The sequence below is a fragment of the Schistocerca americana genome, chromosome 7 (genome assembly GCF_021461395.2).
Source record: "Schistocerca americana isolate TAMUIC-IGC-003095 chromosome 7, iqSchAmer2.1, whole genome shotgun sequence".
Lineage (NCBI taxonomy): Eukaryota > Metazoa > Arthropoda > Insecta > Orthoptera > Acrididae > Schistocerca > Schistocerca americana.
Window position 1 is genome coordinate 779895 of NC_060125.1, and position 144179 is coordinate 924073.

At 40.2% G+C, this 144179-nt stretch overlaps 1 pseudogene; it reads right to left on the bottom strand.

The window, feature by feature from the left end:
- Window positions 1-12059: 12059 nt before the first annotated feature.
- Window positions 12060-117026, bottom strand: LOC124622189 (annotated as a pseudogene).
- Window positions 117027-144179: the final 27153 nt, after the last annotated feature.

The following is a 144179-nucleotide window of genomic DNA, read 5'->3' on the forward strand; positions in this document are numbered from 1 at the left end:
AAGTTTATACATTTCTAAACATTCAGAGCAAGTTGCCAATCACTGCACCATGTTGCAATCTCATCAAGATCTGACTGAATATTTATGCAGCTTCTCTGAAATAGCACTTCATTACAGATAGCTGCATCATCTGCAAAAATCCTGATTTACAGCAAGGTCATTAATGGACAAGAACTGCAAGGTCCCCAACACACTTCCCTGGGGCACACCTGAAGTTACTTCTACATCTGATGATGACTCTCCATCCAAGGTAACATGCTGTGTCCTTCTTATCAAAAAGTCCTCAATCCAGTCACGTATTTCACTTGATACCCCATATGATCGTACTTTTCACAGTAAGTGTAGGTGTGGAACAGAATCAAATACTGTTAGGAAATCAAGAAACACAATCTACCTGTTGCCTTGATCCAACGCTTTCAGCAAGTTATGTGAGAAAAGTGAGAGTTGGATTACATATCATCTATATTTTTGAAAACCATGCTGGTTGATTCGAGAAGGTAGTTCCGTTCGAGATACCTCATTATGTTTGAGCTCAAAATATTTTCTAAGAATCTACAACAAATTGATGTCATGGCTACTGGATGGTAGTTTTGTCACTCCTACAACCCTTCTTGTAGACGGGTGTGATCTGTAACTTTTTCCAAAAACTAGGTAAGGTTTTCTGGATAGATTACAGTGAGAAGAGAGGATAACTCAGCCACAAATTCAATATAGAATCTGACTGTGATTCCATCGGGGTCTGGAGCTTTGTTTAATGATTTCAACTGTTTCTCAACACAACTGACACTAATACCTATTTCGTTCATTTTTTCAGTGTACGAGTATTGAATTGGGGCAGTTCTCCTGGGTTTTTATTTGCAAAGGAACATTTGAAAATCGAGTTCAGAATTTCAGCTTTTACTTTGCTACCCTCAATTTCAGTTCCTGTCTCACTTGCTAGGGACTGGACACTAACTTTTTTGCCACTAACAGCCCTTACATACGACCAGAATTTATTTGGATTTTGTGAAATGTTATTTGACAATATTCTGCTACAGTAGTCATTGAAGGCTTCATGCATTGCTCTCTTGACAGCCAAACATGTTTCATCCAGCGTCTCTCAATCTATAATCCTACACTTTGTTTTACACCTATTATGCAGTAATCTCTGTTCCTTTAAAAGTTTTCTTTACAGTGACTGTATACCACGGAGGTTCCATCCCATTATGAACTGTTCTACTAGGAACCTATCTACTCAGTGCGTGGTCAACTGTTCTTTTCAAGTAGAGGAAGAGCACCTCTACATGCTCCTGACCTGAGCTGAAAGTTTCAAGTTCCTCACTGAGATAAGATATTACTGATTTCTACTTAGTTAACTGAACGCATAATAAGAGGGAAACATTCCATGCAGGAAAATATATCTAAAAACAAAAATGATGTGACTTACCATACGAAAGCACTGGCAGGTCGATAGACACACAAACAAACACAATCATACACACAAAATTCTAGCTTTCGCAACCAACGGTTGCTTCATCAGGAAAGAGGGAAAGACGAAAGGATGTGGGTTTTAAGGGAGAGGGTAAGGAGTCATTCCAATCCCGGGAGCGGAAAGACTTACCTTAGGGGGAAAAAAGAACAGGTATACACTTGCACACACACCCATATCCAACCACACATACACAGACACAAGCAGACATTTGTAAAGGCAAAGAGATTCGGCAGAGATGTCAGTCGAGGCAGAAGTACAGAGGCAAAGATGTTGTTGAAAGACAGGTGAGCTATGAGCAGTGGCAACTTGAAATTAGCAGAGGTTGAGGCCTGGCGGATAACGAGAAGAGAGGATATACTGAAGGGCAAGTTCCCATCTCCGGAGTTCTGCCAACGCAGAAAATCTTTTTGGTTTCAATGCCTTTCGCGTTTTTGGGTTCTCCATAGTTGACTCTGTCAATATTGTCTCTGACGCTATTCCTTATGCTCAACTGGATTCCTTGTCGACTACATTTTCGTCCCTTTTTTCTCCCCGTTTAGGCTGTGCGAACGACTTTGAAGCTCATATCATGCTCAAACCCACGGCTCGGCCTAAGTTTTTTCGGGCTCTGCCCATTCCTGTGGCCCTTCGAGATCGGGTAAAACGGGAGTTGGATCGTCTCACTGCGTCAGGGGTCTTACTTCCTGTCACTTCCAGTGATTGGTCCTCCCCTGTTGTTGTAGTTGCTAAGGCCAATGGTGATATTTGTCTCTGTGGCGATTTCAAAGCCACTGTAAATGCTCAATGCCTCATTGACACTTACCCTATGCCCCGTCCTGAAGAACTGTTCACTAAACTCGCTGGAGGACAGTATTTTTCTAAAATTGACCTGTCAGAAGCTTATCATCAACTTCCTCTCGATGCTGCTTCCTGGCAGTTTCTGGTCCTTAACACGCCTTTCGGCCTCTATCAATACCAACGCTTGCCATTCGGGGTTGCTAGTGCCCCTGCTCTCTTTCAGCGATTCTTGGAACAATTATTGCTCCCTGTCCCTGGGTGTATCAATTACATGGACGACATTGTTGTCACTGCCTCCACCACTGACGAACATCTTCAAAATCTCCGCACACTTTTTAATGTCTTACAGACTGCCAGTTTTAAATGTAATCTAAAGAAATCACAATTTTTTCAGGCATCTATAACGTACTTTGGGTTCCAACTCTCTCGCGATGGTATTCAACTGTTTCAACACACTGTCGCTGTGATCGATGCCCTTCCTCGCCCTACATCTGTTAAGGAACTGCAGGCCTTCTTGGGGAAAATAGCATACTATCACAAGTTTTTACCATCTGCGGCGTCGGTGGCTCAGCCGTTGCATCCCCTGTTGCATAAAAACGTGCCTTTTCACTGGTCCGCGTCATGTGACGTGGCTTTCCAGAAATTAAAGACTATGCCTGGCTACTTATTGACCTGGCCAACATCTTGTTCTTGCCACAGATGCCTCTCAATACGGGGTCGGTGCAGTCCTTGCACACCATTTTTCTGACGGTTCAGAACAACCCATCGCTTATGCCTCCAAAACGCTCACGGATGCCCAACAAAGGTATTCCCAAATTGAGAAAGAAGCTTTGGCCATTATTTATGCTCTTCATAAGTTTGGTGTTTTTCTCTATGGCTCAAAATTTCATCTTGTTACAGATCACAAACCACTTGTTTCCTTGTTCCATCCATCAACGTCACTTCCCGACAAGGCTGCACACCGCCTCCAGCGTTGGGCTCTTTACTTGTCCCGTTTCAATTATGAGATTCATTTCTGGCCAATGGCTCAACATGCGAATGCTGATGCTTTGTCTCGCCTTCCCATGGGTCCTGATCAGGCATTCAATAGGGACGAACTTTTGTGTTTCCACCTGGATGTTGCCGAGCAGCGGGTTGTGGACGGGTTCCCCATCACTGGGGACAGGCTGGCAGCTGCTACGGGTTCTGACCCTACCCTCTCCCGGGTTTTACGCCGTATTCAGGAGGGTTGGCCAGATCGCCCGTCCGCTAAGACTTCTGATCCGTTGCGGAACTACTACACTTTGCGCTACCGCCTTACGGCTAGGGATGGTATTATCCTCCTCTCCACTGACAATGCTTCACCGCGTGTAGTGGTACCTGCATCTATGCGTGTTGCGGTCTTGCGCCTCCTTCACCAGGGGCACTGGGGTGTGTCTCGCACAAAATCTCTGGCGCACCGTCATGTGTACTGGCCTGGCGCTGACTCTGAAATTGCACACATGGTGGCTGCCTGCGGCCCTTGTGCGTCACAGGCCGCTGCCCCGAAGTCATCTTTGTCACCGTGGCCTTCACCTGAGAAGCCCTGGGAGTGCATTCATGCTGACTTTGCGGGACCTTTTTTAGGTACTTATTGGCTCCTTGTAATTGACGCCTACCCTAACTTTCCTTTCATTGTCCGTTGCACGTCACCTACCACCGCGGCAATCACCAGTGCTCTCACCCGCATTTTTTCTTTGGAAGGCCTCCCCTCTACTCTTGTTACTGATAATGGTCCGCAATTTGCCTCTTCCGACTTTGCAGATTTTTGTGCTCGTCACGGCGTTACTCATGTCACGGCCCCGCCGTTCCATCCACAATCCAACGGTGAGGCTGAACGGCTGGTCCGCACATTTAAGGCTCAGATGCGGAAACTTCTGACTTCTTCTGCTGATGATGATGCGCTTCTCCAGTTCCTGGCGTCTTACCGTTTCACCCCCATGGGCGATCACAGCCTGGCTGAGCTCTTACATGGTGACAGCCCCGCACGCTACTTCATCTTCTGCGGCCTCCCTCCTCATGGCCGCGGGTGCCTTCCCTTGGCCGGTTCACCGCCGCCGACCTTGTCTGGGTACGCGGATATGGCAGGCGGCCAAAAAGGAGCCCGGGCCGCATCTTACGACACCGTGGTAGACGCCTGTATGAAATCCAGATGGACACGGGTGTTGCAGTGCGTCATTCGGACCAGCTTCGGCCTCGGGTGCCAGCAACGCCTGTTCCGAATGCTGCCACACCACTTTTGGCTCTACCTGATGCCCGGGATCTTGGCATCTCTCAATACTCACAACGCAGCCCTCTCACCGTCATCGCGATGCCAGCACCAGAACGGACGCCACCAGGAGACGTGCCCATGCAGGAACCGGAGGATCATCCTCTGTCAGAGTACATCTACTCGCCTCCTCCTTCAATGGATGCCGACACATCACCCACGTCTCCTGTCATCTCGACCCGTTATCATCGGGGACACTTCCGTCCGTACGGGAAGCCTCCTCCTCGAGACTTTACATTAGCCATCTCCAGGACACCTCCATCAAGACCAGTGCAACAATTTCAAAGGGGGGAAAAATGTTGTGACTCGCCGATTATTCAAAGTGCTGCCGCGCAGTTACACGTGTCCTCTACGTGCGGCGCTGTCTGCCAGCCATGCAGCAGCTGCGACACCTAAGCGGCCAGCCGAGCAGCGGCCGCTAGACTGAGACTCAGTGTTGAATCGAATGCCGACTTGTACACAGGTCAACTTACTCAGTGACTTATATGTGTTGTTGTGTTGTTCCTAAATATATGTGTTAAACTTGAAGTTCTAACACTTCTCTTTGGCAGTAATCTTTTATACAATTCTATTCTACTAGAATGATCCTGCAGTTAATGAGGTCCCAAATGTTTCATTGTATCCTCAATTGACTGCTCTCTTTCTTGATTTTAGTTTCAATATTACATTTCTCCCCCCCCCCCCCCCCCCCCCTCTACCCCTCTCCACCCTCACTCCATCATTTTCTATGCCGATCACTTCTGCTTTGCAGTCAATATTAGAGGCGAAACTGGTGACAGAAGACATGCAGAAAATGCAAGTCTTTATGTCTGTCAGTTTCAATATTTTACAATAAAATACGAGCCTAAAGTATGCTTTGTGAGAAAAAGCTATCAGAAACATAATAGTATGTAAAATAACTACCTCTATGTTATTTATATGAAATCAAATAACAACACCAAAACATTTGATGATGAGCACTGTAAACAGAAATTGTAAATGGAAACCACTGAAATTGTAAGGTACCAAAAATGTTGTCTTACACTTGGGACTAAGAGAACTATGTCTACTCTAAGTGACGTTAAAAGGGCAATATCACAGCCCTTGACAATTTGGTACCTCAAAGATTTCCAGTTCTTTGCCCACATTCTCTGCCAACTGAGAACATGAAGGGTGGATTTCACTTCATGGTCTTCTTTCCTGCATTTAGCTTCCAAACATCAACTCTCACATATAATTTCAAATCAACAGTACAGGATGTCAACAGCATAGAAACAAAACCAAATACACACAATTATAATGTTGTTTCCAGACTTAGGCCTGTAAGTTCAATATTATATTCTCTTACTTTTTTGTTCTTTTCGAGGGTTTTGAATGGATTTAAGAACACTAGAAACACACGATTCTATGCCTTTAGCAAACTCAAGTGGTCCACTTTTAACTAAATTTGAGTTTTCTTTTACACTGAATAAGATGCTGCACATTGTTTCCAATTTATTTCTTGGGTTGGTAATAAAATATTTAACCAATGGTGGTCCAAAATTTCTATACAGTTATTTTCTAGTTCCTGTTTTTAGGACTTTTCCAATTTAGGAACACAATAAGGATCTGTTGAACCACATGCTGAAAACTATAAATTTCTACATCAATTCTTTAAGTCTGAAGACAACATAACCATACCATTAAACAGAGACTCACATTACACAGGACTGAAAGAATATGCACATAAAAACACACATCACTAAAAATAAAAATAAAATTATATTTATACACAGGTACTACTCAGGACAGTAAAATGTTATCATAAATGAATCAACCAAAAAGAAGACATCAGGGGTAACATGAGAAACTAAAAAGGTTTTCAGCTAGTGAAGGAGGCAAGTTGAAAGTATATTTTACAACAACAAGCATTTTTGGTTACATTCAAAACATTAGTGGTACATTCAAAACATAAATAAATAATGAAGCTAGTTGTTTATCTCACCATTTTTTCAAGTTGTGTGAAAATTGCACAAAAGTAGGGAACACCATTTGTGCCGTAACAAAGAGCAGAGCAGCATTAAATGAAATACAAAATAATCCATTAACTGTTCAATAAAAAATATTAGATATTTATGGCAACTGAGTTTAAATTCACACTAACCACAAAAGCAAATCAGAGTAGTTAGAAACAGGATAAGTTTAAGGAAGAAAAGTTGAAGTAGAAGATGGAGGAAAGGAAACATGAACAAGCTTTAATATCTGGTAGAGTGAGATGTACCCTCTGTCATACTCTTCATAGTGGTTTGCAGAGTGTGGATGAACATGTAGATAGCATCATCAAGAACGCAATCAACGTGTATCTGAAACTTGAGCTTCTCCTAGTGTGTAGTGTCACAAACGTTTTGACATTATTATACATACTTCTGCCACTGGGGCAATCATAGGTAATGACTAATTTGGCAGTAATATGCAGTGCTAGATTTGTTAAAAGAAAAAAAATAGACTTCTTAACATGTATTTATGGTAAGTAGCACTCTATCATTTCCTATATTTCTAAGTTCCTACCGAGAGTTTCCATAGTTTGATTTAGACTTCTGAAAAAGTTATAACACTTTTCTGAGCTTTTTAACAGTGTGAATACAACATTTGTATCTTACCGCTTCAACTAGAGCAAAAGTTCTATTGTATCACATCTCAAAATCTTTGGGTCTAATTTTTTTCGTCATCAGCGGTATACTGTCACAAATCAAGCCTTGGTTATGTGTATTGTTAGATTTTGTTTATTATTATTTATGTGGGGTGTATCAGCAATGCAGCTGACTGGGATTCACCTGCTGCAAGTCATAGACTGACCGCTGCTGTGTTCACTGCCTGGGTCAAAGGTGCTGCAAGGATGTGCTCATTGATGCTATGGAGACACTGTTCTGTGTTTTATTTTAATGACAATTATTGTCAGTTTCTTCTTGTTTTGTTTATAAGAAAGGAATGAGGACATCATTAGATCTTTTGAAGAGTACACTACATAAATCACAAAATGTTATTTCTGTATTAGCAAAAAATTGGACTACATTGTATGATAGAGATGAAAAAGAAACCGTGATTAAATTCTTTCTGTGTTAGATTCCTGAACCTGCTGATCTTTGAGAGAGAGAGAGAGAGAGAGAGAGTGAGAGAGACAGAGAGACAGAGAGAGAGAGAGAGAGGGGGGGGGGGGATGGGATTTAATTGTATCTCCCCATGCAGCTGTAGCATTTTGGCATGTCGTACATTGGTCAGATCATCAGTAGCTTGGAGGACTCGTATGTAGGGCATAAGCAACACACACACACACACACACACACACACACACTTAATAATAGTCAAGAAAATTTGCAACCGCAAAATATTGCCTCGGTACAGGTCATAGAATCTAATATACAACACAGATTTTTCAATATGCATATCCAGTTACTGGAATAGTGTTATTAAGAAAGCTGTTGAGAGACAGAAGTTTTTGCTTAAATTCTTATAATTTACACCAGATGATGTACAAAATAAACTCCAAATTACTGTAACAACATAGTGCACAAAGCACTCATTCATTTTCTAATTACAACAATCATACCCCAAACTATAAAAATTAAAATATTGAAGACCAGAATCAAAGTTTAGCTGCTACAAAATTATGTCACAGGTAACAATTATTTAATTCACTTCTTAAACATAACAATTTAATTTAAAAAAGACAACAAATAACATTTTTAAGTACAATATTCAAGTTTAGGTGCTGCAAAGATGCATAACAATCATCTATGTTTCAACATTCTTATAAAAAATACAACATAAAAAGGAAGACCTGATTGTAGATCATGGGTGGGCTATGTAAAATAAATGACAAAAATCAGCAGCTGTAAAAGGCAGATTTTTTTCCAACTACAACCAATTCCTCCATTTTACAACAGCATAAATGAATGCAGCTCTTTTTCCCCAAATTTGCTGCTTCAGATTATTAGTGTCATAATGAAGTCTTTTAAGAATTAGAGGCACAAACAGATTAATAAATACAAACAAAAGCAGGAATATTCAATTTGCTCGAGGCTACCAAATGAAAGAAGAAAGGGGGCTAGGGAGGAGAAAACAAGATCACGTAAGAAAGAAATAAACTGCTGATTGTTTGCATCATTCCTAGACTCAAAACCCTAAGCAAAAGAAACAGTGATGATAGCATTGATTTAAAATCATGTCAGAAAAGACGACAGCTAATTCTAGGTGATCCTCCATAAAGCCATGGTCTCACGTTGTCAAACCCCTGCAGGATTGTTTGAGGGACAATGATTTGACATTGATTGTTAAGTCAAAAAAGCAATGCATCTTTGACTGAAGAAACAATCAAAAATATATTCTTTTAATGGAATATTTACATTGCAGTGTACTGATCTGAGAAACATACTGAAAAGAAACATGACTATGTTGAGAAATTTTCATTTTGTATTTTCTTATATTTGTAACCGCAGTACATGAAAAAAGTGACTCTCGACATTTGAGTTAACTGAAAGATGAAAGATTAGGGTTTCATGCCCTGCCGATCATTGTCCCCAAACGGGGACGGCCCGCAAACAGAATTCTACCAACCAGCTCGGACTGAAAACATAACACACAAGAATCGTGCCCGTGAGTGTAGATGACACTCGGAATATCACGCAACACGGATACCCGAGGATGGTGTCTGTCAGAGCAGATTGCAGATGAAGCACGAAGGCAGAGGGAACAAATTACAGACCTGCTCCATCTGACGGTCAGTCTCAAGTAGCACTTTGTAAAAGCAACAACTAATGTCACCGAAATATGCGAGGAAGACAATGATGTCCGACTGCGCAAAGGACAACTCAGGAATTTCAGCAAACTTCTGGAAAAACCTGAAGAATTAAATTGACAGAAACCTGTTCTGGATTGGTAACTTACAAAATAAAACATTTTCAATCTCTGGACTAGTCACACACAAGAAAGATAATAGGCCTTTAAAAAAGAGGATACCATACAGTGTAAAGCTGAAACATGTAAATTAGTCTGGCCAATATGCTCTACACCTGAGCAAAAGTGTCAATGAAGTGGTGCACCTTTTAGGAACTGTTAAAAAAGTGTCATTTTACATCAATGAACACAGCAATGACAACCTGATCCTAGGAGAAAAGAGCTGATACACACTATTTATTTAAGAATGAACACTTCACCTCAACTTTCACAGCATGGGACCATCAAAAATTGAAACAATAGAGCAACACAGAGGACACTACCACACAGCTGGGGAAGGGGAAAAAAAAGAGAGAGAGTTTAATGACCTACTTACTCACTTTTTACTGGCAACAAGATAAGAGTGCAGGTGGTGTCATATCAAAATTGTAGAGAACATGCACGAGAAAAAGTTTTAACAATAGCAAATTAACGTACTTGCTAGTGCTTATTTTTTTTTTTTAAATATCTCTCTCAAACTGATCAGGTATTGGAAAAAGAAAGATAAATATTTTGAATTAAGACTTAAAACAGGATGGAAACGGGAACCATATTGGCCTGAATATAAGATACACCATTTCTACAAAAAATCTCCCATAAAAACTGGGACTTTTATGAATCATAGAAACCTCAACTGTAGTGCTTTTTCTTAAGTTTGAAAAGAAACAAAAATATCACTACAGTTTGTAAATCAATTGTTGTGTATGAGGTAGCAATGCAAACATTCTCTTTGTTGCTATCCCATTTAGGTAGTGACTACAGAGGGATCCAGAAAAATGTAGACATTCTCTGATAGTTATTACCTTTGGAACAAAGTGTTATATGGCTGCAATTTTGAGTAGTAGCATAAACCACTGTTTTCCCAACAGATCTTGTCGTGTGGGTTTCCAGCAGATGACAATGCAGCACTGGATGAAGTACAACTATTGTTTGAGCAATGCAAGGCTGTACTGAAACAACAATTTATTGTATTTGGTATAAATTTTAAGCCGACAATGCTGTTTAAAATGTGCACAAGGAAACGTCCTCTGAACAACAACATCAACCTCCAGGTTCCAGCACTGCTGTATTGCAACATTTTTCTAGATCATCTCAAAAATCTATGAAGCATTGTGTATGGGGAAGTGGGATAAGCTGATCAAGTGCAATGATAAATTCTGAAGACTGCAAAGTGGAAAGTGTACATTCCAAGATTGTTTCACACTATGAATGAGGACAACTCGAATCGAAGGATGGAGCACTTCGAGTGGTCTGAAGGCATGCTTCACGAAGATGAATGGTTTGCAGGGAAGGTTATCTGGCCTAATGAGGCACAATTCAACCTGAATGGTAATGTAAACTGTCATAGCTGCGTGTATTGGGCTGCTGAAAATCCTCATGTTCACATGGACAAACATGTTACTTCACTTGGTGATAATGTGTGGTGTGGTCCGTCATAGTATTGTTTCTCTGACCCATTCTTCTTTGAAGGTACATAACTGGTGAGGTGTATCATATACTGCAAACATTGATTTTATTAGCCATCCAAGTGGTGTTTGGAAACAAAAGATTTTTACCTACAAGACTGTACTCCGCCTCACCACCACAGAGATATCAGATTCTACTTAGATGAAAATATACCTGGACGACAGATAGGGCGAAGAGGAACTGTCAAGTGCCCACCAAGTTCATGGGACCTTACAATTCTCGACTTCTACCAATGGGGGACCTCGACAAACAAAGTTTACCAACAGAACCCAGCTACACTGAATGAGATATGAGAAACCATCAAGACATCCTGTGCAGCTACCACACTGGCAACATTGACAGCTGTATTTCAGTCAACAATTCAGCAACATTGATGTTGCTTGGCTGCTAACAGGTGTCACTTTGAACACACAAAATGATCTTCCTCCCATGCAAGAATTTTGACACTATGCCATTTTGTTCCATCAATATTGACTATCAAAGAGAGTCTACATTTTTCTGGACCCCTCTGTATTCCCATTCTCACAGTTTCACTATTTTAGACAGTGGAACAGGCACAGTTTTTCTCTAACTAAAGAATATAATTTATTCTTCACCAATGAAGCACAACATTGAGAGAAAATTTTGGAATTCGGTACAGTTATGTTGCAAATTTCAAACTCACAGTTATTCATCTAACAGATGTGCTTTTTAAAGGTACGGTTCAAGAAATGCTGCACATGCAATGCCCGGGATTGTAGCGACGCCACTGTACTTTGGGAGGAGAGTGACAAAAATACTGACAGTGACAAAACAATGAATGTTAGTGAAGTTAAGAGTGTCTTACATGAAAACTGCAACTGAAAGCTTTGTTTTTGTGTGTAATTTATCTATAGTGTACTACAAAAAAACTGGTTAAGGGTAAATCACATTTTGAAAAGCTTTTGTAAATGGGCAACTTGACAAATTATTTTTAATTAAGTTTCTCTCTTTTTCGAAATTAAAGGTGCAACTTATATTCAGGCCAATTCGATGTGTATATAATTTATGATAACTATGAACAGACTTTGAAATTTGCCTACATCACACCAGGTATACTCAACTTATTTCACTGCCCCACACAGATGCTCATGTCCGGTGGAAGTCTCCTCTAGTTCCCCCACTTTTGGCCAGAAGCATTATTTCAGATATCACAATGTCATGACTCACAGTGGAACAGGCACATATCGTACACTGTTAAGGCAGACACTGATACAGCAGCGAGAGCTTCCATCTCCATGCCCGTCTGCCCTCTACACTTTGCCGTGCCAGTTATAATCACACAGTTGAGAGCAGAGTCCAGTTCAATGTCCACAGCCACAGAGGCTAAAGATATGTTATGACACAGAGGGATAAGGCTGGACGTCTGCTTGGACCCCACAATTCCCGCCAGGCGAGCAACGCTAAGTACCTTCAGGCCATTTTCTCGTATGAGTTTCATCAGTTCGGGTCCCACAAAAACCTTTGCTCGTGCTGTAGCAGTCCGTTCTGTCACCATCTTCGAACCCACGTTGACCATTTTCGCCCTGCCAGACCGGTCAACATGAGTCCGACTTTCGGACTGTGCTCCCAAACTGCAGAAACGGTAAGAGAAGACAGAGGGCTGTGCTCTGTGTGTTTGTTTTGTTAGGAGTCCTGCATTGCACATAATGCTTGGGGCACAGGGAAGCAAAAGAAACTGTTTTCTAGATTCAGTCACTACACTCAAATTACGTGACAACAACTGAGACATCTGTGTATCCGACACAAACAGGGGCGAAATATTGGTATCTGAGAAGAAGTACTTTTGAAAATCTTGTTTCTGAAGGTTTAACAACTTCCGACTTTGTGCCTTCACAACATCACTACAGCCATCAAGTTCAGGGCCACCTGGAACAAAAATACAAGCTGTAACAAACAACTCTTCATAATCTGAAAATAGGTTAACTACAAAAGAATTTTTAAGCATTCGTGTTGAAACACCCCCGATTAATTCCTTTACTGGATTTTGGGTAATTTACCGAAGCCACCAAACAGTTAATTATTGTGATATATGACCGTGTGCTTAATGGATGAAAGGCTATTGGTTGTTCTGCTGTGGTTTCAGGAGTATTTCAACCGAATGCGGCTGTTCTGGGACGGAATAGCTAATGATTGAAAGTTTGTCTATTGTTAAGAATCACAAAGGTTGTGATGTACAACTGATGTATATTTCCTACTAACACACAAATTCTGAGGCAGTTGCTACCTTTGCCTTACACGTCTAATTGTGGTTATCTCTTTTTATTGATTGCTGATTTTCAGTACTTTGTCACACGCAATGCTGATGGTTAACATTCACAACAATCCTCACTGCAATCCATGGTTGTTGCTGGCCGACACGGTTGACGTGAAACACGTAATTCGGCACTTGTCACTTTCTGTTTCTTATCACTTGCGAATCGGCATTAGTGAGAGTCAACCCCACGACGATCAGGGGGACGTGCTCACTCGTCATACTCCAGTGAATTTTACCATTTACAACTCACTCGACCACCATTCTTCCCCGTCTTTCCTGCTCTACTGCTCACTTGACACTCTACCATACTACTGCGCACTCAGCACTAGTCTCACTGCCTACTGCAGCGCTCGACAATCTACTCCTGTCCGCTATCGACCTGGGCGTCAGATACTAGCATCTTTGTTTGTGGAATCAGGGATCCCTTACAGTGTTCAAGACAAGTTCTTTGAACCTTAATGATCTGTGATGATTCTTTTCTTTCCTAAGCTAAGGTCGAAAATCTGTTTTGTCTGCAGAAGTGTGCAATATGAATATTACACAAAGTTGATAGGAACATCTCACATAAATCTCCTCAGTGGCTGTAGTTTTCACAATCTTGCAGGAGTGGATATAAGGGGAGGTCGTGGCAATGGTGAAAACTACCACCCACTTCCCAAACAACATATTATACTGGGGTGCACTTAAGAAGGCAGCAGTGTGGTGCATTCTGTGCAGAAAGAGATGGGGAATGCTTTATGGTGCTGTCTGTGTGTTCTCTCTCTCTCTCTCTTTCTCTTTGTCCCACGACTCACATTTCAGCCACTTCCAACCCTCGTATCTGGCACAGGCCACTGTGTCTGCTTCTGACTCTGCCTAGTAGAATTTATGCGGTCGGAAAGCTATCGCTGTTGCTTTCTAATGTAATACTTGTCATGTTTCCTTTATGCCAGCCATTGTGAACATTAATGGCTAAGTAACCTCATCATACCTAAATGCCTTGTATCGTACACGCACCCCAAAATGCACACTACAGACAGATGTGGCAGAATGACACGATGTCTTTATATTTTTTACTTCACCAATTTCCAAATGCACACATAACTTTTGGAGAAGGAGGTAGCATGGAAACAGAAGTGTGTCAAAAATGCCAAGTTCTTCCAGCAATGACAAGCTACATGTAATAAAGGACACTTTTCAGATGCTCGTGCTAGGGTCTGCCCACAAGGACATGCTTTTGGTCTGATTGACAACATTCCAGCCGGGTAAAGCTGCACACCACTGGGTTGAACATACCAGCTGTCAACAGATCCGATACAACAACAACAGAAAGAATGACTTCCCGAACACAGTTGGAAATCACTGATAGAAACAGTATTCCCCTCATTCACATGTGTTTGCAGACCTCTGCTCAGTCATAATGTTTATTGAAATAATGATGGTGAGCACACACTCTGACAGAGTTCAACTTCGTTGTTACATGGTTGTTCAGCTTTTTCCTTCTTTCCTCCTCCCTTTTCTCTTCCCAAAATCTTTTCATTCTTTGACTGTGTTCCTGTTTCCTTTGATATGTACATATTTTCTCTGTTTTCTTCCTTCCCTTTACTTCAAGTTTTATGTTCATAATTTTGATTCTGAATTTGTCTCTTTCATTCATCATTTCCATTCTGATTCCTGCTCGTTTTGGCATTCTTCTATCTCTTTAAACCAACTGGTTTTTTTGATTAAGGCATTTACTACATCCTAAATCCCTTTGTGAATCTGTCGCTGTTCATTGTGTGTATGTGTCCACAGAATGTTAGTCGGTGTTTTCTGATTGTGACTGAATCTGCCTCTGTGTTCTTATAATTCTCTGGTTGATCTCTTCATCCATATGCCATCTCTGTGCACTGCTCCAAAAAATTTTCTGAGGATTTTGCATTGTATTCTTTCTGCTTTGTGGTGCCTGGTCCACAGATTGTGGTCATTTCTGATGCGAAGAGTGCTTCTGATACTATAACTGTATTATAGCGCATGTGTTTGCCTTGTACTGAAATGTTTCTTTTATTACAGTGTGTCCATGTCAGTTTGTACACTTTATGAAGTTCTTTTGTTTGTTCTATGTTTTCTTCATTCTTTGATCCACCTATTTGTATTGTTACTATTATATTGAATAATTTAATATATTTTTGTGTGCTTATTATTGTTATTAAAATTGTAGATGTCTGTCGTATGCTAACAGCGACGTTGCTAGCGAGTTGCATTTTTGAGGGAAGCTGGGTGAGGGGGGGCCGAAACAATAACAAACTGTCACTCCCCCCCCCAAATAACCCAACCCTGGATGCCAATACATTTGCTCTGTATAGGTGTTTGTGTCCAGAAGAATGAGTCAATTTAGCAAAAAAAAGCAAAGGAAAGCTTCATGTTCTGGCCCACATAAAAACCAGATGACCAACCACAGTGTAATCCTCTGCAATGGCATCACTGAAAGCAGTATGGTGGGAGGGGGAGGGGGGGGAGTCAGCACACCCTGTTCTGGTCACTGCCAGCTTTCTTGACCTCAGAGTCACTACGTCTCACTCCAACAGTTCCTCAATGGGCATCACAAGGCTTGGTGCACCTCGTTCCAGTCCTCCCACCAAGGAAAACCTCGGGCAGTACTACGGGTGAGTCGCAGCTGAGCAGCTGCCTTCCCCCTGTACCTGCAGTAGCTGCGAGAGGATATTTGTGTTACACATACGCTAAAACTGGTGTAGATGCCACAGGACACTCTTTGGAGTGTCACCTACAAGCACACGCTGCTACACACTTGACAGTGCTAGGTGGCCATGAGTTCTGGCTCAAAGTTCCTGCAACTGTGGTTGGAACTTCCCCAGTGTGACTCTCCCATTCTTTAATAGGGTATTTCAGTGTCCGGGGAACGTTCACATTGGACAACACTGTCCAGTACAGGCTGCTGTCTTCCACCCGTGCTCTCTTGCACTGAGCATTGCATCTTGCACAAGTGAGTCATAAGGACTCCCCTCTTCTGTATGTACACTAAAAAAGCAAAATTGTCTTTTCAGACGAAAAAGTAAAATTGTCTCATATCCACATTCTATCCTTAAAAGTATCCTTATGTCTGGGAGACGCAGATCCACCGAGCAGATCCCACCCGACGACCCGTAGCAAGACTGCAGCACAAGAGGCAGGAGTGCCATCTGTTCCCTTTGACGTTTCTGTCTTGCTTTGTCACCTATCAGTAAGTGATGAACCAGCTAAATCTGGACTTTGCTGCCACAAATCAAGAAGCAATGGCTCGGTGACAGCATGAGCTCATTGTCCAACTGACGGGTGGAAGCAACGCAACAGCAACAGCAACACCAACAAAAGTCACACCACCAGTGAATATACTAGAGAGGCCCTCAATACCACCGCAGTAGTCCTCGAGCTGGAAGTGACAGCTCCGTGGAACAAAGATGGACCTTCGAAGCTGGTGGGTCCAAAATGCAATCAGCAGCAACATACACGAACAACTGAGCCTACTGACTCACACGGCAAATGCAGCATGCTTTTACCAATACCAGTTCTGAGCATCGGTAATATGAGGGACCATACAAACAATTCTGCAGCACCTCAACTACACAACACTACCCCAGCCGCTACGCAGAACACTACACCGACTGGCTTCCCACTGGTCATAATACACAATTACACTTGCCTCGGCAAGCTAAAAAAGACATTTGTAGAATGTCACTCCCCACAATATACCAAACACAAAACTCACAAGGGACCATGTATCACTGTATGTATGCAACAAAACAGATTGCACAAATCTCCTGAAAATCGTCAAAGCTGGGGGAATTGAGTATCATAAATATAACACCCAAGGGGGGAAAACTCGAATGTACATCATGAAAGGAGTTGACACCACAACCCTCAATGACATTCTTCATGGTATAATCACAGCTCTCAGCTGGGACTGTGAGAGCATGAGATGAATTCTTGGATTCGTGACACACAGATTGCAGCCAAACTATTTAGTGGAGTTCGATGACACAGCTTACTCCTGCAACTTTCTGACGCAGATGCTCCTGCTTCACATGGTCATAGTAGAAATATACACACTTCCGTGTGTCCCCCAACAGTGCCACCACTGCCAGCAGTTTGGCCATGCGGCACCCGATGTGATCTGGCACACGGTGCCGCAAATGCACTGGTAACCGTGTAGCACGACACTTTAAACTTGGTACAACTATCAAATGTACCAAATGTGGAGGGGTCCATGTGCAAACTACAGATGGTGTGCAGCATACAAAGAAGCTCTAAGGTGCAAAAGTGCCAAAGACAGACAAGTGGTAACCAGAACAGCTGCAAGACACTCCCCACCCCCCAACCAGTAAGGTGTGGAATCTCTTTTACTGGCATTGTCAGTGGAAGTGGATGAACTGAGGATGCACAGAGCTCCACAAACTCACGGCACACTCCCACAACAACAGAACCACAACCCACACCTGCAATGCTAGAAACTGCCCCTGTACTGATGACAACACTGCCGGTCCCAGACAACACCAAGTCAACTCTGTCTAGGCCAGATTGTGACACTTGTGATATCACAGAAGACACACCCAAACTAGGGCAACCACAAACACACGAAATAAAACAGAGGTACCCAAAAAACAAAAGAGCGGACACTATCACACCACAACAAATACACCAACAACAGACCAGACAAACATAGGAACACATTAAAAGGAACAATGTAACTGTAACTCACACTGTTGCCCCCCTCACCACAGCAATAACACAGGTGACCCCAGATGAAATACGAACCATGAATAACACACAAGCCAGCCCATCCAGTACACCAACATAAGGACCACCAGCCACCAACACCACCGCCAGCACCTTGGCTGACATAACAAACATTCTCACCACAATCAGAGGCATAGTGGAGACACTATACCCCACTCACATGGCTTAAGATCCTCTTGAGGCTCTTCATCGTAACACATGCACAAACTCATGACGGCTACACACAGCCAGTGCATGGCTGCTATACAAACTGCTATCACCACACTGCCCACACACTTCCATAGGTAATACACCACAAAACACAAACAACAGTACCTTGACCTAGATGCTGTTCTGGAATGCAGATGGGATTGGCAACAAAAGGGCAGAGCTAGCTGCATTTATGGAGGAGAAGGGAATCTGGAATGCTCTCATGAACGAAGCTGAGCTCCAGTCACACAAACAACTACTCTTCTCAAGATATTACATCTACTGTACTGACCACCTGAAGGCACAACTGTGGATGGAACAGCAATCTTCATATATTGAGACAAAGAATACACAAATATTAAGATCCCTGAACCTGAAAGACTAGAAGCCACAGCTGTTAGGGTCAAGTCAATTGAGTGAACACTACATTGATATCGATATACAATTGATCTGGTAATATCATAACAAGCGATATCAGCACAATACTCAACATAGCATAGTGACTAATAGCCACTGGTGATCTTAATGCTAAACACTCTGCTTGGAACTAACAAAGATCAAACACCAATAGCAAAAAAACTATGCGAACATGCACTGCGCCCAAACTACATTACACTAGTGCCAGCTGAGGTGACACTTAAAACAGGGAACAGAGACTAAATGTGATAGACATTAGATGTGATAGGCATTATAGTCACAATCAACATTGAAATTATACATGATTTGGCCTCATCAAACACCTGTAATACTTTACTCGCAAGAAACACAGCAGTATGATGAATCTCACAGGATACTGAGCTACAAGCGTGTGAATTGGGTATTGTTCAAGGAAATGCTTGAAAAGTCATATCCCACAAATTCCCAAAATTACACAAAGCAGGAAACTTGTTGAAGCTGTCAAAGCCCTTACCACCGCAGTTCAGGATGCAATAGCAGGTACCATTACAGTACTTATACCACAAGAATGCTCAATGGCCCTGCTCCCAGAAATACAGGGGCCAATGTCAATGAGAGATCATCTCGGGAGATACTGGATGTACAAACAGCATATTAGCAGGCTCCAGGGGATCATACAGGCTAAATTAAAACTTTTAAAACCACAAACTGGGACAATAGACTCGCAGGGCTGCACACCACATGACCTGGAGTGTGGCAAATAGCTGTCCACTCCACCAAGAAGAAATACTACACACCAAGTTTACAAATACCTTACAGACCAGCATACTCCATGGAGGGGAAGCATGAGCTGATGACCAGAACACTAGCAACATCATTCACACTGAATCTGACTCCTTCCAATCCAGCACTGCTACTTGAAATGGACCAGGAGGTTACATGGCCTGTAACCCAGCCCAAGTGCAATGTAACAATACATACTGCTACACATGAAATTACACAGGTTATTAAGCACAAAACAACTAGAAAAGCTCCTGGTCCCAATCACTTTCAAAACCATGTCACCCAGGAGTTTACGAATAAAGCTATAGAGCATCTCGCACATATGATGAATACCATTCTACAACATCAACACTTCCCTGTCCTGATGTTCAGGAAGCCAGGGAAATACCACTCCCTACCACAAAATTATGGAGCCATCAGCCTGCTGAGCTCCCTGAATAAGATTGTTGAGAAGATGATTCTCAAACATCTTACTATGCACTGCAACACCAATGACTCGCTGAGACTGGAGCAATTTGGATTCAGCAATCACCACTCCACAACACAACAACTCCTCCGTGTAGTAGAACATATTACACACACCCCCAACACCATAAAGCTACAGGAGCACTATTCCTGGTCTTCAGTCATTTACGGAACAATCGTCTCATTCGCAAACTCTGCACTGCTAGTCTCTCCGACGAGCTCGTACACCTTACACACTCATATCTCACTCACAGAAGCTTCAACACCGACATTCAGGGCAAACAGTCAACACAACACAGTATACAAGTGAGAGTACTCCAAGGCAGCATCCAAGGGCCCCTCTTGTTTAATCTCTACGTCAATGACTTTCCAACTGAACAAAACACAATGGCAACCATCTACGCAGATGACACTATCATCCTAGTGCAAGACTGGAAACCATCAGGCATAATTCGCAACTGCAAACAAAACTGCCTAGCTGGAACGACAGTGTGTTAAAGCAAATGCTGACAAGTGTGAAGCAGTTCTGTTCACTGACAAACCATAACAACTGCACAATCATTAAGTGTTCTGGCATACCCACAAGCACTGGAATGAAAATTAAGATCGCAAGAGCAAAGAAGGCAGTGAACACACCGTCAGCGAATAGCCCACTGGCAAGGACCACACCACAATGGGACCAGGCCCCTAGACAAAGAGAATATAAGTGCCACTCCTGCCAGCCTCGGCCACTCAGTATTTGGACAGGATTAGGACAGTATACGGACAGGCCTAGCGCAGAATGCTACAATAACAGTTATTAGTGATCCACAAGCTGTGTGTGAAACTTGCACGAACATTGTATATAGCAAAGGACTCGGATTTATACTGCATGTCGCCTATTGCTTGCGACACCATTGTAAATTCCAGGTCAAGCATTGTCAAGCTTCTTATTTGTAATAAAAACTATTAATGTTGTTTGCTTGAATTGTTGTATAGCATTTTGAGAATGCAGCATCCTTTAGGCACCCTATATGAGATGAGTGGGTAGGACCCCACATTAAGACTGCAGACAAATAACACTACACACACGCCCAATACGTTTCAGTGTGAAAGTCAAATACTTCAGTGACAGGCCAACTGAGCAAATGCAAGGCTCAAACAGTGTTCCTCTAAGCTCAACAGGTAAAGCACACTGAATAGGAGGATATCGAGGTCCGTGTACATGATACTGATTAGACCCATGATGATACATGCAGCTGCAGTCTGGGGTTACGTGGCTCTGACCGCCTGTGCCGCCTACAGGTGATACACAACGAAGTGCACCACAGTCCACACAGACTGTCGACCTTCACAGAGAATACTGCCTTGAGACTCACACACAGATATTCAAAAAACTCACCACACTACTGTACAGGAACTTGAGACACTCTGACAATCACTTCATTCTTAACCTGGGAAACTACGACCACAACCACGGGTGAAAACACAACTGCTGAAAAACACTTCTATCTAGGGACAATTAATCACCTGTGGACAGCACAAACTCACAGACAAAATAAACACTGGTGAATCCCTGCATTACAGCAAAACTAAATGGCATTGCCAGCTGCAAATATCTAGCTGACCAACTGGCAATACGGGAAAGCAGTATTGCACACTAAACATAAACATATCCAACCAAACCTCTTTATGGCCAATTGACCACTCGTATAATGACCTAGGCATGTTACAAGTACAGATGCTGCAGGTGGCCCAGGAGAAACTCAGGTGCACAGCCCAGGAGTACCCCTCCTCAATAGGACTGACACCCGTAAAGAGCTTAGGGTTAAGAAAACTGTTTTATATTCAGGTGCAACACCCTTTTAACATCTCCCAGCCAAAATTAGGAGCAATCTGGAAATCCCCAAATATTCAAATGTAAAGTAAAAAATGTTTTATTAGCCAGTCCACCAATAATTTACCTGGATATGTGAATTTACCTACCTGTCCCACCTCAGATACACAACGCACAAACACTTTCTAACAGAAAACCATATTTAGCCATGCAACATATTCTCTAGGAGCAGACAGGAATGGTAGATGGTTTACTCCACAGAGGGAAGCTGGCAGCAGCTTTGGAATGCCTTTTGAAGTGGTGATTCCATCATAATAATAGCCTATGTGCAGGTACGGTTGGTTCTCCACGGAACAGAAACTACTGTACTGTTCCCAACGTGGCATTGACAGCATAAAGGACATTGCACAGGAAGGAAGTATATGAATTTATCAGAATAAGTTTAGATGACAGTGTCCTGTGTAGAATTAAATGCCCATTTAGCATGAAGTATTAAATCAAAATAGTGGCAGAGCAGTTTAAGTAGCAGAGCATTGGCTTTTTTCAAGTAGTTGCTTCTCTGCATATTTATAAAAATAAAATGATGTAGAACTGATCCCCTTGAATAATGATTAATGTGAGCAGATTAGTAGTAGATGAAAATGGTTGTTAGTAGTTCAGTGGCACTTCTCACTTACTCGTTTTACACCCCTGAAGTCTCTCATCGGTGATGGAGCTGTTGGAATATTACATGTGAATGAATGGCTGAACTCGATAATTTTCAAAGTATTCAATATTCTTGTACAGTGCATTCAAAACAAAGTTATATAAAAATGAAGAGGGATGTGTACTTCATAAACTGGCTTGACAACAAGCACACAACGAAGCAGTGTGATGTAGCTTACTCAAGCACCTCAGTTTCGCAGGAGACCCTGAGGCAACAAGTACACGCATCATGTTTGCTCACTGTTTTTTATTGCCTGTGCTCGAGCACAGTATGAAATGTATTAATTTCCTTCTCCAATCTGTGGCTGCTTCCCATCTCTAATTAATTTGTCGTTAACAGGATGTTAATTGTAATATTCCCTTTAATGAACTCATTTTCAGCAAATTGCTAAGCTGGTAATCTTCCTTTTTGTATTGAATAATAATAGTAACTCTGACATTTACATGAAGAGGCATACCAGCAGCAGCAGTTAGCTGTCTTTTAAACTTCATTTGATGCATCCAGAACATTGGAGATATACTGCAACGTCAGTAGGACATATTTACTGAGAAAAATCATACATGACACACTTGCCTCCACTGAACGCATCCACACCCATTAATGTACAGGCAAAAATCCACAAAACCTAACATTCTAGAACTGGAACAAAATGAATAATATTTTTCAAATACAGTGCTTAAAAAAGTTTCACACTGCCCCCACAGCTTGCATACTTTGTCTTTAACCCATTTGTAGGCACATTTTTTGTAGCAGCCCTGTAAAGTTAATTGTTTTGGTATCATTTTAGAAGTTTCAACTAAATTTAATTTTTGATTATTTTATTTTTGTGATTTAGGAGCAAAAAACTATAGTAGTAAGTATACTTCCCACTGTCTTTAGTAAGCTGTTATGAGTTACTACTACATGTGAAAAAAAGGAATTTTCTGTTTTTATTTGACTATCTATTTTACAATCCTAGAAACTTCATTTAACACTGCTTAAAGAAACGAGCTGAGACAAGTCACAATAGCATATATTGCAGAATGAAACAATGTGTTCTGTTGTAACAAGTGACAACAGCACTGATGTCATGACAAACAGACACCAGTTGTTTAGCATATTATCACAAAAGGTCAACCACATCCAGAGGAGGTACAACATTTTCCCAAGAGCATAGTAAAACAACTAAATTAGTGGTGGTAAGTATCTTTTCTGCAGTCCAAAAAAGAAATTAATTTTGTGGTAAGTATATTCCCCTTGTATCACGGAAAAATTACTTTGGTAGTAAGCATACTTCCCAGTGGCCTTCAAAACAACATTATTTGGTGGCACGTATATTTGCAACTGCTTCTGAAAGGAACAAGTGACATTTAATGACAATTAAAAGCTACATTTCATAACAGACAGAAAGTTCAGCTGGTGCAGCAAACTAACATCAGGTGCCAGGTGCATACAGAGCTCGTATGATGTGTTCTCAGGAATACAGTAAAGAAATACAGTTGATGGGAAGTACACTTCCCACATCCTGTGAAATGGTTAAATCAGGAACTTCTCTCAAAATATATCGAGCGAGGTGGCACAGTGGTGAGCTCACTGGACTCACATTCAGGGCAACTAACAGTTAAAGTCCATGCATTACTCTCCTGTGGCAACCTGTTCATCTCAGAGTAGCCCTTTCAACCTGAGACAATGTAGGTCGAATGAATGACGATACAGCTACAGTAGTTTGGTGCGTGTGGTAAACTTAGCAGTTAAGCTTTACCACGTAGTCATTGCTATGCGTTAGGCTCTCCATCCATATTTATACTAGAGAGCCTTTTTCACGTGCGTCGTCTGGTTTGAATTGATTGCTTATTTTTCTTTGATCTGATAAGTGCCGTTCTCTTTGTTATAGGTGTTTCCGTCACTCTAAGCTCAAAACGCATTATCATACTGTGCCGTGCATTGTTTGTCGCATTCTGATTATGCGTGTTTATGGCCTGTCGCCGCTCGCGGGATGGCTTGCTTTTGCGCACGCTACTGCCGCTTACAATTAAAAAAAAAAAAAAGAGAGAGGAATCATCTCATCAGTGAAACAGTGGCAAGAGACTGCTATTTGTTGTTACTTACACTGCTGGTTTCTTTGATAATGATCAACAAGAACCATATAATAGACTGCATATGATAGATGTTCCAAACGAAAGTTTAGCAAAAAATTTTCTCCGTTTGAAAATTTTTGGAGACGCCTCTTTAGTGCATTACATTCTGCACAGAAATTAGAGCCATCTTAGGTTTAAAAATCTAGTCAGTTGCCGTGCTTCATTTCTGACTATATCACTATTCAGCATAGGAATAATACGAATATAAACATGACATGATATATATATTCTTCCGCGTTTGCTGTTGTCTCACTCTAGTTTCATAGTTTATTAGGAAGACAGGATTTAAATGAGATAGCAGGAAACATGTAGGAATACATGGCAAAATGTTTACATTCGAATTATTCTTATGGTGAAGAGAATACTGGATGTGATTCACAATTCATAAAAGTTGCTATTAACAACCATCTCTTGTCACAGGTGGGACAAAAATTCAGAACGTAGACTTGGCCATATTGACAAACATCCCAAACAGTCTTCCAGTCGGATTTTCATAGTACATTGAAAGGCTGCAACATTCGGAGATGAAGAATACGGAATTTGTATTTACTTCGTTGGATAAAGTATGGAAATACAGTGGTTGAACCTTGGGGCAGAGAAAAAAGCTCATCTTCCACCCCCACCCCTGTTTTTTTTCAGTTTGTTTACTGACGCATAGGTTTTGGCGCCAGTATTTATCTTTGTGCCTGCAAAGCATGCCTGTGTAGTGCTACATATATTCGACGGCAGAAGTTAGTTGTGGCGGCACCTACCAACATCTTTCAGAACTTCCGCTTACTTTGCACTTGATTCTAAGCCGCAGGCAGTGTTTTGGATTACAAAAACCGGAAAAAAGTGCAGCTTAGATTCAAGTAAACACAATATGTCTTTTGTGAATCTCGGAAAGCATACTTGCCAACCACTTAGTGGTTTTACAAAGCTTTTGGGAATATATATTACCATCTGTAGATGTACCTGGTATCTTGTAATAGTACACTGTACCAGATGCATAAAAATTGCTACAACAAACAGTTTTTGTTTATTGTCAGATCACTACTATCGTCACTTGTGTAGTTGGAAAAAAAAATTGCCTCATTTTCACAGAGGAAAATACCAGCTCACAAAAGGGCTCTAGGAGAAATACACTACCACTACAGTTTTTGTACTAAACCACAAAAATAAAATTACAAAAATAAATAAATAAACAAACTGATCACATGTCCAATATAACATCAAAAAATTTGACGTTGCAAAGGGATTAAAGCGTTAATGCTTAAAGACTGCCCAGGCATTGTTACTTTACAGTAAGAATGCTTGTCAGCATGGAAAGTTACCACACAATTGGCAAACGCTACAGCGACATCAAATGAACATTCCACAGCCTTTGCAGTAACAAAATGTTAAAAATCAGCACTACAGAGATTGCTCAGAGCCAACAACAACTGATGACTGCTAACTTCAAATTATAGCTGACAGGTAATACCTCGGGAACTTACTGTAACTGCACTGTGACTTTTTTTGCAGATAATGGGGAGAGCTGTGTTGACTCACACGGTACACAACCATCTCAACACATTCAGTGGGGTCTCTAGGTGTCCATTATGTACTACAGTACAAACCCCCGAGGAATGTAGTGCACAAAGAATCGTGGTGTACATGGAAACCGGTGGATGGCAAGCGACAATCTTGTTAAGGAGCACTAGTGAGAAAATTTAGAGAAATGGCTGTTGACGCTGACTGCAGAACAATCTACTGCGACTAATAGGCATATAGACAAGTCATTTTGCCCTCACTCTGTTTGTGGTGCAATAGGAAAGGAAATTACTAGTGGTATTGTATTCCTTTCACAATAAGTGAAGCATTTCTTTGATACCTGATGATCCTTGTAGAAGGGTGCGGAAATGGCCAGGTACCAATGCATGTCTCAAGTGTGAAGACCCACAGATTCAGCACATAGTTGAGTCAGTCTGGTTTTGGTCTGGTGTCACCTATGGATATCAAATGCCTCTAACAACTAGTAAGTATAATTTGAGAGCTGTGCAGTATCAGAACTGAATCCTCCAACCTACTGTCTAGCCAACATAATGTCAAAATTTCAGCAATGGGTCTCTCGACTAATAGTGCACTATGGCATAGGTCCTGTTCTTAGCATGCATTTATTGTAATTTCCTGCTTAATGCAAAGTCCTAAGCAATTGGAAAAAAGCACGGTAATTCCTGTATATAAGAAGAGTAAAAAAATGGACCCACAACATTACAATCCAATATCCTTAACAATGGTTTGCTGCAGAATTCTTGAATGTATTTTCACTTTGATTTCCATGAGACAGAAAAGCTTCTGTTCACAAATCAGCACAGATTTAGAAATCATCGTTCATGTGAAACTCGACTTGCTCCTTTCTCACAAGATATCCTGCAAATCAGCGATGAAGGGAACAGGCAGATTCCACATTGCTGTTTCCAGAAAGTGTTTGCCACAGTGCGCCACTGCAGACTGTTGATGAAGGTCTGAAATTACAGATTAGGTTTCAAGATATGTGAATGGCTCGAGATGACTTCTTGTGTAGTAGAAGCCAGAATGTCGTCCTTGATGGTGAGTGTTCATCAGAGGCAGGGGTATTGGGGTTATTCTCAGGAGTGCCCCGGGGAAGTATGATAGGATCACTCTCATTCTCTATACAGGATGTTACAAAAAGGTACGGCCAAACTTTCAGGAAACATTCCTCACACACAAATAAAGAAAATACGTTATGTGGACATGTGTCCGGAAATGCTTAATTTCCATGTTAGAGCTCATTTTAGTTTCGTCAGTATGTACTGTACTTCCTCGATTCACCGCCAGTTGGCCCAATTGAAGGAAGGTAATGTTGACTTCGGTGCTTGTGTTGACATGCGACTCATTGCTCTACAGTAACAGCATCAAGCACATCACTACATAGCATCAACAGGTTAGTGTTTGTCAGGAACGTGGTTTTGCAGTCAGTGCAATGTTTACAAATGCAGAGTTGGCAGATGCCCATTTGATGTATGGATTAGCACTGGGCAATAGCCATGGCGCGGTACGTTTGTATCGAGACAAATTTCCAGAACGAAGGTGTCCCGACAGGAAGACGTTCGAAGAAATTGATCGGCATCTTATGGAGCACGGAACATTCCAGCCAGACCTAGAATGACGAGGACACCTGCAATGGACGAGGCAATTCTTCGTGCAGTTGACGATAACCCTAATGTCAGTGTCAGAGAAGTTACTGCTGTACAAGATAACATTGACCACGTCACTGTATGGAGAGTGCTACGGGAGAACCAGTTGTTTCCATACCATGTACAGCGTGTGCAGGCACTATCAGCAGCTGATTGGCCTCCACGGGTACACTTGTGCAAATGGTTCTCCAACATTGTGTCAATCCTCATTTCAGTGCAAATGTTCTCTTTATGGATGAGGTTTCATTCCAACGTGATCAAATTGTAAATTTTCCCTGTCAACTTGAGTGGGCTGACGATAATCTGCACGCAATTGTGCAATCACGTCATCGACACATATTTTCTGTGAACGTTTGGGCAGGCATTGTTGGTGATGTCTTGATTGGGCCCCATGTTCTTCCACCTACACTCTATGGAGCATGTTATCATGATTTCATACCTGTGCTGCTAGAACATGTGCCTTTACAAGTACAACACAACATGTGGTTCATGCACGATGGAGCTCCTGCACATTTCAGTCGAAGTGTTCGTACGCTTCTCAACAACAGATTCAGTGACCGATGGATTGGTAGAGGCCGACCAATAGCATGGCCTCCACACACTCCCAACCTCAACCCTCTTGACTTTCATTTATGGGGGCATTTGAATACTGTTGTCTACGCAACCCCGGTACCAAATGTAGAGACTCTTCATGCTCATATTGTGGACGGCTGTGATACAATACGCCATTCTCCAGGGCTGCATCAGGGCATCAGGGATTCCATGCGACGGAGGGTGGATGCATGTATCCTCACTAATGGAAGACATTTTGAACATTTCCTGTAACAAAGTGTTTGAAGTCATGCTGGTACATTCTGTTCCTGTGTGTTTCCATTCCATGATTAATGTGATTTGAAGAAAAGTAATAAAATAAGCTCTAACATGGAAAGTAAGCGTTTTCGGACACATGTCCACATAACATATTTTCTTTCTTCGTGTGTGAGGAATGTTTCCTGAAAGTTTGGCAGTACCTTTTTGTAACATCCTGTATAGACTGGTGGTCCAAAACATTATGACCTGCTTAATAGCTTGTTTGTCCATCTTTGGGACAAAATACATCACTGATTCTGCGTATCAGGGATCAGACAGCTTGTTGTTAGGTTTGAGGAGGTATGAAACATTAGATGTCTACACACAGGTCTTGTAATTCACGTAAATAACATATCACTGATTTGCATACGTGGTAATGATGCTTGATAGCGATCCAGATGGGTTCTTTAGGTTTACATCAGGCAAATTTGTCCACCAAGACATCAACATGACGTCACTATAATGCTTTTCAAACCTCTGTAGCATGATTCTGGCTCTGAGACACAGACATTTACACTGCTGAAAGATTACATCGCTGTCGGGGAAGACATCAAGCATGAATCAGAGGCTGAGACGGTTCTGCGACCGTGTGGGCTGCAGATTCCTCGACTTGCGCCATAGGGTGGTGGGGTTTCGGGTTCCGCTGGATAGGTCAGGAGTCCACTACATGCAACAAGCGGCTACACGGGTAGCAGGGGTTGTGTGGCGTGGGCTGGGCGGTTTTTTAGGTTAGATGGCCTTGGGCAAGTACAGAAAGGGCAACAGCCTCAACGGGTGCGGGGCAAAGTCAGGACATGCGGGGACCAAGCAGCAATCGGTATTGTAATTGTCAACTGTCGAAGATGCGTTGGTAAAGTACCGGAACTTCAAGCGCTGATAGAAAGCACCGAAGCTGAAATCGTTATAGGTACAGAAAGCTGGCTTAAGCCAGAGATAAATTCTGCCGAAATTTTTACAAAGGTACACACGGTATTTAGAAAGGATAGATTGCATGCAACCGGTGGTGGAGTGTTCATCGCTGTTAGTAGTAGTTCATCCTGTAGTGAAGTAGAAGTGGATAGTTCCTGTGAATTATTATGGGTGGAGGTTACACTAAACAACCGAACTAGGTTAATAATTGGCTCCTTTTACCGACCTCCCGACTCAGCAGCATTAGTGGCAGAACAACTGAGAGAAAATTTGGAATACATTTCACATAAATTTTCTCAGCATGTTATAGTCTTAGGTGGAGATTTCAATTTACCAGATATAGACTGGGACACTCAGATGTTTAGGACGGGTGGTAGGGACAGAGCATCGAGTGACATTATACTGAGTGCACTATCCGAAAATTACCTCGAGCAATTAAACAGAGAACCGACTCGTGGAGATAACATCTTGGACCTACTGATAACAAACAGACCCGAACTTTTCGAATCTGTATGTACAGAACAGGGAATCAGTGATCATAAGGCCGTTGCAGCATCCCTGAATATGGAAGTTAATAGGAATATAAAAAAAGGGAGGAAGGTTTATCTGTTTAGCAAGAGTAATAGAAGGCAGATTTCAGACTACCTAACAGATCAAAACGAAAATTTCTGTTCCGACACTGACAATGTTGAGTGTTTATGGAAAAAGTTCAAGGCAATCGTAAAATGCGTTTTAGACAGGTACGTGCCGAGTAAAACTGTGAGGGACGGGAAAAACCCACCGTGGTACAACAACAAAGTTAGGAAACTACTGCGAAAGCAAAGAGAGCTCCACTCCAAGTTTAAACGCAGCCAAAACCTCTCAGACAAACTGAAGCTAAACGATGTCAAAGTTAGCGTAAGGAGGGCTATGCGTGAAGCGTTCATTGAATTCGAAAGTAAAATTCTATGTACCGACTTGACAGAAAATCCTAGGAAGTTCTGGTCTTACGTTAAATCAGTAAGTGGCTCGAAACAGCATATCCAGACACTACGGGATGATGATGGCATTGAAACAGAGGATGACACGCGTAAAGCTGAAATACTAAACACCTTTTTCCAAAGCTGTTTCACAGAGGAAGACCGCACTGCAGTTCCTTCTCTAAATCCTCGCACAAACGAAAAAATGGCTGACATCGAAATAAGTGTCCAAGGAATAGAAAAGCAACTGGAATCACTCAATAGAGGAAAGTCCACTGGACCTGACGGGATACCAATTCGATTCTACACAGAGTACGCGAAAGAACTTGCCCCCCTTCTAACAGCCGTGTACCGCAAGTCTCTAGAGGAACGGAGGGTTCCAAATGATTGGAAAAGAGCACAGATAGTCCCAGTCTTCAAGAAGGGTCGTCGAGCAGATGCGCAAAACTATAGACCTATATCTCTTACGTCGATCTCTTGTAGAATTTTAGAACATGTTTTTTGCTCGCGTATCATGTCATTTCTGGAAACCCAGAATCTACTATGTAGGAATCAACATGGATTCCGGAAACAGCGATCGTGTGAGACCCAACTCGCCTTATTTGTTCATGAGACCCAGAAAATATTAGATACAGGCTCCCAGGTAGATGCTATTTTTCTTGACTTCCGGAAGGCGTTCGATACAGTTCCGCACTGTCGCCTGATAAACAAAGTAAGAGCCTACGGAATATCAGACCAGCTGTGTGGCTGGATTGAAGAGTTTTTAGCAAACAGAACACAGCATGTTGTTATCAATGGAGAGACGTCTACAGACGTTAAAGTAACCTCTGGCGTGCCACAGGGGAGTGTTATGGGACCATTGCTTTTCACAATATATATAAATGACTTAGTAGATAGTGTCGGAAGTTCCATGCGGCTTTTCGCGGATGATGCTGTAGTATACAGAGAAGTTGCTGCATTAGAAAATTGTAGCGAAATACAGGAAGATCTGCAGCGGATAGGCACTTGGTGCAGGGAGTGGCAACTGACCCTTAACATAGACAAATGTAATGTATTGCGAATACATAGAAAGAAGGATCCTTTATTGTATGATTATATGATAGCGGAACAAACACTGGTAGCAGTTACTTCTGTAAAATATCTGGGAGTATGCGTACGGAACGATTTGAAGTGGAATGATCATATAAAACTAATTGTTGGTAAGGCGGGTACCAGGTTGAGATTCATTGGGAGAGTGCTTAGAAAATGTAGTCCATCAACAAAGGAGGTGGCTTACAAAACACTCGTTCGAACTATACTTGAGTATTGCTCATCAGTGTGGGATCCGTACCAGGTCGGGTTGACGGAGGAGATAGAGAAGATCCAAAGAAGAGCGGCGCGTTTCATCACTGGGTTATTTGGTAACCGTGATAGCGTTACGGAGATGTTTAATAAACTCAAGTGGCAGACTCTGCAAGAGAGGCGCTCTGCATCGCGGTGTAGCTTGCTCGCAAGGTTTCGAGAAGGTGCGTTTCTGGATGAGGTATCGAATATATTGCTTCCCCCTACTTATACTTCCCGAGGAGATCACGAATGCAAAATTAGAGAGATTAGAGCGCGCGCGGAGGCTTTCAGACAGTCGTTCTTCCCGCGAACCATACGCGACTGGAACAGGAAAGGGAGGTAATGACAGTGGCACGTAAAGTGCCCTCCGCCACACACCGTTGGGTGGCTTGCGGAGTATCAATGTAGATGTAGATGTAGATGAAGGGACATAGGTGATTCACAGCTGTCAGCATGTCTTCGATTACTACATGCAAGTGCAGGAGAATGTCTCCCAAGCATAATGCTGCTCCCACCAGCCAGCATCCGTGGTGTGCTGCACATTTGGAGCTGCCATTCACCCCGATGATGGTTTTTGTGGAGACACCTACCAACCTAGTGTAGCAAAAATGGGATTCACCCAAAGAGCCAACATTTCCATTGATTGATGGTTTAATCCGAATGGTCCTGTGCCCACTGCAATCACAACTGATGATGTTGTTGGGTAGACATGTGAACATGTAGGAGTGGTCTGCTGCGGAGCTCCGTGTTCCAGAATTTACAATGAACAGTGTGCTATGGAACACTTGTGCGTGCACCAGCATTGTGCTACAAATCACCATCTATCCACATTGCAGCCAGACATGCCTCCAAACCCCAAGTACTGTGAAGAGTCATGTATGTCTAACCATTTAGCACCTAGTGATAGATAGCTCATGAACATTTGACCAGCACTGCCGCTTTTGAGATGTGTGTCACAGGCTCAGCATAATAATAATCTGCCATTTATCAAAATCACTTATCTCAACTGATTTCCCCATTTGCAGCCCATATCTTCCCTAAAGTGAGCCCCCATCTGCGTCTGCTCTATTTACATATTTTTGTTACTGCATCACATGCCCCCTATGCCACCAGGCAGCATCCAACTCGCAGTGGGCAGTGGTCATAATGTTTTGGCTAATAAGTGTACATTAAGGATCTGACAGCCAATGTGGCCAGCACTATGAGGCTGTTTGCTGATGACGCTATTGTGTATGAGCAAATGTCGCCATTGAGTGACTATAGGAGGCTATAAGATGACTTGGACAAAATTTGTGATTGGTGAGATGAATGGAAGCTTACTGTAAATATAAAAAAATGTAGGTTAATGCAGATGAGAAGGAAAAAAAAATCCCATGATGTTTGAATACAGCATCAGTAGTATGCTGCTTGACAGTCATGTCAATTAAATACCTAGGCATAATGTTCCAAAGCAGTAAAACATGAAACAAGCAAAATTGGTTGTAGGGAAGGCAAATGGACAAATTGGTTTATTGCAAGAATTTTAGGAAAGTGTAGCTTATCTCTAAAGGACACAACACTAGTGTGACCCATTCTTTAGCATTGCTTGAGTGTTTGGAATCTGCACGACATTGGATTAAAGGAAGACATTGAACCAATTCAGAGATTTGTCACCAGTAAGTTTGACCAGCACATAAGTATTATAGAGATGCTTCATGAACTCAAATAGCAACCCCTGGAGGGAAGATGATATTCTTTTCACAAAACACTATTAAACTATTTAGGTACCTCGCACTTGAAGCTGACTTTAGGTCGATCCTACAGCGACCAATTTACAATTCATGTAAAGGCCACAAAGACAAGAGAAATTAGGGCTTGTACAGAGGTATATAGACTATCATTTTTCCTAGCACTATTTGTCAGTGGAACAGGGCAAGAAATTACTAAGGTGGCTTGTGGGGTATGTACGTAATTTTAATCAGCATGATAGATACATTTTTGTACATGTTTACTTTCAAGGAACTTTGTTGTGCTGTTCTTTTTTAATAAAAACAAATACAAAGCTCGTGTGGGGTATGTACGTAATTTTAATCAGCATGATGGATACATTTTGTACATGTTTACTTTCAAGGAACTTTGTTGTGCTGTTCTTTTTTAATAAAAACAAATACGAAGCTCGTGCTTATTCACTCCATTCCTGGCTGATGAAAGTATCTATTGTAATTATCATCTTTCTCATGTTCCCAGTACCTCGGAAACTCTCTGTCAATTGCATTTCTTTTTATTTGGCATTTATGGTGTGGACATCTTGGAATTCACGAGCATCTATTCTGTTATCAGAAACATTACATTCTCTTCAGACCATTCTGCTGCTCAAAGATCTTGAGTTGAAGACAAAAGTTCACTGATGAAACACCAGAATTTAGCTCTTTCTCTCCTGCTCTCACCAATGCAGAGATGATGGAGACTTCGTTTGACAGTTCATCGAAGGACTGATAATGGGCAGAACACGAGTGAACACCTGTGAATGCTAACCAAATGCAACAGAATGGTGTCTGCTTGTGCTCAGCTACTGTTCAGAGCCACAGAGAATTCTTGTTCATTTGTGTCCGCTCCAGTGAAAAATGAGTTTCAGACCTGCAGTCCAGTCTTTTAAGTTTAGTAGGCAGATGGATCAGTCATGTTTTGGGCCAGTATGGTATACAGATGTCTGACACATATCATTTCTAATGAGGCTATTTGAGGGCTGTGCAATTTGATGACAGGATCCTCGAAACTACTGACCTGTCATATAGTCGACATTTGGATGATCATTGGTTGTGTTTCAAGATGACAATGCACAAGTACACCATGGGATATGAATGATGGAGGAAATCAAAGTCAAAATGAGGGCAGCTCAGTCTGTATTATTGTAAAATATTAGGAGAGAGAGAGTCACAGACATGATATGCAAGTTGAGATGGTAATCACAAAAAGAAATACTTTTTTGCTGTGGCAAGATCTTTTCACAAAATTCCAGTCTCCAACTTCATCCTCCAAATGCAAAAACATTTTAATTTTCATAGCACTCACCTTCATAGGGAAAAATGATCGTTATAATAAAACACAACAAATCAGAGATCACACAAAGCAATTTAAGTGTTACTTTTCCCCACACATTGTTCAAGAGTGGAACGGTAGAGAAACAGTATGAAAGTGGTTTGATAAATCCTCTGTCAGGCACTGATTTGTGAAATGCAGAGTAGTCATATAGATGCAGACATTTCATATCCCATAAGCACGGTGGTTGTGGTGGTCTAGTGGGTAGCGCACTAGACTCCAATCAGGAGGTCCTGGGCTCGATTCCCCATAAAACATAAAAGTGGGGATTTTTCCTTGTTCCAGTGACTGCAGGATCGCCCCAGGTGACACCAACCTGCTATCAGATGACTCCTGGGGATGTTTCCCAGGGGTAGAAGGAAGCTGGGGTGATAGGCCATAACCCTCTCCCTCCTAGTGCCACGGTGAACAAAGGCTGCACCCTACCTGCTGTCAGGACAACAGCCCAGTCACTGCCTGCCATCATAGACCTTACTTTAACTTTTATGTTGTATGCGTCTGAACAATTACTTTAACACAGTACAAATACAGAAATGAACAAGACCAGAATAATTAACATATTCTGTTGGATTTTCTGTTGCGGCTATATCATAAATTAAACAACAACAGAAAGACATCTTCAATCAATTTTCTAAAATTCATGACATAAAAGTATTGTATAAATCATTAAAACTCTACTGTACTCTATCGAAATTGTAATACTCCTGGGTAGACGCCAACGTTAGCATGCAGCTAGAGCCAGTGTTGACATGATTTTTAGGCTGTTGTCCACATCCAACTAGATGAATAGCAGACTGGTATGCACACCCCACATCAGTTACATGATCCTCAAACATTTTGAAAACATTGTCACACTTTCACACACGATAATATTAGATACATACAGATACAGGGTACATACCTTTCACCCTGGTGTGGGTTGGAAGGTTGGGGGGGAGGGGGGAGGTGGCATGGAAAGGGCATCTGGCCACAATTTACCACTAATACTGCCAAATCCACATTAACATGCTGAGACTGTGATAGCAGGGGATAAAGACTAAGAAAAAGAAAAAGTAAAATGTATCAAAGTTGTGAGGTAAAAGTTTGTGCCCACTGCCAGAAGAAAATTCACTCCAGATTTAATGTTGCAACAGTGCATATGGAGTACATGAAATGATCACATTTACAGATCAATACTGCAAATGCTTCTCAGCTAGCATGTATCGACCCATGCCAAAACACACACATTAGTATGTGGTGTAGCCCTCACTGGTGACAATGCAGGCACTGACTATAGCATTCAGTCGATAGTACAGATGGCAAAAACTGTCCTGAGATAAATTATGTCACACATGCTCAATCTGTTCAGATAGTTATGTAAGAGTTGTTGGTTGACAAGTTGCACGAGTCACTTCTCATCCCATGTTCCCACATGTGCTCGGTTGGAGACAAACTCGTAGAACATGGTGGCCCGGGAAGTCACTGTTCATCTTTCTGAGAACACTGAGTTTCGTGGGCAGTGTGTGGGTCAACACTGTACTGTTGGAACAGTACATTACCTTCCAGCTGCAAGAATGCAAAAATAACGGGTGTAACATCTTTCTGTATGTACCAAGTGCAGAAACACCACAGACGAATGAGAGTTGTAGTTTATCGCACCCCAGACCATAAGGCCTGGGGTGGGGCCACTGTATCTTGGACTAATGCACTCTACACGAGAGTGCTCACCAGATTTATGTCATTTGCTGATACGACCATCACTTGTCTGCGAGCGGAATCTGCTTTCATCACTTACAACCATGGCGTGCCATGCCATCCTCAAAGAGATCCTCTGATGGCACCACTCGAACCATGCATGTCAGTGCTGAGGCACGATTGGAAGACGGGATAGATGTGTGCACGTCCGTAATGCAACTGGCAATAACTGCTTCGCAACAGTTTGTGTTGACACATCTGGGCCTCACAAGACCTTTTATCTGTGCTGTGGTAGCCGTATGATCTGCAACTGCTGCCCTTTCAGTACAACAATCCTAGTGAGCATCTGTGCTGTGTGGATGTCCAGAACCTCGACTACGTGTGTGAGAATGTTCACGTGACTACTGATACTAGCAATGTTGCATAACTGACGCAGCACATCCAACTTGTGTGGCAATTCCCCCGAAAGGACCATCCTGCCACTCGGAAGCCCACAATTTTACCCCTTTTTAAACTCACTCGTTGGCCATAAGAATCACGAGTGTGCCTTCCTGGCATGGTTGCCTGCTTGCTTCACATGTCTGCATCACACTGGCTGTGAGCATTTCCTATTAAAGGGTAGACACATATAGCACTCTGATAGCTATGCCATTACACTATCTGTTGGCGGATGACACTGAAACCATTGCCAGTACATCTACTATTCCCAGGTGACATGTGTTGTCATCAGAACAAAATTGACATTGTGTTTCCAGGTGTACAATATAAGCTGTATCAGCAGAAACATGTGACTAAAAAGATGCTAGCCTTACATTATTCTTGCACATTATCATTATCTTTGATGTTAATATGACAAGAAACATGAAAAATGCAATATTGAAAGTGAAGTTCATGGGAGAGATCTATGAACCGTTCAAAGTAAAGACAGGAGTGAGGCATGAGGATGGCCATCACCCACTCTATTTAACTCAGTTTTGGAGAAAATAATCAGGACATGGGACAAAAGAGACAGATGGGTGAAGACTGAACTGTCGCCCTCCAAGTGCCGTGCCAAACAAAGACTGCACTCTACGTGTAGTCAGATCATGTCACACACCACACCATGACTTTCGAAATATATATGCACATGTAGATAAAATGTCTGGCCTTTGCTGATGATATAGCCATCATAACAAATAACAGAAAAGAAGACAAAAAAGCTCTACAAACTCTTTATCAAATCTCAATCAAAACGGGACTACAAATCTCAAATGAAAAAAACTTGTACATTGACACAATGTAAAGAGACAGACACCCACTGGTAACAAAGTATGGGAAGATATCACATGAAGAAAGTTTCCAGTGCATGGAAGAGATTACACAGAAAATAAGACTGAACTCAACATCCAATGAAAAAAGAATCACAAAACTACATAAGGTATTCAGACTTATATGGAACAATTATAACAAAAGAAGTTTTTCCATCAATGCCAAATTAAGACACTGTAGTACAGTAGTTACCACAGGCCTTGTACACCTCAGAACAACAGCCATGAAGGGAAGAACAAAAATCAAAGAGATGGAAAAACAGAAGGAAAGATCTACAGGCCAGTTCAGAGAGAGGGGATCTGGATAAACATATTGACAAAAGAACTGTACAAATACAAACAGAGGATTAAAAACAGCACCAGGTAAAGAAGGACAAGGTTCTAGAGACACATACAAATTATGCACAAAAACAGACTTACCAAGAATATTTTTTATATAGTTATGACTAATAAAGTGAAAACCAACTGGGTATAGGAAACCATGGAGGACCTCAAGAAACAAAACATCTCCACAGAAGACATCACAGACAGGAAAAAATACAGAGTAAAAAACTGGAAAACAGAAATTTCAGCAGATATTGAAAGAGAAGAAAATGGGGAAGAACGGTACAGAAGAGAGGAAGAGGAATCACAATGAATATATGAGAAGTTTTTGAAAGACAAATGAAATAGACAAAAAAAAAGCCTTGAAAATTGATGGTGCTCTCCTTAAGGGGGTATTAATTAACAATAATTCAATATAATAATAATAATAATAATAACAATAACAATAATAAGAAGAACTAAAAGAAAAATATAGACAAAGACTAACAGAAATACTGAAAACAGAATTGACAGCAAGAAACAAGACAAAAGCTATAAATACTTATGCCATACCAATATTGACCTACTCATTTGGAGTAGTGAAATGGAGTAACACAGACCTAGAAGCACTCAATACACTTACACGATCACAATGCCACAAATATAGAATACATCACATACATTCAGCAACAGAAAGATTCACATTAAGCAGAAAGAAAGCAGGAAGGGGATTTATCGACAGAAAAAAACTACATTATGGACAGGTAGACAATTTAAGAAATTTCTTTCTAGAATGAGCAGAAACTAGCAAAATACACAAAGCAATCACTCATATAAATACATCGGCTACACCACTGCAACTTCATAACCACTTCTACAACCCTTTAGATCACATAACATCAACAGATACGAAGAAAGTAAATTGGAAAAAGAAAACACTTCATGGCAAGCACCCGTATCATCTAACACAGCCACACATCGATCAAGACGCATCCAACACATGGCTAAGAAAAGGCAATATATACAGTGAGACAGAAGGATTCATGATTGCAATACAGGATCAAACAATAAACACCAGGTATTACAGCAAGCATATTATTAAAGATCCCAATACCACAACGGATAAATGCAGACTTTGTAAACAACAAATAGAAACAGTAGATCACATCACAAGCAGATGTACAATACTAGCAAATACAGAATACCCCAGAAGACATGACAATGTCGCAAAAATAATACATCAACAGCTTGCCTTACAACATAAACTTTTAAAACAACATGTTCCTACATACAAGTATACACCACAAAATGTACTGGAGAATGATGAATACAAATTATACTGGAACAGAACCATTATAACAGATAAAACAACGCCACATAACAAACCTGACATCATACTCACCAATAAAAAGAAGAAATTAACACAACTAATCGAAATATCCATACCCAATACAACAAATATACAAAAGAAAATAGGAGAAAAAATTGAAAAATACATCCAACTGGCTGAGGAAGTCAAAGACATGTGGCATCAGGATAAAGTTGACATTGTACCAATTATACTATCAACTACAGGAGTCATACCACACAATATCCACCAGTACATCAATGCAATACAGCTACATCCAAACATATATATACAACTACAGAAATCAGTAATTATTGATACATGTTCAATTACCCGAAAGTTCCTAAATGCAATATAACACATACCATACAGTTGAAAGGAAGTGACGCTTTATCAAGGTCCACGTCACTTTCCATTTTTAACCAGACTTAACGTCTGAGGAAGTAAAGAATAACAATAATAATAATGACACTGTCTCTGTCTCAAGAAATTGATCTTCGAAGATCAGCTGAAGTTATCTCCCATGTCTTACTCTGCCTCTGTCCATGTGAATAATAGTAAAATTTAGGCTTATTTGGGAAAACAGCATCAAAGAAATTGTTTATTACAAATGGAACAACAGTATTATAGATTGCACATGACAAAGATTTATTGTCACAAATTGATGTTATCACCACTCTTGATAAATCCTGTTAATACAGTACAATAAAAATAACAACACCCGATAAATCTCTGTACACACGCCACATTACCACAAGTGAAAACTACATGGAGTGGAAACAGGGAGATACTACGATGCAAAATTGTTTCCATCTTATGACCTTTTTGTTGTTGCTGTGGTAGTCTGAAGATTGGATTGCTGCAGCTCTCAATACTAATCTATCCTGTGCAAACCTCATCACCTCCACCTCTACATATCTATTACAACACCCACCCGTTTAAACCTGCTAGTTGTCGTGAAGTCTTGATCTATTTCTACAGTTTTTATACCCCTTCCCTTCCAACACACACACACACACACACACACACACACACACACACACACACACACTAGCCACCAAGGAAGAGCCTACAGCTTTGATTCAACCCCCCCCCCCCCCCCTCCCCGTCGTACCCTCATACCTCCCTAACTATGCTTTGTTCGATACTCCATCTTCCACCATCGCAACGAATTCCTCCATCCTCCATGAGATATATACATCCTAAGCACCAATCCTGTAAAACTGTTGTCAACCTTTCTGCCACAACTCTTAGCCCTGCAGACGTCTTGGTACTTTCTAAAGGCCTCACCTTTAGCCCAAAACCTAAATTCAAGTGTGCTGGACTTGTAAAGGACCTTCTTTCCTTACCTAATCTCTGCAGCTGAAATTTCTTCAATGTGCGTTACGGAGGTATGAGGGTATGACTGGAAGAGGCGGGGGGGGGGGGGGGGGGGGGGTTGAATCATAGTTGTAGGCTCTTCCTTGGTGGCTAGTGTGTGTGTGTTGGAAGGGAAGGGGTATAAAAACTGTTGAAATAGATCAAGACTATGCTCCAGACTGAATGCGGAAAGGCATAATCAGTCTTAAATGATGATGATGATGCATCCCACTAATAACAGCCAACAAAAACCTCACATAGAACCTTGCTTAAAACAGTTCCAGCCTCCCTCCCACCCTGAACCTCCCATTCCAGCCAGTCATCTCTTGGTTATCTTTCAGGAATTCATCACTTCTAACCCGGCCTTACTTTCCTTTCCTAAATCCTCCCTAGTGAGACCAACATCACTCCTATCTAACACACAGCTACCCATATCCTTAAAATCAATCCGTGCCTTATCATCTTTCCTACAGATAAAAGCTTCATCACAGTGTTCATGAATCATAGTGACTATGTGGCTGAGAGTCTTCACCAACTTTCTAACACCTCTGCATACAAACCTTACAACCATGATCACATCCGTGAATTCCAACAAGACTCCAGCAGGTCTCCAAGACCTTAAGTCCATCCCATAACCTGACTCCTGGATCTATCTCCCTCCTCACACCACTCCTTCCTTTTTACCTATTCGCCAACCCAACTACACAGGTCTCTCCACTTGCCCAACTGTGGCTGGGTACAATCCTCCCACTGAACATCACATGCAAACCATTGTCTGTAACCTCCCATCCTACAGTGAAGACAATGCTTACTTCCTTCACCGCCTTTCTGCAGTTCCTGTTTTGCTACCACATGACTCCTTGCTGGTTACTATGGATGCAACATCATTTTACAACATCCCCCATGCCCATGGCCTCACTTTCCAAACATCCTCCTGATACCAAACCCACCACCTCTTTCCAAATCCCCTTCCCCAAACACATCCTGACTCACAATTATTTCACTTTCATAGACCAAGTCACAGGGTGAAATGCCTAAAGCTCGCACCACAAGTATGAAGTGCTATTGATTTGCGGCTTTGACTGAATGGATTGGTAGACAGGGACTCATTACTGTTACCCAATCAACAGATTGTAAAAATCCTTTCTTGTGCAGATGTACACTTTTTAAATGAAACTGTGCTTACTGACATTAACAAACTAAAAATATGGTAAATCAGAATGTCAGTGGGGTTTGTTGCAGGATTCTAGTACAGGTTGTCAATGAGATACAGTATTTTTAAAAGTTTCCACACCAATACTAGTTTGTGCCACTCAATCTGGGTAGTTGCTAGGTATGATGTTGTTTGCTTACAGTGTGTTTGTGTGTGTGTGGGTAGTTGCTAGGTATGATGTTGTTTGCTTACAGTGTGTTTGTGTGTGTGGGTAGTTGCTAGGCAACCTCTTCAACCAGTTATGTGGAAGTCATAGCCTAACTCTTAGCAACATAACAGATGAAACAAGTAGTTGATCCACATGTTACCTCTTGCACAATCGCATGTGGAAATGGCATTAATCGGGCAAGTGTCCTATGCATTCTCCATTGATATATGTGTATCCCTTTCTATAAAGAGCTGCATGGAATTGATCAAGAGAATTGTGTTAACTTCCATACATGGGCATTAAGACAGGATACTCCAGATGTATCATGTATCTTGTTTAGCGGTGAAGGAAATTTTAACAATCGTGGCCTGGTAAAGTGCTGAAATAAGCACAATTGGTCTGTTAACAATTGTCTTTGGCTGTGGCAGGTGGAATCTCAGCATCTTTGGAGTGTAAATGTGTGGTGTGAGGCAGTGAACCATCAGCTCATAGGCCCGTTTTTCTTAGAAAGAACACTGAATGCGCACAAGTATCACAGCCTCCTAACAAATCATCTTCCACGGATGCTAGAAGAGATTCCTCTGCAGACTAGGAGCAACTTGTGGTACCAATACGATGGCTGTACAACTCACAGTGCACGAAGTACAACATGGCTTCACAAACTGTTTACAAATCATTAGATTGGATGCAGAGGACCTGTATCTCGGTTGATCCATTCGCCAAATTTCATGCCTGGAGACTTTTTTTCTATGGGGAAAGCTGAAAGACTGTCTACAAGGGCATACCAACTACATCTGATGATATGCAATGATGTATTACTGCAGCCTGTCAGATTGTCCCTGCTGAAATACTGGTATGTGTGCAGCAGTCTTTCCATACCAGAATGGGAGCATATACTGGTGCTGCCAGTGGTCATTTTGAACACAGCCTGTGATGATCAATTGTCTCATTACTGGTCACAATCCACATAACTAGTGTATGGACTTGGACTGTTCTTTGGTGTGTGCTACCGCAGCTAATGTACAAGTGTTGGTGTGGGAACTTTACAGCTAATGTACAAGTGTTGGCGTGGGACCTTTTCAAAATATGATATCTCATGAATGGCTCACACTAGACTCCTGCAACAAACACCGCTGATAGACTAATTTACCCTACTTTTAGTTAATACCGATAGGCATAGTTTCATTTAAAAAAGTTTATGTTTGCACAAAAAATGCACTTTCTAATATCACTACAACCTGTTGGTTGGTTACTAGCATAAGCCCCCAACTACCAATCCATTCTGTGAAAACCACACATCAATAGCACTTTCCATTTCTGCAATGTTTGTGGTGCAGGTTTTAAGTGATTATCCCTGTATAAACAAATCTGTAGTACTGCCATGGGTACTCGCATGGTGCCATCCTATACCAGCTTTTATATTGGCCATCAGGAGAAGTCCTTCCTATCCTGTCAACACCTAAAACCCATTGTCTGATTCAGAGTAATTGAGACATTTTCATGATCTGGACTCATGGTATAGACTGCTTCTTCCATAACCTAAAAACCTACTCCCAAATCATCTTAACCTGATTATTCTCAACTCAATGCGCCATATCACTAGACATCGATATCCATAAATACATGTCAAGTGGACCAACCACCAACAGTACCTCCCTCCACTTTGACAGCCGTCACCCATTCCATGTCAAAAAGGCTTTTCCATGCAGCCTTGTCACACGTGGACTCACTATCCCCAGTGGAAAGCAGGAGTTGTCTAAATATGGCAATAGCACTACCAGAGCCACAGTATCCTATCCGTCTCATTCATAAATAGACCTCCCGTGCCATCTCCTCATTTCACACCTGTAACCCTGCTAACCAGACAATGGTCAGCACTCATCTAATCACCCAGGCCTTGAAAAGCTCAACCACATCCTTCACTGGGGCTTTGGCTATCTCAGATGGGGTATACTGTACTCAAGATACTACCCTATTCCTGCAAAGTAATGTTCCACTGCCCACACAATCTAGAGAACATCCTTGTCCGCCCCTAATCCTGTGAGTGACCCAGGTGCAAGACCTGTCCCACAGATCCACCCACCACCTCCTACAGCAGTCCAGTCGCAGGAATCTCCCACCATATAAAAGGCACGATCATGTGCAAAAGCAACCTGTTAAAAATCAGCTATGCTGCAATTACCATACAATTTTCCATGTAGGGATGACAAGTAACCAACTGTTCACTCGCAGTAATGTCCAGCACCAAACTGTGGCAAACCACAGACTTGACATTGCAGTTGCCAAGAGGCTGTACACCACTTCAACAACTGCTTCACTAGACATACCATTTGGATATTCCCTTCCAGTGCAAGTTTCTCTGACCTACGCAGGTGGAAATTGTCTCTCCAGCACATCTAGTGCCATCCACCTGACCTAAACCTCTGCTAATTTGTTTCCCACTGTATCACTTCACCTTTTCCCTTCTCTCTTCTGTACCCACCAATCTTTTCCCATTCAGACAATGTACTGTCTTCTCCAATCACTCTGCCCCCCCCCTCCCCCCCCCCCCAACCCCCCCACCCCACCCCGTGCAGCTACTGCGGGTGTGTACATTTGGGTGTTTGTGTGGTTTCCAAACTAAACCATGTGCATTTTAGATATGTTAGATCCATATACTTTACCTGAAACTAATTCTCTGAGGTACTGAGACTACTGCTTCCTGGCTCTATTTTCAGCTAACACAGAAGTATTGTCTACAAACAAAAGTGTATGGGACAGGATATTTACCAGTGAATCATTTACACGGGACACCAAAAAGACTGTTGTGTGGCATGTAGACAACCCCCGAGATGGTCTACCAAGGCAGTGTGACTGCAGGAGCATACAGCAAAAACTCTACACAAAAGATGGTCCAGCACTTCTCAGAGCTTACAGTCAAAACTTATCAGGCAAGGTGTCCATATTATGCAAATAAACGTAGGATTAACAAGTGACAAATGCAGTTACCAAAGCAAATTAGATGATGAGCATGCCATCAGTATTATAGCTCTATAGGAAATGCATTTAGGTGATAATTCAGAAGCTACTTGCAAGATTACGCAATATAAAGCAATATCAATACTCCTCTCAATTGTTAGGTGCTACCACAATAAATGAAAAAAGAAACAGCTCTTGGATTATGCTGGCTTAAGCTGTCAGAAAATTAGTGATGTAGAAGTAATTAGAATAAAACTCAAATGCCTGGTTATTACATCAGTCCACAAATCACCTAACGGAAAGTGTCTGACACTAGTCTTACACACAGCAACTAGACAGCACGTATATGTTTAAGATTTTAATTCCAAAACACAACCCGGAGATACATAAATAGAGACAAACATAGAGAACCATTGTTCGAATGGATCAACACACAAGAAATTATCTAAGTTTGATGCCAAGGAATTTAAAACGTTTTGGGCAGGCAGATGGAAACTGATACAAAACCTTACCCATCCATCTTTTCCACTGATGAGAACAAATTACCACTGAATCACTCAATAGTGGGTACTGAAACATTTTTCAAGGAGTGTACATTGGCTCACAAAAGTTATCATTGGTGCTGAAATATCAGTTACAAAATACATTGATAAACCCACATGGAAATTTGAAAAAGCTAACTCAATACAATACACCCAGGAAGTGGCGTCGAGTATGCAAGCAGTAGTAAATCGTGCCGTAGAAAATCGTACTACATTTAGTTTAAAGTGCATAGTCTGCCAAAACAGTATTCATAGCGGTATTTGTTTGTGCTCTTTTTCACATATATGGATCCATCTATCGTGTATGAACAACAGAAAAGTGATAAATCCGAATTGTGTATGTGGCTTTGTTAAGTGCAGTGGTCGAAAAAGTGCAGTCAAGATGTATAATGCTGGTACTGAAGAACTCATCTCTGATGTGCTGAAAGAAGAACTTGCAATAGCTAAAAAATATATGAATGACATCGAATCATTAATTAATTCTTTGAATGTCGATTTTAATCCTTTTGTGAAAAATGTACAAAGTGAAAACTACAACACTCTCAAAGAAACCGTTACTGAAATTCAAAGTGCTCCAATATCTGCTATAGTTACGAAAAACTCGTTTGCGCCCATTGCACAAGAGAAACACCGACAAATGAAATTATTGAGAGAAGACGAGACAAAACCAAAAGTTTATATCTTTGCAGACAGCCATGGACGAGATTTAGCCACTATTCTTACGAATATGCAATCTAAATTTTCCGTTACTGCCACAGTAAAACCCGGGGCTCCTTTCCAGCAAATAATTAAAGATTTAAGCCCTCAACCAAACGATGTTTGTGTAATTATTGCTGGAGCTAACGATGTTTATAAAAATGAGTCGAAAAATGCAATCACAGCATTGCGAAATGCACTGGAAAGAATCTCGCCAAGAAAAACAATCATCGTTAGCATCCCATATAGACATGACCTAATAAACAGTTCATGTGTAAATAATGAAATCAAATTCACAAACAGAATGTTTCAAAAGGTATGCAAAGCATTCAAGGACGTGAAGTTTTTGGACAGTAATTCCGAAGAGAGAAACCATTTTACTCGGCATGGAATGCACAGGAACTGGCTAGGAAAACGTGTACTCGCTAAAGCATTATTAGCAGAAACATTCAAACTATTTGAAAACACCACTCCTCCAATCATTCTAAAAGCACCTGTGCCCATTGAAACTGTACCATTGGAAGAAACACATACAGTGTCGTCAAAATACTCCTTCAAACCTAATGGAACAGCTGAAGGGAAGACTTCATATGCAGCAGCACCTGTATGTGAATCAACACAAACAGGTCCTTTATACAAAAGCAAGACAGCACCAGCAGTTACAACTCAAGTGGGAAACGTTAGTCCACCGCCAACTTGTGAAGCAGCAGCATTTAAGGAGGAAGAACAGTCATCAATAGCAGAAACAGCAACACCAACCCCCACAGGATCAAGTGTACAAGCCGACAGTGTAGAAACCTCACCAACAGGAGATCCACCCTCTATGGCAAAAAGGAGCACAGTAGTGACTGCAGCTGCTCCACATAGGATGTGCCTGAGATCAAGAAAGTCCTCAGCTGCAAATGGGGATTTTTTATGGTACTGGGGCAGAAGGGGGAAGGTTCCAATCAGAATGTAAGTAATGTAGTTAATAACAACAAATGTGGGTGTTACCAGCACAACAGCTCCCTCTTCCCTGCAGAAAACTGTTCCTGTAATACTGGTATGTCAAAAGTAATAAAACTCAGTCCTAGCAATGGTAACACCACAACTAATCATGTAATTAAAAATGAGCTCAAAATTTTTCACCAAAATATTCAAAGCCTGCTCTGTAAGTTAGACCAATTTATTGTAAATATTGATGAACCAACAGGCGCAAATTGTGCTCATATTCTCTGTCTGACAGAACACCATATCACTTTTGGCATTGAAATGCTCAATATACCAAATTATGGTTTAGCTACCTCATTTTGTAGAAAGCATATGTGCAAAGGTGGGGCAGTTATTTATGTGAAAAACAGCCTGTCCTTTGATACAATAGATGTAGAGAAATATTGTGTAGAGAAAGACTTTGAGGCATGTGTCACAGAAATAGTAGAAGGTAACAAGAAACTGGTAATCGTAGCAGTATACAGGGCTCCATCTGGTAATTTTAAAGTATTCATGAAACAATTAGATTCTGTGCTATTGTATCTCACAAGAAAAAATAGGGACATTATAGTGACTGGAGATTTTAATATAGATTTCCTAGGAAGCTCATCTTCTAAGACAGAGTTTGCAAACTTAATGCATACCTACAACCTTGTCTCCACTGCCAGTTTTCCCACAAGAACTACTGCCACTTCCAGCACTCTAATAGACAATATCTTTGTAGATATGAGTAAAACTAATCACATCAAAGTTGAAAAAGTCATAAATGGACTCTCTGATCATGATGGGCAAATACTCACAATTGACAACTTTAATACAAATCAGAACAAAGCTAGTGCACAGTGGAAAACCATTAGAAACATGAATGAGGAAAATATCCAAAAATTCAAATTATGCATTCGGGAGACTGACTGGAGGTATGTTTATCTTGCAAATGATGTTAATACAAAATATAATTTATTTACTGATGAATTATCAGATATATTTGAAAATGTCTTTCCAAAAAAGGTCTGTAGACTACAGAACAGGCAATCAAGCAAAAAACCATGGCTCACCAAGGGCATGCCAGAGAAAAAGGGAACTGTATATAATATCTAGACAATCCAATAATCCCCTGCAGATGAAATATTATAGGACATACTGCAAAATCTTAACTAAAGTCATTAAAAAATCTAAAAGTATGTGCATGCAATCTAAAATTAACTGTTCAAACAATAAAATCAGAACGATTTGGAATGTAATAAAGAGGGAAACAGGTACTTCACCATCTGACAATGAAAAATCTGCTGTCCTAAAAATTAACGATTTGGAAATAACTGATAGTAAACAGATAGCAGACACATTTAACAACCACTTTCTAAGTGTCACCTCTCAAATAGGTTCAGTGGTGACCTAAGAGAAGCTTTAGATATTCTGAAACTTAACCTCCCACAATGTTTTAATGATATAAATGTAACACCCATAACTGTTAATGAAATAAAAAAAATAATTCACTCATTGAAAAGTAAAGGATCTTCAGGTATAGATAACATCTCTAATAAACTGTTGAAAGCCTGCAGTAATTATATAAGTGTAGTACTTGCTCACATTTGCAACATGTCTCTTTATGAGGGAGTTGTTCCAGAGAGAATGAAATATGCCACTGTGAGACCTCTTTTCAAGTCTGGCGATGCTACAGATGTAAAAAATTATCGTCCTGTCTCTCTCTTAACAACATTCTCAAAGGTTCTTGAAAAGGCAGTGTATAACAGGATTGTGGCACATCTTGATAAACTTAATATTATTAACCACAGACAGTTTGGTTTTCAAAAAGGGGTTTCCACAGAGTGTGCCATATATTCACTCACAAATGATGTCTTGGAGTCTATTAATAGTAAGAAGTCACCAGTTAGTGTCTTCTGTGATATTTCCAAGGCCTTTGATTGTGTAAACCACAAGATACTCTTGGAGAAGGTCTATCATTACGGAATCAAAGGGCCTATAGGTAACTGGCTAAAATCATATCTTCAAGACAGGAAACAAAAGGTGGTTCTACATGGCTGCAACAAAGGATCTCCTAATCTAGTGGATTCTGAATGGGGCAAAATTCAGCATGGAGTTCCCCAGGGATCTGTCCTTGGACCCTTGCTGTTTTTAATATATGTTAATGATTTACCCCTGTCCATTAGTAAAAATTGTGAATTCACAATGTTTGCTGATGATACAAGCATTGTCGTTGATGGTCAGTCTACTGCTGATATGGAGACTGATGTTAATGATATACTCAGAGAAGTTACAGCTTGGTTTTCAATTAATTCTCTTTCAGTTAATATTAAAAAAACTAATTTTATACAGTTCCACACAAAAATAAAACTCTAGAAAGTATAGTAATTGCTCATGACAACCAGGAACTAGAACAGGTGCAATCCACTAAATTCCTGGGGGTTCACATTGACAGTAGGCTCAACTGGGAACAGCATGTGTCCCTTACTCTAAAAAGGCTTTCATCAGCAACTTTTACTCTAAGAATAATTACTCATTTTGGGGACATCAACATTTTAAAATCGTCTTACTTTGGGTACTTTCACTCATTAATGAGTTACGGAATAATATTCTGGGGTAATTCACCAGCCTCAAAAAAAATCTTAAATGCTCAGAAGAGAGCAGTCAGAATCATGTGTGGGGTTCCTCCACGAACCTCATGTAGAAAACTTTTTATACAGTTAGGTATTCTGACCACAACATGTCAGTACATATACTCTCTGATGAATGTAGTTAATAAAGACTATGCTCAGTATGAAACAAATTGTTCATACTATAACTACAATACTAGAGGTAAAGATGATCTACATGTTGAACTAAAAAATTTAACACTTGTACAGAAGGGAGTAAAGTATGCGGCTATAAAGACTTTTAATGCATTGCCTAATTATATTAAATGTACAATAGAAAATGAAACGCTGTTCAAAGGTATGTTAAAAAAATACCTGCTCGACCATCCACTGTACTCGTTAGATGAATTCTTTTCCAGAAGTAATGCCCTCCCTTAATAATAGATGTATTTAGTCTCTTAGTTATTAGATGGATGATACAATATTATGTTAATGTTATAGTGTTAATGTTATAGTTATAATGTTATGTTGAGAATTGCTATACTAGTTTAATGACAGCTTGTAATATCTATATCATTGAATTATATTACTATTCTGTAGCATTAATTGTATTTGTACAATTGTATTGACACGTTCCACATCCAGGCGAATCACTCGCATGTACGGATCTATGGAATACGCATATCAAATAAAAAATAAAAACAACCCGCACTGGACACCTCAAAAGGCAGAACATTGGGAATTATTGTAGATGTAGCTAAATGGAATATCTGAAGGGAGGTAACAAAATAATGTGTACTAGGATGGGACAAACCTGCCCAAGTCCTCTACAAAGGATACCAAGGGTCTAAATAATGTTTTGATAACATTTTGTATTTAAAAATATTTGTGTGTATAAATTGTTCATGTTGATGTAAATTTGACAATTTAAGAAATGGTCATGCTTAGGAACAATGTAAGAAATAGGTGTTATGTAAAAGCCAGTGTGCTTTTGTTTGAAACGAAAATAGCTGTGGGGAGTGGAAAAGGTGCGAAAGGCGAATTGGCGTGCTACCTTGAGCAAGTGTGGGAAGTAAGTCACACAGTCTGTAGGCAGCAGTGATTGAGGTAACTCCTTTGTGGAGCAGAAGCTTTGCCTGCAAATTTTCATAAAAATGCCTTGGTTGAAGACTGCAAACAGCCTACAGCATAGCTGCGAGTTGTTGAGCTACTTTATGTAAAACTGAATGAAGCCAAGAAGAGAAATTGAGCCCATACAGCAAGAAACTTGCAGGCCATAGTGTGGGTAGTGTAGCCGTCATAACTGTTCGCCAAACCCAAGCCTATAGCCACCAGATAAGATTTTTTTCTATTTTTACCTTTGTACAGCATGAACCATTAATTTAAACTGTGATTTAATAATCATTCTTGAAATTTACAGAAACTGGCTCACCCTGTCATTTCATCCTAATCATACATCTGTATAGGGTTCCTTCCTGGTGTTTGATTGATCCGAGTGTCCTGTTTTACGGACTTATGAAGTGCCAAGTTAATATAAAGAGGAACCATTTAAATTGCTTTAGTGTAAATAATAAAAATGTTTTCTTAACTATTGCAAAGTGTTATAGTTTGCTTACATAAAATTCAATCAGAGTGAAGTGCCAAGTTAATATAAAGAGGCACCATTTAAATTGCTTTAGTGTAAATAATAAAAATGTTTTCTTAACTATTGCAAAGTGTTATAGTTTGCTTACATAAAATTCAATCAGAGTGAAGCCAAGTTACTAGAACCTGTTAGATGGCTATACAGAATTAGTTCAAAGAATAATAGCTTTTGAAAGTAAATTCCACCAAGAAAGAGGTTTTCTTTAAGTGAAATGTTCAGTTAAAAAGTGTGTGCTTTAGTGTCTAAGTATTTAAGTTTCTTGATTATGGAAAGTGCTTTTCTAAAGGTTGTTCCCCCCATCCCCGGCTAATTTTTTTTTACCTTCCTTGAAGTTATCTACTGGGCTTTTTCTTTTTTTAAATCATAATGTATAAAGATGTAGCCCAAAATTGTTTAAGTGGGGTAATTTATTCGAAGAGCCAAACTAAACAGTAGCAAGAAAGTAGGCAAAATTCACATTTCTGCTTCTCCAATACTTCACTATTTCATTGCCAGGATAGGTTGGTGACCATTAAGTACATGTTTTAAACCACTAAATGAACTTGGAAATGAGTTGTCCTAGCTTCAGTATATTATTATTCATACTGTGTTTCTATCTAGCCACTGGGTAAGATCTTAGGAAAAGAAGTGAATAGTCCAATTTACTTATCCATTAGATGCAACACACGGTAAATCCTGTAAGAAGGATAACTCTATTGATTATCTTTTCCTATAAACAGGACTATCCGTCCACAGTGTATTTTATTTGGAAACTAAACTAAATTTTAGTAAGAGGGTTATACGTGGCAACATAGGGACAGGGTTTCTGTTATTTACATAAAAGCATACTAATATCATAATGGTAGTGTTACAAGGTCCTATTAATGTGTGGTCATCACATTTGTTAAATGTCTCACCACATTCCTATTGAAACTATTTACTCTTCTTGTAAATAACACCTATGACAAATTTATACAAATGTCCACTAAGACTTTGCTCGTCAACTTTCATTTAGGTAACAGCGATCTTTTAGACGTATTTAAATCAGTACTGTTAAGAAATACTGACTAGCTTTATTTTCAAGAATCTCAAGTTTAAGTTATACATACTGTTACCCTCCAGTAAGAATCATTGGCCGATTCTTCATCTTTGACAGGTTCAGCATGCCTGCAATGCAAAACATTACCTTTTGTATTAACACATGAAATCCAATTTTTAAATTTAATAAATGCTTATACAAACATAAAGTTTCTTCAAAAAATGTATTTCTGACAACTTCCTGTCACAGATAATTTTCACTGAATGTTTCAACCCAGTTATATTGCTGATGAGAAGCAAATGTTGATCTTTTCCCTCTCTTCCTTCACCATCTCCTGTTTTGTTCACCTTGACATATTTCTACCAAAAAGACTACCCCAATGGATCCACTGCTTATATTTAACACACAGTAAATTCAGTGCAAATATTTCCTTAACACAGGATGTGCATTGACGAGCTTGAATTAATCAGAAAAATATAAACAGATACTAACCATTCCACAGCTCTTACAAAATACTTGCATTAAGTAATCATCAAAGCTACTTTTTGTACAGCAAGAGGACTAACAGTCAAAATGGTGCTACATGCTACAGGCAGTGCAATACAATTTATTTTACTCATTGCTACAGCAATAAATGTACTTATAAAAATATTCAGACTTAGACTATAATCAAATACAGAGAGAGAAAATATTCTAACTAAAGAGATATAGCAGCCATAGGCAGAAACAAATAAAAAAAGTGATACTAATCTTAGCTTTGAGGACCAAAAGTTTCTTCATCTGGAAAATGTAAAAAGAGAAATGAGACTGTTCAAGAAATAAGGATGAAAATTTAGGATCTTGAGTCATGGAAGATGGATGGTTAAATGAATGAAAAAACTAGACTGGACATGATGAAATTCAGATGCGAAAGAGCAGCAGATGATGTAATTTTAAATGCTGAGAAATAAGATCTCTTCAAGAGGAGCCACCAAAAGGTCAAATAAGTGAAGAACAAGCTGAAAATACCGGTAAATGGGCTAAAATGGCGGCAAATAGATAAACGAAACAGAAAGATAGTGCTGAAGAACAGGCAACCAAACAACAACAACAACAACAACAATAACAATAACAGCACATTGTAGCAATATATAATAGCAGTCCCACAACATCTGGAGGAAGATTTTCCACTAACAGAACAATAAATTCATGAAGCCATCAAATCATTCCAAAACTTCAAAGCAACAAATGAAGACTCCACTACAGCAAAATTATTGAAATAGTCAGAACACACAAATGATCTACAACTGCTGTTTGAGAACATTTGGAAAGCTGAAGAGATTATTGAAAGCATTAATCCACAGCTATGAAAAAAAGGGGACACACAAAATGTCAACAATTGCAGAGATGCCTGACTTCTGCCAGTGGTATACAAAATATTATCAAAAATTCTCTGGACAGAGTTGTAGAAACTTTAGACAAATAACTGGGAGAATCTCAAGGAGCTCTAGAAAGGGAAGACCCTGCACAGAACAGATGTTTATTAGAAAATTGATAATTCTCCACAGACTGTTAATCACCAAACCAATAATAGTATCACGTATTGGTTTCAAGAAAACATTTGATTTGGTAGGCAGAGAAATTATGGGTAAAATCATCAAAGAATTTTGTGTTAAAGCAAACATAATCCTCAAAACACTAGCAAATAGGGTGACTGAAGCTAAATTTATGGGAGAAGTATCTCAACCATTTGAAATAAAAACTGGTGTTAGACAAGGGGACAGTTTATCACCTTTACTGTAACACTACATTCTAGAAAAAATAGAAAGTTATTGGAATTTGGAGAAAAAAAATCACAAAATTGAACCAATAGTTTTAGGACGAAAAACAAATGGAATTAAGGTAAACTGCCTGGCTTCTGCAGATGATTCTGATATACTTTCAAAAAATCTGACAGACAGTTATTAAAAGAAATCTTTTGGAAGAAATAGCAAAGAGAGCTGGTCCCAAAATTTCAGACGAAAAAACAACATTGATGACAATTTCAAACAATGCATCAACATTCTTAGAAAAACAAAAATGTAAAATAGCATTAGTAAGTAAATTTAAATATATTGGACAAACTGTACAACAAAATGGACTAGAAGAATTAACAGTAGATGCAAGAGTCAGCAAACTGGACAGAGCAAATCGTTTGACAAAGGATATTTACAACGAGAAATGTACAACTAAAAAAAACAAATTTAAACACTATCCCACAGTGGTATGACCAGGATGCTTACATGGATGAGGATGCCTAATGATGAACTATAAGCTGGACAGAACAGAGGTTCCACAAAGGAGCATTATTAGAAAATAATGGTTGCAATACAAGCTACAGATGGCTGGAAAATGAGAAGTAATGAGGAGATATACAAAAATTTTGAGAAAATATCAGAAGTAATGGCTAAAAGAAGATTAATCTTTTTTTAGAGACCTCTACTGAATGAGTAGTTCTGGAAGAAGGAATCAATGATAGCATGGATTACAGAAATAAGAAAGAAACAACATCAAACAATCAGAAATAATAGAAAGAAACCTTTTTACAGATAACATACTGAATGTAAAAGGATCATCACCTCTCCAAGATCAAAATTAATTTCATCCCTCTCAATAAGACTGTGAAAACCGGAAATAAATTTCATAAATATGATACTGCGAAGCTCAAAATCAATCAAAACGTAATGGAACAATGCCACCAGTAACTGACAGTTGAATCCCATAAATGGGCAGACATTGCCTCCATGATCCAACAAGCAGCTAATACTACAATCCTGACAGCTAAAAAGAGGAATCATACATGGTGGAATGAGGTTTGTGGTGAGGTGGTGGCCCAAACAGCAAGTGCATGGAAATAGTGGAACTCTACCAGGAGACCTGATGATTTTGATGTATTCCATGAAGTTCAAAAATATGCAGCCAGAACTCTACTGCATGAGAAACAGCAGTTAGAACAGATCGATCAGCGTTTCCAGATAAACAATGTCAGAGACTTCTATCAGACGTTCAAATCGAATTTGAAAGGATACCAAGCCCCTAGTTTTTGTTTTAGAGACGAAAATGGAAAGCTCAGTGTTGTGTACATAGTTCCGCGTATTCAGCGCGTACACAAATTTCCCACTAGAGTGCGCCCCGCTAAGCACAACAGCGCAGGCGCAGCACTCGTCCATCTCCCCACTACGAGATGGCGCTGCCATAGAGACGGACCAAATTCTGCTTCCGCCGATCCGCGTATTAATATGTAACGCAGCCAATGAGATTGCTGCTAACATAGAACACTTTCTCCTCGCGCATCACACTCACGCAGTGATACATGAACGTGCGAGGTATTATAACGGGTGTAAAGACCTTCGATCAGTCAGTCTGCATTTGTCTGCACCAGTCTGCATTAGTCTGTACCAGTCTGCATTAGTCTGTACCAGTCTGTACGAGTTCTACAATTGTCTGTGCCAGTCCATAGTCAAGATCCAGTCTGCGCCTAATAAGATTACCATATTCCTGTACATAGCCATGAAGATAAATGTATAGACACTTTTGTCAAGTATCCGAGATATATGTAAGAATAAGATTAACGTACCAATACCAAAGGAACTTCAGATTGTCAATTGTAAATAGCATCCAGAACCAAGTTAAATAATTTTTATATTTGTTATTATTTTAATAAATGTGTGTGAAAATTAATCAAGTTCTATTTAAAGTTGGTCACCATCAATCTGCTACTCTAAGTGTGCAAGTGGCATTTCTATCGTCTGACCTAATGGCAGAAGATAAACATGCCATGATAAGACCACGAGACATATTGCTGACACTCGCTTACTTCGTTAGAGCAACAAGTCAAATAATCTGATGGTGTGTGTACTGAAGGTCTTACAGTACGCACACCACACTCGGCCTGACCAACAAAGAGAACTGCAAGATAATGTCTCGTTACTTTGAAAACCTACTTAATTGTGATGAACCGAAAGAAAGATTCCCTGTATGTGCCCCAATCCACAAACTACCCCTCATCTCCATCTGGTAAAGAGGAGACAAGAGATCATCAACAACTTTAAGAATAATAAGGCAGCTGGAGAGGATTCAATAGTGGTGGAACTACTGAAGCTGGCAAATAATGAAACTCTAGATATACTAGTCCAACTTTTTGAGGAGATCTGGAGAGCTGGGATGATACCAACTGAATGGCAGTCAGCTTTAATCCATCGTATACACAAAAAAGGTGATAAATAGAATGTCAATAACTATAAGGGTACCTCATTAGTATCTGTTACATATAAGATTCTCTCCAAAGTGATACAGAATAGAATAGAAGATCATTGTAACCAACTGATTGGGGACTATCAAGCTGGTTTCCGAAAGGGCGATTCTTGCGCAGAACAGATCTTTAACCTGAAGAGCATGATCAGGTACAAAAAAAATTGGAAAAATAACTATGTGGTCATATTTGTTGATTTTCAGAAAGTATATGACTCCATCGACTGACAGGCAGTAATGAATATTTTGGAAAAGAAAGCTGATCAAACAAACTCTTACTAACACAGTGTCAAAAATTAAATTTATGGGTGAGGTATCTGAACCTTTTCAATTGTGTCTTGGAAAAGGTCATTCAAGAGTGGAGAAAGTTATTAGCCCAAGGAGAAACAAATGAAGAGTGGTTCAGACTTGGTCCTAAGAACAAAGGGGTGTGCATTGGCTGCTTAGATTTTGCGGCTGACCTAGCCATTTTTGCTAACAACATAGAGTCAGCAGTCAACAAGATAAATAGGCTGTCAGAAATTGCTGAAAAAAGTTAGACTCCAGATCTCTATTCAAAAGACAAAACATATGACGAACATCTGTGATGGACCTGAATGGATGATAACCAACCTCGGAAAAAATTGGATGAGTTAAGAATTTCAGGTATCTTGGTGAAGTCATCCACCTGGAGAATGGATTAAAAGAAGAAGCAATTGTCGGGATGAGGAAGTTAGACCAAGCATACCAACTGACAAAGAATACTTATAACAAAAAGTCTATGAGTATATGGGCCAAGTTCCAACATTATAATACAGTTGTAAAACCTGAGGGCTTATAAGCATCCAAATCTTTGACCACGAATAGACAAGGTAAGCTGAGCGGCTGGAAAAGCGTGAGTGTAGGATATTAAGGAAAATCCTAAGGTAATAGATGGGTCGATGGACAATGGCGAATGAGAGCAAATGAGGACTCGTGCAGCAAGACAGAACCTATCACAGCATCCATTACGAAGAAATGATTGTTATTTTATGGTATCTCATGAAAATGGACGGTGATCGACTAACAAAAAGAATATGGAGTTTCATCCCATCTAAGAAAACGAGGCCGAGATGGTTCAAAGAATGTGAAAAAGATCTTAAGCAGATTGGTATCTCAGAGAGAAATTCCTGAAAGGAACAAATTTAGAAGATTGGTGACCAACTACCAAGGTTTTAACATGGCATCAACATCCGAAAGACAGTGAGGACCATTATCTGAAGAGCATAAAAAGGCACTTCTTGCAGGGGCTCAGAAGATACTGGCAGGAAGTCAAAGCTGGAGCAAGAACAAGACCTGGACACTAGAGTGAAGTCGGTTGTTACCACACAGTCCGTAGAGACTCACCTCAATAAAAAAAAATAAGTAAATAAAAATAAAAGGCTTTCAATGCAGAAGAAATAGGGGATTGAGAACAACACGAATAGAATAAAGGGGGAAAAACATGAGGAGGAGATGGACGAGTACTGGAAAAACAGGAGACGACAAGGGAAGAAGAAGAAGTGAAGTTATTACATGATGAGAGATGGTGATTGGATTTGATTTGATTCAGTTTTCATTACATACACCGAAAAAATGAGATGATTCTCGAGGGTGTGGAACATGTCAGAATGTATAACACAAAACATTTTAATATAATGAATACTACCCTGATCATTTGTCATGAGATTGTCAAAATAGGTGAATACAATACAATAAACTGGAAAAGCTAATATTTACAGAATTAATACGCTGTCAGAATGAAACATTGTTATGCACTATTAATAAATTTATCATACACAAAATACCTAATTTTGACTGTTGCAACCAAGTGCTGTCAAAACTTATATCTAACATATTTTTACTTAAGCTGGCCTAACAGTCTCTGTTAGGATATTCATCTATAGAGTAGAAGGCATTGCCTATCAAAAAGTCATTCAAACTCTGTTTAAACTGTGCTTTATCTGAAACCAAGTTTTTAATGGTTGCTGGTAATTTATTGAAAATGTGTGTTCCTGAATATTGGACCCCCTTTTGGACCAGCATAAGTGATTTTAGGTCTTTATGTAGATTTTTCTTATTCCTAGTATTGATAATATGTATTGAGCTACTTGTTGGAAATATAGATATATAACTTGCAACAAATTTCATTAAGGAGTAAGTATACTGAGAAGCAATGGTTGGAATTCAAAGTTCCTCGAATAGGTTCTACACGATGTTCTTCAAAGACTGGTCCCAGATACTCCATTGCACCATTCACCGAACCTGATAACCACGAGCCGTCAGTAACAAAAATTAAGTCTTGCTTAAGAGATTTACAACACTACATGCACTTGTTACCAAAGTCTCATTTACTTTTAGAGCTATCTGTTCCACTTCCTTTTTGGCCCCACTTCTCTCTGTCTTCACTATATCTGAAACAGTTCTTATTTTGTTGCCCGATACAATTATCATTTTCTCTTAATAAAGCTACTTCGATTTCTGGATTACTTGATTCAATATTTTGCAGTATTCTTTGTAATGCATTACAATTCTAATATCAGAAACGTTCCTAGATAGTAGATACAGTCTCCTTTTTGCCCCACATGATATCTTTATTCCTTGTATAATCCATGGTTTATCTTTTGACTTCTGTGTGATCTGAGTTACCTTTAGGGGAAAACAATTTTCAAAAGAGGAGGTAACTTTATTAATAAATGCTTTGCATTTTCCATTTGAGTCAGGTAAACATCTCTCCAGTTCATGTCTTTGAGCAATTTCCTGAATTCCTCAATTTCTGGCTTATTTATTATCCTCCTGTACTCAGATTTAATATTTTTTTATCCTGACAAGTTTCAACATTTAACACAAGATGCTGCACGTCGTGATCAGATAGTCCATTTACTATTGGTTTTGTGATATGATGTTTTTCCCCTAGATTTGTTCATAAAGATATTATCAATAGCAGTCTCAGAGCATTTACATATCCTAGCTGCAAAGTTCACAATAGGAACTAAATTGAATGATAGTGTTAAAAACACCAGCAACCACTATTTCCCCTTCTTTTGTTTTTTACACAAGCTATTCCTTTCGCTTTGTGAAATGAAGCACTGCCTAGTTCCAAAACACAGGACTACTATGACAAGGTGAAATGTTCTCAGAGTGCTACATGTATGATAGTAAATGTAATCAGCACTATAGTTGTTTTCTGAGTAGTTATGCTGTGTGTGTTTCATTCAATCAGATGAAATGGAATAAAATCATCAATTTATTTATTTGGGCTCTTTATCACCAAGATACATTCAATGTTGGTTGAGGTTTATCTTTTGAATTCACTCCAGTGTAGATTGTCAAAATTTTATCAGTTGTCAATGTACTTGTAACACAGTTTCCGAATTTACTGCCATCCAGGAAAGTATCGCACTCAAATTATTCTCAGAGACTGAGAGATGGCTGAAACCGAGAGCAGAAAGCTCTGACATATTTAGTGATTAATGGAATATATATCAGAAAGGCAGGTTAGACACTGTAGGAGAGGGAGTGTCCATTGTCTCTATTGAGGTCAAAGCTGATTGTGACAGTGAAGTTATCTGGTTGCGTATAACAAGTCTAGGTGAAATCACGTTAATTAATGGATAATCAGCCACCCAGTTCTGCTATGACAGTTTTGGAGCCATTCACAGAAAGTCTACAGACAGTAGCACATAAATACCTAGATCATGCAATACTAGTTGGAGGTGAATTTAGCCTACTGAGTATAGATGGTAGCCTATGGCTTCATCGCAGGGGGTGCAGTCAATCTTGTGAAGCACTTTTGAATGTGGTTTTCGAAAATTGTCTTGAGCGCCTAGTTTGCCATGCCACATGCAATGGAAATATCTTAGACCTTGTAGTTACAAACAGGCCAGATATCATCAATGACTTCAGCATAGAGATGGGGATTAATAATCATGATAACATAATAACAACTAAGGTTACAAAAATTAATAAATCAGTCAAGAAGGCTAGGAAAATGTTCATGCCAGAAAGAGCAGATAAGCAGATGTTAGCATCTTACTTAGACAGAACTGACATCACTTAGTTCCATTAAGATGGACGTAGAGAGATTATGGTCAAAGCTTAAACAGATCGTGAATTGCACTCTCAACAAGTCTGTACCTAGTAAACGAATTAAGGATGCAAAAGAGCCACTGCGGTTTAACAATGAAATTTGGAAAATACTGAGGAAGGAAAAGCTACTGCACTCTTGGTTCAAAAGAGAATGCCAAATGGCAACAAGGAAAGGTTACTACCACTGTCATACCTCAGCAAAAGATCTGGCTGAGAAGCAGGGGAATTTATTGTCCTATGTAAAATCACTAAGTGAGTCAAAGAATTCCATCAAGTCACTTGACCAGTCTGGTGTGGCAGTAGGAGATAAATGTTTTAAATTTTGCATTTAAGAAATCATTCATGCAAGAGAATCATATAAACATACCGTCATTTGACAATAGCACAAAGACACCTAACAACAATCACCACAAGAGGCCAGCACTAGCACAAGTTGTTCACATGATATTCGTTGGACTGTTGCCTGTAAACCCGTCCCATGTCAGTGCTCTTGGAAGAGAGCTGTGGCAGTGACACGGCTCTGTTGTTGTTCCTGTGCAGTGATCTGCAAAGACGCGACGGTACGGGACGGGGGGTCGGGTCGAGATTCAAGCAGTGATTAAATACTTCATAAAGAAAGGTATGAAAGTGAAGGACATTCATGCCGATTTCCAGAAAACACCAGGGGACTCTGCTCCTTTGTCTTCAACTGTTGCCAAGTGGATAAATGAATTTCAATTTGGTCAGGAGAGCTTAGATGATGATCATCCATGAATAGGTCAGCCAAAACGTGTCACTACTCTAGAAATCATTGCAAAAGTCCGCATAATGATCAAGGAGGATCACCAATTTAGAGTGCATGAAATTGCTCACGCTTGCCAGATGTCATCTGAAAGGTATTCACAAGATGGGTGCCGCGACTCTTGACACTGTGTCAAAAACGAATGAGAATGGACATATCACAACAATGTTTGGCCTGTTTTAGGAGAAACAAACAAGATCTTTTGTGCTGGTTTGTGACCACGAGGAAACTTTGGTTTACTACTATACCCCAGAGACAAAGCAACAATCAAGGCAGTGGAAACATGCTGAATCTCCGCCGCCAAACTCCTTCAGCGGGGAAGGACATGGCGTCAGTGTTCTGGGATGCGCCACCAAATTCCTTCAGCGGGGAAGAGCATGGCATCAGTGTTCTGGGATGAGAAGGGGATTCTGTTTGTACATTATCTCCCCACTGGGCAAACAATTACTGGAGAATACTATGCTAACCTTCTGGACAAATTGCAACAAATGATATGCGAAAAAGGCCAGGTTTAATAAGGAAGAAAGTAGTCTAGCATCAAGCAAATGCACGCTCGCATGCATGTACCATCGCCATGGTAAAATTACACAAACTAAGGTATGAATTGTTGCCACACGTGCCTCTTCCCTAAACTTAAAATTTTTCTTTGTGGATGAAGATTCACTTAAATGAAGAATTGATAGCCTGAGTTGACAACTATTTTATAGGCCTGGAGGAAAATCATTGTCGAGATGGGATCGAGGTATTGGAACACTGTTGGACCAAGTGAATTAATCTACAAGCAGGGTACATTGAAAAACAAAAAAGTTTCAGTGACATAAGTACATTTTTTCTATTCTGTTTCAAGAACTTTTCAAACCACCCTCGTAAGCATCCCCGACGCCTGAAATAATTAAAAACAAATAAGTCGCCAGTTGCAGATGGAATCTCAATTTGGTTTTACAAAGAGTGCTATATGGCACTGGACCCTTACTTAGCTTGTATTTATTGTGAATCTCTCACCCAGCAGAAAGACCTAGCAACTGGGGAAAAAAATACAGAGGCGTCTCCTGTATATACGAAGGGCGAAAGAACAGACCCGCGAAATTACAGACCAATACCCGTAACATCAGTTTGCTGCAGAATTCTTGAACATATTCTGGGTTTGAATCTAATCAGTTTCATAGAGACCAATAAGTTTATGTCCACAAATCAGTACAAAGCATCGCTCATGGGCAACTCAGCATGCCCTTTTGTCATACGACGTCTGTTCAAAAAATTCCAAAACTTTGTCCACAAAATTTTCTATGCTTATCTTTTAATTACTATGGATTGTCTCCTTCGAAATACTCTCCTCCACAATTGATACACTGCTCCCAATATCATTTCCACTTCCAGGAGCAGTCTTGACACACATCTTGCTGGGTCGCATAAAGTGCCGTCTGCGAATTTTCTTTTATCTCATCTACCATTGCAAAACTTCATCCTTTTCAACTTTGGAAATAAAAAGAAGTCTGCAGGGGTCATACTATTCTCGCAAGGAACATCTCATTCTCATTTGTGAGATCCAAAAGTTTTTTTGGTCTTGACTCATGAGCGGTGGAATGAACTTGGCGGCACCACGATGCATTCCAAGATGCTGTGTCATTTCATAACATGATCCAATTGAAATGTTACATTCTTCTACAATCTCTCAGACAGTGTATCTTCGACTGCCACACACAATTTCTTTGACGTTCCTGACACAAGCGTCATCAGGGGACATCTAAGAGCATCCTGAACAAGGATTATTTTTGACTTTTGTAAAGCCATTTTAAAACGTGTGAATAATACATAACACCAAGTATGGCTTAAGCACTCATCGCTATAGGCTCCCTGCATCATTTGGTGTGTCTGTGTAAAGGTTTTCTTGAGTTTCACGCAAAATTTAATGCAGATGCATTGCTCCTCTAACTTTGCCATCACAAAATTCACAAACCCAGATTCCATATTTCTTGATTTCCGAGAAGCATTTGACATAGTGCCTCACTGCAGACTTTTAACAAAGGTACAAGCACATGGAATAGGTTCCCAGACATGTGAGTGGCTCAAAGACTTCTGAAGTAATAGAACCCACTACATTATCCCGACGGTGAGTGTCCATCAGTGACTAGGGTATCATTAGGATCATTCCAGGGATGTGTGATAGGAGCGCTATTACTCATATTTTCTATGTGCATAACTGATCTGATGGACAAAGTGGACAGTAATCTGTGGTTGTTTGCTGATGATGTTGTGGTGTATGGAAGGTGTCATCGTTGAGTGATTTAGGAGGATAAAAGATGACTTGGGCAAAGTTCCCAGTTGGTGTGATAAATGACAGCTAACCCTAAATGTAGAAAAATATAAGTTACTGCAGATGAGTTGGAAAAACTAATCCATAATGCCAGAATCCAGCATTAGTAGTGTCATGAATGAAGTCACATTGTTTCAATATCTGGACATAACGTTGCAATGTGATATAAAATGGAACAAACTTGTGAGGGTCATGGTAGGGAGGGCGAATAATCATCTTTCGTTTGTTGGGTGGATTTTACTACAGTGTGGCTCAGCTGTGATGGACATCACATATAGGATGCTAGTGTCTGGGATCCACAAGGGGTCGAATTAAAGCAGACATTGGGGTAATTCAGAGGCAGGATACTAGATTTGTTAACAGTAGGTCGAAACAACAACATACAAGTATTATGGAGATGTTTCTGGAACTCAAATGGGAATCCCTGGAGGGATTTTGAGGAACACTGTGCTGACTGCAGAACAATTCTGATTGCACCAACATACATTATGCGTAAGGACCACGAAGATAAGAGACGACAAATTAGGACTCATAGAGAGGCATATAGACATTCACTTTTTCCTCAATCGATTGGCAGATGGAACGGAAAAGGAACTGACTACAGTTGAAATAAAATTACTTGATAGTTGGCACTTCAAACGCCAATAAGAGTAGTCAGCGTCACACTTGAACTGTCTGCTGTTGCCAAACTCCACCAAAATTGGCCAGTCACTTCCAATTCCTGGTTCAGCATTCTTTCTTGATGTATTTGTATCCCAAATTACGAGCCCGACACTTTTATTATGTATTTCATGACACGCGATAGCTACACCAAAAACAACACACATTAACAATGCTAATGAAAGACACACATTTCATTCATAGCACTAACCAAACACTACCGAATAACTCAGCACAAGGTGTAATTCAGTATCATACATATAGTTATCATATTCACAGAGATCATCTTACATTAGATAAGCTTTTCACTACATTGTGTGAAACTGAAATTTTTAAGGTTGCAGTTCATAGTTGCAACTGGGTCACTACATTCACATATATAAATACTTCATGCAGTGCTGTGGCATAGCACAATGGTTGGCAGATTAATCTAATGTGTAGCATGTCGTAGGTTTGAATCTCATCAATGTAGCAAAATTTTTATTTCTAAATCTAACCAAAAGAGTGTGATTATTATTTTCATTCAATTAATTGGTTTAAATGTATTTTTTTATTTTTAATACTTTGCTGCATCATTTTTCATCATTGTTTTGACTGTTCTATTTGGTCTTATTTTTCTTCCTGTCACTATTTCTTCATTTGGAATCTGCCTCAGTCATCTATAATCCACGAACAAGTGCCCACATGGACTGTTCACTGGTTTCTAACATGGCAGCATGTGCAGCTAGAGTAAGGATAGTTACAGGTAACAAATGAAACGGAGAAATTTTAATTTGCTTTCAGCCCTGAAATTGAGTTTTTGTTGTCTTGAGTTTACCCTTAAGCGTTAGCTTTAATCGCCATGAACAAAGCGATCATGATATTAGTACTGCTGCAGACTGTTGACCACAATTTTCTCGGCTGGGTTAGGACACAAGTTTACAGTCAGGGATACAAAACGGGTCGTCTTCCCCAGTTCAGTCACTGGTCACTTTAAATCAATAGTCGACAGAGTATCCAACATTTCTGACATACCTTGCACCAGCCACTAGAAAAATTGCTCTGTGTTAAACGTTTAACATAATTTGTGAAGTGAGCCGCTTGTTTGTTGTCACCTGTAACCAAACGGTAGCTGGTAGCCATTGTGGCAACATTGTTGCGGCAAGTGATTGATGTCAACTATCAAGTAATTTTATTCAGACTATTGTAGTGAGACAGGGTACCTTCTGCCATGCACCATATGGTGGCTAGTGGAGTATGTATGTAGACGTGGAATCAGTCTTTCCTTCTCATCCCATCTGGAAAGTCTCCCCTGATCTGCAGTTCTGGGTAACTTTCTCAAAATCTACAATTTTTCCTAGACCTATCCTTCACCCCTCTTCCTTCCACTTCAACCCTTCTGCCTGAAGAATGAGCTACTGGCTCTGAAAGCTTGCCTAATTATAATCTTCTTTTATGTGTGTGTTCTGCCGCCACTTAGCAAGTAGATTGTTTATCTATCCAATTCAATTATCATGTAACCAAAAGCTGCATTTAACACACCAAGTCTCTTTTACCAATCACTTTTAATATGTCCTACAGAATGTACTGTCTATCCTGTCCTTTTTTGAGATTACTGTTTTGTTGTACTTTTCTACAGGCATCGTCTTACTTATTAGGAGTCAGTTCCTTCATGTTGTTGTTGTTGTGGTCTTCAGTCCTGAGACTGGTTTGATGCAGCTCTCCATGCTACTCTATCCTGTGCAAGCTTCTTCATCTCCCAGTACCTACTGCAACCTACATCCTTCTGAATCTGCTTAGTGTATTCATCTCTTGGTCTCCCTCTACGATTTTTACCCTCCACGCTGCCCTCCAATGCTAAATTTGTGATCCCTTGATGCCTCAAAACATGTCCTACCAACCGATCTCTTCTTCTAGTCAAGTTGTAGAGCTGCATGTACTCGGGAAAAATTACGGCTGTAGTTTCCCCTTGCTTTCAGCCGTTCGCAGTACCAGCACAGCAAGGCCGTTTTGGTTAATGTTACAAGGCCAGATCAGTCAATCATCCAGACTGTTGCCCCTGCAACTACTGAAAAGGCTGCTGCCCCTCTTCAGGAACCACATGTTTGTCTGGCCTCTCAACAGATACCCCTCCGTTGTGGTTGCACCTACGGTACGGCCATCTGTCTCGCTGAGGCACGCAAGCCTCCCCACCAATGGCAAGGTCCATGGTTCATGGGGGGAGTTCCTTCATAGTCAACAGTTAAGGAATGGGTGGCTGAATTCATATGTGGCATATGTCTCTGTAAGATGACTCATGAACTACTTCCTAGAATTACAATCAAATATGAAAATGCTGAGAAAGAACACAGTGTGATATTGCAAGATCAGTAATTAAAAAGATGTGCAAAACAGTTGATGCCGTGGCCATACCAGAAAGTGAGTGGCATGTCTGTTGAAGCCTGACTACAACCTAATGTGAAAAACAATTTGGGACAATCTGACACACAACTGATTCTATGCACCAATCTGTTCCCGTGGATGAAATGAAACAGCAGTTGCACAAAAATAGCCAAGGTGACTTAATCGGAGAGAAAGAGTGGTCATTGTTTTCTAGGATGCAAAAGGGATTTCTATTTTAGATTAGCTTGCAAGACTGAAACAATACCTCACAAATACAATGCAAGTATTCTGACTCAACTGGATGAAAAAATATGGAGCCAAGACCCAGGGGGAAAAAAAAAGTTTATTGTCAGTGAAATGCATATGGTCACAAAGGCACTTTCACAATAGGAAAACTGGGAGTTTCAAGTGTGAAGTCTTCAAATATCTATTCCATTCTCCAATTTTTTCACATTCTGACTTTAGCTTCTTCTTCTTTTCTTTTTGTATGAATGATTCACTTAAGACTACATGCGTCACAGCTCAAAACCGTTTCGTGAGTCAACAACTGGATATGTTTTCACTGGTCTGTCTCTTGTAACTCCGTTGGACATGGAGGTAGCAAATGAGGATGTAGGATGTCCATGACATACTGCTGTGCTGTCAGAGTGACCTGAAGTCATATCCGATGCTGCCCCACACGCCCTCTCCCTATGTCGTTGTCATACTCACTGACAACTGTCATCGCGGGTCTTGCAGAATGTCTCACTGCTGGTCACATGACAGGTGCAGGTGTGAAAGGGTTACTATGTGCTCGGCGTACATTACAGCAATTCTCCCATGGGCTCGTCAGACACGGTAAACCGGAAGCTTGCTGACAAGCACACCACCCTTACGTTCCCAAGCAGTCCAACATGGGGCCACTACCACATCTGAATGACTCACAAATCTGCATATTGCATAATTCAATCAGCCTGGCAAATGGAGACACCCAATTAGGCCCCTTCAAATTTTGTTGCGTGCTGATAATGCTGACTCACAGAAGTACAGGGCATCTGTGTCCTTCACAGGGATCACTCAACATCTTACACTCTTCACATCTCTTATAGCTCCTACCATTCTTGGTAACAATCCGAGACACAAACAAAGCTAATGCAATCTGGTGGCCTTTGTATCCATTTCAGAGAGTTGCGACTCTCATAATTTACCACTGGTATGCACACTCGTGAAACTACGTTGCTTCAGGGAGCTTCCCTTTTTTTTCTTCAAGCTGTTTAGTTCTTTGAATCCATTTTTCTTGTAGCTCAGAATAATTATTTTATTGTGTAGCAAACTTACAGACTAGCATTCTGGTCTGAGCTGTCGGAGTTGGCGGTCATGTGTGTGTGAGGTGTGCTTGCTTGTGTGAATGAATGGTGTGTATTTCTATTTCTTTTTCTGATGAAGGTTGTGGCCAAAAGCTTATGTGTAAGTGTCTTAACTGTGCCTGTCTGCATTTTAACGTGCCATCTTTATGGTAATTAACACTCTATCTTTTCCTACACTGCTGATATTCCAACCTGGAGTTTCCATTGTTTGAACTTACGGTCTACTGTTTTATGTTGCAGTGCACTTCTACAAGTGTAATACACAAATGTTGCCTTAGGAAAGAGTCACAATAACATCCATGTCTACCGTTTGCTATTTTTTACGAAATAGCACATCACACTCGAAATTTAACTTAGCCAATGAAATAAGTTTGAAGATTTATTGTGTGTAAGAGACACGAGGGCCCACTGTGTGGGAAATGTGGGAAGTTCTGTGCAGAGATGGAGTTATCCACAGACGCAGTAAGTCTTGGGAGCTATACGGGTGTTTAAACATCGACACCTGCTGGGATGAGGGGCCACTTACTCTGAGGTGGCGCTGTGCCAGCAACGAGCTCGACCCATTGATTAGCACCACACATGACAATGACCAACCAGCTGCTTCTCTGTGCAGAGATATAAAATTTATCGATTTTGGACATCTTTTGACAATCTGTCACATGGAGAACAATGTTTACTCTGGCAATTTTAACACTAATCTAGTGTTCTGCAACATATTAATGTGAAATGTTGTCTATGATGTTGAAGCGTGTAAGTTTAACTGATATCTGAGAATTTGTTGTTTTTGTGGCATTATCTGGAAAATGGCCTCTCTTGCAGCTCCAAGCATAAATGTCAAGTGAAGAAGAATAATTAGCACAGCACACTGGAACCGAGTAGGGATCCGGTTTACTGCTCGGCCACTAAATTAGCATATCGTGAGTACACCAGAAGAGACGCTGTACACACTTGCATATACTACATACACAAGTACAAGCATCGATCAAGCTACTGCGAAACTGCACTCTGTGTGACTCATCACTACATCAGAATACTGTAAATGTGGTGATTCCAATTTCTTAAGGTCTCTTCCTGTTTGTTTTCATCAGTAGGATCTTATTTTTCAAGTATGTGGGAATCCAATGAGCTGCCTGTTTGGATACATTCTTTCTGTATGTCCCTCAAGTTGGATTCCTTGGAGACACATTGTAACAAGAGCTTTTAGGAATTTGCCTGGAGATTTCACACTGGGTTCTGTGTGATGTATCCCATCCTTTATTCTTGGACCTAAGATTTTTACTACAATTTTACATTCTTCTAATTCAGTTTGCTGTTTTCATGTCTTGTGTTGGACAAAGAGTCTCTCTCATGCATAAAGAAATTCTAATTTGATCACTGTTGTACAATGTTAGATTTTAGAGTTCCAGGAAAAATACTTTTAGTTAACTGAGAGACAGTTTGTACTTTCTGAAGTCTGGATTCTATGGCCTTCTTTTCATTATGATGTTCAGTGGTCTTTTTCACCAAATTATTTAAACTATTTAACACCGAATACTATGTCATTGCCTATATAAGTTCACCCAGTGCCATTTTGGTATCAGCCAAGAATTTTTTCTCCAGGTGAAATTAGTAGTCCAATTTTCCTAGCTTGCTCCCTTAATATTTCAAATTGCTTTAGCATATCAGTGATGTTTTTGTCAATTAGTATTATGTCATCGGTATAGGTTACACAATATAATTCTATCTTTAAGTTTACGTTCTAGTCAGTGTAATAGTGCACCTGCTCTTCTCCATTATCTTACAATTTTCTTCGGGGCATAGTTGAATAGCAATGTGATATGCCATCCCATTTTCATATTCTTATGTCTGTCTTAAATTACACTGCTTGAAAAAAAGTGAGACACTCAGAAGGTGGGGAGAAAACAAATTGAAACATAGCTAATTTAGAGGGTATGTGATGTTATTTCAGTGATAACAAAACAGAGTCAAATTTACACAGAACTTATCAGTTTGAGCCCACTTATCAATACAGCAATGCACCCTGTCTGGCCTGGACAGTGCGGGAGGATGTCGTAAAGCTGCTGCATACCCTCCTGAGAAAGGTGATCCACAACTGTTGTAACTGGACATTGCAATCATGGATACAGGCAGTGGGATGGAGTTGACGTCCATGTTGGTCCCATAATGTTATATCGGGGACAGATATGGGGATTTTACTGGCCACAGGAGTATATCAACATCACACAGACAATTTAAAGAGACACATACTACATGTGGACAAGCACCGGCCTGTTGAAAAATAGCACCACAATACTATTACACACTGCTGTACCATCAGCGTTCCCACGGCCATTACAAGCCGTGACCTGAAGTCATACCCAATGGCTCCCCACACCATGGGACTCCTTTGTGACCCACCCCCCCCCCCCCCCAAAATGTGGAAGAATGGGACCTCTCCCCATCTCCCCGGGTCACTGTCAAACTTCTCCACGATAGTCATTAGGAGCAGTGCAGGACTGGGACTCATCAGTGAACATAATGTGACGCCATTCATTAGCAGTCCATACTTCTTGATCATGGCACCACTTCACATGCAGTCATTTGCTTGGGTGTTAATGGCAGCCTATGCGCAGGACGGCAATTCCATAGTCTGGCTGCTCCTAGCTGTATGACACAGCATGTTGCAAGGAGACTATTACAGTGAACTCCTGTTTATCCGAAATGATCAGGACGGTGGTCAGTTCCGATAACGAAAATTCCAGATAAATCAAAGTCCCCCTGTTTTCACATGTGAACACTCCAAATTGCGTCAATATTGCGAAATACGATCGTAAAACGTGCGTAGGGTATGTAAAACATTACTGATATGGTTGCAAATAACCCTACACTTTTTTACTGAAAAAATTGTGTTGACATGTTAAAAAGGCACCAAACTATGATTGAAAACTCAAAGTTTTTAAATGCTGTATAACAAAGCTCGTTTATTTTGCATTCTTACAGAAAAAATCTCCCTTATTTGGCAGCAGGAAAAAACAGGAGTTTTAATTTTATTACCTACTCTTTTGAATAAAAAATAAACTACTGAACAAAATTATGAAACAAATCTAGAGATTACTCAAAGGAACGAAAAGTCTGTCCAGAGGAACTTTCAAGAAAAGTAAAAAAAAAAAAAAAAACTTTTTAAGTTATGGACATAGAAGTTCTAGGATGCTTCATTAGAGTTTATTTTTTGGTAACGAAGTCACGAATGTCTTTTTTTCTTTTTTTTTTTTTGCTTGAGAAACTATTGCTGCAACAATACATCTCCAACGTTGAAATCAAACTATTTCAGGATAAATCGTCTCCTCCTGTTGGCTGATGTACTCCAGGGCAGTTTGGATCACTTCGTAACAGAATGTGTGAGGAATATTTTTCTCTGATTCATCATCAGAAACATAGTCTTCTAACGCTTTATGATCGGTCACAATTTGGACGATTTCATCCTCAGTCACATGAAAAAATGCCATTTTCCATCCACTCTTCAATGTCTTCGAAGTGTGTGTCTTTACAACCAGCTTCTCCAGTAAATTCACCAAAATTATGTCAGCTTGAGTTTCGGTGTTGTCTCCTCCTTCCCACCACTTAGGTTGCCTTACGATCTAAGAGTTTTTTCCAAGACCTAACAAGAGGAACTGGAGGAATTAGATTCCAAGCTTCAGCAATCAATGAATGACACTTAAAACATCAATTTTTTTAAGAGCTTCCACAAAATCATCTGCAGCATCAATCACACCTATTAAGTATTCCAGCATCTTGTGTCTGTAATGTTTTTCCATCGCCTCAAGAATACCTTGGTCCATCGGTTGACATAGAGATGTGACATTTTGTGGAAGAAATACAACTTTGATATCCCCATCTTGCAGATCACCTGGGTGAGAAGGAGCATTGTCCACAAGAAGTAGCGCTTTTCAAGGAAGTCCTTTTCCTTCCATGTAATTTACTACAGCTGAAACAAACTCTGCCTGGAACCACTCTCTGAAGATGGCACGGCACTGTTCATACATGCCTTAAGACTGATTCGTGTACCTCAGTGGGAAAGCTGGTTGGTTGGTGTCTAAATGCTCTTGGTGTTTTGGATTTGCCAATTAAAGTAAGACACAGTTTATGATTGCCAGTGGCATTACTGCAAGCGAGGACAGTAAATCTTTCTTTGATTTTTTTGTATCTGGAAGCCATTTCTTCTTCTTTAGAGGCAAGGGTTTTCGTTGGCAGCATTTTGTAATTCAACCCAGTTTCATCACATTTGTAAAGTTGATTGTCAGTATAACCTCCTTTGTCAATGATTGTGTGCAGTTTCTTCTTAAAATCAGCATAGCAGCTTCATCCCCAGATAATGATTTGGCACTGATGGCAATTTCATGGATGCCATGCTGCTTCTTGAAATGATCCTGCCAGCCATTACTTCCGAGGAATTCTTGCTTCTTTCCTTCTATCAGCTCATTAGCTCATTTTGACAAATTAGAGGACCTGAAACTGACACACCTTTGGCTCTTATTTATTCGTGCCACAAAAATAATGCCTCTTCTAACTGAGGATGTGCACCTTTTCTCATTGTTTTTCAAGATTTCACTGCGCTGCCCAATGCTTGGATGGAACAAAAATTTTTCAATTCCTGATCGATTTGTCTTCCGATCAGTAATTGTACTCCTACTCTGCAGCAACTTTTGTGGGTGGCTCACCAGCATCAATTCTCTGCAAAGTGTGATGATCTTTTTCCAACAAGATCACATTCATTTTATGTTACGTCCCCGTAGTCACGTTCAGTGTTCTTTTTACAGACACTCGACTGAGTCCTTTATGGTTTTTGGCCCCTTTTATCTCTGGACACTTTAAGGCACATAGTGGGAGCACAAAACCTCAAATCAGAAACACACAAATGCACAACTTGACAACACTCGAGATGCACTTGACAAACTTTTGATTTTTGAAACCAGGCTGTGGCAGCCATTCGATACATCTATGCCATTTCCTCTGTTCTACCCAAGCCCACGTGGCAACACAACAGGGTGTTGTACGTTCACTGTTAAACACTCAGCTTTGATGTACCGACAACAAGTGGAAAGTGTTAGGTGGCGCACTCTAATTGTCAGTTTCGACAGGCCTACGTTGCGCTCCATAGAACAATACTGTATGTACTGTACTTCCAAGGAGTTCCAATAGATGGCAGTGGCATGAAACCATGCAATACGAATAAGAAACGCACTAGAGCTTCAACCAACACACGCACGAATTGACGATACTTGGACTTTTGACACGCACCAGTGCACTGATTAGCAGTAGATTGCCAAAAAACACCAGCAAATGCTTGGCTCCAGGTGCACGCAAATTGAAACTTGTCAAGTGTCAATCTAGCTAGCCAAAAGTGTAGCTGCACGAGAGTTTACTGTACTTGTTCTCAGATGGCAGTCACAGACGTGAACAGGTTACAATGTACTCAGTACACTACACAGTGATGCTCCCTTGTAGTGGTCTGATGTAGTCAACTGGAACATTGATGATGAGTAAGCCCTTACTTTCCAACATCAGGCCACTGTCAGATCCAAATACTCCAAAAATACAGATGTTGCAAGGTTTAACCAGGGGACCAAATGGACATCCACAATGAGGTTTCTTTCAAACTCTCATCAGATAATGCTGTCTCACACCAATATGCAGCACCTTCATATCCTCCAGAGTGATGATTCAACATCTGACGCTATTCACATCCCTTATATACCACACGATGCTTGCTAAACAGCAATAAAAAAAAAGAACACTAATGAATAATGAAGGAAAAGACAGACTGTTACTTACCATAAAGAAGATACCTTAGGCTGCAGATGGGCAGAATTAAAAGACACTTACATAAAGCTTTCAGCCACAGCCTTCATCAGTAAGTAGTAATCTGTCTTTTCCAACATTGTTGATATTCCTACTGGAGTTTCCATTGTTTCAAGGACACTGATGCTTTTCTGTGAGTGTTTGCTTTATGATGTTTTCTGCATTTTAGCTTTTTTTAAAAAAAGAAAAAAAAAAGAAAGAAAGAAAGAAAAAAAAAAAAAAAGATTTGTTGCTGGAAAACTTCTGAAGTCCAATAAAGGAGTTACAACAGCCATATATAGTTATCTGGTGGACCTTGCAGAACCAAATTCTAGGGCTGAAATATACTGTTGACCAATGGGCATTAATCAGAATGAATACTAAATAAAAAATTAAATCCAAGTTTACACAAAAAACACAGGTTCTATCACTGTTGCTTTTCATTCTATTTTGCTCTTATGTTTGCTATGACTTGTTAAGCAGAAATTTTCTTTCTATCTACAGAGTTACATTTGCTGTAATGTATCTTACCTCCATGTTGTTTCTTCTTTCTTCTCACTGCTGCCCCAATCATGGCAAGCAAGTCATCCTCACTGCATTTGCTTCGTATTGCATCTCTGAAACAACAGTTAAAACACCCGTTAAACAGTACCAGGCAATTACCACACAGTGAAATGTTGGTACACTAAAACGGAAGAAAAACTTTGCAGAAATCTTCAACAGTAATCTTGTAGTCTGCAGTAGGCAACAGCAGGATAACAAACCCACTGGACAAGAATGGGAAAGTCATGATAGAAGTTACTTTCATTTTTATAAATAAACAGGTATCTTACACAAATGCTCAAGAGTATACATAGGATCTCGGGCTGAAGAGGTGGAGCAGAAACTGACATTAGTTTTGTTGAAGAGGGAGTACTGGAACACAGCACAATTTCTTGCAAAATGAAGCCAAATTTATTGATAAACTCTTAATTAATTGCCAAGCTCACTAATGTGACCATTTTATAACAGGTACTTACTGCTTGGAGTATATGTGACTTTTCAGGCTTGCCTAATAGATCTGTTGCAAAAACACTTTGGGTTTCCCACCAGATAACATTATGCAAGTCCCTCCCTCAATATTTCAGTGACACAACGTTTTGGCATCTTCAGGTGGTGGTGATTTCCACCATCACTGCTGCAAGATGCAACTGGCAATTTCCACGTGACAGCTTTGAAATTTATCATGTGGATGACTATGACCATCATATTTAGAATTCAGAGGATTTCATAGAATACCTGAAGATGCTTAAACTAGAACTTTCAGATCTTTTAGTTAGCTCAAATGTTATATCATTACTTACAAAAGTGCCCCTGCAGCCCTCATTAGAGGTTATTAGCAGCAAGTTTGAGAAAGAAATTGTGATGCTGTTTAAACATGTGCATACCTCATCCTATTTCTTATGTAACACCAACTACTTTAATCAAGTGGACAGTGTTCCCATGGGAGATCCTCTATTTCCCTTAGTAAATATCCAACATTCCTCCTTCTGGCAGAATGCTGAAGAGACATTTGTGGTGTGGCCCACATAATACAGACACTACCTATGTCCCTGCAGCATTTGCACTCGCTCCATCTGAATATTCAGTTCACTGTGGAAGTACAAAAAGATAGCAGCTTACCATTCCTGGATGTCACGGTTAGAAGAAAAGCTGACATAGCACTGGGGCTTAGTCTCTACTGCAAACTGATACACGCAGAGTTATATTTGGGGTCCAAAAGTTGCCGTCACCCTGCACAATGTGGTAGTGTCTTACACTCCCTGGCACATAGAGCACACGTGATTTCAGATACCGACAGTCGGCCTGGTGAACTGTAACACCTAAGAACAGTGTTCCAGCAGAATGTTTATTCTTGTAAACAGATTTGCAATGTGTTCTGAGCAAAGCAAGTTCAGTGTAGGGATGTAAATGAAGATACTTAGACAAGCACTGCAAATGGCTTTCTTGCCATATTTCAGTGGCATGTTTTCAAAATTAAAAGAATCGCTAAGAGAAACAGAATCAAGTGTGTTTTTCGTCTACCAGCAAAACTAAGGAATTGTTTGTGTTCAGTTAAAGACAATCTTGACCTTAGAAAACACAGATCATATATAAGATCTGATGCCATTATGGGAAACCTTATATAGGGCAGACACCTCACATTGTGCAAGAACACTGTGTTCAACAGCGCTGACAAAAATGCCACCCAGTAAATTAATGGTAGCAGAGCACTGCCTGAATACAGGGCACCACACGTTTCCCAAGAGGACTGAAATTTTATCCTCAGCATCATCACTCTAGGACTGTGTTTTTAAGAATGAGGCATGTATCCATACGGTGGGCAATCTTACCAACAGGAATATGGAATTTTGACTAAGCACTGCCCAGAATCCAGCACTGACTGCCATGAAATTAAAACAGTAGAAACCAGATCCTCCGATGTATGACCTGATGCAGTACCTTGCAGAGAGTTAATTCAGCTCTTAACCACACGAGTGTCCAGAAGTGCAGTCATTGCCCACAACACATAAGCAGAAGGCTACTATGAATGGCATTTACATCCAACTGGGAGTGCCTGTCCACACATTCGTACTCCTGCTTCTAGCCTGACAAATTTCAATTCTGCTGTGCGAATATCACCAGCCACATCTTGCAGCAGTGATGACAGGACCCACCACTACCTGAAGATGACGAACAGTTGTGTTGGTGAAATATTGTGAGGCTTGGACAAAGTTATTCAGTGGCAAATCTGAGAAGATTTGTATACATTATTTTTCTGTGACGCAGGTAATGTGCAGCAAAATGTGATAACTTTCTGCATTTTCCTTTTTGTACATTTCAAAATACCCCAAAAATTGGTGAGAAACACTGAACATATGACATAACCAGATGACACACCCCACAGCACGTGCAGCAGTCGGGGTTGAGTGTAAATGAATTATTGAGCAGTGCAATACATTCATTTGAGCAAACAGAGCAAATTTCGAAAACATTTTGTAAATATGATCTGTTGTAAATGTAGATGTTAAAAATTATTGTCCCTGCTGTAATCAAGCAAAAGCAGTTCTGATTTTGTGTTTATTGCTTCTGTCCCTTCTCTTGTTAGTAAAGAAAACATAGGTCATTTAATGGCGATGATGCTATTCTGAAGTTTATACTCATCTACTTGTTATGCAATATGGTAGGTTTTCATTGTACTGTACTTTGCAAGAAATCAAGGAAACTGCAAGACCGGTAAATAAAATAATAAACTTCTATATATAAAAATAAAGATGAGGTGACTTACCGAACGAAAGCGCTGGCAGGTCGATAGACACACAAACAAACACAAACATACACAAAAAATTCAAGCTTTCGCAACAAACTGTTGCCTCATCAGGAAAGAGGGAAGGAGAGGGGAAGACGAAAGGAAGTGGGTTTTAAGGGTGAGGGTAAGGAGTCATTCCAATCCCGGGAGTGGAAAGACTTACCTTAAGGGGAAAAAAGGACAGGTATACACTCGCACACACGCACATATCCATCCACACATAAAGACACAAGCAGACATATATATATCTGCTTGTGTCTGTATGTGTGGATGGATATGTGCGTGTGTGCGAGTGTATACCTGTCCTTTTTCCCCCTAAGGTAAGTCTTTCCGCTCCCGGGATTGGAATTTTACTATCATTACTTTTTTTTTTTTTTTTTTTTTTTTTTTTTTTTTTTTTTTTTTTTTTTTTTTTGTACCACACATATTCCACACGGTTCATGCTCACTCCTTCAATGATACTGCCCATCCTTCTCTAGTGTGTGAGTTGTCCATGCTTTCCTGCGTGTTTGTTGGTTTAAACACCCTTGTTTCAAAAGAGAGTGACAGCTTAGATACAGTCTTGTCAACATTTTGTATTTTTATTTAGCAATTATTGTTTGAGCCTTATAGGTGAATGTCACAAGATATTGTCAACCACTGCATTCACTAGATGGGAATGGGGTTCATGGGGTTCATTTTTTAAGTTGCTGTTATCTTTTTCATCCTATCTTGGACTAGCTTTTCCATACTCCCACTCTATTTTACGTAGCCAAACAGTTATCTGCCCTTGCAAACTTGCTCCTTTACTACCAAGTCAACTAATACTGGGCAGCATAACAGAAGTTCCAATATCCAGTCTTTCACCACAGTTCACCTACACACACTTTTCACTCACTGATTTTCTTTTTTCAATGTCATAAATATTTTGCTTTCACAGGCTGCTGTGCTTTGAACATAAAATTGTAGGAACATCTGCCTCACATGTCTTTTTTTTTTTTCTTAATTAAAGAATATGTTCCTTGCTTATTCCTATTTTCTTCTGATACATTTCCATTCTCACTTTTATTTTGTTTTGATCCATTTCTTTTTTCTTTGATAGACAAGTCAAACAACAATGGCAATATGTTGCAGCCCCCTGTGTTTCACCCCAACTTACTATGAACTTACTTTTCTTAGCTTCCAATTTTATTAGTCATTTGGTTTTTAAGATACTTAAATTAATTGTTTGACCCTGTATTTTTATATCTTATTTTACCTTCGGTTGATAAAGGATTTCTGGTATGCTCACAAAGAGAGAGCTGATTCTTCCCACCCCTCACCCCCCTTACCATGTCCTGAAACAAACTTATCGCCAAGTCTTCGTCTAGTCATCAATTTAAAAGTGTCAGTTGTTGGTCCCATTGTCTAATAATTTGTACATTTATACACATGAAGTTCCAATTTTTATTTGGAACATATAGACTCTGATAATCATGAATCACAGTTCAAATGGCTCTGGGCACTATGGGACTTAACATCTGAGCCAAGGCAGGATTCAAACCTGCGACCGTAGCAGTCGCGCAGTTCTGGACTGAAGCACCTAGAACCGCTCGGCAACGGTGGCTGGCGAATCATAGTTACCATCACATGGACAGAAATACTATGTTAACTTTAATACAACACAGGGACATAGCCAAAAATGTCTTTACATAATTTCCAGTTCTGATTACTTTCCTTTAATTTAATCTCACAAATAGGTTAGTGTAACATGATGTTGACAGAGGCAAATTATATATACTCACAAATTATTTAGCTAGAGGTATCTGGTTTGTATGTCTGGGAGGGAGGAGGGTGCAAGCTGAAAACTTCGAGAAAAGATTACTCATTTCATACCTGCTGGATTTAACTGCAGTTTATCTCTTCCATATACCAACCACATACCTAATGTGCATGGCAAACAGTTTGAAAGTATTATTCTATACTCAGCATTTGGAACTATCAGTTCCTTCATGAGAGAGGAAAGAGGGATAAGTTTCTGAAGGTCTCAAAGGTCACTCAGACTCCATGACTAACGTGAGGACAAGAGGAACGAATGTGTCTATAAGAAGTTTTGGAATTTCACCTCCTGAAGGTAAAATACTGATCAGTCTGTCAGTCTTCTAGTAATTTTATGGTTTCCTCGCATGAATTTTCACTTGGACATGATTATTCTATGTTTCATCACTCACCTGAGAGATATCTCTGAATACCCAAAGAGTCACACCTCCAAATTGCCATCAGCTGTTATCTGTAAACGGTTGCACGTGCCACAGAAGTGTTCACTCATTGAGGTAATAAATCCCACACGTCCCCTGAAGCCCGGGACATGGTATGCCTGCAAAAAGAAATTGTAAGAAAATAGCTACTGCTGTTGTGTAAATACTATAAATGTGTTGCTCACCAAGTGGAGGAAGGAGAAAATGTGCATTAAGGGGAGTTTGAACGCCCTATCCTGACAATGTTAAATTTGGTGACTTAACTTCCCCGTATTTCAGGAACAACTGTAGCCATTGACAAGAAACTTTTACAGGACATTAAACTATATGTTCTGAGTCTTACAATAATTGCATTTCAGCCACTGCTTTTGGAAATGCAATTTTTTAATTACACAGTTAAAATTTTGTGTACTTTTTTGTATGTTATTCTAAATAATTTTATTTATGCATAATATTATGTTCTTCTTTTAGTTCAGAAGACTCAGAATACGTATGTTATTACTCCCTGAAAATTTTAATTCGCTACTCGAAGTAGTTTCTGAGATTTAGGGAAAAATGCAAGAGAAAATCTAAATTTTCAAGAAGAGTTTTTAAAGTTTTAATAGACTGTAACTCAATATATGCTTAACATTTTATTTTTAGTCACTCAGAAGCACCCTGCACCATACTGTATATCATCCTCTTGACCTTTTTTAAGTTTTTTCTTGTTTTCTTCTTTCTGGACTCCGTAGTGGCCAACTGTGCTGCATATAGTGCTTTACCATTGCAAACCTTGTCCATCCATTCAAATTCTCTGATGCAGTTTGCTCCAGAATTAATTCCCATATGTTGTAGCACTTTCACGCTACCAATGTTGCCATCATTAAAAGCAATAACAGCATGACTCACCCCCACTTTAGTGTCTTCATTACAAGAAAAACATTTTTTGGTCTACATCTACATCTACATCCATACTCCTCAAGCCACCTGACGGTGTAGGCTACCTTGAGTACCTCTATTAGTTCTCCCTTCTATTCCAGTCTCGTATTGTTCGTGGAAAGAAGGATTGTTGGTATGCCTATGTGTGGGCTCTAATCTCTCTCATTTTATCCTCATCGTCTCTTCGCGAGATATACGTAGGAGGGAGCAATATACTGCTTGACTCCTCGGTGAAGGTATGTTCTCGAAACTTCAACAAAAGCCCATACAGAGCTACTGAGCGTCTCTCCCGCAGAGTCTTCCACTGGAGTTTATCTAACATCTCCGTAATGCTTTCATGATTACTAAATGATCCTATAACGAAGCATGCTGCTCTCTGTTGGATCTTCTCTATCTCTTCTATCAACCCTATCTGGTACGGATCCCACACTGCTGAGCAGTATTCAAACAGTGGGCGAACAAGTGTACTGTAACCTAATTCCTTTGTTTTCGGATTGCATTTCCTTAGGATTCTTCCAATGAATCTCAGTCTGGCATCTGATTTACCCACGATCAACTTTATATGATCATTCCATTTTAAATCACTCCTAATGCATACTCCCAGATAATTTATGGAATTAACTGCTTCCAATTGCTGACCTGTTATATTGTAGCTAAATGATATGGGATCTTTCTTTCTATGTATTCGCAGCACATTACTCTTGTCTACATTGAGATTCAATTGCCATTCCCTGCACCATGCATCAATTCGCTGCAGATCATCCTGCATTTCAGTACAATTTACCATTGTTGCAACCTCTTGATATACCACAGCATCATCCGCAAAAAGCCTCAGTGAACTTCCGATTTCATTCACAATGTCATTTATGTATATTGTGAATAGCAACAGTCCTACGACACTCCCCTGCAGTACACCTGAAATTACTCTTACTTCGGAAGACTTCTCTTCATTGAGAATGACATGCTGCATTCTGTTATCTAGCAACTCTTCAATCCAATCACATAATTGGTCTGACAGTCCATATGCTCTTAAATTGTTCATTAAACGATTGTGGGGAACTGTATCGAACGCCTTGCGGAAGTCAAGAAACACAGCATCTACCTGGGAACCCGTGTCTAAGGCCCTCTGAGTCTCGTGGACGAATAGCGCGAGCTGGGTTTCACACGATCGTCTTTTTCGAAACCCATGCTGATTCCTACAGAGTAGATTTCTAGTTTACAGAAAAGTCATAATACTCGAACATAATACATGTTCTAAAATTCTACAACTGATCGACGTTAGAGATATAGGTCTACAGTTCTGCACATATGTTCGACGTCCCTTCTTGAAAACGGGGATGACCTGTGCCCTTTTCCAATTCTTTGGAACGCTACGATCTTGTAGAGACCTACGGTACACTGCTGCAATAATGGGGGCAAGTTCCTTCGCATACTCTGTGTAATATTGAACTGGTATCCCATCAGGTCCAGCGGCCTTTCCTCTTTTGAGTGATTTTAATTGTTTCTCTATCCCTCTGTCATCTATTTCAATATCTACCATTTTGTCATCTGTGCGACAATCTAGAGAAGGAACTACAGTGCAGTCTTCCTCTGTGAAACAGCTTTGGAAAAAGACATTTAGTATTTTGGCCTTTAGTCCATCATCCTCTGTTTCAGTACCTTTTTGGTCACAGAGTGTCTGGACATTTTGTTCTGATTCACCTACCGCTTTGACATAGGAGCAAAATTTCTTAGGATTTTCTGCCAAGTCAGTACATAGAACTTTACTTTCGAATTCATTTAACGCCTCTCGCATGGCCCTCCTCACATTACATTTTGCTTTGCGTAATTTTTGTTTGTCTGCAAGGTGTTGGCTATGTTTATGTTTGCTGTGAAGTTCCCTTTGCTTCCGCAGCAGTTTTCTAACTCGGTTGTTGTACCACGCTGGCTCTTTTCCATCTCTTACGACCTTGCTTGGCACATACTCATCTGACGCATATTGTACGATGGTTTTGAACTTTGTCCACTGATCCTCAACACTATCTGTACTTAAAACAAAACTTTTGTGTTGAGCCGTCAGGTACTCTGAAATCTGATTTTTGTCACTTTTGCTAACCAGAAAAATCTTCCTACCTTTTTTAATATTTCTATTTACGGCTGAAATCATCGATGCAGTAACCGCTTTATGATCACTGATTCCCTGTTCTGCGTTAACTGTTTCAAATAGTTCAGGTCTGTTTGTCACTAGAAGGTCTAATATGTTATCGCCACGAGTCGGTTCTCTGTTTAACTGCTCAAGGTAGTTTTCAGATAAAGCTCTTAAAAAATTTCACTGAATTCTTTGTCCCTGCCACCCGTTATGAAAGTTTGAGTCTCCCAGTCTATATCCGGCAAATTAAAATCTCCACCCAGAATTATAACATGGTGGGCAAATCTACTCGAAATATTTTCCAAATTATCCTTCAGGTGCTCAGCCACAACAGCTGCTGAGCCAGGGGGCCTATAGAGACATCCCATTACCATGTCTGAGCCTGCTTTAACCGTGACCTTCACCCAAATTATTTCACATTTCGGATCTCCGTCAATTTCCTTCGATACTATTGCACTTCTTATTGCTTTAAACATGCCTCCCCCTTCACTGTCCAGCCTGTCTCTGTGGTATACACTCCAATCTGAGTTTAGAATTTCATTACTGTTTACATCTGGTTTCAGCCAACTTTCTGTCCCTAGTACTATGTGGGCATTGTGACCGCTTATTAATGAGAGCAGTTCTGGGACCTTTCTATAGACGCTCCTGCAGTTTACTATTAGCACATTAATATTGTTATTCCCTGTTGCATTTTGTCTACTCCTACCTTGCCGCATCTCAGGAGGTGTCTTGCCGGGCCTAGGGAGGGAATTCTCTAACCTAAAAAACCCACATGTGCACTCCACATATACTCCGCTACCCTTGTAGCCACTTCCTGCATGTAGTGCATGCGTGACCTATTCAGGGGGACCCTACATTTCTCCACCCGATAGCGGAGGTCGAGAAATTTGCACCCCAGATCTCCGCAGAATCGTCTGAGTCCCTGGTTTAAGCCTTCCACTCGGCTCCAAACCAGAGGATCACTATCGGTTCTGGGAACGATACTACAAATAGCTAGCTCAGATTCCACCCCGCGAGGCTTTCCGCCTTCACCAACTCCGCTAACCGCCTGAACGAACTGAGGATGACCTCTGAACCCAGACGGCAGGAGTCATTGGTGCCGACATGAGCAACAATTTGCAGTCGGGTGCACCCAGTGCTCTCTATCACTGCCGGCGCGGTCTCCTCCACATCTCGGATGAGACCCCCGGCAAGCAGACAGAGTGAACACTGACCTTCTTCCCCGACCTTTCCGCTATTTCCCTAAGCGGCTCCATCACCCGCCTAACGTTGGAGCTCCCAATAACTAATAAACCCCTCCCCCCATGTGCCTGCTCGGACCTTGCTGAAGGAGTGGCCACATGTCCACTCACAGGCAGAACGGGCGATGCCACACGGCCAGCCTCCACACTGACCCTCCACCTTGTGCGCCGCGAACGCCGCTGAACCCGCCACTCCCCTTGGGAAGAGGGTGGCACAACCGCGCCCGGTATCCGCAAAGATGTGTCGACAGCAGGGTCAGTGGGTGAAGCATGTAACACCTGGGGTGTACCATGCAACGCACCAGACTCACCACTGCCTGAAGACGGCTAACCGCGGCCATCAACACGTTCAGCTGTTTGCGAACAGTGGCCAGCTCCTCCTGTGTCCGTACACAGCAGTCTCACATCCTATCCATCTTAAGAAATCAATTTACTGTAGAGAGTTAATCAACTTATAACTAGACTGCTAATTCACTAAAGGCGGCTGATAGTTGACTAAACTGTGGTTACTAGACACTTCCTGTAGAAAACAATGAAAATAGCACTACCTGTCTCTGGACTGTATTGAAAACAAACACTAGCACTACTGGCACTATGGCTGACTAAACGGACTTTCTCTGACTGTATTCAAAACAAACACAAAATCTATGGAACACTATTAGTAGCACTCGACAATTAAAGTTTCCTAAAAGCAAAAACACACGGAAGAAGAAGTTACAAGTAAGAAAAATAGAGTTAATACTTAAATCAGCATAGCTCGCTGCACAGCAGACGTGACGCAGACGGCAGTTACGATGACACTGACGCTATAAGATTATTGAACGACTCATTGGGATTTTGAGTCTGACAATGCAGACACTTCTTCAATAATTCAGGATTGCCAGGTCTCTGTAAACAGGTTTTATGATATCCACAACTGCTGCTGGGATATAATGTTTATGGCTGTATGACCTGTTTGAGTACTGGGCATTGCGGTAATTGCACCATGAACCAGATCCAGGAGGGCATGACCAACACATTCCAGTTCTGTGATAAGCTTCTCACCATAAGGCTGAGTGGCTACTACACTGTTATATGCATTTGAGTCTGCACAACCTAAGAACTTAGTGTAACACACTCCCCTTTAGTTTACAGATCGATTATAAATTTCAACAGCTGCACAGGCCTCCGTATGACTAGTTGTCCTTCATAATTTCTGTCACAGATATGCCCTTCTTCATTCCCTGATTTATACTTATAAGAATGTTTGGTTAAAATCTGGAAATCTATTAGCTTTCCAGTATCCACCACTGGTCACTGTAGCAACAGAATTCTTAGAACTTCAGCTGCGCTTCTACCAAGTGCCCCAAAAGCTACTGATATGTCAATCATACCATCGTTTATTTCAGCAGCTTCATTTGCAGCACCCTTAATTGACTCACATGCAGTGGATTTCACAGCAGCTCCAATAAATCCTGCATACTTGTCTATTTTACAAAGTGGGCGTGGCATATACATCACGACACACATTGTTTCTGCTGCAGTGTGTCCTTTGCCAATAGCTCTCAATCCATAAAACCACCTAACATTTATTTCAAAATAATTATCTTTACACTTATCAGAACTCCAAAATGAATGAGTATATTTACAACTGGCAGAACTAATGATAAGTTTCCTGGCTAGTCCATTTGATACCTCAATGTCTTCATGTAAACTAACTGGCCCACCACATACATACAGCACACACATTCACATAACACCCCTGTTACGATGTGTAGATGTATCAGAATATAACCTAACCTACCATTTACATGAGTTTTGTTTTGAGATAACTGTGTTATCACTATGTTTTATTTTAATCTTCGAAGCACTAATGGGTGTTTCTCTAGATACTCATGAGTTTGCGAGTATTTCATTGTCTGTAACTTCACACACCACATGCTGAACACAATGTTTCTCTTTATTCAAAAATTTATTACCATGAAACCCACATTTCTTAAAAACACTTCATTTTGGAGTCATACTTTTTGAGAGATTTACCAGTCTATTCGTCACTATTCCTCAGAAAAATGTTAGCACTTCGATATACAAAGCATGTTTATACTATGAAAAGATACGATACTATTTTTGACAGTGCTACCAATACAAACACATAATTTAACCTTTATAACACAGCAATCCACAGCTTTCTACAGGGTGGTCCATTGATAGTGACCGGGCCAAATATCTCACATAATAAGCATCAAATGAAAAAACTACAAAGAACGAAATTCGTCTAGCTTGAAGGGAGAAACCAGATGGCGCTATGGTTGGCCTGGTAGATGGCACTGCCATGGGTCAAACTCATATCAACTGCATTTTTTAAAAATAGGAACCCCCATTTTTTATTACATATTCATGTAGTACGTAAAGAAATATGAATGTTTTAGCTGGACCACTTTTTTCGCTTTGTGATAGATGGGGCTGTAATAGTCAAAAATGGTTCAAATGGCTCTGAGCACTATGGGACTTAACTTCTGAGGTCATCAGTCCCCTAGAACTTAGAACTACTTAAATCTAACTAACCTAAGGACATCACACACATCCATGCCCGAGGCAGGATCGAACCTGCGACCGTAGCGGTCGCGCGTTTCCAGACTGTAGCGCCTAGCACTGCTCTGCCACTCCAGCCAGCTGCTGTAATAGTCACAAACATAGAAGTATGTGGTATCACATAACATTCCGCCAGTGCGGACGGTATTTGCTTCGTGATACATTACCTGTGTTAAAATGGACCGTTTACCAATTGCGGAAAAGGTCGATATCGTGTTGATGTATGGCTATTGTGATCAAAATGCCCAAGGGGCGTGTGCTATGTATGCTGCTTGGTATCCTGGACGACATCATTGAAGTGTCCAGACCATTCGCCGGATAGTTACATTATTTAAGGAAACAGGAAGTGTCCAGCCACATGTGAAACATCAACCACGACCTGCAACAAATGATGATGCCCTAGTAGGTGTTTTAGCTGCTGGGGCAGCTAATCCACACATCAGTAGCAGACAAAAAGCGTGAGAATTGGGAATCTCAAAAACGTCGGTGTTTAGAATGCTACATCAACATCGATTGCACCCGTACCATATTTCCATGCACCAGGAATTGCATGGCGATGACTTTAAACGTCATGTACAGTTCTGCCACTGGGCACAAGAGAAATTACAGGGCGATGAAAGATTTTTTGCATGCATTCTATTTAGCGATGAGGCATCATTCACCAACAGCGGTAACCTAAACCGCCATAATATGCACTATTGGGCAACGGAAAATCTATGATGGCAGCAACAAGTGGAACAGCAGCGACCTAGGCAGGTTAATGTATGGTGTGGCATTAAGGGAGGAAGGATAATTGGCCCCCATTTTATCGATGGCAATCTAAATGGTGCAATGTATGCTGATTTCCTGCATAATGTTCAACCAATGTTACTACTACATGTTTCACTGCATGACAGAATGGCGATGTACTTCCAACATGATGGATGTCCGGCAAATAGTTTGCGTGCGGTTGAAGCAGTATTGAATAGCATATTTCATGACAGGTGGATTGGTTGTCAAGGCCCGCACGTTCACCGGATCCGACGTCCCCGGATTTCTTTCTGTGGGGAAAGTTGAAGGATATTTGCTATCGTGAACCACCGACAATGCCTGACAACATGCGTCAGTGCATTGTCAATGCATGTGCGAACATTACGGAAGGCGAACTACTCACTGTTGAGAGGAATGTCGTTACACGTATTGCCAAAGGCATTGAGGTTGACAGACATCATTTTGAGCATTTATTGCATTAATGTCGTATTCACAGGTAATCACGCCGTAACAGCATGCGTTCTCAGAAATGATAAGTTCACAAAGGTACATGTATCACATATGGAACAACCAAAATAAAATGTTCAAATGTACCTACGTTCTGTATTTTAATTTAAAAAACCTTCCTGTTACCAACTGTTCGTCTAAAATTATGAGACATATGTTTGTGACTATTACAGCGCCATCTATCACAAAGCGAAAAAAGTGGTCCAACTAAAACATTCACATTTCTTTACGTATTACATGAATATGCAATAAAAAATGGGGTTCCTATTTAAAAAAACACAGTTGATATCAGTTTGAGCTATGGCAGCGCTTTATAGCAGGCCAACCATTGCGCCAGCTGGTTTCCCCCTTCGAGCTAGACAAATTTCGTTCTTTGTAGTTTTTTCGTTTGACACTTATTTCGTGAGATATATGGCCTGGTCACGATCAATGGACTACCCTGTATATAAAAAATTACCGATTTTATTAGGTCTTGAAGTAATGCGTGTAAAAATTTTAACATTTTCAACTAGTGTAGATTATATTTTAGAAAATAAAATAAAATACTTCCCACGCAAGTTTATAAGTAATATACATATCATTTTATTTGGAAAATTGCAAATTTTATAATCAGGTAAAAACCCGAAAAAGTGAAAAAGAATGTTTTCCCCTTGTAACTCCCCTTAAAGTTATGGAAATGTGCAAGCTTTCGGAGCCAGTGGCTTCTTCTTCTGGCAGAAACAATAAGGGGACGGAAAAGGGAAGAAAAAAAGGATTGTCAAGGTTTAGGAAATGGGGAGAGTTGTAGAAAAGCTGCAGAGAAACCCAGGCCAGGACAGACTTACTGAATGGGATGAGAAATATGTAACTAAACCAGTCCATCTCTCATACCACCAGCAGATGTGAAGAATTATTGTGATTGGTAGTAAGTCATAAACATTAAATTATTTTCAATGTATGTTCATATGTAATACTGCACGTACCTTTGAGGTATCATTGGGCCCATTGGGCAGAGGATCAAAATTAGGCCACTGCTTTCTAATTATTTGGACCATTTCACTAAATGAGACCATCTTCCCATCATTCCATTTGTTGCCGCTGAAAGGCATGTACTCGATAAATCTTACATCAACATTTTTCTCTTTTGTTAACTCCACAAAACTGCACACTTCATCTTCATTAAAACCTCGCATTACAACACAATTTATCTGTGGAAGAAAGACACCATTAAAAACTTGGTATCAGATAAAGCATGGTTTAAACAGAGTTTGAAAGACTTTTTGATAGGTAACTCATCCTACTCAATAGATGAATATCTTAACAGTGGCTGTTAGGCCAGCTTAAATAAGAATGTCTGTTAGATTTCAGTTCTGAGAGCACTTTGTCATAACAGTCAAGATTATGTACTTTTTGTTTGATAAATTTATTAATAGTGCATAACAATGTTTCAGTCTGACAGCGTATCAATTCTGAAAATATTAGCTGTTCCAGTTTGTATTGTATTCACCTAGTTTGACAATCTCCTGACAAATGATCAGGGTATTCAAATGTTTTATATTTTTTATGTTATACTTTCTGGCATGTTACTCACCCATGAGAATCGTCTCATGTTTTGGGTCTTGGAACAAAAGCTGAATCTAATCTAATCTAACCTACAAAATAATGGTTCTACAAGTCTGTTGTTATATTTGTATACCTCACTGATTCTGTTAAATTAATCTTTTTCTCTCTTTTTAGAGAATGTGGGAATTTATCTTAGCATGCCAAGCTGTTAACCTTCTTAACAATTTATGAAAATTAAACTACATACATCTCCAATCTTTTTCCCCACTCCAACGCACACATCTTTTGCTGAAAGTGTTATTTTAACAATTACATGAAACTGTGCTGCCATTTGTGAAACAAAGTTGAAAGTGTTCTCAAGATAAAAGGTCTTCAGAAAAGGAGCATTTAGTATCTGTGCAGGTGGTAATACTGACAGCCATCATATAAACAAGCCCATATGGTAGAACATCCCGCTTTACACATACACGCAATGCCAGAAAAAAGGAAAAGAGCACACCTTTCATTCAAGCATTGAATATATAAACTGATGAGACAAAACACTATGACCTCCTGTTTGATAATGTGTTTGTCCACTGTTGGAACACAATACAGCAGTGATTTTGTGTGGGACAAGTTCAACAAATTTCAGGTATGTTCCCAGCATTATGTGAGGTATGTTCCCAGCATTATGCAGCACCGCATGTCTAAGCACAGGTCATGTAATTCCCATAAATTGGAGATCAGTGGTTTCTGGGTGCAGAACTGGTATCTGATAGCATCGCAGATTTATTCCATCAGATTCAGAAGGGGTGAATTTGATTCTGGCCTCGTGACACTGAAAGTCATATTGTTGAAACATGTCACCTTCATTAGGGACAGGGTGCGGACAGTGCACAATAATGTTCACACAGAACAAAGCTGTTATGGAGCCTTCAGTTACTACCACAGGACCCATAGAAGACCAGGTGAATGTCCTCCATAGCATAATATTGCTCCCACTGGCCTAAGTCTGTAGCAAAGTGCACCTTTCAAGCACCAATTCACTCTGTTGACAGTGTATGTGCACAAAACCGTCAAGTAGGTGTAATGCGAAACTCGAATGATTCAACCAGATGACACATTTCTATTGATTCACTGCCCAATCTCAATGCTCCTGAGCCACAGAAATTGTAATTCAACTGTGTTGTCAACATGGGAACATACAGGGGTTGTCTGCAGCAGAGCCCTATGTTTAACAATGTGCAATGAATGGTGTGCTCTGAAATACTCGTGCTTCCACCAGCACTGTGTCATCAGACATGCCACAGAAATTAGCTTCCTCAGCCGAATGTCATCTTTTTCAAAGGAACCATCCCAGCATTTGTCTTAAATCATTTAGGGAAATCAAGGAAAACCCAAATTTTGATGGCCCGATGGGATTCGGGTCCGTTGTCCTCTGGAAGTCAAGTCCACTGTCTGACCACTGTGGTGGCATGACCTAGTCTTAATTAAGCCAGAAAATCCTGGGAAATGCTGACATACTTATTGATTTAAGATATAACAATTTAAAACAATCCTCTCATGAATTTCACTACAATTTTCCGCTCTTTTGAAAAAAAATTTCTTTTGACTGTTTTGATGTTGTTTAGTATGTTTAAATAATGATGGCAGTCTCTATAAAAGGGCAGTTTGACTTTTAAGTTTAGTTATACTGTTTTAAACTACATCCTTCATCTATTTGTCCACCCAGAAGTGCTATAGGATATAACTTGAAGACTATGGTGAGGTGGTGGGGGACAGTCATGTGTTGAGAAGGAGGTGCTGCCAGAAATGAAGTGTGTGAGGTGACGTTATTGACACTGCATACAGGGAGAATAAAAATACTCTATTCCATATTCATTTACAATCTACGTCTGGCCCCCATATGGTTTTACTTTTCTCCAATAAGAAAAAAGAAATTGTCAGTAACTGTCTTTATAAGGTCTTAAAAGGAAACAAACAATAGAAATCTAGGCTGGAGTAATGACCATATTATAAAAAAGATACATTGCTATTCACTGTATACAGGAGATGTTAGGTCACAGACAAGCACAACAAAAAGACTACTAAACACGTAAGCTTTCCATCAGAAAGACTTCTTCCAAAGTGGACAAAAAAAACACACACACACACACACACACACACACACACACACACACACACACACACCCAACCGTTGTTTCTCCCATGATGCACAGTTGCTCCCAGTCTGGCCCTAGCAGCCGGAGACAGTGGTCATGTATGTGTGATCTGCATTTGCGCGCATGTGTGTGCGTGTGCGTGTGTGTGTGTGTGTGTGTGTGTGTGTGTGTGTGTGTGTGTGTGTGTGTGTGTGAGGGAAGGGGGGGGGGGGGGGGGGGTTTGCACCAAAAGCTTACGTGTTTAATAATAGGTGGTGTTCCTTTCCCCCCACCCCCACCCCCCCCCCCCCCCCTGCCAGCAACACATTTACACTATACAGTGAGTGCCAATCTATCCTTTTCATAATACTGTCGTTACCACCTTGCCAAGAGGCATATTGTGGAGTAATCCGAAGGGCTCTACTAATTTGTACAAGAGGAAGGAGAGCACAATCTCAATGTAAGTTTTTAGAAAACTGGTATGTGCATTACTTCTGCAAACCTTTCAGAAAGGATACAGTATGCACTTCATTCAGCAAGATGAGTAATAAACAATATTAGCAATACTGCATCAAACTTGTTCACTTTCATCTTTGGATTAAACATTCGATTTCAGAGAGTACAGAATTTGGCAGAATCAAATTTTGGGGATATGTGGAACTGGGACAATGGCATATTTTTTACCCATTCAACAAACTAAGCACTGCTGATTGCTACTTTTATTGTGTCTGCTGCTGCAATGCATATATGAAACTATAAGTGCAGCATCTATGATGGAATAAAATGTTATACAAATGAAACATACAGGTACAGTGAAATAGAGTAGTATGGCTCATCATTTCGGTCTCACAGATTAGTAGGTGTTGACTTGAAATATAATACTTAAGAAGTTGAATCCAAAGGAGAGGATGTACCGTATTTACTCAAATCTAAGCCGCACTTTTTTTCTGGTTTTTGTAATCCAAAAAAAAGCATGCGGCTTGGAATTGAGTGCAAAGCAAGTGGAAGTTCTGAAAAATGTCAGTAGGTGCTGAAACAACTAATTTCTGCCGTCGAATATATGTAGCGCTACACAGGCATGCTTCGTAGGCACAAAGATAAATACTGGCGCCAAAACCTCTGCGTCAGTAAATAAATTAAAAAAAAAAGGTGGAAGACAATTTTCATACATTATCCAACGAAGTAAATACAAATTCCGTATTGTTCATCTTCGAATGTAGCAGAACTTCAATGTATTACGAAAATCCGACCGGCAAGACTGTTTGGGATGTTTGTCAATATGGCCAACTCAATGTTCCGAATTTTTTCCTACCTGTGAGAAGAGACGGTTGCTAATAGGAACCTGATGAAATGTGAATCACATGCAGTATTCTCTTCATCATAAGAGTAATACGAATATAAACATTTTGCCACGTATTCTTTCGTGTTTGCTGCTATCTTATTTAAATCCTGTCTGCCTAATAAACTACGAAACTAGAGTGAGACAACAGCAAACGCGGAAGAATATACGTATCGTGTCATGTTTATATTCATATTATTCTTATGCCTAATAGTGATACAGTCAGAAATGAAGCACGGCAACTGACTAGATTTTTATATCCAAGATGACTCTAATTTCTGTGCAGAATTTGATGTACTAAAGAAGCGGCCGCAAAGATTTTCAAATGGAGAAAAATTTTCACCTAACTCTCGTTCAGAACATGTTCTATCATACGCAGTCTATTATTTGGTTCTTGTTGATCATTATCAAAGAAAGCAGCAGTGTAAGGAACAACAAATAGTAGTCTCTTGCCATTGTTTCGCTAATGAGATGATTTCTCTCTCCTTTTTTTTTTTTTTTTTTTTTTTTTTTTTTTTTTTTTTAATTGTAGGCAGCGGTAGCGTGTACAAAAGCAAGCCATGCCACGAGTGACGACAGGCCGCAAACACGCACTATCAGAATGCGACAAACAATGCATGACACAGTACAGTAATGCATTTTCAGCTTAGAGTGACATAAACGCCTATAACAAGGAAAACGGCACTTATCAGATCAAAGCAAAATAAGCAATTGATTCAAACCAGATGAAGCACATGAAAAAGGAAGGGTACCAGTATAAATACGGATGGAGCGCCTGACGCATAGCAAAGGCTACCTGGTAAAGCTTAACTGCTAAGCTTACGACTCGAACCAAACTACTGTAGCTGTATCGTCATTCATTCGACCTAAATTGTGTCTCATATTACAATGGACTGACTTTGTTTCGATTTGGAGGTGCGGCCTAAAACTTTTCTCTCCCCTTGAACTTCGAGTCTCAAATTTCAGGTGTGGCTTAGATTCGGGATTTTTTTTTTTTTTTCTTTCCTTTATTTCGAGTCTCATTTTTCAGGTTTGAGTGCGGCTTAGATTTGGGTAAATACGGTAGGTGGTATTTCAACTAATTCTGACTATGAAATAAAACAAAGTACAGCAGGGAGCTCTGACGAATCAAAGAGCAGCGATGAAGATTCTGATGAATAGTAAAGTATGAGTTAAGACATAAGATGCTACTGAGATTGTAAATTTTTGTTGTGTTGATGAATCTGTTAACAAACATATTCAAAAATGCACTGAAACATTGGCACATGTAGTGTTGGGAGGTGATAAACTGTCATTACTGTTAGAGGAGCTACGTATTTCTTGCTGTTCTACTCCTAAATGACACTGTATCTGAAGGTATAGAATGAATCTTCACTGGCTAGAGAAATGGGTAACACAATTTTACAAGTCTCTGCTGTCATGTAATCTCTTCAGGGAAATCATGACTGTACTAAGATTCGGTTTGTGGTTGACAAGGTCAGAGTCATTAAGAAATGCAAGGCAGCTACCATGTCAGTCCTAGAAGAGAGAGACGTAGCAAACTGTCAAAGCATGTACAGTCCCGGTCCATATGTTTGTGGTGATGTACTAACCAAGTAATACTGTGTGTCAGGCAGCGCATTACTCAAGAACCGTCATGGAAAAAGGTAGAGTGGTAATTTATGTAAAAAACAACATATTTTACAATGCATTAGATTTAAAGAGCCATTGTATAGAGCAACAAATTGAAGTATGTGGTGTTGAGATTACTGTAAATGACTTCACGGCTGTAGTGTTAGCACTGTATAGATCTCCCTCAGGGAATTTGAATGTATTTCTTAAGCACTTAGATTCTTTATTATCCATACTGTACTCAAAGTCCAAGAACTTGATAATTACTGGTGACTTTAATGTTGATTTCCTAAATGAGAGCAATAGTAAAGCTGATTTAGTACATTTAATGGAGTCTTATAATCTGATGACAATAGTAGATTTCCCAACTAGGGTTGCTGTTAACAGTAAAAGTCTGATAGATAATATATTTATAGATAAGTCTACATGGAATGAGATCATTGTACATCCAATCCTTGGCCTTTCTGATCATGGTGGTCAATTGCTTAGGCTCAATTACATCAGTGTGTGCAACAGTTCCGAGCATTCTTGGAAATCTTTTAGGATAATAAATGAACAGGGCCTTAAAAAATTCAGTGATAGCCTAAAAGAGATAGACTGGAGCCGAGTTGATAGGGAAACAGATGTAAACAAAAAGTACAATTCATTTTTAAATGAATTCATGTCTGTATTTGAGTCCATCTTTCCCAAAAAAAAGTAGTTAGAAATAGTCATATAGGCAATGCCAAGAAGTCTTGGATCACTACAGGGATAACAACATCTTGTAGAACAAAAAGGATGTTATACAGTTCTCTCAGGACTTGTAATGATCCAAAGAAATGACAACACTACAAACTTTACTGTAGCATTCTCAAGAAGGTTATAAATAATTCTAAAAGTATGTGCATAAAATCAGAAATTGAAAGCTCAGAAAATAAAATTAAAACTATAAGGAATGTAATAAAGAGGGAAACTGGCAGGACAACAGGGAACATGTCTCAGGTAGAGATTAAAACAGGGGACAGTATCATAAAGAAACCTGAGTTGGTTGCAGAAATATTTAATAACCACTTTTTGAGAGCAGCAGAGAAGACAAGCTGTAATGGTTCTATGGAAGAATCATTGTCCCTCCTACAGAAAGCTATTAGCAACAGAATCCCACAGTTATCCTTATCTCCATTTACTGTAAGCGAAGTCATAAGAGTAATTAGATCATTAAAAAACAAAAATTCTGCTGGTGTGGACAATATTTCTAGTAAAATACTGAAACACTGTTATAAATTTGTTAGTCCCACCTTATGCAACATATACAATGCATCCCTAGAAGATGGGATTGTCCCTGACAGACTTAAGTTGGCTGTAGTGATTCCTCTCTTTAAAAAAGGGGATAAAAGCATTGTTACAAACTATCGCCCAATATCCCTATTAACTACCTTCTCGAAAATTCTAGAAAAACTCATGCACAGGAGGATTGTAGACCATCTCAAATTCCATAGTATCTTAAGCAAAAATCAGTTTGGTTTTCGTGCCGGTCTTTGTACTGAACAGGCAATATTCTCTTTCAGCAACCAAGTTTTGGAAGCCATTAACAAAAAAATGTCTCCAGTGGGTATTTTTTGCGATCTTACGAAAGCCTTTGACTGTGTAAACCACCAAATTCTTTGGAAAAAGGCAGAATACTATGGTTTAGGTGGTACTGTTGGCTTGTGGGTACAATCATATCTACAGGATCAGAAGCAGACTGTAATGCTAAATGGCTCTTCTGGAGAACCTGCCTCGTCTGAATGGGGCATGATAACGTGTGGTGTGCCTCATGGCTCCGTTTTGGGCCCACTGATTTTCCTCATCTTTATTAATGATCTTCCTCTTTGTTCTGAGACAAACAGCAAATTTACCCTGTTTGCCGATGATACCACAATTCTAATTGACGATTTGACTGATCATGATCTTGAAAAAACTACAACTACTGTTTCTAATGACATCTTAAATTGTTTCTCCTCAAATGGTCTCTCACTCAATGCAGATAAAACTCATTATATGAGGTTCCATACATCACAAAGTAATCCCAATGAAATTGACATAAAATGTAGAGATCAACCAATACAGAAAGTTGAAGAAACAAAATTCCTGGGTGCTTACATAGACAGTAAATGTAATTGGTCAGTTCACATTCTTCATCTATGTAAAAAACTTAGCTCGGCAACATTTTCACTACGGGTAATTTCTTCAGTGGCTGAAGTTGACACTATTAAGGTTGCCTACTTTGGCTACTTCCACTCATTGATGTCATATGCTATCATATTCTGGGGGAACCAACCACTTGCAAAACAAGTTTTCACCATCCAAAAAAAAAGCAATCAGAATAACGTGTGGGGTTAATCAAAGACACTCTTGCAGGCATTTGTTTCGGAAGATAGGTATCCTAACAACTGCCTCACAGTATATTTTTTCCTTGCTGACCTTTGTGTGCAAAAATTATTCCATCTACCAAGACAACAGTAAATTCCATGGTTATAACACTAGAAACAAAAACAATCTACATTTAGAAATGAAACGTCTCACTCTGGTACAAAAAGGAGTTTACTACTCCAGCATTAAGCTGTTCAATGCTCTACCACTACATATCAAATGTGTTCATACAGAACTGCCAAAATTTAAACGAGTTCTCAAAGATTACCTGACAGAGAAATCTTATTATACTGTGGATGAATACCTGAAAGAAAATGTATACCATCACTAAACTTATTGTGTCTAGAAGTAGTTCAATTGATTTTATTGTGCATTTGGGAATTAGCTCACTTTTTGTAACAACAGATTGGCTATACATGTATTTACTCTTGTAGGCCTAATATCTGATTTAACTTTGTGCTCTTGCCTTTAACCTTTATTTGAAACTCCTTTTTCTGTCAAATGGTTGTTATGTTATCTAGCTGATATTGTATCTGTTACTGTATTTATAGTATGTCTTACTTAAACTATGTACAATTTGCCATTGAATTGCCCTTGTATAGTTTAAATTGAAACCTGTACAATTTGACACGTTCCATATCCTTGTGATTGACTCACTAACTGGATCTATGGAACAAGAAATAAATAAATAAATAAATAAATACTGAAGTGTGATCCAAGTCACACAAATATGGCTTTAATAATAACCTCCGAACAATGTGCCTCTAAGGACTCAACAAGACACAGAACACTGATGTGCACATTACAAACTAGAATCACACAGAGAGTCAGTCAGCACTGTTCCACACTAATATATGTGCGAGTCACCAGCAGATGGCACGGCAGGGACCGCACGGCACGCTTGGCTCCCAGAGACGGCCTCCAGCAGCCAGCCTGCAATGATCAGTCGGTGACCAATTTAAAGACGCATGTACGGCAACACCACTCTCGGTGCACTCACACTGACATGTACTAGTAGCACGATACAGCAGTGATGAGTAGTAGTACCCCTCCTGTCTTGTGCGCCTTTTATCTGGCTCTACAATTTACTTTCCTAGACCCACACAAATGCCTGATCCTCCTAATTCAATTTGCTCTGCAGACTATTTAAAACTTTTAAAGAAAAAGGAGCCACAATTGCACTTTGTGTGCCAGTTACTTTCCAATACATTGGCACCAGCTGATCTTATTTAAGAATACTCAACTTTCGTAGCCATACTTACAGCACATCCTTTGCTTCCTGGCCTAAATCCAAGTTAACTCCCAGCCCCCCCCCCCCCCCCCCACACACACACCCCTCTCTCCCCCCTCGCAAATCAGCTAGTTGTGTGCTGTTATCTCACGTCACACCCTAGTCTATGAGTGCCCAGCTGTCTGGCACCTGACCCCTCTACCTGCACCCCTAGCTAGCCCACAGATGGCTCCCCACTCTCCCACGAGCCACTAAATGCTTCCCTCCAAACCCCTCCCATCTCTCTCCATCTCTCACATTGCCTCAACCCACCCCATCCTACCCCACTCTAAAGCCCCACCTCACTCCAGAACACTCACCATGGGCCAGTAAAGAGCTGGCAGTTGAGCGACCACAGCATAAGGAGACATGCATGCGCATGTGAGAGAGTGTGTGTGTGTGTGTGTGTGTGTGTGTGTGTGTATGTGTGTGTGTGTGTGGGCGCGCGCACATGTTTTCCCTACAGCTAGAAAAAGAAAGTGCATTCTGGAAGCTCGCCAAGTAACATACCTTTTAGTTTGGAAGGTAGAAGACGAGGTACTGGTGGAAGTAAAGCTGTGAGGATGGGTCGTGAGTCGTGCAAGGATAGCTCAGCACTTGCCCACGAAAGGCAAAGGTCCCAAGTTTGACTCTTGGTCCGGCACACAGTTTTAATCTGCCAGGAAGTTTCATATCAGTGCACACTCCACTGCACGGTGAAAATCTCATTCTACATACCTTTTGTTCGTGTGCCTATCGATGAGACAGTGCTTCTGCCTTTTGGTGAGCCATCTCCTTTATTCCTAAATAATTCGTAATTTTCAACAGAAACTTTCTGTACCTTATTGTTGCATCCTACATTACAATATGCAATTTCCACAATATGTGGTCATCTGTGAATATAATGGGGGTAACAACTGTAGGAGACCAAAAACTGACTGCAGTAAGCAAGTTCAAGTTATTGTACGCTGCAGTAGTTACCCAGAGGTGAAGAGGGTCACAGAGGATAAGCTAGCATGGGCAACTCCATGAAACCAATCTTCAGATGGAAGATCACAACAATAAAAACATTTGATTCAGCATACAACAGGCTCCAAACAGCATACACAACCTGTATGCTCAGAAACACAGAAAATCATATTGGTTCCATCAGCAGGAAACTTCAGCCCGTAATTGTTATGGAACACTGCGGCGATTTTGTTCATTAATAAAACCCAAAACTGGGGAGTAATAAGAGAGTATTGTTGTAACTTCTTATCAACCTGGTTACCAAAATACATATTAAGAAGACTGGTAAAGTGTTATTTTGAAGGGGTCACTCCAAAGCGCCACGAAAGTATTTGAGCAATGTATAAAATTAGAGAATCAGTGCACAATATTGAAAGCCTATCTACATTATCTATATCTGCATGACTAGTCTGTAATTCACAATTAATTGCTGGCAGAGGGTTCAGAGAACCACCCTCAACCTATTTATCTACCATTCCACTCCCCTACAGCATTTGAGGAAAACCAAACACTTCAATATTTCCGTACAAGCTCTGATTTCTCTTATTTTATTACAATGATCATTTCTCCCTATGTAAGAGGGCTCTAACAAAATATTTTCACATTCGGAGGAGAAAATTGATGATTGAAATTTTAAGAACCTGCTCCAGCAAAATGCTTTTGCTTTAATGACTGCCACCCCAATTCACATGCGATATCTGTGGCATGCACTTTCCTGTTTCCCAATAATACAAAATGAGCTGCCCTTCTTTGAACTTTTAAATGATGTCCTTTGTCAGTCCTATCTGGTAAGGATCTCACACCATGCTGAATACTCCAAAAGAGGACAGACAAGTATAGTTGTAGATAGTCTCTTTAGTAATCCTAACCTTCTAAATGTTTTACTATTAAATCACAGTCTTTTGTTTGCTTTTCCACCGCGTTATCTATGTGGGCATTCCAATTTAAGTTATTTGTAAATGTAATTCCTAAGTATTCAATAGACTTCACAGCCTTTAGATCTGCGTGAATTATCATGTAACCAAAATTTAGTAGATGCCTTCTACTACTCATGCGGATGACATAACAATTTTTATTATTTAAGGTCAGTTACCACTTTTTGCATCATATGGATAGGTAGCCTAAATCATTTTGCAGTTCGTTTTGATCATCTGATCACTTTACAAGACAGTAAATGATATGCAAGACTGTAAATGATACCATCATCTAAGAGGACTGCTCAGATTCTCTCTTAAATTGTTAATGTAGATCGGCAACAGCAGGTGGTCTATAACACTTCCTTGAGGAATGTCAGATATCACTTTTGTTTTACTTGACGATTTTCCATCAATTACTATGAACTGTGACCTTTCTGACAGGAAACCACACATCCAGTTGCACAACTGAGACAATACACCATAGGCACACAAGATGATTAGAAAATACTTGTGAGGAACTGTTTCAAAAAGTCTTCTGGAAATCTACAAATATGGAATCAATTTGAGAGCCCCAGTTGACAGCACTTATTACTTTGTGTGACTAAAGAGCTAGCTGTGTTTTAAAAGGTCAATATTTCTGAATCTATCTTGGCTATTTATCAATGAATCATTATCTTTGAGATAATTCATAATATTCAAACACAATATATGTTCCAAAATCCTAATGCAAATCAACATTAGTGATATGAGTCTGTTATTTAGTAGATTACTCCTCTTTTCTTTCTTGAGCATTGGTGTGACCTGAGCAACTTTTCAGTCTCTAGGTATGGATCTTTATCAAATGAGTGGCTATATGTTGTTGTTGTGGTCTTCAGTCCTGAGACTGGTTTGATGCAGCTCTCCATGCTACTCTATCCAGTGCAAGCTTCTTCATCTCCCAGTACCTACTGCAACCTACATCCTTCTGAATCTGCTTAGTGTATTCATCTCTTGGTCTCCCCCTACTATTTTTACCCTCCACGCTGCCCTCCAATACTAAATTGGTGATCCCTTGATACCTCAGAACATGTCCTACCAACCGATCCCTTCTTCTGGTCAAGTTGTGCCACAAACTTCTTTTCTCCCCAATCCTATTCAATACTTCCTCATTAGTTATGTGATCTACCCATCTAATCTTTAGCATTCTTCTGTAGCACCACATTTTGAAAGCTTCTATTCTCTTCTTGTCCAAACTATTTACCATCCATGTTTCACTTCCATACATGGCTACACTCCATACAAATACTTTCAGAAATGACTTCCTGACACTTACATCTATGCTCGATGTTAACAAATTTCTCTTCTTCAGAAACGCTTTCCTTGCCATTGCCAGTCTACATTTTATATCCTCTCTACTTCGACCAACATCAGTTATTTTGCTCCCCAAATAGCAAAACTCCTTTACTACTTTAAGTGTCTCATTTCCTAACCTAATTCCCTCAGCATCACCTTACTTCATTCGACTACATTCCATTACACTCGTTTTGCTTTTGTTGATGTTCATCTTATATCCTCCCTTCAAGACACCATCCATTCCGTTCATCTGCTCTTCCAAGTCCTTTGCTGTCTCTGACAGAATTACAATGTCATCGGCGAACCTCAACATTTTTATTTCTTCTCCATGGATTTTAATACCTACTCCGAATTTTTCTTTTATTTCTTTTACTGCTTGCTCAATATACAGATTGAATATCATCGGGGAGAGGCTATAACCCTGTCTTACTCCCTTCCCAACCACTGCTTCCCTTTCATGTCCCTCGACTCTTATAACTGCCATTTGGTTTCTGTACAAATTGTAAATAGCCTTTCGCTCCCTGTATTTTACCCCTGCCACCTTTAGAATTTGAAAGAGAATATTCCAGTCAACATTGTTAAAAGATTTCCCTAAGTCTACAAATGCTAGAAACGTAGGTTTGCCTTTCCTTAATCTTTCTTCCAAGATAAGTCGTAAGGTCAGTAATGCCTCACATGTTCCAGTATTTCTACGGAATCCAAACTGATCTTCCCTGAGGTCGGCTTCTACTAGTTTTTCCATTCGTCTGTAAAGAATTCGTGTTAGTATTTTGCAGCTGTGGCTTATTAAACTGATTGTTCGGTAATTTTCACATCTGTCAACACCTGCTTTCTTTGGGATTGGAATTATTATATTCTTCTTTAAGTCTGATGGTATTTCGCCTGTTTCATACATCTTGCTCACCAGATGGTAGAGTTTTGTCTGGACTGGCTCTCCCAAGGCCGTCAGTAGTTCCAATGGAATGTTGTCTACTCCAGGGGCCTTGTTTCGACCCAGGTCTTTCAGTGCTCTGTCAAACTCTTCACGCAGTATTGTATCTCCCATTTCATCTTCATCTACATCCTCTTCCATTTCCATAATATTGTCCTCAAGTGTATCGCCCTTGTATAGACCCTCTATATACTCCTTCCACCTTTCTGCTTTCCCTTCTTTGCTTAGAACTGGGTTTCCATCTGAGCTCTTGATGTTCATGCAAGTGGTTCTCTTATCTCCAAAGGTCTCTCTAATTTTCCTGTAGGCAGTACCTATCTTACCCCTAGTGATATAAGCCTCTACATCCCTACATTTGTCCTCTAGCCCTCCCTGCTTAGCCATTTTGCACTTCCTGTCGATCTCATTTTTGAGACATTTGTATTCCTTTTTGCCTGCTTCATTTACTGCATTTTTATATTTTCTCCTTTCATCAATTAAATTCAATATTTCTTCTGTTACCCAAGGATTTCTACTAGCAGTCGTCTTTTTACGTACTTGATCCTCTGCTACCTTCACTACTTCATCCATCAAAGTTACCCATTATTCTTCTACTGCATTTCTTTCCCCCATTCCTGTCAATTGTGCCCTTATGCTCTCCCTGAAACTCTGTACAACCTATGATTCTTTCAGTTTATCCAGGTCCCATCTCCTTAAATTCCCACCTTTTTGCAGTTTCTTCAGTTTTAATCTACAGGTCATAACCAATAGATTGTGGTCAGAGTCCACATCTGCCCCTGGAAATGTCTTACAATTTAAAACCTGGTTCCTAAATCTCTGTCTTACCATTATATAATCTATCTGATACCTTTTAGAATCTCCAGGGCTATATATGATTTCTAATGGAGCTATTGTATCAGCATTCTCTGAAAGAAACATAACTGCTTTATGACACTGAGGAGAGCTACTACTAAGTTACTCACAGTTGCAGTTGTTCTTGATTTGAATACTGCAATAATAACTTTGTTGTCTTTGGTGAAGAAATTTCAGAAATCCGTGTTTAGTAACCCTGCTTTAGTAGCACTGTCATCAGTAATATCACCACAGCTATTGCGCAGTGAAGGTATTGGTTGTGTCTTGCCATTGGTGTACTACACATGCAACCAGAACCTCTTTGGATTTTCTTCCAGATTTCAAAACGAAGTTTCACTATGGGAACTATTAAACACATCTTGCACTGAAACCCACCCTAAGTTTCGAGCTTCAGTAAAACATCGCTAATCTTGGAGATTTTGCATTCTTTTAAATTTTGACATGCTTTTTTTCATTGCTTCTGCAGCTGAGTTTTGACATATTTTGTGCACCACCCTTTTAATTTATTTGGTATCCTTTCAATTTATTTGGTATATATCTCTTAATTGATGTCGATACTATTTCTCTGAATTTAAGCCATGTCTGGTCTACACTTACAAAGTCAGGCTTGAAGGAGTAGAGACTAAGTAGATACCATCTCCTTGGAAGGCATCAAGTTAATTTTTATATGCTTTCTCATTAAATGCCCTATTGTGTAGGGCTGAAAATTAATAGGGATAAGGTAAACAGAATGTGCAAAGTAAGTGGAAATTACTCGTCTCTTCCCCGATTACAGTGCAATAGAAGATAATACAAGATGTTGACAGATTGCCATATCTCGGTAGCTTTGTATGTAATAATGAGGTCACAGATGCAGAAATCACCAGCAGAACTGGAAAATCAGTCCATATGGCAATTAGGTCTGTAATATGCCAACAAAGCTTTGACTGCACTCCTTTATCGTTTATATGTGTGAGACTTGGAAAATGTCAGTAAAATCAGCACACAGTCTCCATGTTTTTCACCAACAATGCTAGAGATGAATTCTGAAGATGTTAACCCAACCAAGTTACAAACGATGAAGTGCTGAGAATAAGAGGTCTACACAGCCTGCACAAAATTATTGTTGAAAGAAGACTGAGGATTGCAGGTTATGTTCTACGCATGTAAGGTGGAAGAATCCCAAAATCAACACTGTTGTTGAAATCAATGGACAGATACAGATGTACAGGAAGACCTTTTAACACCTGGAACTTTTGCAATGAATCTTCAATCCATGGACACAAACTTGGAGGAAGGTGAGAACTTGGCAGCTGATCAAGTGAACTAGTGGAAACCAGTTCCTTGTATGGTACACAGCAAATCTGAGTAAGTTAGTAAGTAAGTAAGTAAGTAAAGTACAACTGGGGATTTTGCAAAACTGTTGGATGATCGATATTATTGTCTAGATTTGACACTGTTGGACTTCTACCTTTTCCTTGATGTGTATTCTTCAAATTGTGAGTTTTACGAGAAAGCTGATAGATACTTACCAATCAACCTTCCCTGACACGAACTGACATTGTCTCTTTATAAATTCTACTGTGCTAACAATTATCTACTGAGAATCCTCAACTAGGTCTCCGCAGCTCAAATGAGCCAGTTTCTTTTAAATTTCTGTCTTTGGCTATAATTGTCTTCCAAGTATGGTGACACAACATCCTGTCATGAAACTTTTGCCTTTACACTTGTTTACTTTTCTGGACACTGCCTTTTTCTGCACTGTGCACTAAATACACTATGTGAGTAATGTCCAATCTCCAACAACCAATCGTGAACTGTAAACAGCTGTAAACTCTACCAGGGCACATAACAAACAATTAACATTTGTGTTTTAGTGTTCTAAGCTGTGAGGTCATCAGCGGACAAATAATTTAGTACCTATTCCTGGACAGCCAGAGTGGCCGTGTGGTTCTAGGCGCTACAGTCTGGAACCGAATGACCGCTACGTTCGCAGGTTCGAATCCTGCCTCGGGCATGGATGTGTGTGATGTCCTTAGGTTAGTTAGGTTTAATTAGTTCTAAGTTCTAGGCGACTGATGACCTCAGAAGTTAAGTCGCATAGTGCTCAGAGCCATTTGAACCTATTCCTGACGTGCTGTTGTTTGGAACAACAACTGACATGATCCAAAATATTACTTTCTTTTATTATAGCTTCACTTTTATTTTGTCTAATGATTACTAATTTCAGTATCAAATTCCATCATCAAGCCACTATATGATCAGAAAGCATAGTGTATCATTAAAATATTGTTTAATAAACAGATTACCATTATATCATCATTCCTTAAAGTAATGTCCAAAGTGGAAGGACAGATGATTAATTTTGAGTATATACTAAAGTCAGAGTACTGAACCGGATATGAAAGAAGGAAAACCAGAAGGGCAGTGAGATACGGGTGCCTTCTATCACCTTACTTCCTTAATATGTTCATCTAGGAAGTAATAACAACAACAAAGAAAAGATGACCAGAATCAAAAGGTAATTTCTGGAATACGCCATGGAAATGTGATAGGACCATTACATTTACAATGTATATAAATGATCCAGTAGAAAGTGTCAGAGGCTCCTTAATATTGTTCACAGGTACTACACTTGTCCACCAGAAAGTAGCAATAACAGAAGACAGTATCAATTTGCACAATGACCTGCAGAGGATTGGTGAATGATGTAGGCTCTGGCAGTTGACCCTGCACATAAATAAATGTAACATATCACACACACACACACACACACACACACACACACACACACACAGGAAAAGAAATCCAATACTGTACAACTACACTATTAATGACAAATTGCTGGAAACAGAATCTATCATAAAATATCTAGAAGTAACTATCCAGAGCAACCTTAAAGTGGAATGACCACATAAAACAGCAATAGAAAAGCAGATGCCAGACTAAGATTCACAGGAAGAATCTTAAGTGAATGTAAATTACCCCTGTGTCCTTACCCAGTAAGACTGACAGAAGAGAGAAAGAAGATCCAATGAAATGCGGAGCGTTTTGTCACAGGATCATTTAGTCGCTGTGAGATCATTACAGAGATGCTCAGCAACTCCAGTGGTAGATGCCATAAGAGAGCAGTTGTGCATCACGGAAAGATTTACTACCCAAATTTCGAGAGAGTAGTTTCCGAGAAGAGTCTGACAACATAATAGTTTCTCTCATATACAATTCACGAAATGATCACGAGAAGAAAATTTGAGAAGTTAGAGATAATACAGAAGTGTACTGACAGTCATTCTTCCCAAGCACTGTTCACAAGTGGAAAAAGGCAGAGGGGATCAGTTGGTGGCATGAGACGTACCCCCTGCCACACACAGTTAGGTGGTTTTTGGAGCATGATGTCGATATGGAAACTTAATTGCATGCATATACACTGCAGATTGACGACATCACAATAGTAAATCAGAGTAGGAACTAAATAAAATGTTTCAGGCCTTAAATCAAGAAGTGGTAAAACTAAAGCTAAAAATGAATACAAAGAAGACAAAAGTTATGGCTACAGACAAGAAAGGAGGAGGAGGTAGGACTGACACAAGAACAGGCAATGAGCAACTCAAGAAAGGAACTGAAATTCAATATCTCAGTAGCATTTTGCAAGAAAACAATCAATATTTCAAGGCATTCAAGAAAAGAATAGCACAGGTGAAGAGTTCCTTCCAAAATAAGAAGAAGCTGCAACTGAATAAACATATCAGCTTCCACATTAAGAAAATATTTGTAAAGACCTTTGTGTGGAGTGTTCTGACACACAGATGCAAAATCTGTACATTAGAAAAGCCAAAGGAAGCTCGCCTCAGACCTGCTGAAATGTGGTTCTGGAGGAGAAGTACAAGAACTAGCTGCATTGACAGAAAAATTAAAGGAAATAGGAGAGAAGAAAGAACCACTGAAAGTTATAGGCCAGGGCAAAGCAAAATACACTGGACACTTAACTGGAGACGATAATCTTTTAAAAAACATTTCTGAAGGCAAGATCGTAGGTAAGAAAACAAGGGGATGACTGAGAACATCCTACTTAAACAATATGATCAATGAATGGGATTTTCTTCACACATGGAGATGAAGACAACTGCTGAAGAGAGGAAGCTGTGGCTGCAGAGACAAGGTTTAACCTTTTGGAAGAGTAAGGACAAACTAATACAAAATATGAGTCTGCATGGTAGCTACATATGGAATAAATGACAACTTCTTGTGTGCAGTCATCAAGTCACTTACTTCAGTAGGTGTCTTATCTACTAAAAGTAAAGGTCACTGTTGTGCTTTCAATAGATGTGAACTGCACCCTGAAAATGGTATGTCTAGTTTGCAGTTGTACAGAAGCTTTTTATTTTGCAAAATGGTTCAAATGGCTCTAAGCACTATGGGACTTAACATCTGAGGTCATCAGTCCCCCAGACTTAGAACTACTTAAACCTAACTAACCTAAGGACATCCCTGCCTGAGGCAGGATTCGAACCCGCGACCATAGCAGCAGCACGGTTCTGGACTGAAGTGCCTAGAACCGCTCGGCCACAGTGGTCAGCTTTTATTTTGCACAGAAATGTTTGATAATAAGATGAACTGATGCTGGCACTTGCTACTGAAACCAGTAGTACTTAGACACAACAAAAATGTGACTACAGAATTAAGAATAATTTTTCCAAACAATCGAGTATTTTTACCAAAACAACACCACAATAGTGGAAACTTATTTTAAACTAAAGACACAAAAGAAAAAAAGAGAAACTGTAAAGATCTTGAGTCTCATAAGACTCTCTTGGGAGGAAAATGTAAGATTTTTAATTGGTAAACTTGCAAGGCATCTTTTTTTTTATGTTGTATAAACTACGAAACTGTTAGCATCGTCAGCTAAAATTTACTTCTTCTGTCTTAATATACCTTCCTTCACTTACAGATGCAGTGTGGAGACAGCGGTGAGGGTGGGAGCGGGGATGGGGGCAAGGGTGTGGGCATACTGCTTTAAAATGGTGATTCTTGTATTGATATTCTTAACAACAGATTTATATATTTTGTTTATGAAAGTCTGCATGCGATGACAGCTGCACTAGTAATACCTTCACAGGGTCGTATTCAAGTTGCAAGGCTAGATCTATGCCAACCATGACACGCTCCCAGCCTTTCCTCCTCGTGATCTGGTTGTAGCGTTGGGACTGCAGGGTGTCTAAGCTGATGTTCAGACCGTCAAGCCCTGCTCTCTGCAAGGCAACCAGCTGTCTTGTCAACATGAGGCCATCGGTTGTCATTAAGACACTTTCGAGATCTTTTATTTCCTTCAAGGCACCCATGAAACAGCAAATTATTCTAAAGAAACTGAAACAAATAATTTGTAACATTGCTGCTGCATATGAAACAAAACTCCCGTTGATAAATTGAAAATACAAATTCCTCAAAAGTTAACTGTACATTTGCCCTAATACAAAGAGATAAGAAGGGTTAATAAACTGAATTGAAGAATGCAAGTTAAGATAGCAATGAAAAAATAATTAGAGGCATAAGATCACCTACTGCAACAGGGAAATGGGAATCAATATGAACCATTACCCAGCTACTGTCAACTGATTCCATGTCTCCATGCACACTGTATAAACCACTGTGGGTTTGTCCGACAAAGTACATTGTTGTACCACACATTATGGTTTTTCCCCATTCAATGCTCATGTGGAGTGTGGGAAGAATGATTCTTTAAATGGTTCTGTGCATGCTGTAATTAATCTTGCCTTCATGGTCCCTATAGGAGTGATACATATGCGGTTATTGCATAATCCCTAAATACCTCACTTAATACAGGTTCCTGAAATTTCATAAATTAGGTTTTGTCATATATTTGGCGTCTATCTTCACTTGTCTGGCATTTCCAATTTTTAGTAGCTTCTTGATGCTCTCCCATGCATCAAATAAATCTATGATCAATCATGCTACACTATTTTGTATACATTCAATGTCTGCCATTAGCCTTATTTGTTATGGGTCATACTTAAGCAATATTCTAGAATGGGCCACACAAGTATTTTGTAAGCAATGTCCTCTATAGACTGATTGCATTTTCCAGTATCTTACCAATGAATTGAAGTCTGCATTCTGCTTTGCCTGCAAGTGAGTCTATGTCACCATTTCATATCATCCAGATATTTGTATGAGTTGACCAATTAAAACTGTGATTATTTGATAATGTAGTCATACAATACCGTCTTTTTTTTGTTTTGTGATGTGCTCCAATTTACTTTTCTGAAAACTTAAACTCAGTTGCCTATCTTTGGACCAAATTGAAATGTTATGATCTGACTCAAATTTGTGCAGATTTTTTTCAGGCAATAATTCATTATAGACAACTCTATCATCCAGGAAAAGTATGAGGTTCCTTATAATATCGTCTTCCAGAACATTAAGGTACAACATAAATGTAATGGTATAAATTACTATAACTGTATAAATAAGTTTATAAGTGTGTAAAATACATTGAACTATTTGTTACAACAAAATATTGTACCGGTATACTCAGCAAGATGTTAAATCAGCAGATAGCTACATTTTATGTTCAACATTTTGTGTACAGCATATATGCTGGAAAGGATTTATACCCAAATTAAATAAATCTGAAGAAATGGTAGTGTGTGTCTGGAAAAAAAATCCGTAAAAACTCATACAGTCCAATTTGCTATTATGTCACTGTTACTGAAATATAATACAAAGTAACTGAATTCGATGAACATTCTCAGAGTGCAATATGCCTCAGAGTGAAATGCACAGTAATGTCAACATTATTTTTTAGGCTATGTTTGTGAAAATGGATGAAAGCAAACCACACATTTTGTTCTCAATCTGCGGAAGCATTATGCACTGTGAAACACTGTACTGCTGTTATACATAAAAGCTGTCTCATTGCCAACATCTTTCCCCTGCTGGCTGTTCTACACTTCTCGTAACTAATTCAACATGTTGTAAGATATTTTATGCTGTATGACACCACAGTCCAATCTGGTTAGGATAGCATAAAAATAATATATGAATTTCAGTATTGAAACTGGAAAAGCAGAACAGCTCTCATCACACTGGATATCAAATCGAGGTTGGATTACAGCCATGGGTACATCATTTCATGCTACTCAACTGAATGTCATATGTCAGAGTTCTTCAACTGTAGTGGCTGGCGACTGGTGGCTGGCGGCTGGTGGCATACCCATCTCTTGGCATCCTGTGAACAGACGTTCTCCACAGGTGACAGATTTGAAGAAAATGCTGGATACGGCAACAGTGGAACACTCTCTGTATCGAGGTAGCTCAGTACAGCTCAGGTGATGTGTAGTCTTGCATTATCTTGTTAAAAGATAACATCAAAGAAAGACTTGTAAGGGATAGAACAATTTATCAGCTTCCTGAACATCCTTCCAACAGCGAGGAAAACAAAATAAACAAGAAAGAAGAACAAAAATACAACGCTGCTGACATTCCTAATTTAAACTAGAGGTATGTGATGCTGTAAATATGATTCCCAATTACCAAATTGTGAATACGCCCGATTTAAAAATTTATCACCATAATGTGCAATCCCTGCGTAATAAGATCGATGAAATTAACGTTCTATTAACACATGAACTTAATGATATCTCAGTGTTATGCATTTCTGAGCACTGGCTTAACCCAGAATTAATCCAGAATACGAAAATAAACAAATTTGTCTTGGCTGCTTACTACTGCAGGAAAAACAGCAAACAGTGTGGGATAGCAATTTACACAAAGGATAATGTAGATTTTATTACACTACCTGACTTAACTAGGGCAAATGTCGAAAAGGATTATGAAATTGCAGCTATAAAAATTACTCAGTTCAACCTGGTTATTGCTACAGTTTACCGATCACCGTCTGGGAATTTTGAACTTTTCTTAAACAAAATGGAGTCATTGCTAAATAAAGTAAATAAAATGGATTGTGAATTTATAATCTGTGGTGACTTCAATATTGACATTTTGAACCTTGCAACGTCCTTCAATTTAAAGACTGAAGTAAAAGCAGCTACCCGAGTATCAGAAACTTGTCAAACAGCTCTTGATCAGTTTCTAGTAAATAAGAGTTTACACAACACCTCACTAAAAATTTTCAATGCAGGTTTTAGTGATCATCTTGCTCAAATATTAAGCATAAAAGTACAAGGCAGTATTATTAACAACATGTCTTTTAGAACAGCATATCGAAGCTATAATCAGCATAATGTGAACTACTTCAACAACTTATTACACAAAGAAAAATGGCTAGGAGTGTACAAAATGAATGATATAAATGAAAAATTCGACACTTTCATTGATACATTAACCCATTTCTTTGAACTTGCATTCCCACTGAAAACATTAACCATACGGGGAAACTCTAGAACAAACAGCTGGATCACAAAGGGAATAAGGGTTTCATGCCAGAAGAGAAGACTACTTCATGAAATATGTAACTCGAAAAATTCATCACCTGTAGTACGCGCATACTATAAAAAATACTCCAAAATATTAAGAAAAGTAATAAAAGCAGCAAAAATAATGCATAATGATGAAATCATTTATAATTCAGCTAATAAATCAAAGGCTATGTGGAGTGTTATAAAAAAAGAATGTGGAGAATACAGACAACCTTGGAAAAATATAACACTATCACATAAAAATAAAAAAGTAACAAACCCCTTAGAAGTAGCTAACACATTTAACAACTTTTTCACAGGTGTTGCTGAAAATATGTTACAATCAAACTTTAAGAGCATCCAGGCAAATGAATATAAAATAAGTACATGTAGAGGATCAATGTACATCGGTTCTGTTTCACAAGATGAAGTAGCTAAAGCAATAAAAGGACTAAAAAATTCCAAATCGGCAGGTATTGATGGTATACCTGCAACAGTGTTAAAGGAGAGCGCATCAAACCTAACTGAAGTACTCACACATTTATGCGACTGCTCACTTCAGGCAGGCACTTTCCCTGATGTGTTAAAAACATCAAAAGTTATTCCTGTATATAAAAAAGGGGATAAAGACAATGTAAATAACTACAGACCCATCACAATTTCCTCCTGCATCTCTAAAGTACTGGAAAAAGTTATGTATGAGAAACTTATGAAATTTATAAATAAAAACAGCATCCTATGTAATGAACAACATGGATTCAGAAATAAGAGGTCAACGACAACTGCTGTCTATGAGTGCATCAATTTCATCCTAAACCTGATGGACAAAAAACAGGAAACAATAGGAGTCTTTATTGACTTGTCAAAAGCTTTTGACATGGTGGACCATAAAATTCCGCTATCAAAGCTAGAAAGATATGGTATTCGAGGTCTGTCCAACAAGTGGATCAGTTCCTGCCTGACAAATCGTATGCAGGCAGTGTGCGTCAAGCACACAAATATTGAACTAAAAACTGTATCTAATCACTTATCTGACTATAAACAAATAAAATGTGGTGTACCCCAAGGATCTGTATTGGGACCCCTTCTGTTTCTTCTGTACATAAATGATCTAAGCTTAAATATTGATGCACACAAATCAATCATATTTGCAAATGACACCACGATTCTACTAAAAGGAGACGACGATGAACAGTTACAGCAGACAGTAAACACAGTCACAAAACAACTTAGCAGCTGGGCACAGAGTAATCGGCTTGTAATAAACAGTAAGAAAACTGTTGCTCTAAAATTCCACAATGTTCCTAACAAGGACATGTTTATCCCATCAGTCTCTATCAATGACGAACCAGTTGGTAACAGTACTGAAACCAAATTCTTAGGACTTTGGCTGCAGAGTAACATCAGATGGAACAAGCATATTGAATGTCTCAATGCAGAACTGACCAAAACACGTTATCTTCTTTGTTCATTAAAATCATGCTGTAGTGAGAAAACAGTATTGAATGCATATCATGCGTACTTTCATTCTCGTCTTAGATATGGGGTCACCTTCTGGGGAAACTCTAAAATAGCTAATAGCACTTTTAAACTACAAAAAAAGGGCCATTAGAATCTTGTTTGGGTGCAAGCCTAGAGACTCTTGTAAACCCCTGTTTAAGAAATCTGGTATTCTCCCATTACCGTGTATATACATTATGGAAACCCTTTTGTTCTTTAAATTAAATGTAACAGGCAAGGACCAGAGGCTAAAAAAAACTGTGATATACATGAGCACTTTACCAGACAAAACAGGAACTTACATATGACTCAAATCAGCATAGCACTGTGCCAAAAAGGTACTTTTCACATGGGAGTTAAGCTTTATAACAAACTTCCTGAAAACATAAAAGCTATCACTGAGGTCAATACATTTGGAAAATCTCTAAAGTCATATTTACAGCATCACTGCTTTTATTCCATTGAAGAATATTTAAATTTATGAAATGTGTTATATAAATACTTGTGTGTAAAGTGTATTATTGTAAGCTTAAATATGTATGCTTTGAAATTACTTTCAGCCTGTATATTTATAACTTGACTTGTCCAATGTCTTATGCATAAGCTGCTATGTAGACAACAGGACCAATAAAATACAATCTACAATCACGGAGCCCTTGAAAATAGGGCACAGCGATAGGCCTTAACAAAACACAAATGCAATGACTGCTGTCCAAATTACTGGATATGTGAACCAGAAGTTGTGACATGTATCCAGTTGCACCCCATACCATCACATCACATGCTGGACCCGCATGAGAATGACAGGAACAATCTGGCCAGGTCTGTTGGCATCAGAGCCTCCAAACACAAGTACATCAATTGTGACGATGTTGCAGAACCGAGACTCGTCTGACATGATGACACAGTGCCATTCCTGTGTCTGGCATTGTTGTCAGTTGCACCGCTGTCAGTTCACCTCTCTCTAGAGCTGCATTAAGGGCTTGACAGTCTGTGCTGCTCCAGATGCCATCACATTGTCTGTGTGGATATCTGTCTCACTGTATACAAGCCCACTTCCTGACTAAATGTACACAACTTCACTGCAGGATCACGTACGCATGAGCGAACACTTGTCTGCCCTCTCAGGTGCTAGTTGGGTGGCACTACTGAGGCCCTGCAAGGCATTTAGCATGGCCCTCCTGAACCTACCAATTCTATGTTGGCACAAAATGAGATTCTGAGCAATGCAAGCAGCAATATAGTGAAACAATAAACCAGAGTCTCAGCAGACCATGAGCCTGCCACTGCCAAATCTGGAATGCTGATAAACATTTCTCCTTCTTCCATTATGCTTAACACGGTCTTCGTGTAAACAACCAACACTGAAATAGAATTTCTGAATGAGAAACCCGCTCCATAAGCTTTTCTTGCATGCAGAATATGCATGGGAGTGCTGAAAAGTAATGCCTCTGAATTTTTTATTCTGTTCTCAATATTGGTCGAGGTATGACACGTCACGCATATTACTTGTTCAACTTTTCCACTTCACTGACTCATGGCACACCCACCTCCCGCAAACAGATGGAGTCGGAATAGGCAGCCCACTCTGACCAGAGATTGTGAATATGTTTACGGTGCACTTCGAGGAAGAGGCCCTGATGTCAACCAAATGGAAATCCATCTTCTTCTTTTCTTCTTCTTCTGTTATGTGGATAACACACTTGTCATCTGTCCTCATGGAAGAGACAAACTTCTTGACTTCTTTGTACATCTGAACTCCACACGCCACAAAATCAAATTCACTATGGAGACCAAAGAAGAAGGAAGACTACCATAGCTGGACATCATAGTCAGGAGAATAATGGACAGCACCCTGTGCCACAGCGTGTATCTGACTCTATAAAACACATAAACTCAGTTCTCCCTATGGCACTGTGAATAATTTTAATAACAAAAAGTGAGATGAATGTTGCAGCTTACAATTAATTTCCACTTTGGCTTTGTATTCAAGATCAGTCTTACCTGAGAGTGCAACATTACATCTTTAGTTAATTTAATTATATGTTCATTAGATTTTGGTTATAAGGCACGTTTTGCTGCCTAATGTTTCATCTCCAAATACTGGAAACAATCCATGGAGGAGAAGGTATTGACGCAGTGCTTAAACCAAACAGAAGACCACAACTGCAGCCATACTCAAGCAAATTGCTATGCAGTAGTTTCAGTGAATTTGACAATGATGTGGCTGCTTTCATAGTGGCCCAGTCATATTGTGGGGTACGGAATGCCAGTGACAGGGCTGGAATTGTAGGTGACAGATGGGTTTTTGGCAAAGCCTTGTATCAATACCTCCTTAATTATTGAGCTGAAAAACTGTAAAAAACATTCATGCAGTAAAATCACACAAAAAAATTTCCTATTTCTGCAGGTATTGTGCCTTCTGTTTCTTTTTCATTACAAAAACATATTGATTCAAGTTTATAAAGTCACAACTATGTCACTGTGATTTGTGTAACACACATTCTGGAACATGTTCCAGGAATGTCATGAAACAGACAGCTTAAAATAATTACTCTAGCTCATCTTTCAAGACTTGCATGCCAACAACAACACCATCTATCCAATCTCTTTTTATTTCACTTTCATGAAAAGATTTCTCCACAAAGGATATCATCTGCCATGTAGGTAGTGCAAGAGGAAATTCCACACTAACATTTGGGTAATCAAGTGGATTCTGTGTCTTGTCAGAACCAAGTACAATCAACCCAATTTCATCTTTACCACTGGTAAATATCTGGAAACATATTAAATGGTAAAAATAAGTTTTGTTTATAACAAGTTGTATACCAATAAAAACATCACACACAGATACTCTTTATAAAATTATTTAATTGGATAGATAAAAAATCTACTCACCAAGCAGTGGCAGAACACACACATAAAAGACTGTTGTGATAGGCAAGCGTTTGGAGCCAGTGACTCCTTCTTCAGGCTGAAGGGTTGCAGGGGAAGCAAGAAGGATGAAGGAAAAGGACTGAAGAGGTCTAAGAAAAGGGGTAGATTTTGGGAAAGTCACCCAGAACCATGGGTCATGGGTGACTTACCGTACAGGATGAGAAGGAAAGACTAATTGTTGGGGACTGCATCGGGCAAGATTCGGAAACCTGAGAGCTTAAAGGTGGAAGACAGGGTAATATGCAAGACAGAGATTACTACTAAAACTGTGTATGGTTAATAAGAGTGAGAAGGTAAGTGTATTGTATGCAACAGTTGTGGGAGGGGGCAGTGAAAATAGACGGGAAAGACAATGAAAGATGTAGAAAGCTAAAACGGAGTGAAGCAAAGAGTAATTACAGTGAAGAAAAGCTGAGACAGGAGAAATTAACGTAAATTAAGGCAAGGTGGGTGGTGAGAACCAAGGACACGTTGTAGTGCTAGTTCCCACCTGCGGAGTTCTGAGAAACTGGTGTCTGGCGGAAGAATCCAGGTGGCATGTGTGGTGAAACAAGTGCCGAGGTCACGTATGCCATGTTGTAGAGCATGCTCTGCAACAGGATATTGTGAGTTTCCAGTATATACACTATGCCTATGCCCACTTATCCTAACTGATAATTTGGTGGTAGTCATGCAGATGTAGAAAGCTGAACAGTTTTTACATAATAGCTGGTATATGACATGTGTCGTTTCTATTTTTCGCCTAATCCGAAGTTCTGGGTGACTTTTCCAAAATCTACACCTCTTCCTGGAACTCTCCAGGCCTTTTCCTTTACCCTTCTTCCTTCCCCTTCAACGCTTCTGTCTGGAGGAGCCACTGGCTCCGAAAGCTTGCCAATCACAAATAATTTATTGTTTTTGTTGTTATAGTTACTCTTTATAACCTACTTAAAATACATCACGTACCCTCCTCTCCACAATTCTTCGAACACATAGTTTTGCCTTTTTCAAAAAATCACTGCGTTTCTGTATAACATACTTGGAGTCAAAGTGTCCAACATCTATTACAATTATAAACAGAAGAAAGAAAGTCATTGTATTTATTGGCAGTATTACGCAATCAAATATTTTGAAAGAGTTCCAGTGGTATAAATTTACAAAATCTTACAAATAAATATATATGTTTATTCTTTAAATCAATTCTTAGCAATAACATAATAGTATAAATTGCAGAATCAATATAGCCAATTTTAATGTAATGACTGCAATACAAATACAATATAACAGCGGTAAGTTATAACAAATGAGAGAGAGAGAGAGAGAGAGAGAGAGAGAGAGAAAGAGAGGCATTTAGACAATGTTTCATTACAGTGTGAAACTTATTAGAATTAAAATGAAGCCATAGTGAATTATTACATTCCAAAACTAATAATTATTGTGTTCTTTCACCCCAAAATAATACATTCATTAGGCAATGTATACTTTTAATTTCAGAAATTTTTACAGCTCTGAACTTCACTGCTTCGATGAATTTATTACATGTGTCAATGAATGAGGGTTGATAACACTGATTTAGTCATTCAATTGTTCGTCACGTGATATTCGCAATGTTCTTAATAACTTCTTATGTAAAGTTCTATCATCAAAAAGATAATCTACGTAAGTTTTAAAAGTCGCGAATCTTTAAACAACAACTTGAAAATGGGTATATCAGTATTTTGTATACATTCTAGCATTGCTAGATTTACTTTTAAATTTTAAAGTATATGAGCAGATTGAGCGACTTTCCATCCAGAAAATTTGCTGTTGGCAAGACCACACTACAAAGAAAAATGGTCTTTCCGGAGTCAAATGCTGAAAAATTCATAAATACCAGCATTGTAAGTGATACAAACAGGTATTAAGCACCGGGCATAAATATCATTCTGCTTGACGAGAAAAAAAGTAGGTAGATGAAAGAGTAAATTGGGAGCAAGGATTGAACATAAACTAACCCAAATTGCACAAAAAAAAAAACATGAGGGTCACTGCTCAAGAATTGAGAACTGCCCCCCCCCCCCCCCCACCTTTCTTTTACAGGCTTGTTTCACATTTCAGATGAGACCATGTCCCCCATATGTGAAGAAAATAGCCAATATGTAAAGAGAATTACAGATAAAGAGTTTTCTAGAATGAGATTTTCACTCTGCAGCATAGTGTGCACTGATATGAAACTTACTGGCAGATTAAAACTGTGTGCTTGACCAAGACTCAAACTTGGTGATCGTAGCCCCAGACCTGTGTTGCCGTTTTGGGAGGTAGATTTCATATCTGGAAAGAGGAGATGACAGTTAGGGTACTATGGGTGAGCAGCTGCCATCAATTTTTGATGGTGCAGAACCCACAATAGTGGAACTGCTGCCTAGTCCAAAGGCACCTGTTACCAGTCTTACCCCACAATAGTGTATCGAATCCAGACGTAATGTCGAAGCTGATAAAAAGTCATATGAGAGATTCCTGTAATCTAGGTGTGACTGCACCAATGCTGCATACAGCCATATCAAAGTAGAGTGGACCACACCGCTGAGGCATAGAAGAGCATTCAGGTGCGACCTACATGTCTGCTTTAGTTGGCAAAGACGGGGAAGCCATGTCAACTAGGCATCAAAGACCAGTCCTAAAAAACACAATGACAGAAATGCATAACGTAGGTCATGGCAGCCAAAAAATGGATGCTATGAGTGAAAGCCCAGGATTGTGCTTGGTGTATTGCTCCCTGCATTCTGCCTCCAGCAATAGCCGTCGCGGACGAACAAAAATGATGGGGACAAAATATGTCATGCAGCTGCCGCCAGATCATTGATAGCCACAAAAAGGAGAGTGACACTCAAAACAGAACCTTGTGCAAGCCCCTTCTCCTGCAGGGGGGGGGGATGCTACAGGAGGCACCAACCTGTACCCAAAAAGTGTGACATGGAAGAAAGTTCTGGATAAAAATCAGGAGTGGGCCATGGAGGCCCCACTCCTTTAAGGTGGCAAGGACATTATGGCACCATGTGGTATCATAAGATATACACGCAGATCAATGAAAACTGCAACAAGGAACTGATGCTGAGCAAAAGCTGTTCAGATAGCACACTTCAAGTGGACTAAATTATCTTCAGTAGAGCGCCCTTGGCGAAAAGCACCCTGGATCGAAGCCAAAAGATCCGGGGATTCAAGGACACAATACAGCCTTCAACTAACCATATGTTCAAGTAACTTGCAGGACACTGAGTAAACAATCTGGACTACAGCTGTCCATTTGAAGAGGCAATTCATGTGATTTCAAAATTGGAATAACGGCATTTTCTCGCTACTGGGAAGAGAATTCTGCATTGCGCCAGGGATGGTTAAAGAAAGGCCAGGTACACTGACGGAAAAATTTGCAACACCAAAAAATAATTAATGTAGAGTAATGAAATACCAGGAATATATTTGTTGAGACAACGTATGTAAAGTGATTAACGTTGCAGGATCAATGGGAGTGTGAGACAAGCCACTGCAAATGTAAATGCAAATGCTGGTACGCTATTGTACACGTGTCATGTGTCAGTTTGTGGGATGGAGTTCCATGCCTGTTGCACTTGGTTGGCCAATATAAGGACAGTTAATGATGTTTGTGGATGGGTTGAAGCTGTCATCAGATGATGTCCAATACGTGCTTGATGGGAGGTAGAGCTGGTTATCGAGCAAGCCAAGGCAATATGTTGACACACTATAGCATGTTGGCTTACAACAGCAGTATGTGAGCAAGTGTTATCCTGTAGGAAAACACCTCCTGGAATGCTGTTTGTGAATGGCAGCACAACAGGTCAAATAACCAGACGGACATACAAATTTGCAGTCAGCGTTCGTGGGATTCATACAGACAGTTTTGTCAGTGGAAAAGCGAAAGCCATTGTTGATGCTCCACGAGTAAAGACAATCAAGACATTGCTGAAGATGCCACTAAGTGAGACAGGTTCATAGAGAATTGCAATAGAAGGCAAAATCGTCAAAAAAAAAGAGAGCCGGAGATGCCCAGTGGGAGACAGGCCATTATGGGGTTTATGGTGATAGCAAAGAGAATGACACTCAGAATGGAACCCTGAGACACACCATTTTCCTGGATAAAGGTGTCCGACAAGGCAGACCCTTCATGCACCTCGAAAACTCGGTCTTTTCAAAATGTCTGAAGGAAACATGGTAGGTGGCCACGGAAGCCCCACATGTGAAGAGTATGGACGTTACTAGCTCTCTAGCAGGTGTCATAGGCCTTCTCCAAATCGAAAAACACAGCGACAATCTGGGATATCTGCAGAAAACCATTCATGACATGGGTGGGCAAAATAATGAGATGGTCCACTGCAGAATGCCGTGTTGAAAGCCACACTGTGCATTCATAAAAAGTTGTGAGACTCGAGCCACCATATCATCCGGGCATGAATCATATGTCCCATCACCTTGAGAACACACTGGTAAGAGAGATGGAGTGGTAGCTAGAAGGAAGAGTGTGTGTGTGTGTGTGTGTGTGTGTGTGTGTGTGTGTGTGTGTGTGTGTGTGTCAGAGAGAGAGAGAGAGAGAGAGAGAGAGAGAGAGAGAGAGAGCTAATTTCAGCAAGAGCTAGATTTCCATCAATAAACTGAGTTGAAGCTGCTGTTGTGGTCTTCAGCCAACTACTGTTTTGGTGCAACTCACCAGCCTATTCCTGCCTTTGTAAGCCTCTTCATCTCTGCATAGTATTTCAACCTAAATCCACTTAGAATGGTGAACCACCATTCAGAGAATAACTTTTTAACAACACAGTTTGACTTCTGTAAAGGCTTCTATACTGAGAATCCAACATAATATCTCACAAATTCAATTCCAGTAGAATTAAATAGTGGAAATTATCCCCTCTGTCATCTTGCCAAAGCCTTTGACTGTTTAGATTAAAAAATTCTGAGAGGGGAAGCTAAAATAGTATGGCATTAAAAGTCTTCCCCTTGCATGGATTGAGTTGTACTTTAACTGCAGAAAATGGAAGGTCACATTAACAAATGATAAGACAGGAATAAGATTAAACTCAGAAAGGGAGAACATAAAATATGGTGTGGCACACAGTGTTTGCTGCCAAGTCCACAAAAATGATTTACTTGGGGCACTGGAGGGCTTTGGAAAAACTCTAATGTTTGCAGTGTCACAAACTTATTGATACAAGATCTAAACTCATCCATACCAGAAACATCCAGGATAATAACAGAACAGGCTTGTATAGATCCACAGGTACCAGCTTAATGCCTAAAAACTTGTATTGTGCAGTTCTAAAGAAATAAAAGTGACTTACAGATACGAATATCAAAAGTAGGGATAAATGGGCAATTAGGCTCCCGTGTTCTAAGTTCCTGGGAATGCAGATACCAATCACGTGTGAGACCAGCATGTGGGTCAGTTAACCGAGAAGCTCAGTTCCGCCCAGTTTGTGCTTAGAAATCTCTTACTGTATCAAACTGGACAAAGGATTGCTAACACACTTTCACTCAGTTTACTCATATGGCTTAGCCTTCTGAGGTACTTCAGCTAAGCGGAAAAAAATTATTTATTCTACATCTTGAAAAAGCTTCTTCAGGGACCCATGGATTCTCACACTTACATGCCTATAGAAGTTATATTCCCTAATGGTATATGTGATTAATAACAAGATTTAGTTTAAGATGAACTCAGCAATTCAGAACTGCAATACTAGAAGCAAAAATAATTTCCATATATAAAAACCTAAAATCAGGTTTGCCACAAGTTTCTCCAAGTGAAATTCCCTGATATTTCTCTGATTCCACAGACATGTTTTAGAATTTTTCCCCGACAAATTTTGAGGTCTCAAGGGGAGGTAAAGACATAAGTCGACAAAAGAATGTAAGGGCTTTGTATTTCTCCCCCATTTTGTTTTAGGGCGCAAAAACAACTAGGGTCATATGTGTCCATGCCAAAACTGTGAAACACAAAGATGAAGAGAGGAGTTAAAAATGATTACATGTCAACGTTTAATGACGGAAGATAGGACAGCTAGAAACAGGGATGTGGAGAAAGGTCTATGAAGTACGCAATAGTGAAATGGAGGCCCAGAACTAAAAATTAAATGGCCTTCACTATATTGCTACAACTGATAAAAAGTAAAACAGAGTCGACAGCCCACGCATTGTTCACTAAAATGGCCAATAACTCAGATGGCAAACCCAAAAGGGAATGTAAACTCTAAAAAAAAAAAGGGCATCCCCTCAGGAAACGGCAGACAGTTAAAAGTTGGGTGCAATGTGCACAAAGTAGTAGGGGAGCACCACTTAACAAATGGTGATGGCTAAAAAGGCAGTGCCCAATATGCAACCTAGTTAAAATGACCTCCTCGCCACAGGAGGACTGAGAGGAGGTTGTCCAAGCCACTGGGAGAGGCTTAATAACCCAGAGCTTATTCCTATGAATGGAGGACCAGTGGCGATGCCAAAGTGACACCACCTCTTGACAGAAAGTAACAAGAGATCATCAGAGGGAATGCAAGAATTATTGGGCTGAAGTACGAGGAATGCAGCTTTGGCAGCAGTGTCAGCAACCTCTTGGACCGATATGACCTGGAACCCACATAAACATCACAGTGGCTCCATAAAAAGTGAGCAAGTGGAAGCTTTCCTGGAACCGGTGCACTAAGGGATGGACAGTCTACACTGCACAGAGGCTTTGAAGGGTGCCAAGAGAGTGTGAGCAGTGACACAGTGAAAAGAGTATGTCAGCAGATGTACTCGATGATCTGATACAGGGTGAAGAGCTCTGCTGTAAATACTGAGCAATATGCCGGACGTCAGTACCAAAAAATGTTGGTTGACGTTGAAGGCACACCCGACACCATGGTCAGTCCAAGAGCCATCAGTGTACACAAAGATACTACTGCAAAATTCCGTGCATAGGTCGTGAAACTGAAGGCAATAGACCGAGCCTGGTGCAGTGTCTTTAGAAAGTGAATGAAGGTCAAGGTGAAGATGGGCTGCCGCACGAAGCCAAGATGGTGAAGGGTTCACACCCATCGAAAAAGCTGCAGGGAGCATGAAGTGGGAGGACCAAGATAGTTTTGTATAAAGCAGGAGCCCCAGGAATTTTGTAGTTTCAATGAATGGAAGAGCAACAGGCCCAAGATGTAAAAATGGTGGGAGAAACCAGCTGTGCTGCCAGAAATTCATACAAATGTTTTTGTCAGTAGAAAAACTTAAGCCACTGTCCATGCTCCACAAGTAAAGACGATCAAGACATTGCTGAAGACACCACTCAATGAGACAGGTTCATGAAGAGCAGCAGTAGATAGCAAAATTATCAACAAAAAGAGAGCCGGAGATGCCCGGCAGGAGACAGGCCATTGTAGGGTTAATGGCGACAGCAAAGACGACGACACTCAGGACAGAACCCTGAGGTACACCATTTTCCTGGATAAAGGTGTCCGAGGAGGCAGACCCCATACGTACATCGAAAACTCGTCTTTTAAAAATTCCTCAAGGAGATGGCGCAGTTGGCCACATGTGTAGAGAGTACAAACGATACCAGTCCTCCAACAAATGTCGTAGGCTTTCTCCAAATTGAGAAACAAAGCCAGTCTGGGATTTCCACAGAAAACCATTCATGACATGGGTAAACAAAGTGGGTGATAGCCAGAAGGAAGTTGTTTGTCCTTACTGGGCTTAGGTGTGGGTATGACAGTGCCTTCACAACAGTGGCTGGAAAACATGCCCTCTGCCCAGGTCCGGATGTATGTATTAAGCAAAAAGTGCTTGCCCACAAGAGAAAGGTGCTGCAACACTTGAAAGTTAACAGTGTCTGGTCCAGGGCGGAGGATTGAGATGAAGTGAGAGCGTGGTCTAGCATCCTCATAGTAAAGGCAGCACAGTAACACTCAGGATTCTGAGAAGAGATGTTATTGCCCGAGTCTTCTCTGCTCATCTCCTATAGAGGTAGGCAGGATGATAGTGGGAGGAGCTCAAAATTTCTGCAAAATGGCGACCCAAGGTGTTGGAGATAGCAATAGGGTACACGATGATATTGTCTGCTACTGTCAGGGTGAAAATTGGGGAATGGATCTTGCTCCCAGAGAACCGTCGGAGGTTGGTGCACACGATGGAAGAGGGGGGTGAAACTGTTAAAAGAACTAGTGAATGAAGTTCAGCTGCCTGTTTGGTTATCCCAAAGAATGCGAATTACATCACAGCAGGCTTCAGTCCACCAAAGGACTGGGACACAGCATGGTAAAGAGGAAGTGTGAGGAATGGAATGTTCTGCGACGGTAAGGATAATGTTTGTAAGAAATTCCACCTGGTCATGACAACTGCGGAAATCGTGTTCGTTGAAGGTCGCCAGGGAGGAGTAAAGTCTCCAGTCAGCCTTGGTCAGCTGCCATTTCGATGTGCACGGAGGTGGGGTAGGAGTTAGCAAATGGATAGCACACAGGAAATGGTCGCTCGAGTAGGTGTCAGAAAGAACGGACCGTTCAAGATGATGTGCAGCACAGGCAGTGAAGAAGGAAAGGTCCAAATGGGAATAGGTGTGTGACGAGTCTGAAAGCAACATGGGTGCTTCTGTGCTAAAGAAGAAAAGGTTAAGTTGATTAAGAATGGCAGCGAAGAGGGCACCTCTCAGATAGGTTCTGGAAGAGCCCCAAGTGGGATGGTGTGCATTAAAGTCCCCAAGCAGCAGAAATCAGCAAGGAAGCTGTCCAATAAGCTGGAGGAAGTCGAACCTGGTGACATCGAATGACGGAGGGATGTAAATGGTAGAAAGGGAAATGCTCAAGTGAGGAAGGAATAGACAAACTGCAACAGCTTGATGACAGGTAGTCAGGAAGATGGATGGGTTGACTATGAATGTCATCCCATAAGAGCAGCATGACTCCCCCATGAGACAGAATGCCAACCTCGAGCGGAAGGTCAAAACAGACCAGGAAGAAATGTGAAAGCTCAAAGCAGTCGTGACGATGAATTTTGTTTCCTGAAGGCAGAGTACAAGTAGAAGCTGCAATTCTAAAAGCAGTCATAAATCCTCTTTGTTGGATCAAAGGCTGCAAAAGTTCCATTGGAGGACAGTCACGATGAGGACAATAGGAAGGGGTGTCACCTCGGCAGCTGCCGAGTGCCAGTCTGTGAAAACTCGCTGCTACAGGGCACAGAGGCAAGAGGATCCTGCTCCATGTGGTCCTACAGAAGTGTCGGCTTTCTTCTGCTGTCGACATGAGGAATCCAGGGCACAAGAAAGGTTGGTGGGGCACACTGGCGAAATGGTGGCCGGCCAGGAGAAGGTATCACATGGCGACACCGTCAAAGAGGATCTTTGGGTCAGCGAAACAGAAGACCATTTGCCTTTGTTGGACTTTTTCGAGCCTTTCCAGTTGGCAGAGGGAGACTCATGTGTTGATTGGCTGGAGGGATGTAGCAAGTCTTCAAGGGAGTCTTCCTTCTGTCCTTTCCGGCCTGCCGGTTGTGTAGCTGGTGAGTTGCACAAATACTCTGAGAATCAACGCTAATGAGGATAGTAGCAACTCACGGTAAAGATGATTGCTGAGCCACATCCAGGCATGTAAAAAAGACAATAACATTCTCACAACTAAACTTCCGCCATACCCTTTGTCAGAAAACAAGAGCACACAGATATTCAGACAGTCACCCAGACACAACTCATGTATACGTGATCACCACCTCTGGCTGCTGCGTCAACAATCTCTGAGAATCAGATTCAAATAACCACTCCTCCTGCCTCCCTGTCTCTTGTCGATAGCTGCTAGGCTAGTGGCAAGAAGTGGTGGTGGTACTGATTGCAATTCGAGGGGAGTGGTATAAAGGGGAGAAGCAGTAAGAATAAGGGAGTACGGAAGTTACGCACGTACTCAGCTGCACCCAGCCAGTGATGACACATGACATCTCAGTAAACAAACCATTTCATCTACTGAGACAAAAACAAGATTTTTCCAGTGCTCTTTTCAAAATTCCCTGATACATTTGAAATTCCCTGATTTCCAGAACATGTGGCAACCCTGGAAATACACATGATTGATGTGCCATAATAATATTTATTTCATATTAATAACCATCTAAGCTGTATTATTACACATTTATTGTGTTATGACCAGATTTGTTCACTAAACATATTCAGGTGGCCTACATGTGTAAAGTCATGACACAAATGGGCAATTTGAAGATGTTCAGTCAGTGAAACCAACTGCAACATGATAAATATGTAATAACACATATAATCATTAATATTGGTCTCAGCTGTGGTGCTCAGCATGATCAAAGTCATTTATTTTACAGTTCGTTATGAATCAGATTTTGGCTTTTTTGGACATCATCAGAAATTGTCTGAGGTTTATAACTGACTATAAAACAAATACTATTGTGGAAAATCAATGATGTGAATTTAAGCATTAATATATCTATGTTCCCTCAAGTACCAATGGCATATTTCCATGTAGACTGTGCACCTCTCCGTACGGTTCAGATTACAGCTTTATATTCTGCTAGAAAAGTGTAACAGTATGACAAGAGACGGACAGGCAAACAAAAATCCCCAAATCCTTAAAAATGAAGTAAAAAAATACCCCATGAGACAAGGTGTCCATAATTTATAAGAATACCTGGGCTCCAGAACGTAAATTCTGCATACTAATACTATTATATAGATCCTGACTTTACCCATATATAGAGAGCTGACAGTAGTCTGCGTCCCATTACATGAATGTTTTGTTTGAAGTATTATATAAAAATAGCAGCTAAATAGTATAGGACGAGCAGTGGATATTTTCAAAATCGCTGTTTTACCCCTGACATAACAAATCTACAAGTAATTTCATAATTATCAATTCGAGCAGAGTAGCACTAGCCATAATTTGTTGTTAGCATATTTTACAGACATAGGCAGCAGGGGATTACCAAAAGTTCTTGTTCTCTTATTTGCTTTAACCCGTGGCATCTTCAAGATGGTGACACTCCTATTTCAAGCGTTTTCAATATGGAGACCACGACATCTATCACTACACCCATGAACAAACATAAACAGGCCCTAACAAGTGGAATATTTAACACCAGAAATAAAGTGAAACTAATGGGGGAACCGCTCGAAGTAGGGGTTTTGGGCAGTGTCAATCACCACACACAACAATAAGGATGATGACACCATTCCAAAATAAATATCAAACCAAAAATTATGCACACAAAATCCTCAACAAACCCTCAACAATCATCCCACCCCAAAACTGCGAATAACAGCTATTGGTATCATACATTTTGCCTGAACTAAACAGCTCCAATGAAGACAGTGATACTAGAAACCCACACATACACTGAAACTTTCACTTGGTCTATACGGCTCAAACATAGCCAGAGATACCATGAAACCAGACACAAAAACCTGGTACTGCAAATTTCACTTGACCTATATAGCTCAACCAAGGTGCACAATACTACCAACTGCCACAAATCAACAACACCAGACCACACTCCATAAAACCCACCGATATAAGCAAATAAATACCCCCAAAAAATAATACCAAATTAATCAAACATAAATTACCTCAATGAACCGTAAACAAATCCACTACATTACAAAAAGGAAATAGGTCTTACCAACCACAGTTTCCCCCCCTCCACTCTCTCTCTCTCTCTCTCTCTCTCTCTCACACACACACACACACACACACACACACACACACACACCTAAGCACCACTTACCAAACAACTGATGCCCATCCCATACATACATACATACATACACACACACATCAAAAAACGTTTTGCATCCCCTCGGTTCCTGAACCTGTGCAGAAATTTGCAATAGAGATCAACATCGTTTCCGCCCTTTCTATTGATCATGAAAACCACACAGTGCATGTTGTACCACCATACAGCGAGACTCTCAGAGGTGTTGGTCCAGACTGCTGTACACACGGGTACCTCTGATACCCAGTAGCACGTCCTCTTGGATTGATGCATGCCTGTGTTCGTCGTGCCATACTATCCACAAGTTCATCAAGGCACTGTCAGTCCTGATTGTCCCACTCCTCAACGGCGATTCGGCGTAGATCCCTCAGAGTGGTTGGCAAGTCACATGCCCATAAACAGCCCTTTTCAATCTATCCCAGGCATGGTCGATAGGGTTCATGTCTGGAGAACATGCTGGCCACTCTAGTCGAGTGATGTAATTATCTTGAAGGAAGTCATTCACAAGATGTGCACAATGGGGATGCGAAATGTCATCCACAAAGACGAATGCCTCGCCAATATGTTGCCAATATGACTGCACTATTGGTCGGAGGATGGCATTCATAAAACTTTGAACATAGCTGCTAAGGTTCAGTGCCCGTGTCAGAATTATATTAGAACAAATAAGCCCTCGGTCACAAATATTAAGTCAAAATTGACCAGGTTTCGATGCTACTATGAGCGTCGTCTTCAGAATTAGCCTGACTGTTCTAAAACATATTAGGTATATAATACATTCATAAAATTAAAGTTTGTACTTCATCTTTTCCAGTCAGTACAAACTTTAATTTTATTAATGTATTATATACATAATATGTTCTAGAACAGTTAGTGTAATTCTGAAGACGACACTCATAGTAGCGTCGAAACCTGGTCAATTTTGACTTAATATTTGTGACCGAGGGCTTATTTGTTCTAATATAAGGATGGTATTCACTTATAGCACAGCTGTCATGGTGCCTACCATGACCACCAACAGTGTGCATCAGCCCCCCATAATCCCACCCAAAACAGCAGGGAACCTCCACCTTGCTTCACTCATTTGACAGTGTGTCTAAGAGTTCAACGTGACCGGGTTGCCTCCAAACACATCTCTGACAATCGTCGGAAGGCATATGTGACACTCATTGGTGCAGAGAACGTGATGCCAATCCTGAGCAGTCCAATTCAGCTTGTTATTGGGTTCATCTGTACCGTGCTGCACGGTGTTGCAGTTGCAAAGATGGACCTCGCCATGGATGTGTGGAGTGAAACTGCACATAATGCAGCCCATTGCACACAGTTTGAGTCGTAATGTGATGTAAGGTGGCTGCACGAAAAGCATTATTCGACACAGCGGCATTGCCGTCAGGATTCCTCAGAGCCATAATCCGTTGGTAGCGTCACCCACTGCAGTAGTAGCCCTCGGGTGGCCTGAGCAAGGTATGTCACTGACAGTTCCTGTCTCTCTGTTTCTCCTCCATGTCCAAACAACATTGCCATGGTTCACTCCACGATGCCTGGACACTACCCTTGTTGAGAGCCCTTCTTGGCACAGTGTAATAACGCAGATGTAATCGAACTGCAGTACTGATCATCTAGGCATTGTTGAACTACAGACAACATGCCCTGGATTCCTCATGTCGACAGCAGAAGAAAGCCGACACTTCTGTAGGACCTCATGGAGCAGGATCCTCTTGCCTCTGTGCCCTGTAGCAGCGAGTTTTCGCAGACTGGCACTCGGCAGCTGCCGAGGTGACACCCCTTCCTATTGTCCTCATCGTGACTGTCCTCCAATGGAACTTTTGCAGCCTTTGATCCAACAAAGAGGATTTATGACTGCTTTTAGAATCGCAGCTTCTATTTGTACTCTGTCTTCAGGAAACAAAATTCATCCTCACGACTGCTTTGAGCTTTCACATTTCTTCCTGGTCTGTTTTGACCTTCTGCTCGAGGTTGGAATTCTGTCTCATGGGGGACTCATGCTGCTCTTATGGGATGACATTCATAGTCAACCCATCCATCTCCCTGACTACCTGTCATCAAGCTGTTGCAGTTTGTCTTTTCCTTCCTCACTTGAGCATTTCCCTTTCTACCATTTACATCCCTCCGTCATTCGATGTCACCAGGTTCGACTTCCTCCAGCTTATTGGACAGCTTCCTCGCCGATTTCTGCTGCTTGGGGACTTTAATGCACACCATCACATTTGGGGCTCTTCCAGAACCTATCCGAGAGGTGCCCTCTTCGCTGCCATTCTTAATCAACTTAACTTTTTCTTCTTTAGCACAGAAGCACCCATGTTGCTTTCAGACTCGTCACACACCTATTCCCATTTGGACCTTTCCTTCTTCACTGCCCGTCCTGCACATAATCTTGAACGGTCCATTCTTTCTGACACCTACTCGAGCGACCATTTCCTGTGTGCTATCCATTTGCTAACTCCTACCCCACCTCCGTGCACATCGAAATGGCAGCTCACTAAGGCTGACTGGAGACTTTACTCCTCCCTGGTGACCTTCAATGAACACGATTTCCGCAGTTGTCATGACCAGGTGGAATTTCTTACAAACATTATCCTTACCATCGCAGAACATTCCATTCCTCACACTTCCTCTTTACCATGCTGTGTCCCAGTCCTTTGGTGGACTGAAGCCAGCTGCAATGCAATTCGCATTCTTCGGGATAACCAAAAAGGCAGCTGAACTTCATTCACTAGTTCTTTTAACAGTTTCACCCCCCTCTTCCATCGTGTGCACCAACCTCCGACGGTTCTCTGGGAGCAAGATCCATTCCCCAATTTTCGACCTGACAGTAGCAGACACTATCATCGTGTACCCTATTGCTATCTCCAACACCTTGCGTCGCCATTTTGCAGAAATTTTGAGCTCCTCCCACTATCGTCCTGCCTACCTCTATTGGAAATGAGCAGAAAAGACTCGAACAATGCCTTTCTCTTCTCAGAATCGTGAGTGTTACTGTGCTGCCTTTACTATGAGGAAGCTAGATCATGCTCTCACTTCATCTCAATCCTCCGCCCTGGACCAGACACTGTTAACTTTCAAAAGTTGCAGCACCTTTCTCTTGTGGGCAAACACTTTTTGCTTAATACGTACAACCGGATCTGGGCAGAGGGCATGTTTCCCAGCCACTGTCGTGAAGCCACTGTCATACCCACACCTAAGCCCGGTAAGGACAAACAACTTCCTTCTGGCTATCACCCACTTTGTTTACCCATGTCATGAATGGTTTTCTGTGGAAATCCCAGACTGGCTGTGTTTTTCAATTTGGAGAAAGCCTATGACATGTCCATCCCTTAGTGCACCCGTTCCAGGAAAGCTTCCACTTGCTCACTTTTTATGGAGCCACTGTGATGTTTATGTGGGTTCCAGGTCATATCGGTCCAAGAGGTTGCTGACACTGCTGCCAAAGCTGCATTCCTCGTACTTCAGCCCAATAATTCTTGCATTGCCTCTGATGATCTCTTGTTGCTTTCTGTCAGGAGGTGGTGTCACTTTGGCATCGCCACTGGTCCTCCATTCATAGGAATAAACTCTGGGTTATTATGCCTCTCCCAGTGGCTTGGACAACCTCCTCTCAGTCCTCCTGCGGCAAGGAGGTCATTTTAACTAGGTTGCATATTGGGCACTGCTTTTTTAGCCATCACCATTTGTTAAGTGGTGCTCCCCTACTACTTTGTGCACATTGCACCCAACTTTTAACTGTCTGCCGTTTCCTGATGGGATGCCCTTTTTTTTTTACCGTTTACATTCCCGTTTGGGTTTGCCATCTGGGTCATTGGCCATTTTAGTGAACAATCCGTGGGCTGTCGACCGTGTTTTACTTTTTATCAGTTGTAGCAATATAGTGAAGGCCATTTAATTTTTAGTTCTGGGCCTCCATTTCCCTATTGCGTACTTCATAGAGCTTTCTCCACGTCCCTGTTTGTAGCTGTCCTATCTTCTGTCATTAAACATTGACATGTAATCATTTTTAACTCCTCATTTCATCTTTGTGTTTCACAGTTTTGGCATGGACACATATGACCCTAGTTGTTTTTGCGCCCTAAAACAAAATGGGGGAGAAATACAAAGCCCTTACATTCCTTTGTCGACTTATGTCTTTACCTCCCTTTGAGACCTCAAAATTTGTCGGGGAAAAATTCTAAAACGTGTCTGTGGAATCAGAGAAATATCAGGGAATTTCACTTGGAGAAACTTGTGGCAACCCTGATTTTAGGTTTTTTTATATGGAAATTATTTTTGCTTCTAGTATTGCAGTTCTGAATTGCTGAGTTCATCTTAAACTAACTCTTGTTATTAATCACAAATACATTCTTTTGTCGACTTATGTCTTTACCTCCCCTTGAGACCTCAAAATTTGTCGGGAAAAAATTCTAAAACGTGTCTGTGGAATCAGAGAAATATCAGGGAATTTCACTTGGAGAAACTTGTGGCAGCCCTGATTTTAGGTTTTTATATATGGAAATTATTTTTGCTTCTAGTATTGCAGTTCTGAATTGCTGAGTTCATCTTAAACTAACTCTTGCTATTAATCACAAATACCATTAGGGAATATAACTTCTATAGGCATGTAAGTGTGAGAATCCATGGGTCCCTGAAGAAGCTTTTTCAAGATGTAGAATAAATATTTTTTTTCCGCTTAGCTGAAGTACCTCAGAAGATTATGCCATATGAGTAAACTGAGTGAAAGTGTGTTAGCAATCCTTTGTCCAGTTTGATACAGTAAGAGATTTCTAAGCACAAAATGGGCAGAACTGAGCTTCTCGGTTAACTGACTCACATGCTGGTCTCACATGTGAGTGGTATCTGCATTTCCAGGAACTTAGAACACGGGAGCCTAGTTACCCATTTATCCCTACTTTTGATATTCGTATCTGTAAGTCACTTTTATTTCTTTAGAACTGCACAATACAAGTTTTTAGGCATTAAGCTGGTATCTGTTGATCAGTACAAGCCTGTTCTGTTATTCTCCTGGATGTTTCTGGTATGGATGAGTTTAGATCTTGCATCAATAAGTTTGTGACACTGCAAAACATTACAGTTTTTCCAAAGCCCTCCAGTGCCCCAAGTAAATCATTTTTGTGGACTTGGCAGCAAACACTGTGTGCCACACCATATTTTATGTTCTCCCTTTTTGAGTTTAATCTTATTCCTGTCTTATCATTTGTTAATGTGACCTTCCATTTTCTGTAGTTAAAGTACAACTCAATCCATGCAAGGGGAAGACTTTTAATGCCATACTTTTTTTGCTCCCCCTCACAGAATTTTTTAATCTAAACAGTCAAAGGCTTTGGCAAGATGACAGAGGGGATAATTTCCACTATTTAATTCTACTGGAATTGAATTTGTGAGACATTATGTCGGATTCTCAGTATAGAAGCCTTTACAGAAGTCAAACTGTGTTGTTAAAAAGTTATTCTCTGAATGGTGGTTCACCATTCTAAGTGGATTTAGGTTGAAATACTATGCAGAGATGAAGAGGCTTACAAAGGCTGGAATAGGCTGGTGAGATGCACCAAAGCAGTAGTTGGATGAAGACCACAACAGCAGACTTCAACTCAGTTTCTTGATGGAAATCCAGCTCTTGCTGAAATTAGCTCTCTCTCTCTCTCTGACACACACACACACACACACACACACACACACACACACACACACACACAAAAACACACACACACACACACTCTTCCTACTAGCTACCACTCCATCTCTCTTACCAGTGTGTTCGCAAGGTGATGGGACATATGATTCACGCCCGGATGATATGGTGGCTCGAGTCTCACAATTTTTGATGAATGCACAGTGTGGCTTTCAACAGGGCATTCTGCAGTGGACTGTCTCATTATTTTGCCCACCCATGTCATGAATGGTTTTCTGCAGAAATCCCAGATTGTCGCTGTGTTTTTCGATTTGGAAAAGGCCTATGACACTTGCTAGAGAGCTAGTACCCTCCATACTCTTCACATGTGGAGCTTCCGTGGCCACCTACCCTGTTTCCTTCAGACATTTTTAAAAGACCGAGTTTTCGTGGTGCATGAAGGGTCTGCCTTGTCGGACACCTTTATCCAGGAAAATGGTGTGTCTCAGGGTTCCATTCTGAGTGTCATTCTCTTTGCTATCACCATAAACCCTATAATGGCCTGTCTCCCACTGGGCATCTCCGGCGCCCTTTTTTTTGACGATTTTGCCGTCTATTGCAATTCTCTATGTACTTGTCTCACTTAGTGGCATCTTCAGCAATGTCTTGCAGTGGCTTATCTCACACTCACATTGATCCTGCAACATTAATCACTTTACATACGTTGTCTCAACAAATATATTCCTGGTATTTCATTACTCTACATTAATTACTTTTTGGTGTTGCAAATTTTTCCATCAGTGTACCTGGCCTTTCTTTAACCATCCCTGGTGCAATGCAGAATTCTCTTCCCAGTAGCGAGAAAATGCTGTTATTCCAATTTTGAAATCAGATAAATTGCCTCTTCAAACGGACAGCTGTCGTCCAGATTGTTTACTCAGTGTCCTGCAAGTTACTTGAACATATGGTTAGTTGAAGGCTGTATTGTGTCCTTGAATCCCCGGATCTTTTGGCTTCGATCCAGGGTGCTTTTCGCCAAGGGCGCTCTACTGAAGATAATTTAGTCCACTTGAAGTGTGCTATCTGAACAGCTTTTGCTCAGCATCAGTTCCTTGTTGCAGTTTTCATTGATCTGCGTGTATATCTTATGATACCACATGGTGCCATAATGTCCTTGCCACCTTAAAGGAGTGGGGCCTCCATGGCCCACTCCCGATTTTTATCCAGAACTTTCTTCCATGTCACACTTTTTGGGTACAGGTTGGTGCCTCCTGTAGCATCTCCCCCTGCAGGAGAAGGGGCTTGCACAAGGTTCTGTTTTGAGTGTCACTCTCCTTTTTGTGGCTATCAATGATCTGGCGGCAGCTGCATGATATATGGTGTCCCCATCGTTTTTGTTCATCCGTGATGGCTATTGCTGGAGGCAGAATGCAGGGAGCAATACACCAAGCACAATCCTGGGCTTTCACTCATAGCATCCATTTTTTGGCTGCCATGACCTACGTTATGCATTTCTGTCATTGTGTTTTTTAGGACTGGTCTTTGATGCCTAGTTGACATGGCTTCCCCGTCTTTGCCAACTAAAGCAGACATGTAGGTCGCACCTGAATGCTCTTCTATGCCTCAGCGGTGTGGTCCACTCTACTTTGATATGGCTGTATGCAGCATTGGTGCAGTCACACCTAGATTACAGGAATCTCTCATATGACTTTTCATCAGCTTCGACATTACTTCTGGATTCGATACACTATTGTGGGGTAAGACTGGTAATAGGTGCCTTTGGACTAGGCAGCAGTTCCACTATTGTGGGTTCTGCACCATCAAAAATTGATGGCAGCTGCTCGCCCATAGTATCCTAACTGTCATCACCTCTTTCCAGATACAAGATCTACCTCCCAAAACGGCAACACAGGTCTGGGGTTACGATCACCAAGTTTGAGTCTTGGTCCAGCACACAGTTTTAATCTGCCAGGAAGTTTCATATCAGTGCACACTATGCTGCAGAGGGAAAATCTCATTCTAGAAAACTCTTTATCTGTAATTCTCTTTACATATTGGCTATTTTCTTCACATATGGGGGACATGGTCTCATCTGAAAAGTGAAAGTAAGCCTGTAAAAGGATGGGGGGGGGGGGGGGGGGGGAGGGGGGGCAGTTCTCAATTCTTGAGCAGTGACCCTCTTTTTTTTTTTTTTTTAACCTTTGCAGTTTATGTTCAATCCTTGCACCCAATTTACTCTTTCATGTACCTACTTTTTTTCTCATCAAGCAGAACGATATTTATGCCCGTTGCTTAATACCTGTTTGTATCACTTACAATGCTGGTATTTATGAATTTTTCAGCATTTGACTCCGGAAAGACCATTTTTCTTTGTAGTGAGGTCTTGCCAACAGTAAATTTTCTGGATGGAAAGTCGCTCAATCTGCTCATATACTTTAAAATTTAAAAGTAAATCTAGCAATGCTAGAATGTATACAAAATACTGATACACCCATTTTCAAGTTGTTGTTTAAAGATTCGCAACTTTTAAAACTTATGTAGATTATCTTTTTGATGATAGAACTTTACATAAGAAGTTATTAAGAACATTGCGAATATCACATGACGAACAATTGAATGACTAAAGCAGTGTTATCAACCCTCATTCATTGTCACATGTAATAAATTCATCGAAGCAGTGAAGTTCAGAGCTGTAAAAATTTCTGAAATTAAAAGTATATATTACCTAATGAATGTATTATTTTGGGGTGAAAGAACACAATAATTATTATTTTTGGAATGTAATAATTCACTATGGCTTCATTTTAATTCTAATAAGTTTCACACTGTAATGAAACATTGTCTAAATGCCTCTCTCTCTCTCTCTCTCTCTCTCTCTCTCTCATTTGTTATAACTTACCACTGTTATATTGTATATGTATTGCAGTCATTACATTAAAATTGGCTATATTGATTCTGCAATTTATACTATTATGTTATTGCTAAGAATTGATTTAAAGAATAAACGTATATATTTATTTGTAAGATTTTGTAAATTTATACCACTGGAACTCTTTCAAAATATTTGATTGCGTAATACTGCCAATAAATACAATGACTTTCTTTCTTCTGTTTATAATTGTAATAGATGTTGGACACTTTGACTCCAAGTATGTTATACAGAAACGCAGTGATTTTTTGCAAAAGGCAAAACTATGTGTTCGAAGAATTGTGGAGAGGAGGGTACGTGATGTACTTTAAGTAGGTTATAATGAGTAACTATAACAACAAAAACAATAAATTATTGATAAAATTATTTAATTGAATAGATAAAAAATCTGCTCACCAAGCGGCAGCAGAACATACACATAAAAGACTGTTGTGATTGGCAAGCTTTCGGAGCCAATGGCTCCTCCAGACAGAAGCGTTGAAGGGGAAGGAAGAAGGGTAAAGGAAAAGGCCTGGAGAGTTCCAGGAAAAGGTGTAGATTTTGGAAAAGTCACCCAGAACTGCGGATCAGGCGAAAAATAGAAATGACACATCTCATATACCAGCTATTATGTAAACACTGTTCAGCTTTCTACATCTGCATGACTACCACCAAATTATCAGTTAGGATAAATGGGCATAGGCATAGTGTATATACTGGAAACTCGCAATATCCTGTTGCAGAGCATGCTCTACAACATGGCATACGTGACCTCGGCACTTGTTTCACCACACATGCCACCTGGATTCTTCCGCCAGACACCAGTTTCTCAGAACTCCGCATCTGGGAACTAGCACTACAACGTGTCCTTGATTCTCACCACCCACCTCGCCATAATTTATGTTAATTTCTCCTGTCTCAGCTTTTCTTCACTGTAATTACTCTTTGCTTCACTCCGTTTTAGCTTTTTACATATGTCATTGTCTTTATCGTCTATTTTCACTGCCCCCTCCCACAGCTATTGCATACAATACACTTAGCTTCTCACTCTTATGAACTCATGTACAGTTTTAGAAGTAATCTCTGTCTTGCATATTACCCTGTCTTCCACCTTTAAGCTCTCAGGTTTCCGAATCTTGCCCGATGCAGTCCCTAACAATTAGTCTTTCCTTCTCATCCTGTACGGTAAGTCACCCATGACCCACGGTTCTGGGTAACTTTCTCAAAATCTACCCCTTTTCTTAGACCTCTTCAGTCCTTTTCCTTCACCCTCCTTGCTTCCCCTGCAACCCTTCAGCCAGAAGAAGGAGTCACTGGCTCCAAACGCTTGCCTATCACAACAGTCTTTTATGTGTGTATTCTGCCACTGCTTGGTGAGTAGATTTTTTATCTATCCAATTAAATAATTTTATAAAGAGTATCTGTGTGTGATGTTTTTATTGGTATACAACTTGTTATAAACAAAACTTATTTTTACCATTTAATATGTTTCCAGATATTTACCAGTGGTAAAGATGAAATTGGGTTGATTGTACTTGGTTCTGACAAGACACAGAATCCACTTGATTACCCAAATGTTAGTGTGGAATTTCCTCTTGCACTGCCTACATGGGAGATGATATCCTTTGTGGAGAAATCTTTACATGAAAGTAAAATAAAAACAGATTGGATAGATGGTGTTGTTGTTGGCATGCAAGTCTTGAAAGATGAGCTAGAGTAAGTATTTAAAGCTGTCTGTTTCATGACATTCCTGGAACATGTTCTAGAATGTGTGTTACACAAATCACAGTGACATAGTTGTGACTTTATAAACATGAATCAATATGTTTTTGTAATGAAAAAGAACCAGAAGGCACAATACCTGCAGAAATAGGAAATTTTTTTGTGTGATTTTACTGTATGAATGTTTTTTACAGTTTTTCAGCTCAATAATTAAGGAGGTATTGATACAAGGCTTTGCCAAAAATCCATGTGTCACCTACAATTCCAGCCCTGTCACTGGCATTCCCTACCCCACAATATGACTGGGCCACCATGAAAGCAGCCACATCATTGTCAAATTCACTGAAACTACTGCATAGCAATTTACTTGAGTATGGCTGCTGTTGTGGTTTTCAGATTGGTTTAAGGACTGCGTCAATACCTTCTCTTCATAGCACTCGGAGGTCATGATCTGCGACAGTTTTTACAAATGGCAAGAGAACTTTTCCTCTAGTTGCTTGTTTTTCAGTGACAGATGGAAATATTTTAGAATGTAGTGCCTTATGTATATCTGTTAGAATAGCCACAAGGTCTGAAAGTTATTTTCAAATGATTGAGCTCTTCTACAGAGTATTGAAATTCACAGATTCTTCCAACCTGGTCCACCAATGTCTTACATACTCCTCTTCCTCCATGGATTGTTTCCAGCATTTGGAGATGAAACATTAGGCACCAAAACGTGCCTTATAACCAAAATCTAATGAACATATAATTAAATTAACCAAAGATGTAATGTTGCACTCTCAGGTAAGACTGATCTTGAATGCAAAGCCACAGAGGAAATTAAATATCCACTGCAACATTCATTTCACTTTTTGTTATTGAAATTATTCACAGTGCCATAGGGAGAACTGAGTTTATGTGTTTTATAGAGTCAGATACACACTGTGGCACAGGGTGCTGTCCGTTATTCTCCTGACTATGATGTCCAGGAATGGTATTCTTCCTTCTTCTTTGGTCTCCATAGTGAATTTGATTTTGTGGCGTGTGGAGTTCAGATGTACAAAGAAGTCAAGAAGTTTGTCTCTTCCATGAGGCCAGATGACAAGTGTGTTATCCACATAACAGAAGAAGAAGAAGAAGAAGAAGAAGAAGAAGAAGATGTATTTCCATTTGGATGACATCAGGGCCTCTTCCTCGAAGTGCACCGTAAACATATTCACAATCTCTGGTCAGAGTGGGCTGCCTATTGCGACTCCATCTGTTTGCGGGAGGGGGGTGTGCCACGAGTCAGTGAAGTGGAAAAGCTGACCAAGTAATATGTGTGACGTGTCATACCTCGACCGATATTGAGAACAGAATAAAAAATTCAGAGGCATTACTTTTCAGCACTCCCATGCATATTCTGTATGCAAGAAAAGCATATGGAGCAGGTTTCTCATTCAGAAATTCTATTTCAGTGTTGGTTGTTTACACGAAGACCGTGTTAAGCATAATGGAAGAAGGAGAAATGTTTATCAGCATTCCAGATTTGGCAGTGGCAGGCTCATGGTCTGCTGAGAATCTGGTTTATTGTTTCACTATATTGCTGCTTGCATTGCTCAGAATCTCATTTTGTGCGAACATAGAATTGGTAGGTTCAGGAGGGCCATGCTAAATGCCTTGCAGGGCCTCAGTAGTGCCACCCAACTAGCACCTGAGAGGGCAGACAAGTGTTCACTCATGTGTACGTGATCCTGCAGTGAAGTTGTGTACATTTAGTCAGGAAGTGGGCTTGTATACAGTGAGACAAGTATCCACACAGACAATGTGATGGCATCTGGAGCAGCACAGACTGTCAAGCCCTTAATGCAGCTCTAGAGAGAGGTGAACTGACAGCAGTGCAACTGACAACAATGCCAGGCACAGGAATGGCACTGTGTCATCGTATCGGATGAGTCTCGGTTCTGCAACATCGTCACAATTGATGTACATGTGTGTGGAGGCTCTGATGCCAACAGACCTGGCCAGATTGTATCTGTCATTCTCATGTGAGTCCAGCACGTGATGTGATGGTATGGGGTGCAACTGGATTCATGTCACAACCTCTGGTTCACATAGCCAGTAATTTGGACAGCAGCCATTGCATTTGTGTTTTGTTGAGGCCTATCGCTGTGCCCTATTTTCAAGGGCTCCGTGATGTTATCTTTTAACAAGATAATGCAAGACTACACATCACCTGAGCTACCTCGATACAGAGAGTGTTCCACTGTTGCCGTATCCAGCATTTCCTTCAAATCTGTCACCTGTGGAGAACGTCTGTTCACAGGATGCCAAGAGATGTGTATGCCACCAGTCGCCAGCCACTACAGTTGATGAACTCTGACATATGACATACAGTTGAGTAGCATGAAATGATGTACCCATGGCTGTAATCCAACCTCGATTTGATATCCAGTGTGATGAGAGCTGTTCTGCTGTTCCAGTTTCAATACTGAAATTCATATATTATTTTTATGCTATCCTAACCAGATTGGACTGTGGTGTCATACAGCATAAAATATCTTACAATGTGTTGAATCAGTGATGAGAAGTGTAGAACAGCCAGCAGGGGAAAGATGTTGGCAATGAGACAGCTTTTATGTATAACAGCAGTACAGTGTTTCACAGTGCATAATGCTTCCGCAGATTGAGAACAAAATGTGTGGTTTGCTTTCATCCATTTTCACAAACATAGCCTTGAAAAATAATGTTGACATTACTGTGCATTTCACTCTGAGGCATATTGCACTCTGAGAATGTTCATCGAATTCAGTTACTTTGTATTATATTTCAGTAACAGTGACATAATAGCAAATTGGACTGTATGAGTTTTTACGGATTTTTTTTCCAGATACACACTACCATTTCTTCAGATTTATTTAATTTGGGTATAAATCCTTTCCAGCATATATGCTGTACACAAAATGTTGAACATAAAATGTAGCTATCTGCTGATTTAACATCTTGCTGAGTATACCGGTACAATATTTGTTGTAACAAATAGTTCAATGTATTTTACACACTTATAAACTTATTTATACAGTTATAGTAATTTATACCATTACATTAATGTTGTACCTTAATGTTCTGGAAGACGATATTATAAGGAACCTCATACTTTTCCTGGATGATAGAGTTGTCTATAATGAATTATTACCCGAAAAATATCTGCACAAATTTGAGTCAGATCATAACATCCAAAGATATGTAAATTGGAGCACATCACAAAACAAATAAAAGACAGTATTGTATGACTACATTATCAAATAATCACAGTTTTAATTGGTCAACTCATTCAAATATCAGGATGAAATGAAATGGTGACATAGACTCACTTGTAGGCAAAGCAGAATGCAGACTTCAATTCATTGGTAAGATACTGGAAAATGCAATCAGTCTATAGAGGACATTGCTTACAAAATACTTGTGTGGCCCATTCTAGAATATTGCTTAAGTATGACCCATAACAAATAAGGCTAATGGCAGACATTGAATGTATACAAAATAGTGTAGCATGATTGATCATAGATTTATTTGATGCATGGGAGAGCATCAAGAAGCTACTAAAAATTGGAAATGCCAGACAAGTGAAGATAGATGCCAAATATATGACAAAACCTAACTTATGAAATTTCAGGAACCTGTATTAAGTGAGGTATTTAGGGATTATACAATAACCGCATATGTATCACTCCTATAGGGACCATGAAGGCAAGATTAATTACAGCATGCACAGAACCATTTAAAGAATCATTCTTCCCACACTCCACATGAGCATTGAATGGGGAAAAACCGTAATGTGTGGTACAACAATGTACTGCGGTAGCACACACCAAAGAACAGTCCAAGTCCATACACTAGTTATGTGGATTGTGACCAGTAATGAGACAATTGACCATCACAGGCTGTGTTCAAAATGAGCACTGGCAGCACCAGTATATGCTCCCATTCTGGTATGGAAAGACTGCTGCACACAAACCAGTATTTCAGCAGGGACAATCCGACAGGCTGCAGTAATACATCATTGCATATCATCAGATGTAGTTGGTATGCCCTTGTAGACAGTCTTTCAGCTTTCCCCATAGAAAAAAAGTCTGCAGGCATGAAATTTGGCGAATGGATCAACCGAGATACAGGTCCTCTACATCCAATCTAATGATTTGTAAACAGTTTGTGAAGCCATGTTGTACTTCGTGCACTGTGGGTTGTACAGCCATCGTATTGGTACCACAAGTTGCTCCTAGTCTGCAGAGGAATCTCTTCTAGCATCTGTGGAAGATGATTTGTTAGGAGGCTGTGATACTTGTGCACATCCAGTGTTCTTTCTAAGAAAAATGGGCCTATGAGCTGATGGTTCACTGCCCCACACCACACGTTTACACTCCAAGGATGCTGACATTCCACCTGCCACAGCCAAAGAGAATTTTTAACAGACCAACTGTGCTTATTTCAGCACTTTACCAGGCCACGATTGTTAATATTTCCTTCACCACTAAACAAGATACATGATACATCTGGAGTATCCTGTCTTAATGGCCATGTATGGAAGTTAACACAATTCTCTTGATCAATTCCATGCATCTCTTTATAGAAAGGGATAAACCTATATCAATGGAGAATGCATAGGACACTTGCCCCATTAATGCCATTTCCACATGCGATTGTGCAAGAGGTAACATGTGGATCAACTACTTGTTTCATCTGTTATGTTGCTAAGAGTTAGGCTATGACTTCCACATAACTGGTTGAAGAGGTTGATAACATCATACCTAGCAACTACCCAGATTGAGTGGCACAAACTAGTATTGGTGTGGAAACTTTTAAAAATACTGTATCTCATTGACAACTTGTACTAGAATCCTGCAACAAACCCCACTGACAATCTGATTTACCATATTTTTGTTTGTTAATGTCAGTAAGCACAGTTTCATTTAAAAAGTGTACATCTGCACAAGAAAGGATTTTTACAATCTGTTGATTGGGTAACAATAATGAGTCCCTGACAACCAATCCATTCTGTCAAAGCCGCAAATCAATAGCACTTCATACTTGTGGTGCGAGCTTTAGGCATTTCACCCTGTGACTTGGTCTTCAAAAGTGAAATAATTGTGGGTCAGGATGTGATTGGGTAGGGGGATTAGGAAAGAGGTGGTGGGTTTGGTATCAGGAGGATGTTTGGAAAGTGAGGCCACGGGCATGGGGGATGTTGTAAAATGATGTTGCATCCATAGTAACCAGCAAGGAGTCATGTGGTAGCAAAACAGGAAATGCAGAAAGGCGGTGAAGGAAGTGAGCATTGTCTTCACTGTAGGATGGGAGGTTACAGACAATGGTTTGCATGTGATGTTCAGTGGGAGGATTGTACCCAGCCACAGTTGGACAAGTGGAGAGACCTGTGTAGTTGGGTTTGTGTAGTTTGGCGAATAGGTAAAAAGGAAGGAGTGGTGTGAGGAGGGAGATAGATCCAGGAGTCAGGTTATGGGATGGACTTAAGGTCTTGGAGAGCTGCTGGAGTCTTGTTGGAATTCAAGGATGTGATCATGGTTGTAAGGTTTGTATGCAGAGGTGTTAGAAAGTTGGTGAAGACTCTCAGCCACATAGTCACTATGATTCATGAACACTGTGATGAAGCTTTTATCTGTAGGGAAGATGATAAGGCACGGATTGATTTTCAGGATATGGGTAGGTGCGTGTTACATAGGAGTGATGTTGGTCTCACTAGGGAGAATTTAGGAAAGGAAAGTAAGGCCGGGTTAGAAGTGACGAATTCCTGAAAGATAACCAAGAGATGACTGGCTGGAATGGGAGGTTCAGGGTGGGAGGGAGGCTGGAACTGTTTTAAGCAAGGTTCTATGTGAGGTTTTTGTTGGCTGTTATTAGTGGGATGCATCATCATCATCATTTAAGACTGATTATGCCTTTCCGCATTCAGTCTGGAGCATAGTCTTGATCTATTTCAACAGTTTTTATACCCCTTCCCTTCCAACACACACACACTAGCCACCAAGGAAGAGCCTACAGCTTTGATTCACCCCCCCCCCCCCCCCCCCTCTTCCAGTCATACCCTCATACCTCTCTAATGCACATTGAAGAAATTTCAGCTGCAGAGATTAGGTAAGGAAAGAAGGTCCTTTACAAGTCCAGCACACTTGAATTTAGGTTTTGGGCTAAAGGTGAGGCCTTTAGAAAGTACGAAGACTTCTGCAGGGCTAAGAGTTGTGGCAGAAAGGTTGACAACAGTTTTACAGGATTGGTGCTTAGGATGTATATATCTCGTGGA